This window comes from Schistocerca cancellata, chromosome 2 (assembly GCF_023864275.1).
Source record: "Schistocerca cancellata isolate TAMUIC-IGC-003103 chromosome 2, iqSchCanc2.1, whole genome shotgun sequence".
In the NCBI taxonomy this organism is placed as follows: Eukaryota; Metazoa; Arthropoda; class Insecta; order Orthoptera; family Acrididae; genus Schistocerca; species Schistocerca cancellata.
The window spans coordinates 476,113,320-476,257,498 of record NC_064627.1 but is presented as its reverse complement, the minus strand read 5'-3'; positions in this window follow the sequence as shown (position 1 = coordinate 476,257,498).

Here is a 144,179-nt window from a genome sequence, read left to right as displayed (position 1 = left end):
GTTAAACATAAATCCGGAGTAATAGTCCCCCAATCGGATCTCCGGGTGGGGACAATGGAAGGTCAGGCAAAGTTGAAGAATACACTAAAAATAGCAACATGGAATGTAAGAACACTCCTCCAATGCGGGAAATTAGAGAACCTCAAACTAGAGATGGACAGAATGGGAACAGACATAATAGGAATATCTGAGATGCGATGGCCTGAACCAGGAGACTTCAGATCAGGAAATTATCGTATCATTCATACAGGTACTAACCAAGGAACAACTGGAATCGGTGGAGTTGGAATAATTCTAAAAGGAAAACTCGGGAATCTAGTCACAGGATATGTGCAATTTAACTCTAGGATAATACTAGTCAAAATTGGAACCAAACCAAAGAACACGGTAATAGTACAAGTCTATATGCCGACATCGGCAGAAGAAGACGATGTAATAGAAACAGTGTATGAAGACATCAACAAAGTTATAAATTATGTTAAAGGTGAAGAGAACTTAATTATAATGGGAGATTGGAATGCTAGTGTTGGAGAAGAGGAAGTTGACGGAATTGTAGGGAAATATGGTCTAGGAGATAGAAACGAAAGAGGAAGCCGGCTGATTGAATTTTGTGCCAAAAACAAGTTGGTCATAGCGAACTCCCTTTTCAACCACCATAAAAGAAGAAGGTACACGTGGAAAGCCCCAGGAGATACTAGAAGACACCAAATCGACTATATATTAGTAAAATCGCGTTTTAAAAACCAAATCAAGGACTGCAGAAGCTACCCGTCTGCGGATATTAATAGTGATCACAACCTTGTAATGATGAAATGCTTACTCAAACTCAAGCGATTAGAGAGAAAAACGAACAAAGTATGGAACAGAGATAACCTAAAGTCTGAAGAACTAGTGATCCCTTATGCACGGAAAACTGATGAGATGGCATCAAACATTATTCCCGGGAGTACTAACGAGGAGTGGAAACAAATCAAAGAAGGCATACATAAAGCAGCAGAAGAATTTATTGGGAAAGCCAAACCTGTAAACAGGAAAGAGTGGATAACACCTGAAATAATTTGTCTAATGGAAGAAAGAAGACTATACAAAAATGCCTTTGACGAGCAAAGCGAAAACAAATATAGAAAGCTTAGAAACCAAATAAACAGAGAATCTAGGAAAGCAAAAGAAAATTACCTCAACAGCATTTGTAAAGAGGTGGAGGAAAACATGGTTAAAGGAAAAACTGACTTGGCCTACAGAACAATAAAACAAAACTTTGCTAAACGGAAAGTAAAATCTTCAGGAACTATAAAGAACAAAGAGGGCAAGGTACTATTTGGATATGACACGCTGAAGAGATGGCAAGAATACATTGAAGAGCTATATCAAGGAGACCCTCTAACAGATAATATGATAGAATTAAGCGAAGAAGTAGAGAAAGAAGAACTAGGGGACACAATTCTGAAAGATGAATTTGAAAAAGCACTAAAAGAACTACCAGATAAGAAAGCGGCAGGTGTTGATGATATACCTTCTGAACTAATTAAGAAATCAGGAGACAAAATGAAAGCTACATTACTGCAACTCATACAGAAAATATACAAAACAGGTGAAGTTCCTGAAGACTATCAGAAATGCATCATATTCCCCATACCTAAGAAAGCATCTACTATGGACTGTGAAAACCATCGAACACTCAGTCTTCTTTCACACGCATCAAAAATTCTAATAAGAATAATTTTGAAAAGAGTTGAAAACCAATTGAATAGCACTCTAAGTGAAGACCAATTCGGCTTTAGAAGCGGTGTAGGGACGAGGGAAGCAATCTTATCTTTAAGACTAATAATTGAGAAACAAATTTCCAAAAACAAACAAGTATTTATAGCCTTCGTAGACCTCGAAAAGGCATTTGACAATGTTGTATGGCCAGAAATGTTTAGAATTCTGAAGAAGGCTGGTCTGAAATATAATGATAGAAGGATAATCTTTAAAATATACCAAAATGAAACAGCCTTAGTTAAGAAGGAAAACAAAGAAGAAACAGCAAGAATAAGGAAAGGAGTGAGACAGGGATGCCCACTATCTCCAGTAATTTTCAACGCATATATCCAAGAAGCAATAGACAAAATAAGAGAGAATATTGAAGTAGGAATAAAACTTAACGGAATGAAAATAGATATGTTGCGATATGCAGATGATATCGCCATAATTACAGAAAGGAAAGAAGATTTAGAAGCCGCACTCAATGAAATGGAAAACACCTTAAAAGAACAGTATGGAATGAAAATAAATAAGAAAAAGACTAAAGTGATGGTGAGTGGCGCCCTGAACTACAATGAACCCATACGAATAACAATAAAGGGAGAGAAACTAGGGCAGGTTACAGAATTTAACTACTTAGGTAGCAAAATAACAGCAGATGGAAGGAGCAAAAGTGACATTAAAAACAGAATACAACTTGCCAAAATAGCATTCAATGGAAAAAGAAACTTACTGACGAGTAGAAATGTTAGTTTAGACGTAAGAAAGAGAGTCATGAAAACCTATGTGTGGAGTACAGCCCTTTACGGATGTGAAACTTGGACTTGTGGAAAAGAAGAAAAGAGAAGATTAGAGGCATTCGAAATGTGGTGCTACCGGAGAATGGAAAAAATCAGCTGGCGAGACAAGGCTACAAACGAAGATGTCCTCAGAAGAGTGAAAGAAAACAGATCTCTTTGGCGAAATATACAGAAAAGAAGAATAACCTTCATAGGTCACATTTTACGGCATAACAATTTCATTAAGAGAATATTAGAAGGAATCATTGAAGGAAGAACTCGCCGAGGACGACCTAGATTAACCTACATTCAACAAGTAATAAATGACATCGGGTGCCAGACCTATGCAGATATGAAGAAGAAAGTTGACAAAAGAACGGAATGGCGTGCTGCTGCCAACCAACCTGTGGGTTGATAACCGAAGAAGAAGAAGAAGTACATTGACTTCTGCAGAACTTAGCTTTCGGAGGACGATAACTACGACACTTCCACAGGATTATCTTATAGCAAGACGCACATTTAGCGCTAAAGGACACGTATTTGCGTGATTAATTTTGTACTTAAAACATTTATTTTTAAAGATTTTCTAATTACAAAGAAAGTTTTCCGTGATACATTTCATTCCATTGCTGTAATCTGCAACACCTGAAGGTATAATTACATTAATCCTCAGGGGGGTACACGCTTACTTTGTGTACCATGTGTTTGGCAAGCACAAGGAGCCCTAGCTAATGTGGTATTTGTTTACACAACTTTACACATCGGTACCATATTTCTCTGACACATAAATTACACAGCTATCTGATCATTTAACTGAGAGAGACAAGAATTTATTTTACTACATCAGTGGCACACGTTTACGCAATTACACAGTTGGATAACTTCACACTTATGAAATTGTATTTTGTCTATACTTTGTGAACTGTTCATATTTTTTCGGAACCATTGTGATATTAGGAGAGCTTTGAATGATGTATTTGGTATGGGATCATGATTTTTAAAGTACGTTTGAGGTAGATGACACTATTGAAATGAACAGAGAATTTTTTTTAGGTTTTGAAATTATTGCAGAAAGCTACGACGTTTTTGAGATTTGGCTGAGTTTTTATGATGTTATTATTATGATGACAGTGTGTATTATGCTGTTGAGGTATGTTGTATGTTTATGATCAATAAGCTGATACTATATGATGAATTTGATTAAGCTATGCATTTATTATGATGAAATATTGAAGAAGTGTCGACGAATATGTATATGTATAATAAGGTAAGGAATAATGAGTAGTGGATGGGGACTCTGACTTGTGAAAAAGGATGTTGGAAACCAAGAATTGTACTTTAAGAGTTATGAAATGTTTGTAAATGCGTGATGTATCCCAATGCCGGCGAAAATTTTTGGACACTTACATTTATAGGATTTTGTTTCTACACATTTGTAATGAAAATTTTCGACCTGTGAAAATTTTTATATGAGACTGTAGCGGAAACTGGTTTTAACATTTTTAAATGTTCGGATAATAAGTTGCCGTCTCTTTACCTAAGAATAGATGATGAATGCAGCTAGCCGCTATCTCTGTGTAATGTCTTGTCTGTACAGACGTGTATCTGTTGCCTTTAAGATCCCTTCACCTTCACACATAAATCTATACAGTAAAGTAAGCTCCACCCCCAGTTCTTGGCTGATCCGTGATAAGACAGGCGAAAAATTAGACTAATGGAGGATTGTTAGTATTATCTCTATTTTCATTCGCTGTCTCTCTTTCTCTCCTTTATCTATGTACAGTTTTTAATATAATGTTTCATTACGTGAAATCAGCCAAATAGGATCTTTGGTGGAGTCCTTCATCTTGGTAATCAGCGGCTGGTTTACTGTAAGAGATCTTTACATTTATTATTACTGTTAAACACTGCAGTCAGTCGGGAGAATCAATCGTTTGGACAATTTGTTCCTTTTACGAAAGATTGAGAATTACAGATGTGTACGAAGCCTTTATGGACGATTTAACACAGACTCAGTGATTGCAGGCTCTCTTCGACACAGCTGAAACTTCCCCGCTAATTACAGGGCCAACGTGATCATAAAATGATTCAGAAAAAACTCATTCGTTCATTCACTCCAGAACAAAAAAGTCACAAACCTTACTTATGGAGGAAATTGTGTATTAAATCCATCTCCATTACATGTCCAGATCTCCGGTGATTCCACGCCTTAATTATTTTCCATTTACAGTCTCTTTCTCTTCAAACAAACCGCTAGCGGCAGAAATGTTAATTGGCTCGCTCTAGCGAGAAGAAAAGCGGAATATGTATCTCTCAGAAACACGTCAATCCCTCAACAGATACTCCAGAAGCTGTCCTAGTTACCGCTCTTAACAACCATGGAGAATGCATATATGCATCTCTGTTATTTCAAAGAATGAACGCACTAGAAAATACTTTGGTGTCGTCGTGCTGTCGCCGCATATATTACGAGAAAATCAGATCAGATAACTTTTCCAAAGTGAATGAATGTGGATGGTTTGATTGAAAATGATTAATTGGTGCGTGGTAGAGGGTATTTTCTGTGGGGACATTACAATGCCCCTCGCAGCGAGCGAAGTTTGTGAGCCTAATTTTGATTTACCGAACACACTTCGCGAGCTATCTATTAGTGTGGGTAACCCGGAAGTGATGAGTGTCAGTCCTCCGACTGAGAAAAAAAATTATGTTTAAGACAGACGAAGAAAAGATACATTGAAAACAGAAGAAATGAAGAGACAGGTACCGCGGCTGTATTACTTTTACGTGCATCAAGGTGTTATGTCTGCTGTGCACAACCAAGGAAGATGATCTTTCATGAAACTGTTATCAGGGTCTACCCATTCGGGAACTTTCTTAAGCAGGGGAACCTTGGAAAACCTCTTAAGCCTAGACCCCCAGCGTACGGTACATAGAAAATAGGCTAGCCTACAGAAGAGAAAAAATAATTTTGAAATTGATCTCTAAAGGAAAGATAGGGATCGATTTATATAACGATTTGGAGAAGAGTGATTTGTGCCTCCACAATCAACAACTCGAGTTTTTTTTTCACAATCTTGTTCCCAGGACAATATCTTGCGGTGCTGAAACTCTCCCGGATCTTGCATGTCCCCGACGTCCACATTTGTAGTCGGTCTTCGACGCGGCCCACAATGGGAAGAGTAGAAGGGACAGGGATACCAGATTTTATATGCAACATTCATTCCAAAAGAATTAGCAATGACCGAAAGGGAAACTCTTCCCGTAAAAGAACTGGTTAGGTTGCACCGTCCAAGATTCTCCTTTTTGAAACCAAAATCCCTATGGCTTAATGCATCCTTTTTCTTACGATGTACTGCAAGGAATTTAGCCATTGACTTAAGGTTTCCATTTATCGATTGACTAATGCTGTTGCCGAAAACATCATAATATTTACTCTAGTTTGAATTTTCTTTTGGACTTCGCATCACCACTTGTGCTTATAAGTCCAAAAATTCTGACACAATTTCTGTTAATCATTTATTCTTCGTAATTTAAAGGATTCATGCAACTTGCAGTAGATTTTGGATTCAAATCGTCGAATAATGGAAAGTGTGGTTCATTTTATACAAAGACATAATCCATCATTTCCTTTAAAAGTCATATCATTTATCTATACTCATAAAAATTTTATCCTAAATACATATATTTCTCCGCTTGATTGCTGTAATGTAAAAGTTATTAGTAGTGAGGAATGTGGATTCACTTCTTTCATTCCTTCTCTGATTCATCCGGCAGTCATACATGCACATCTATGGAAATGGATTTTCAAATAAAATTCCAAAGTGAACGAGACCCATTAAATAATTACTAATTCTATGAATATTACTTTCTTTTGACATTGAACAATAAATCAAGAACTCTTAACGTCTAATTATGATACTTTTTTTGAAGATCAACATCAATCAGTTTCCCCTCGCGTTTGATGCAACTCTCTTACAAAGCATATCTGTGACGTCTATATCGATTCTAACTCTCGCGCCGACGTCAATTGTTTTGCGCGGGAAATTATCTTTGCGGCGTTAACCGTCACTCATGATTCACTACTTAACCGCAAAACTTCACTTCACACGTTTACACATCTAAGCGTGCACTTGAAATTATATATGAACATTCACTGGGAACCTCTTTTGATTATGCAGCGTCATTTTAGGGAAATATTTCTTTCTTCTTGAAGGTCATTCAGATCCTTTATAATTCTTGATGACATTAGTAATGCTAAAGTTCTATGTTTACCCAAACACAGGTGAAGCCAATCTCCAATATCTTCTTTGCAGCACTCGATAGTAATAGTTAGCCACTATTTCTACAATCCTTGTCACTGATTAATTATTTCAGTTTAAAGTTTTCTTCACTAAACACACACAGTTTATTGTTATGTTTTTACGAACGTTCATCTCTGTCACTCGCAACACTATTCCTCCCTATCTTCTAATCTTCATTAAATTTTTTCAAGTCGTTATGGGAAAATAACCCTTTAATTTTGTTAGATCCCGGGTGTGCTAACAGATAAGCCCCAGGGTTCCGAATTTGTAGAATGATGTATGGGCCAGTATATAATAACTCCCATTTCTTTATACTCTTCTTTATGAAGGATGATTTGGTATGTCTTTTGACTAGTGCCTTCTCTCCGACGTGGTACGCCTGTACCCTCTTGATTAATTTGTCATATTGTTGTTTTCTCTGATGAGCCTTTTGCGTCATATTTATGATGGCTTGTCTTATTTTTTCTTCCCAAGGCATCTCCGTATCCTGAGTTTTGGGCATATGTTCAGTCCAGAAGTTTTCTTCTTATGCCTCGAACATCAATTCATGAGGTGTATATCCAGTGGAGGAGTGGGGCATGTTGTTGTATATCTGCTCAAATTCTTCCACGTAATTTGCCCACGCAGTCTACTTATTATGGCAATAGGTCCTCATAAATCGATTGAACTCTCTAAAAATTCTCTCAACCAAATTGCCTTGTGGGTGGTAAAATGATGTTAGTATGTGCGTCACACCGACTTGAGACAAAGCCTGTTTCCATCGGAGTCCCGTGAATATCTTAGCATTGTCTGTTATTATCGCCTTAGGTATACCAACATGTGGAAGATAATCCCTTGTCAATCTTAATACAATTACTTTGGCTGTAGCCGCCTTTATCGGGTATAGCTTTACGTATTTCGTACACACATCGAGAAATGCCAACACATATCTAACACCTCCTCTTGAAGTAGGTAACGGTCCACACAGATCGCACGAAATTTTTGACAGATTATGCGTTTCTTCAAGGCCTCATGCACTCTGCGCTTAGTGTTGGGAAAATAACAGTACACGCTTGTCTGCACATTTTGTCGCACCGAAATGTCCCCATGTTAAATGGGTGAACCATACGAGTTTCTCTATTAGCGCCTCAGGTGTACAAACACACCAACGGACTTTGTTGGGCCTTCCACAGCGGAAAAATAATACGCCATTTTCCAGCTTGTAATAATTTGCCATCTGATCCGAAGGTTGCTGTTGTAATCTTTGAATGACACTTCCCCATTGAGCATCTCTTTTCTGTAACTGTGCCATATGCGAACACAAATTGACGTAGTACATCTTATATGGATTTTCCTGCAGCAGCAATACAAGGAATTCTGAGTTATTATTTACTTCAATCTCTTTGGTCAAACCCTGTGGTGACCTTGATAGAGCGTCAGCAATAATGTTTTGCTGTCCTGAGACATGCACGATCTTAAATTGGTATTGTTGCAGAGCGAGAGTGTAACAGTTTACACGTTTGTGAAAACTTTAATATACTATAGTCTTTGACCCATATAGATAATAATGAAATTTTTTAAAGCCCCAGATGACCGCAAGAGCCTCTAATTCTGTCGTCGTGTAAGTTCGTTCACAGTTGGACAAAACACGACGCAAACGCAATAGGACAGAAGGTGAGTTGTCCATTTATCTTGCGTACTTGGAAAAGGCGCACTACAGTACCCACATTCGAAGAATCTGTTGACAAGTAAAATTCTTCTTGCATGTCCGGATGGTACAAAAGCGGTGCATTTACTAATTGCTTCTTTATCTCTTCGAATGCTTCTTGACACTCTAATGTCCAGAGCCAGGGCACATCCTTCTTCAACTGACTATTTAGAGCTGCTGCGTTCATCGCCTGATTTGTAACGAATCTTCTAAAAAATGAGGCAAGGCCCATAAACCCTTTTAATTGTCTCCTATTCCTGGGTGTTGGTAACTTACTAATCGCAATTAGCTTCTCCTTGGTTGGTAAAATCCCTTTGCGCCAATTATATGCCCCAGGAACTTGATTCTGTTTACTGCAAAATGGGATTTCTGTAGGTTAGCAGTTATTCCCGTGGTTTTGAACACGTCCAACACTCGGTTCAGTAAGGTAATATGCTCCTCCCAAGTTTTCGATGCAATAAGCAAATCATCAACAAACACTGTTATCCTACTTCTGATTTCTGGGCCTAGTGCATAATCTAGAGCTGCTATAAGATTCCAGCACTAATGTTGAGTCCGGAAGGAACTACGGTAAATTGGTAACTTCTTCCGGAATAAATGAAAGCCGTATACTTCCTTGATGACTCATCCAGCTTAACTTGCCAATAAGAGCTCCACAAATCAATGCTCGTCAAGTATTGGACATCCTGGAACCGTTGTATAAGTTCGTCTGTTTTCCGGATGTGTTCTCACTGGAATTATGGTTTTATTTATTTCTCTGGCATCGAGTACCAGTCTAACAGTTCCATTTGCTTTTGGCACGACTAACAATGGGGAGCAGTATGGGCTTGTAGAGGGTCCGATCAAACCCCATTTCAACATGCGATCTATTTCCTTTTGAACTTGAGCCTTTAACCTCCAGGGAACAGGATAGAAAGTTCTTCAATACGTTTTGCGTGGCTTAACGTAGAGATGGCATATGTATCCCTTAATAACTCCTGGCCTTTCATCAAAAACGTTTTCATACGTTAATAATAATTCATTGAGCTGCTTCTTCTGATCTTTGATAATGCAGTCGGATTCATTTAACTTTTCAAACACTAATTAACCGAAATCTTCTTTGACTTGGAACTCATTAATTACGTGCTCTTTAGAATTTTGGGCCGTCCTGATTACTTGCACACTGATCCCACAATTATATTTTCTCGTAAGGCTTTTTTTTTCAACAACTCCAACTCACTTTCTTGTTTATTAACATTCAACCAAATTTTTCCTGTTTTAAAATCTATTCTGCATCCGTATTGACGTAGGCTGTCGACTCCGATAATGCAATCTACCACCAAATTTTTCACAACAAGGAATGTGCTTAATATTGCTACATTTCCGAATTCCACACCAAGCAGTGACTACACTTTTACATTAGCCGATCGAGCCCCAACGGCGCCTATTATTCTGCAATACTGAACTGGAAAAACTGGTACTCGTCTTATATTTCTGATCCTGTTGAATAGTGCCTCCGAAATAACATTTGTGGTTGCAACTGTGTCTAAAACCGCCACTATAGGTACGATCTCCATAATGACTTGCACTTCGGCTACTGCCACCTGTTCCTTATCCTCATCTTGTGGTTCTACGTCCTCGGTCAGTTCATCTGCCAGTAATCGTCCATCATTATACGTGAGCATGGGTACACATATCCTGTTCCCCCTCAACCAATTGTTGACCGCTCCTCTGGGGCGCGAGTGGGTCCTTACAAGTTTGTTGGATTTTGATTTGTCTGCTGGTTGACATCATCCGTCACTTCGGTAATTACCGCTTGATTCGTAGATGTCCGTCCCCACTGATGTTGGCTATTTGAATTCATTCCTCCCGGTTGATTCCACTTTCTGTTATTGTTATTATCCCAGGCTTGAGATCTGAAATTTCTTTCGTTCCCCCACACGGGGTTGTATCTTTTCTCGTTCCTGTTGTTTCTTGAATAGCCCCTCGCAAGACCATTGCTGGGATTGCTATTGAGATTTTGAGGGGTTCCTCCATTATTTAACGATCTCTGTTCATTCCTTCTAAGTGTCGATTGACTGCCATTGGTATAACCCATACTTCCACCTTGCCTACCGTTTGGCGGAGGTTCTATCGCCCTATATTGGAATCTGTTATCACGGGCTTTCTGGTTGTTCTCTTCGATAATATCTATATGGTCTAACGTCGTGAGGAACGACTCCAAGTCTTTGTCGTTGCCGTAAATCAATTGATTCCGGATGCTAGTTGGTAGTCTTGCCTTAAGTATGTTTATTATGTCTGGCAAGGTCATAGGTCTGTCCCAGTATCTCGTTTTATTTATATATTTTTCGAAGTATCTTCTAAGGCTTCCTTTCGAAAAGGAGAAAGGCTCTGGGTAGAGCACCTCCTGCCGTAGGCGTTCCTGTATCCCTTCTGACCAGGACTTTGCTAAAAACGCCTTCTCAAAATCGTCATATGTCGGGCAAACAGAAGTCATGTCCGAGGCCCAGATCGCCCCCGAACCTTGTATATATCCTGTAACAAAACTGATCTTCTGCCACTCCGGCCAATTTCTGGGTAGCACTCCTCTGAAACTTCGAATAAAAACAATTGGATGGACCCCCTATTGTCAGGGTTAAAAATGTGGAATTGCCGATGCTTTATCATTTTTTCTTCGGCATGGCAAAGGCTTTCGTAATCTCCGTTAGATAAGAATTCACGCGAACAACCAGCTTGTGGCAATTTAATGTTTGAATTACTTGCACAAGTCGGTATTGTGTGCGAATGGGCAGTAACTGGCTCTATAGTCGCTGCCAACTTCTGCTGCTGCCCTATCTTCATTTGTTCTGAGCTTTGTTGTGAAGCGCGCATCGACTCTTCTATCGTTTGTTTCCAATGCTCCAAATCAGCACCTAACTGCTGTCGCACCTCCTCAAGTCCTTTCGCAAACAAATTCTCTTCCTGTTTGCCAGATAAACTCTGGAATGCTGCCTTAACATTTTGCTCAACGTTTTCACACTTTAGCCTTATGTTTTCTAATGTGATTTCAGATAATCTACCCGTTAATACGTTAATTTGGTGGTCTATAACGTCTTGACGCTCTGTCAGATGTTCAACGCTTTCCTTTAGGTTAGTCTGTGTACGTGTCAATTCAGGAAGTTGCGCAACTGCACATGACATGGCGTCTTGCTTTTGTACTAATTGCGGAACCATTTCCACTTGTTCCCGTACAGTATCTATCTTAATAGCCACATACTCCTTCATTTCGACACGTACGCGGTGAGTAGATTCCTCACATTGTGCTTTCACCAATTCTATTTGTGCAGTTAATTTTCGTTCCGTCTCTTCGGCCTGATCTTTGAGTTCTTTGGTCTTCGCCTCTATCCGCTGCTCTAATTCGGAAAAACTGTCTTGTAACTACTGCTTAATCTCAGTCTGGACTAATTTCATCTCTTCTTGAGTTTGAGGGACTGTCACTAATTGTGCTTTAATGTAGGTTTTCAGATTTTTCTGCCCTTCAGTAACTGAGGCTAATTTCGCGTTAATGTCGGTTTTCAGATTTTCCTGCCCTTCAGTAACTGAGGCAAATTTCGCATTAATGTCGGTTTTCAAAGTATACATGTTCTCGGTTATCATCTGCATCCGTCTCATGGTAATTACTAATGGATCTAATCCCTGCTGCGTACCTGCTGTTACACCTCCAGCCGTGCCTACAGGGCGTTCTGTTGTGCTGTCTGTAGCCATCGGCCCTACAACACTTCTTACTGCTTCATTATTATCAGTGCTAACTGCTGAAGGCTGATGCGTGCTGCTTGACTCATCCTAAACATTACCCTAGTTAAAACCATATAAATGTTCTACTGTCACTATATATATATAACTCCCTTCTACTGTCACTATATGTAACTCCGTTCACACAAGAGTGCTTCTGTGTCTACTTTCTTAATGTACATAAACAGATAAATGCAACTGAGACAGGTCAATCAAAACACTTCCTATATCTAGCATGAACACAATTATTCAATGTTCAAATTGAATTTACTTATATGTCTACTTACTTAATGTACATATACAGATAAATGCAACTGAGACAGGTCAATCAAAACGTGTCCTGTCACGGACTGGCCATTTTAACATTTTTAAATGTCCGAATAATAAGTTGCCGTCTCTTTATCTAAGAATAGATTATGAATGCAGCTAGCCGCTGTCCCTGTGTAATGTCTTGTCTGTATAGACGTGTATCTGTTGCCTTTAAGATCCCTTCACCTTCACACATAAATCTATACAGTAAAGTAAGCCCCCCGCCCCCCAGTTCTTGGCTGATCCGTGATAAGACAGGCGAAAAATTAGACTAATGGAGGATTATTAGTATTATCTCCATTTTCATTCGCTCTCTCTCTTTCTCTCCTTTATCTATGTACAGTTTTTAATATAATACACTCCTGGAAATGGAAAAAAGAACACATTGACACCGGTGTGTCAGACCCACCATACTTGCTCCGGACACTGCGAGAGGGCTGTACAAGCAATGATCACACGCACGGCACAGCGGACACACCAGGAACCGCGGTGTTGGCCATCGAATGGCGCTAGCTGCGCAGCATTTGTGCACCGCCGCCGTCAGTGTCAGCCAGTTTGCCGTGGCATACGGAGCTCCATCGCAGTCTTTAACACTGGTAGCATGCCGCGGCAGCGTGGACGTGAACCGTATGTGCAGTTGACGGACTTTGAGCGAGGGCGTATAGTGGGCATGCGGGAGGCCGGGTGGACGTACCGCCGAATTGCTCAACACGTGGGGCGTGAGGTCTCCACAGTACATCGATGTTGTCGCCAGTGGTCGACGGAAGGTGCACGTGCCCGTCGACCTGGGACCGGACCGCAGCGACGCACGGATGCACGCCAAGACCGTAGGATCCTACGCAGTGCCGTAGGGGACCGCACCGCCACTTCCCAGCAAATTAGGGACACTGTTGCTCCTGGGGTATCGGCGAGGATCATTCGCAACCGTCTCCGTGAAGCTGGGCTACGGTCCCGCACACCGTTAGGCCGTCTTCCGCTCACGCCCCAACATCGTGCAGCCGGCCTCCAGTGGTGTCGCGACAGGCGTGAATGGAGGGACGAATGGAGATGTGTCGTCTTCAGCGATGAGAGTCGCTTCTGCCTTGGTGCCAATGATGGTCGTATGCGTGTTTGGCGCCGTGCAGGTGAGCGCCACATTCAGGACTGCATACGACCGAGGCACACAGGGCCAACACCCGGCATCATGGTGTGGGGAGCGATCTCCTACACTGGCCGTACACCACTGGTGATCGTCGAGGGGACACTGAATAGTGCACGGTACATCCAAACCGTCATCGAACCCATCGTTCTACCATTCCTAGACCGGCAAGGGACTTGCTGTTCCAACAGGACAATGCACGTCCGCATGTATCCCGTGCCACCCAACGTGCTCTAGAAGGTGTAAGTCAACTACCCTGGCCAGCAAGATCTCCAGATCTGTCCCCCATTGAGCATGTTTGGGACTGGATGAAGCGTTGTCTCACGCGGTCTGCACGTCCAGCACGAACGCTGGTCCAACTGAGGCGCCAGGTGGAAATGGCATGGCAAGCCGTTCCACAGGACTACATCCAGCATCTCTAGGATCGTCTCCATGGGAGAATAGCAGCCTGCATTGCTGCGAAAGGTGGATGTACACTGTACTAGTGCCGACGTTGTGCATGCTCTGTTGCCTGTGTCTATGTGCCTGTGGTTCTGTCAGTGTGATCATGTGATGTATCTGACCCCAGGAATGTGTCAATAAAGTTTCCCCTTCCTGGGACAATGAATTCACGGTGTTCTTATTTCAATTTCCAGGAGTGTATTTCATTACGTGAAATCAGCCAAATAGGATCTTTGGTGGAGTCCTTCATCTTGGTAATCAGCGGCTGGTTTGCTGTAAGAGATCTTTACATTTATTATTACTGTTAAACACTGCAGTCAATCGGGAGAATCAATCGTTTAGACAATTTGTTCCTTTTACGAAAGATTGAGAATTACAGATGTGTACGAAGCCTTTTTGGACGATTTAACACAGACTCAGTGATTGCAGGCTCTCTTCGACACAGCTGAAACTTCCCCGCTAATTACAGGGCCAACGTGATCATAAAATGATTCAGAAAAAACTCATTCGTTCATTCACTCCAGAACAAAAAAGTCACAAACCTTACTTATGGAGGAAATTGTGTATTAAATCCATCTCCATTACATGTCCAGATCTCCGGTGATTCCACGCCTTAATTATTTTCCATTTACAGTCTCTTTCTCTTCAAACAAACCGCTAGCGGCAGAAATGTTAATTGGCTCGCTCTAGCGAGAAGAAAAGCGGAATATGTATCTCTCAGAAACACGTCAATCCCTCAACAGATACTCCAGAAGCTGTCCTAGTTACCACTCTTAACAACCATGGAGAATGCATATATGTATTTGGCTCTTAGCACTATGGGACTTAACAGCTATGGTCATCAGTCCCCTAGAACTTAGAACTACTTAAACCTAACTAACCTAAGGACAGCACACAACACCCATCCATCACGAGGCAGAGAAAATCCCTGACCCCACCGGGAATCGAACCCGGGAACCCGGGCGTGGGAAGCGAGAACGCTACCACACGACCACGAGATGCGGGCATATATGTATTTCTGTTATTTCAAAGAATAAATGCACTAGAAAATATTTTGGTGTCGTCGTGTTGTCGCCGCATATATTATGAGAAAATCAGATCAGATAACTGTTCCAAAGTGAATGAATGTGGATGGTTTGATTGAAAATGATTAATTGGTGCGTGGTAGAGGGTATTTTCTGTGGGGCCATTACATGGTGTCGTAAATATTTCGGTAAGAAAGCTAAGTGACCATGACATAAAGCCTTGTGGGCGTCCAGCTGTGCCAGCCACCTGGAGAAACAGTAATTAGGTGAAAAAAAAGAGAGGCCATTATCCTCGCTATTGACATTTCTTTGTAGAAAGCATCGCAAATACGACACGCTCAAACCTGAAAACATATGATTACACAGTGGAGCTCTTAATTTATGATATTTACTAAAATGCCTAATCAAATGATGAGATATATTTTTACATATATTTTCTTTCTAGTTGAGAGATTGCTCATTTTGTTTAATATCTAGTTTCTAGCTGCACTGCAGCATTGGTTAAAATAAAATTTAATAGATGTACTAATATCACTATTTTCTGTCTACAGACCCAGTAAAGAATACGTTTATGATGTGCTTTATTAGAAAAGAAAGCACAAATAATCATTTCCCTTCACAGGAACTGCATAAATAATTTTTTTACGATTTGGTAATTTGCCTGGTAGAGTAAGTTCTCGTGATGCATCACTCTAGTGTTATGATCTGACATAGGTATTGTGTTTCGACTTAGGTCTTTCAGTGTTCTGTCAAACTCTTCACGCAGTATCATATCTCCCATTTCATCTTCATCTACATCCTCTTCCATTTCCATAATATTGTCCTGAAGTACATTGCCCTTGTATAGACCCTCCATATACTCCTTCTACCTTTCTGCTTTCCCTTCTTTTCCCTTCTGAGCTCTTGATATTCATACAAGTGGATCTCTTTTCTCCAAAGGTCTCTTTAATTTTCCTCTAGGCAGTATCTATCTTACCCCTAGTGAGATATGCCTCTACATCCTTACATTTGTCCTCTAGCCATCCCTGCTTAGCCATTTTGCACTTCCTGTCGATCTCATTTTTGAGACGTTTGTATTTCTTTTTGCCTGCTTCATTTACTGCATTTTTATATTTTCTCCTTTCAACAATTAAATTCCATATATCTTCTGTTACCCAAGGATTTCTACTAGCCCTCGTCTTTTTACCTACTTGATGCTCTGCTACATTCACTATTTCATCCCTCAAAGCTACCCATTTTTGTTATACTGTATTTCTTTTCCCCATTCTTGTCAATCGTTCCCTAATGCTCTCCCTGAAACTCTCTACAATCTCTGGTTCTGTCAGTTTATCCACGTTCCATCTCCTGAAATTCCCACCTTTTTGCAGTTTCTTCAGTTTTAATCTACAGTTCATAACCAATAGATTGTGGCCAGAGTCCACATCTGCCCCTGGAAATGTCTTACAATTTAAAACCTGGTTCATAATTATTTTTTAATTCATTATTAAACCTACTCGTGCATTACCCCTATTTGATTTTGTATTTATAACCCTGTGTTCACCTGACCAGTAATCTTGGTTCTCCTGCCACCGAACTTCATTAATTCGCACTATATCTAACTTTAACCTATCCATATCCCTTTTTAAATTTTCTATCCTACCTGCCCGATTAAGGGATCTGATATTCCACGCTCCGAATCGTGAAACGCCAGTTTTCTTTCTCCTGATAATGGCTTCCTCCTGAGTAGTCCCCGCCCCGAGACCTGAATAAGGGACTATTTTACCTCCACAATATTTTACCTAAGGGGACGCCACCATAATTTAACCGCACAGTAAAGCTGCATGCCCTCTTGAAAAATTACGGTTTTAGTTTCCCATTGCTTTCATCCATTCGCAGTACCAGAACAGCAAGGCCATTTTGGTTAGTGTTTGGTTATCATCCAGACTGTTGCCCCTGCAACAATTAAAAAGGCTGCTGCCCCTCTTCAGGAATGTCTGGCCTCTCAGTAGATAAGATACCCATCCGCTGTGGTTGCACCTACGGTAGGGCTATCTGTATCGCTGAGGCATGCAAGCCTCCCCACCAACGTCAAGGTCCATGGTTCATGGGGGGTGGGGGTATTCTGACATATGGGATCCATAAACAGGGTATATTATTTCTGATTATTGCAGTTTGGTAATTTAAAACGTGCAGGCAGCCTCCAATAGTTCAGTCAACTTTTCTGCTTACTTAATATTTGTGACACTGTGCATGCGCTGCTTTCCTCGCAGGCCTCGCTACAGATAGCGCTCAGGTGGCGCCTGCAACAGCAACGCTTACTCCCCAGGATGTGTACAATGGATGTTAAGTGTGACAACACTGTTCTCTTTTAATGTTACAAACTCGGCGTTTTTGCTATGTATTTTAATTATTTTTTATTATAATTTATATAAGTAGCTACTACGTGCATATTTGGTCGTTTTTACTGGGTTCTTTTTTAGGTTTTAGCCGCCATACATTTTATCATAGACGCTCGCACTTTGTGAGTCAGAAGTTTTTAATAGCTGGACATAAATGTTGGGATTGGGTTTACCTGGTTTAAATAGGACCTTCATCTTTTGGCTGTAGATAGACACACACCTTGTTCCCTTTATTTGTCTGTTTCTTGGCATGGTTAAATTCTTTTATTCCTTTGTATGCAGTGAGGCATCTGAAGATGCAAATTTAATTTGCGAAACCTGTCGTGTTCTCCAATAAGAATTCTAACAGTCGCAGCTTATTCAAATCATAGCTGGTATTTGTAGCGTACTTCTTGAATGTTGTCCAGTACTCCAGAGTGGTTGCAAACAGTAGTCAGTGGGCTGTAATTTTGCACATCTCACATCATGTCGAGTGCACAAGAGTGAATATAAACAGCGATAAGGTGGCCGTCATTGTATACATCTTACGTCATGGCGAGTGCACCAAAAGGGGCATAAACAGTAGTAAGCTCACTATAGTTGTGTACATGTGGCATCTTGTCGAGTGCACCGACCTGGATATAAAACAGTGCCAACAGGTACAAAATCTCTGTGTGGTCGAACACGGAAAAAGTTGATGCCAGTGGCAGATGGAATCATAGTACCACACCAAATGAGTTGCATTTCTACCTTCTCTTAGTTGGCGCACATTAAACCCACAATAAACTGAAGACAGTTGACTGAATGACCAGAGAGTGTTTCCCCTTTATTACATCTGTTTATTGTCAACCCAGGCAAATGAACGTATTACATTATAAGTGCTACCTACTCTGAGGGCTAATAAAGGAGAGTCGAGGTCAGTTTTCTGTTATGTTATTAATGGAGATACGCGTACGTGAATGGTCCATACGTGAACGGTCCACAGTGGCACTTTTTTGGCAGCTCTCGACCGGAGAAAGTGTATTAGTGACTAAAAATTACAGGGTGACATTTACAAATGACCTGCTGCTCTTCATACCACCGTAACGAAGAAAGTTACGAGATTACACATACATCAAAAAAAGTTTTGCATCATCCCGGTTCCCAGAACTCCTGAAGATAGACGTTGACTGTGGATATTGTATCAGAGACACAGTCCCTTTGACTGTTCATAGATGTCACTAAACCCGAGCCGGCCGAGGTGGCCGAGCGGTTCTAGGCGCTACAGCCTGTAACCGCGCGACAGCTACGGTCGCAGGTTCGAATCCTGCCTCGGGTATGGGTGTGTGTGATGTCCTTAGGTTAGTTAGGTTTAAGTAGTTCTAAGTTCTAGGGGACTGAAGACCTCAGAAGTTAAGTTTCATAGTGCTCAGAGCCATCAGAGGCATCTGAACTACTAAACCCGCCCAAAGATGTAAACAACCATGCATGAGCAGCGCCTATTAAACGGAGGGGTTCCAGTCATTCCGCCAAGAAGGAGGTACACGGTTCGTGTTGCCTGAAGTTCAACCATGCCTAAACCGCCAATACCGCGCTTCGATCCCGTCCGCATTGTTACTTTGTGCCATGAAGGGCTCTCAACAAGGGAAGTGTCCACGCATCTCGGAATGAACCAAAGTGACGTTGTTCGGACGTGGAGGAGATGCAGAGAGACAGGAACTGCCAATGACATGCCTTGTTCAGCTTGTACAAGGATTAATACTGCAGTGGATGAGCGGTACCTACGAATTATGGCTCGGAAGAACCATGACAACAACGCCACCATGTTGAATAATGCTCTTCGTGCAGCCACTGGACGGCGTGTTAATACTCAAACTGTGCGCAATAGGTTGCCTGATGTGCAGCTTCACTCCCGACGTCCATAGCGAGGTCCATCTTTGCAACCATGACACCACGCAGCGCGGTACAGATGGGCCCAAAAGCATACAGAATGGACCGCTCAGAATTGGCATCACTTTCTCTTCACCGATGAGTGTCGCATATGCCTTCAACCAGATATTCGTCGGAGACTTGTTCGGAGGTAACCCGGTCAGGCTGAACGCCTTAGACACACTGTCCGGCGAGTGCAGCAAGGTGGAGGTTCCCTGCTATTTTGGGGTGATATTATGTGAGGCCGACGTACTCTGCTGGTGGTCATGGAAGGCGCCGTAACGGCTGTACGGTACGTGAATGCCATCCTCCCACCGATAGTGCAGCCATATCGGCAGCATATTGGCGAGGTATTCGTCTTCATGGGCGACAATTCGCACCCCCATGGTGCACATCTTGTGAATGACTTCCTCCAGGATAACGACATCGCTCGACTAGAGTGACCAGCATGTTCTCCAGACATGAACCCTATCGTACATGCCTGGGATAGTTTGAAAAGGGCTTTTTATGGACGACGTGACCCACCACCCATTCTGAGGGATCGACGTCCAATCACCGTTGAGGAGTGGGACAATATGGACCAAGAGTGCCTTGATGAACTTGTGGACAGTATGCCACGACGAATGCAGGCATGCATCAATGCGAGAGAGCGTGCTACTAGGTATTAGAGGTACCGGTGTGTACAGCAGTCTGGACCACCACATCTGAAGATCGCGCTGTATGGTGGTACAACATGCAATGTGTGGTTTTCATGAGCAATAAGAAGGGCGGAAATGATGTTTATGTTGATCTCTATTCCAATTTTCTGTACAGGTTCCGGAACTCTCGGAACCGAGGTGATGCAAAACATTTTTTAATTTGTGTATATGTGGTCATCAAGGCGACGACAGCCAATAATCCCTTCAGTGCAGATTCACAAAAAGCTCAAACTCTTAAGGGAATTAGTGTAATGCAACAAATAAGGAGATTAATGAGCAGCGGCACTACATCGGTAGTGCGTGGGGTAACTTGAGAATTTCGGTCTGATGGGAGGCATGGGAGTGTAGTCCGTGCGGCTGTGTTGACCACTGTATGGATGGCTTAGTGGTCAGGGCAAGTGCCTCGAAAGCAAGAGGCCTGCGTTTGAGTCCCAGTGCAGCAAAAAATTTTCAACTTGCCCCATTGATATAAATCATTGCCCAATGACTGCTAATATCTTCAATTCCTATGTGTCTTTAAGTTATAAGAAATGTAATCATGCTGGATAATGTCCCCTTGTAGCCAGACGATAGATATTTGAGGTGGCCAAGGTAAACGGGGCGCCCTGTATAGTGTAGTTTCCTACAAAATGGTTCCGCTCATTTTTCTGTAGGACTAATAGCTTGCCCATAGCGAGAGATGGAATATGAAAATATCGTGCTTGGTTTATGATGGACAGCTATAACGTTGCGGGTTGCATACAATGACAGCATGTTTCAAGCAAATGTTCTTTAGCCGCCAAGGGGACATCAATCAGCATGATTGCCTTCGTTGTAGCTTTGTTTTGTACAAAGATATTTCAGTGCTGGGACCTTTAAAAACTTTCTTGTCTACTGTTCCTTACAGTGTCAAGCAGACATTCGTGGTAGCTACGATACATTCGCTTACTCTGTGCCATCTCCTAGCAAAGGATTTTTCATACATTTCTCACACATATTTCTATTACCTATTCAGATACTACTGTGTCCGATCTGCTAATTAATAACATCCTTCTGTAGAATTCGTAATTTTTTCAGTTCCTTCACCTACAGATTTCGCTGTAATCTTATTTCACTTCCACTCAATGCCCTATAGCAGTTAAACTATTCTTTCTTCAGTCCTCAGCCATAATCGAGTCCCAAAAGCTATTTCATTTCAATTGGAAGCAGTTGCAAACCACTTATTATACCTAGTTTGCTTAGAACAGCTTGTCTAATATTGCTTGGTTGATAGAATTCTTTCACTTCTGCCGTGATTTCACTAGTGGAGGTTTTGCGTAAGCCGTTGGTCCCCTTTGAAGTAGATTTAATTTTTTCGACCATGTGTGGTTAAGTCTTAAATACTTAAAAACTATCAAGTATCGCCTGTATGACCTCTTTATTATCTGTCTACGGGAAATAAGAATTAATAGTTGATATTTAGAGTAAAACTGTGATTAATGAAGAACTGATTTTCAGAATATGGATTTGCGGTTCAGCACCGCACTTATGAAGGCAATCAAGTGCAAGTGGGAAACAGAAGTATTTTCTATTTATGAGTTATTCAGGTTATTTTTTCAAACGCTTAGAAGTACAGGTTGACAGAGCCAACAGAACGTGCATATCATTGGTAGTATGTACTATCGAAAAATCAAATTAAACTAAATTTAGTACTGTGTCGGTAGCACATAAGAAAATAGCATAATCACCCGTTTTTACGTTAAACGTGCGAATTTTCCCAATATTTTTTATGAACGATGTGTGTAGTTCTATTAGGCTGATTTGCGAAACAAGCACACGACACATTTGTGGAATACTGTGATATTAATTTTTCCTCTTCCCCTTGCCCGCACAGAATTACAGGTTTGCGATTTAATTAAATGGATATATTTCTGATATGAATTCAACTAATTAAAAGGATAAAAGTAATGAGAAGTTAGCCACCTGCGTCTGATTTGAACCGATGACCTTCTACCTTTCCCTGTTAAAACCACTATACGCATCATCGCAAACGGGTCATGTTTCATACGCATGTGGAATAAGTATTCCTCTCATATGACAGGGCGGAAACATCTAGTTTTATGTCGAGATGGCATTTTATGTGGGAAAATGGCGTATCTAAAGAAAGATTACAAATGTGCTACGGGGCAATCATGTGGTAAGCTCCTCCCTCGGTGTGATAGTACAATATCCTTCTAGCGAGGTGCTCTGATGCCGGTCTTATCATCCAGTTTAACTCTTCACAACGTGAACAGCTAGACTTTCAGTAGAAATGGATTCACACAGTCATCGTATAGCACTGCCCATGAAGGACTGTAGGATACCAAAACATTTCCCCAATCCAGCCTTCATGAAGACGTAGACTGAATGCTCAAAGAAGGCCGGGCTGTAGACTCTATCTTTGTGAATTAAAGGCAACTAATGGTTTTGCCCCAGAAAACAAGTTTCAAGATTTCGAAAGTGCTTTTCCCTTTCCTCGTGTTGGAGTACAATGATTTTATGGACTAATTTTACGTGACGCAGTCATTAATTTGCTTGTGCATTTGTTCATTATTCCATGTGTTCAGTATTCCTGTCAGCAGCCAGATACATATTTAAAGCCTCAATATAATTAATTCTGATTAAAGAGGAAGTAAAGCTTTCTGTGGTGAGTGCGGGAAGAACAATGTGCTGTGTTAGATGGAAGTGATAACGTCCTGCGGACGATAGATCATACTTTGATATTATCTCCTCGAAATTTCTCCAGTGTATGATTGAATCGATGCAAGGTATCTATGTCACATAAAGCCACAGCTGTATGCTGATAACTGTTTCTGTCTATGTAGTTCGGCATCAATCAGCTCCATTGGCAGTTTGTAGAATGGTGTATGGTATTCACTTACTACAAACATTACATTGCCATATTCTCCCTTCATCACAGCTGTTAAATGACACTGATCGACATTCAACTCTTGGCTCACCTGACGATGGCTGCAGCAAGTGTGCTGTCTGTTAATAATCTGGGCACCTGTACTGTCATCCAAATGTGTTTACATTGCCATAAAAATTCTCTCGAGTACTTTGCTCCAAAACAAAGCTGCTTAAAGAGATGCCTGCAACATCTATGTTTCTGAAGCCATTCACAAATTTCTAATTAATGTCTACTGTACAGCGTATAGTTTTTGCCTCGAGCGAGTAGTTACCCCATCATATTGTGCTTTAAGAACTCAGTGAATGAAAATATGCAAAATATGTTAACTTACTGACTTCTGTATCCTCAAACTTGGCAATTATTTCTATGGCAAAGCTGGCCAAACCTAACAATTTAGGAAGTCTACTATATGATTTTCCAGTTTAAATTTTCATCAGTATGTACACACAAGAACTAATAGTTTTCTGACATGTTTATTATTTCTTGTTGATATTCTAGATTAAAAGGACTCACAGTACTTTGACGTAACAAAACTTAGTGAACTGCGTTTTCTCAAAGTTTGAAGCTAGTCCATTTGTGGAAAAAATATTTAGTAACTTTCACAAAAACATTATTTACTGCTTTGTCTGTTGATGCTTCCTTGCTTGGCTTTACACCAATACTTGTATCACCTGCAAACTGAACTAATTTTGCCTGCTGATTTAAATACAATGGCAGATCATTAACACAAAGTAAGGAAAGTAGTGGGCCAATCATCGAACCCTGTGGGGCTTTCAATGTAATTTCTCGCTATGCAGATGATGTGCCATGCGTCTTTGCGTTACTCAAACAGCCTGAGATAACTTCTTGCATTCTGTTTCTTAAATAAAAACTAAACCAGTTATTTTCTAAACTGTGTACTCCATAAGAACTTCCCTAACACTGTATAATGAATGGTACAATCAAAGGCCTTTGGTAAGTCACGTAAGATATCAGCTGGTGCAGCTTTAACATTCTAAATTTTTATTATGTGCTCAGTAAATGTATAAACAGCTGACACAGTAAAATGGCATTTCTGAAATCCAAACTGCCAATGGCTAATTACCGCACTCCTACACTTGTAGGTGACAACCCAGGAATACATTACCTTCTCAAAAATTTCGGAAATATTAGAAAATAGGGTAAGGAGTGACAATGAATGATAGTTATTGACATAATTGGAGTCACCCTTTTCATGGAAAGGCATAACAATGGTATGTTTCTGTCTTCCTGGGAAAATACTCTCAGTTAACGATGCATTACGTAAGTGAAAAGAACAGTACATATATATGGCTACAACTTTTATGTCTTATTAACGATAATGTCCATCTTTACTTTCTAGAGCTATGACCATCTTATTTACTTCATATGGGGAAGTGAGATTAATCTGTGATTCACTAAATGTCTCCCACATTGCTTCTTCAGTGTACTGTTTTGCCTTCTCTTCTGAACTATTTGCACCTACTTAAAAAAAATAATTAATGAAATATTTGTTTTCTTTGTGTGGTTTAACATTTCGTATTTGGATTCTTTTTTAGTAATACCGGCTTTACTGACATGTGTTAGAAATTTGTAACATCTCTTACTTCCAGTGACGTAATAAGTTTTCTGGGAAACAGCTCCCGTGAACTAATTGTGCAGAGTACGCTGCTCATCTAAAGTTGTACACATTTTTATCAGTCTTTTGTGGTATTTCAGACAAAGCACGAAATTAAAATACCTCTTTCACATAACTAGTTTTACTTTAAGGTTTATGTTTCAATTACTGTTAACCAATAAAACACCGATAAATTAAAAGTCTATAACTCTCGTGACAATTTGCTGAGACAAAAACCCGTCTCACGTTGATAACGCTTTGAACAAACGGAATCGTTTTATATGTACAATAATAACTTTCTTTTTGATTTTTGTTTCGGCGTTTTTCTGTTACAGTTTGTTTCTGTACGTTTTCAGACCTTCCAGCTCCCATTCGGTCTGGTTAAATCAATACATTACAAACACGATTCTCGTGCAAACAATAAAGACATTTTGTGAGGAACCCAGAATGTCATTTAGATGCAGTGAGTTACTCATATAGTCGACCATCAACATAAAATTATATTTATCTAGGACTGTTTCATAAGGCACGTCGTAATTTTGACGTAAGACTCTATGACGCCTTGGGAATGACGGTAGAAGGCACCACAATGACAGCAGCAGCCTCAGCTAGTGGTTGCCAGTTGCGGAAAGTCTTTGCACGATATCGATGAGGGTAGAAAGCCGAAGCTGTAACACATACAGTTGTACATTTTTTCAAGAATATATTCTACTTCTTTGCCTAGTATGAAGTTTGGAGCACTGTGGCAGCGAGATATTTCAGTGCATCTCACTTGTATTAGTGCTTTTATACTGAACATGGATAAACTAACATCGCCCAAAATTAGTTTTTTGTCATTTGTAAGACCACATCAGACACAAATTGGATCCTTGGACTTGCAACCCTGGGCAACTATCCACCGCAAGATAAGTATATCTACAAGAGTTGTGTATTTGGGATTCTATGTCATCAGTAGGGGCTTGTATTAATGCCTTTCATACAAACACTAGTGAACCTGACAATGCTTCACAACTGAAAAATATATATGGAATTTTGATAAAAGTCGTAACCTCCTTATCACCCCTCTCTGTGTCCATCTCGTACTCCTCCATTTCTCTGTGTACCCCCTCCTCCTCCCTGTCTCTGCCCACCCCTGTGTTCCCTCTCTCATTTCATCTCCTCCTTGTGCCCCTTTCCTCCTTCCTCCTCCCTCTTTCCACTTCCTCCTCTTCCTCCGTCTGCCTCTGAACGTGAGTCTTGTTTATTGTTATTGTAAACTAAACTTTGACTGAGAATTTAAAACACTTAAAATGAATGAGTAAATCGGTTTAAGTCATTGGTATACAGGGTATGAGAGAGATATGTCCGGCTTCTGAATCTTTGAGTATAGTAGCTTGAATGACAGTATTTCGCATTGTTTTAATCTACAGATGCGAAGGATTACAGAGATTCAGATGATTCAGGTTCCATTGTACTGTTCTGATAACAAGCAGTAAGCCATATATACAACTTTCCTTTATTTTGTTAAAACCTGAGATTACTGTAGAGACCGTCTTTGTTTGAAATTATGTACGAGGAAGAAGAATAAATGTGTTCGAAACTGTTAGACTAAAGATTTAAATGCCCATCTATTGTGTTTAAAACTGACTGCGAGAAAGAAAACAAAATTGTTCATTTCCAGAGTACACGAAAGTTTATTAGCCTATCGTGTGAAGATTTGAAGTAAGCCAGTTAAGAACTTTTCGATATTTTTGTTAACGCACTAAACTACACTGGAGCGACAGGTTAAAACAATTTAAACAGATATGTTTAGTATTATACTTTGGATCGAAGAAAAATAAGTTACCTGAGCAGTAAGAAATAATAGATGGGAAGAGAAAACGTTTGTTTGTAACGTCACTAAAGACTGTTACAGCGGCTAGACATTGTCAATTTCACACCAAGAGAAGCTAAGACAGGGAAACGTAAAGTGCGTACTCTTGGACGATGTGTGCTTTTGACTGAAATGCGTTTATCACATGCATAGGAAAATTTGTACTTAACTACTTCCGTATAATGTGCAGTTAAGGTTGATATCCAGCCTTCACTAATCCCATCTTACCGTAATCACCACCACATCTCGTTGGTGTTTCAAGCTGAAGTTTGGGTTGCGACAAAATGAAACTAAACGGAGAGCCCCACGGCGGACAGGGTCTTCCATCTTCGGCGTAGGCAGACTCGCGGCCCCGCGAGGGTGACGTATTGATCAGGTGCGCTGCTAGAGTGGCCATCAGCCGGACAGCCCTGGAGTGGATGGCTCCGGGCCGGCCGAGATGCCCCCGCTCTGATTCCGTCACCGAATGGCCGCCGCAGTCCCCACTGCCCTCGAGTCTGCTCTGCCTTGCCTCTGCGTCGGCTACCGCGCGCTGAAATTGGCTTGCCGCGCCGAGCCGCGCCCCCAGTGCTCCTTTCCCCGCCGGGTCAGGGCTCAGGCAGATGCGCCGGTCCCCAGCTACTCGCTAGTCCACTCAACGGCTTCCACTGTGGGGCGGGAGAGGCCTCCACCAACACTCGTGCCACTAACTCCGAGGTTCTTTCTTCTCCCACTCAGTCACTACCTTAGTTAGTGAGTAACGTGTTCCGTGGATTGTTTACACGGTTTTCACCGAAATGATATAGACAAAGTCTATTTACAAACCACATAAACATAGCACTGAGTGTTACTACACGCTTATCAGTTACAGTTCACTAAACAGCACATTAACTTAATTATCGTGGAGACTGTTACGCACCAGCTATCGATGATGTGTGATTTACTTAACACGTCTTGGGACTACTTCACCAAGTTATCAAGTTTTATAAAACAACGAAAACGCATATAATTAGTTAGCAGTACTACACATACTAACATGCATCTAGTGGAAACCTGTCAATATTGTCATGTAGTATTATGAACCTTGAAATTAATACGATATTATGCACAATTAAAAATGATAAGCAAGCAGCAAACACTTATTATCAAGCGTATCAGACTCTTCTTTATGCATCTCTTGGTGGCGCATAGCATTCACAAGTGCAGTATGGCGTCACAGACATATTTAAAAAAAAAATTCCGTTTTATCCACATGAATATCTATGTAATGGCAGCGTTAAGCGTGCATGACGGACATAATATTTAATTTATTGGTAATTCGTTATCTGTGAAATGCAGCACTATGTGATCTGTGAACTTTATTTCCGTTAATATCATAGACCATATAAATATAGACCGCATATGTCCCTATCTCTGCCGTGTTAACGTTTGAAAGCAACATCTAAGTCATGTGACTCGGGACAGAAAGCTAATTTCCTGTCGTTACGCTCTCTCTCAAGTGGAGCGGACAGTTATAGTTTCTCTCATTTATAGCTGAAATCAAGCACTGATTTTCAAAATTCAACGAACTATAGTATTATTCTTACACATGTAGTTCTGCAGTTAACCTAGTTTCTCCGAAATTCCAGATAATAAGGCAGTGGTTATCGTTCTTACAGGTGGCCAAGTTGAAAGGTATTAGCAGTTCTTTTTTTTTTCTTTTTTTTTGCACTGTGAATTTATGTAGTTTGCCACTTTCGTATTATTGAAAGACAAAATAACAATGTCGAACGCAGCATTAGTTTTCTAACGATTCCATAAGAAAATGCCCTAGTAAGATGACTAATTCCAGGCGTATACAATGTTCGATTAACTTCCGGGAATAGATCAGCGTTACGTTTCGACAACGGTCGATATTTCGACAGGTGCACACCCTGTCATTTTCAAGGCAAAACTGCATCAAATAAGTGCTGTGCAAGGAGATTTAAAACTTCAGTTTGCATTCCGGGAAGATAACACACACACACACACACACACACACACACACACACACACACACACTCCCATACACTCACACTGTAAACACTTGTGCCATCACACAACCAAAGATGACCGACGTCAGAAGTTCTAGATAATATGTTCCTTTGTTTAAAAAAAAAATGGCTCTGAGCACTATGGGACTCAACATCTTAGGTCATAAGTCCCCTAGAACTTAGAACTACTTAAATCCGAACTAACCTAAGGACATCACACACACCCATGCCCGAGGCAGGATTCGAACCTGCGACCGTAGCAGTCCCGCGGTTCCGGACTGCAGCGCCAGAACCGCTAGACCACCGCGGCCGGCTCCTTTGTTTTTTGACAAAGGAGAGAGCAGGATTCCACATGTAATTTATGCAAAAACGATATCTCTGTTTATGGGATTACTAGATAACGTACTTTCAAATGTTTTCTTAATAACATCATCCCACCAGCTGGAAGTCCATGGATTGCCATGTTATTATATTCTATAGGATGACGGATGCCAAGACGATGTTATGCAACAGATTAGCTGGGCTGTTCCTTTATGTAACCTAAAAGGACTATTATCTTAGAGAGCGGTCGAAAAACACACTTCACATCATATTTCAGCCAACTCATTACTCAGCCGGTGCACGGAGGGTCGACAGCGCAATGCACGTATGATCTGACTTTCACTATAACCATTCTGATGAAAAGTGATCTCTAGATGGGCTAACTCAGCTGACAAACTTTCTGGGTCTGGGATGACGTGCTCCCTTTGAACGAAGTAACTGTAATTTTTTTCAAACTTATTTTAACTTCTACTATATGCCTTCTAGAGTTAACTCATCTCTGCAGTCACAGTAGCTGCTTAAGACACAGAATCGCACCTTTGGACGCAATTCTAGTTTTCATTTATGGAAGAAAAGAGAACACGAATTAGCTTCGTCTTCTTTTGTTTGTTGGGTACCAGCGTCAGTAGTTATAATACGGGTGCCACTGCTCTGAAAACTATTCCACATAGATTTCACTAGTACATAGTATTATTTTGTCATGTATATATCGGCTCAGTGTCATGCGTCTAATGTTATTCTTCTGTGAAGAAAGATCTGTCAGTTAAATTCATTTAGGTAAAGACTTTATTTCATATTTTTATGCCAATAATAAGTAATAAGTAATGTTAATGACATCTACTTATATATTTTGACAGTACTTTTTTCAATCGTCTATAGACGCCACATTGGCGACTCCTTTATAAGTGTATTGATACATGCATTTTCTGTTTGTTTCATGCTCAGAACTACTGAGAGAATTACGAGTGACGAGTGACATCGGAGTGCAAATGCCAGGAAATACAGCAACCAGAGAATTCTGCAAAAGGACGTGTGATGATGAGCTCTTCCGTCACTGGAAAAATTAAAGTAAGAATTCTCATTTTAATTAAAAGCTACACAGCTGCTTAGAGTAGTGCATAACTGTAATTTCTTTTTGCGCAGGAAAGCCCAGAATTGTAAATTCAATAATACCATTGCTGAAGTGTTCTGCTGCTTTACGTGTAATGGCGGGATTCAGCGTGCAAAGGTGCTAGCTTCACATAGACATGAAGTTTTTGCTCCATTCCCACAGGCTGAGCAGGAAGCACTTTAATTCTGAATTATTTTCTTTTGCAGAATTGGTATCAGTTGTAGTGCAATTTTTTGGGTAACATTAATTAATCGAAATGCCGCCCAGAGAAAAATAAACTATTATAGCAGCGCCTGTTAGTCAGATAGATTAGATGCCGTGCAAAATACAAGGCTTGACCTTGGTCATGAAGAATGTGTTAACAACACACGAGTAGACTAAAACAGAGTTACTGACAGAAATCGAAAAGTCATCCAAAGTCCGAAACGACATAAATGTAGAATTATTAACGAAAATAGAACAGTCATGAGAAGCCCAAGAACACATAAAGGTAGAGTTATTAAATCAAATTACAGAGATATTATGTGAGCAGCAAGAATCTGTCCACATAGAGGAAGAATCTGCCAATGCATGACAGGGTGTTCAATCAGAACTTCCTAAGCATGTAACAGCGAAACTGGAGACAATAATCGCCGATCAGTTCCATCGCTATTGTGCTGCTATGCAACAAGAAACAACTCAGTGGTTCACTGAAAAAGATGCTCAGACCATTGATGTCATTAACAAGAAATTTATCGCTTGGTAGAGAGAACAGCAAGCTAAGAGAGAGGCAACTCTGCAAGATTACTATACAAAAGCTAATAACCGCATTGGTGAGATTATGGTCAAGCAGTTGCTTTTGCAGAAGCAGTTTAACCTTATAAAGAAAGAACAAGAGATTCATGTAAAAACAATAAGACAATAAAAAATGGAAAATACTGCGACCCTTCGAAAACAGAAGAGTGACGCAAATCAGTAGTGAGAGATTTCACTTCTGTAAAACAAGACGTGAGTCAGGTTAACCAAATTATTGGAGCAGACAGATCGTCCAAGATTTTGGAGACACATGTGATTAGTCTGTATGGTAGATTTGACCTACTTTACAAATCCAAGAACATGTTATTACAATCCCTGAAGCAACCTATGCATTGGGTACCACCCCACTAACCGCCAATGCTATGATGGAGGAAAATGTGATCCGCTATCGTTAATTTAACATTTTAGCTACTTATAAGAAAAGTGTACGTCCAATGGTTGCGAATGCTTGTGTAACTTATAAAGAATTCGAGAAAGCATTCTTGGTTAAGTACTAGTTTACAGGATTACCTCTGCAGAGATGTCTTCAATTGTGTGTCATAGCATGAACGGCTGGGTAGCCATAGGCACTACTTCGAAAAAGACATGAGCAAAACTAAGTTCTAGTATGAAGTAATCACGAACCATGATGTACTGAGCATTTTAAAGGCAAACCAGCCCAGCAAAACAAAAGAGAAACTGATTAATGTACCAGATGAAAATATGGACTCATTTCTGTCAGTAATTGATAATATCGAGATGATTCACGAACCCTGGGGTGAGCACCAGGATATACATTACGTAAGGTACAATACAATGCGTCTGTTAGATGAACATGTGGAATACAGTGTGCAGTCTGTGGTAGAAACCATAGTCTACAGATTACCAATAATCTATATATCTTCCCGTGGTATATCTATTCGTCTCTGCAAGCTTGTTACTGCACTATAGAATGTGTTAACATTACCTGTCACTGGATGCAAGATAATGAAAGAAATTGACCCCAAGACTAAACCCGTCAAAACCCAGCCTTGCTACAGGTAAAATTAGGAAAAGTGAATATCTTGTACTTGTTTCCCATCGTAGACGGTCTGACTACTGACTGTATCAGGGACATTGACGTTATGAATGAGAAGGATGCTGTAATGGACCTCTCAGCCAGCAAGCTACACTTGAGAATATTCAGTCACGACGTCACCATTAATTTAATCACTGTCACAAGAGGTCGAGAAATGTTTTCTGAGGGGGTGAAGTTCAGGTTCGTCATAGCGACGGATGCCTGCCTTACAAAGAACATTTGAGTACCGATCCACGCATTGTCTTCTGTAGAGAGGTCCAGGAATCTGTCTGTATCCGAAATTCGTAGCAAACCCACATAGAGCAACATCCAAGTGCCTTTGTCGTAATTTTTGAAGAATTTACTGGTGTCATTGGCCAGTATAATAACAGATTTGGCATATATGCAGATAACACCTCTTGCCACATTTTAGACAGTGTTCCATGGACGAAGAGACTAACAGTCTCAAAGAAGATACGGAAAATTTTGGATTGGAATTATTGAAACTGCAAAAAGCTCGTACTGTAGGCCTTTGTTAGCCGTGTCCAAGCAAGGAGGAAAGGTCCGTTTAGTGCTGGATGTGAGGACCACTGACAGAATATTGGTTCTGGTACAAACTTTTCCAGAAAACATTGAGTAGGAAATTCAGAGTTTTCATGAGGTGACGTATTTGTCGAATATTGACCTGAGAGGATCATACTAGGAGGTTCCGCTGGCCAGAGATTCTCTTATATATATGGCGTTTATCTTTGCTGGTCGTAGTTATTGATTTTAAGGTACTACTCATTTATCAGAAAGTGAACTCTGGAGCATTCATATCAACCATTGACACTATACTGGTTGCTGAATTGCTAGATTTCCACCTTGGATGAACACACAGAAATCTTGCCGAAAGCACACCACAGCCAAAAATAAACCTCGTCTGTATTGTGGACAATGAAACTTGTATGACCACCACACACACATGTACTGCGACCATCTTTCTATTGAGATGTAAGGTGTTCCATGCAAGGCTGCTGAGGTGGTCGTTAGCCTAGAAAGAGTACAGCTTAGATATTATTCACATCAGGGACGAAGATAATGTTGTGACTGACACTCTCTCTAGGTTACCTGAGTTTTAGATGAGGTGCCAAAAGTTAATGATCGTGACTGTGGCATTAACGTGGAACACATGAAAGATGAAACCAGTTAGAGGTATTTCCCAACATTGTGCAGGAAAATTGCACAGGGGCAAGATATGGACCCGAACTGGTAATGAATCAAACAACTTTTACAAGATAACCCTTCTGAAAAGCTCAGCACACGCTATAGGATACACAATGGTGTGCTTTTCTAGTGGCGAAATGCACAGTCTGATAGCCGGTGTCTCTGTAGACTGGCTAAGGTAGAAGACAGAAACATCTGATGTATTAATTATGCACGGAGACACTTTGGGGCTAATCAACTGCGCTAAAAAGATTAGGGAAAACTGCTATTTCACCAACTTGAGAAGAAAGGTCAGTAAGTGTTGAAAACTTGTCTGATTTGCCAGAAAGTAAAACCTCCTAATGTTTGTAGGAAGATGAACTACATGCACTCGACACTTGTGGTCCACAGCCCAGGAGTCGAACCAGAGCACAGTTTGCATTTCTGTTCTATGGTATTTTCTCTCAGCACATGCATTTGTATACAACATGCACTGTCACAAGTGGGGTGATTATCAGAAGACTCCAGAACTACTAAACAACCAGATTTGGTCAACCTGAAGCATCCTTATGCATTAAATACAACAAATGCATTCGAAACTGGGAATGGAATGACGACAATGAAAATTTGTGCCCGACCGGGACACGAACCCGGATTTCCCGCTTATCGCGAGTGGTCCCTTCACCATTTGATTGTCCGTTCAAGACTCACGGCCAGACCCATGGCCAAATGGTGGCCAATACGGTGGCTCAGTGTACTGGGTCAGAGGATTAGCTGCCCTCTGTAATTAAAAAATAATGAGCTAATGGATCAACGATGAACTTGAACAAGCATCATGGGACGCCCGCACGCAACAAATACAACTACCACTAATGAACAAAAATGAGGTAAAAAATGGCGACAAGCAGGAAATCTGCCTTCCTGGCATGGTCCGGCAAATATTTTTACTGTCGTCAGTCAATTCCTCAGATGATGGCTGTCCGTATTAGCAATTTCGAATACATTTAACATATTTCATAACGGCTGTACTTGCCACACTGCCTATTCCTTTGGACATGTAGGCATGTCCAAAGGAAATTTGCATCGTAATTCGGATTAAGACAGGCATTGCAGTATTGTATGAAGCCATCCTGTCTCAAAATGGTATTAGCTTTACCTGTGTCCGGTAGAAGGACTTCCTGTAACAGAGTGGTATTTGGCAGATTTTGATCTGTAAATTCCATCACGAAGCAAATCCATTTACGAGGGTATTCAGGGAATTCAAGAGATTCATTCGTACTTGCTGCCACAAAAGACGTAATGCATGGTACGAGTACCTTGGGAAATGTGAAGAGATCTAGAACAACTTACCTCACTCATCAAGAAACTGCACTCTAAGGGTGCTGACGGAAAGTCAGCCAGAAAAGAATGAGTAAACGGAACTCACTGATTCCTAAGATTCCGCGTGACACAGCTGCATGGAATGAAACGATCTGACAAGTCATCACTGCAACAACTGAAAAGTCGAGGCTTAGGAAGCTACATTTTGACAGCAAAACGGGGCCGAATAGTACTTATCAACCGGCTGATAAAATCCTCACGAGGCGTCATTCCAAGTCCTCTTTGCTAACTAAAACGGTCAAGAAATGGCAGTTATTGCTTTTGGGCTGTACACCATTGCCACATTACCTAATCCAGAGAGATATCTTCTTGTTTATTCGGTGTATTGTAGGGTGAAGACAAAGACTTGAAAAGATTCCACCAATTCCACCACTGAAGAGTGACTGTTAGTCAGTTGTATATGAACAATAGTGTGTGCGTTAATTATAGTTGATGCTTAGTTTGTATACGATATTAAGCTTCACGCTTACTTTTTATTGTGCGTAAATATAAGATGTCTGTATGTGATATGCTACGTAGTACGTGTATAGTGCAGTGACAAAGTCAACATAAGACACTAACGATCTTATAAGCAACGAATTTTACTTATACCTGACGTGGTTAGAAGGATTTGGAATTCTCTTAGTCATTTCAGTCAAACAGGGTAGCTGATGTCTTGGTATAGTTATAAATGTACGCCCTTCCGTTTTGAGTATTTCCTATGCGAGGTAGTGTTCTGTCAGTTGCTTTATCTGTGTGCAGAGTTCTCTGTGTTGATGAAAAAACAAGTGCGTTGTTTACTATATATTCTTTCGTCGCTTCTTGGTAGAACATCACAATAATAGAAAAGCAGTATATTGCTTATGTTCTACAGAACTCATTTATTCAGTTTATATAGTTTTCGGCTTACACGGCCGTCATCAATTTTCAACAGTTAAAATCTGATGAAGACCTTATAAGCTGAAAATCGGTTAACCTGAATAAGGAAACAGGGGTGCTTTTGTGTAAATATTTTCCTGGTAGGTGATGCAGTGGTACTTTGTTGTACTCCATTTCCACCCGTGTTACGATAAATACATTATTGACATTTTATATGGGCTTTCAGTTAACTGTGAACGTTAATGACAAACTTATGGTGAATGGACAATATGTGCAGTGACATTGTGAACATTTTTTAATACGCTATCTGCACCAGATTCATTTTTTATGCTGGCTATCGTCAGACCTGAACAGTACTGTCCATACTTTTCAGACAGACGATATACACTCTACAATGAGACTCATTATCCATGTTGAGTATCTTCAGAGACGAACAATGCCGATGTTACGTTTCAGCTGCATGAGGCACCGAACTACGCTGCACAGTAAAAACCAATAGCTTGTACTTGCTCATATACTACAAACTGCGACAATGCGTAAACTGTATGTCGTGATGTCTCGATGGTGTGGTTGCAAAAAAGTGAACACTTACAGAAACAGTTGCGTCACGCGATTCACACGAACGAGCACGATGAACACGCGACATGTACTCAACGCATTAAGCTGACTGTTAAATACTGACGTACAGTGTCGATTATTCAAATTCCAGTTCTACAGTAACGCCAACGACTTGTTTACAATGGACGGTAAGTGTACTATGAGTCTGATTCTACTACTTTTCCATGTTTTAGTGACGAGATACTAGTGTCACGCAGCTGTAGTGGACAAGAAACGAACTCGTTGCATTCGCCATTGTAAACATTTGACGAACAAATGTAATTACTTGTAACAACAACGACGCTGTACATATAAGCAATTTTTTTTCCTGATTTTTCGATAAACTAGTGTAGATGATGTTCTGATTTCATTTCTTTTTTTGTTTCATGTCATTGTGCTAAGAAAACTGTAAATAAGTTTCAATGTGAATATTAATGTTTATGTCAAATGTCAAGCAATATTGTAATAGAATTGAAATGTAGCAAACGTTGAAACTGTTGTAAGATGTTTAAAATTGTAACTGTGCGTCTGTTCCATACGTAGGCAATGTGTTAGGATATGTAGAATGCAAAACCTAGGGTGAGTACTCTGCCTGTCAGGGAGCGGTAAAAGGTGGATGGCAGGCGAGCGCGGGAAAATGCGCACGGGCACTGCACAGCACAACGGGCTCAGCAGTAGTAGTCGGAGTTTGGCATTGGTCTGAGCAACACCTTGTGGAGCGAGGAGGCTCTCCTGGAAGACGTAGTTTCACTGAGCCTCAGGTATGCTGTTCCAACGCCCACACAGCGTGGCAAAATTCCATAGGCACTAAATGGAAAAGTATTGCGACGCTAAGAAGAATTAAAGTGCCGATACGTCAAGAGCCATAGCTGTGGTTGTATGTGTGCTCTGTGCCTCGCCATCTCGCCGCCCGCCAACCGCCGCATCGATACAAGCAGGTTGAAACTTTTAGTACTGTATTCGTATGGACCATAGAGTGAACTGTTCAATAATAACCTAAATTTTACCAGAACTTTCCCATCATTTAATTATCCTCACAACTAACCTAGACAGGGTCCTTTCCAAATGTTGTGCAATCCGAGTGTCCCGAAATGAAAAATTAAATTTTGTGTTAATAATAATTACTTGCAGACATAGCTATGTTAGAATGGTGTTTAAAGAACTGTTTTGTTAATGAACCAGTAAATGAATAACGAAGGTCTAACGAAGTTGAAAGATAACTTTAATATTGATATAGTAATGAAGTTTATTATTTTGAGACAGATATAAAAGTGCTTAAATGAGCAGTAAATAAGGTGAAAAGAGTAGTAACTTATATACTGGAAATCTTGAACGCATAATAAATTCAGTAATCAATTTTTTTAATACAGTGATCATAACAGTTTCAGGGTCCCCCTCCCCCTTTTTATTCATTTGAATTCTGAAGTGTTCTAAATTGGTTTGACCAGCAAAAGTTAAAGTCAATATAAAAGCCAAAATTTATCAGTGTTTTATCTTTATCAAAATTGACATTTTGTGTGTGGCATGAAAGTGCACTTTCTAGGGTAACCTATGCCCGATTTTAATCAGATTAATAGACAGTATAAAGTTTTGTAGTATACATTATAGTGTAATGTTATGTATTCCGGGTTTTCCATATCAGTACAGAACGTGAAACTATCAGTTCAATAGATTTTCTGGTTCTAAAATTCTACTATATTATGCAGTGTTACAACCTGTTGTTTTGCATGAACATATACCAACTTGTACAGGGAAGAAAATCAGTTAATGCCTAATTAGGCTGGCGACCGTATTATTATCAAATTGGTAGCATCTTCAGTGTTGCTTTTGGTCCATCCTGACGTGTAATTGCATTTCGAACTTGCTTGACGGATCATTGTTATAACAGAGTGGGTGTAAGTCTGATTTGCCACCATTCAGGTACACGCGGTCGATATCTATACGAAAATCCTTTCTCATAAGGTGAACCCCGCTCACTTACCATAGTACAGGTTTTAATGAGTATTGTGTGCCCCACGCGCACGTTACATACTCAACTCGCAGAGGTCGACGACCTGTTCAGCCACGAACGCTGTTGTTGTGCCGCAAAGACAGGATTGATTAAACACACCCTGAGCATAATAAAATGTAAACAGAATACGTATTAACTAGCTCTAAACAACAGACTACAACATGTAAATAGTTTATATGAAACAGACTGCACCCAGCAAACGAACAACATGAGTAAACTCAAATGTGTTATCTGGATTAATTTTGCACACCATTGCACCATCAAAACATAACAATCGCCTTTTTAAAAGTTAATACCTCCTTAGCTTACCAGTTTCAAATTGCGAAGTATCTGTTAATTACCGAAAAAATTTAAAACATAACTCTGGAAATTAAGAGCAGTTCCGTTATGTGCATTAGTGTCCAAAATATGAAACAAAACAAAGATTAGTCAGGTCATGTTCAATTTAACGTAATTCCACAAACGCTGAACTTGAACAAATTTTCATTCATTTACACACTCTAAACATTTTGAGTGCCTATAGAATGCAGAAGTATGTCATTTGCAGTTTATACAGACCACTTCAGTCTTCTTATCCGATGGTCAAGGACACAGGAAACACCTCTTCCGTTTCACTGGACCAACATTTTGCACTGAAGAAGGCAGTGGATTATTCAGAATACGTCCAATAGAACCTCTGAGTGAGTTCTCTAGGTGGTCATGCATTCAGTAGACTTTCATTTAGGTACATTTCAAACAGTTGCTTTGAAAGGTCCTTTAGGAAATCGAATCTTGAGAGGGGTTTATTGTCTCTGAAGGCTGAATAAAGTATATGTGAATTTACATCAGCAATGTTAAGTATTCCAAAGAACATTGCCATTGGCCAACGACAGGTGCCCCTGCTAGTTGGAAAGGTTTTCATCTAATCCGTCAACACCTCGTTTGGTTTGATTATAAAAAAAAGTATTATTTCAGGCTTGCCTGTCTCATGATCTGTGCTTTTAGAGTGATGCATGGATGAAATTAATACCACTGCTTTATTTTTCTTGGGCACATTTGAAACCAGGGTGTTGTCTTTAGTAAACCCATATTCGGATAAGCCCTGTTTACGATCCTTTTGTGGCAAGAACTCTAACGGAATTACCCTTTCATTTTTCTTCAGAGTGCCTACATAAGTTAGCTTCCGTTTTTTCAATTCGTCTACAACTTCTATTGAGCTGAAGTAATTGTCAACTGTGATATTTCTCCAAGTACCCTGGACAGGTTTGGACAGTCGAATTACACTCTGTGATGGTATCAATAATTTCTTCTCCTCAGGTGACAAACCTGCTGCCTTTGCCAGTATATATGTAGGCGTTTAGGAGATAATGTGTTGCGGCATCACATAAGATCATGATTTTGAGCCCACATTTTTCAGGTTTCAGTGCCATGTACATTTGAGATCTGCATCTTCTATGAAATCTTAGCAACATTTCATCAATACAGGCTGTTTCTCCTATGCAGTAGCAGTCATGACCGTTTCTGACAAATGAATTAAATAGATATGATATTGCAGCAGCAGGATCGGTTTTCAGTCTCTCATTCCTAGTTCCGGAGTCATCGAACTGAAGACATATTAGTAGAACTAACATTCGTTTCAATGACATTGTGCAGCAAAACATATCGTGACCGGTACCATCGGTAGCAAAGAGCGATTTAAGATTCTCTTAATTGGATCTGAAAATTGCAGTATAGTACAGTAATCCAATAAAGGTCTTCATTTCTATCAGTGATAATCTCTCAATTCTGTTCTGGTTTTATCAGCATATCTACTTCTACATTGTTTGATTTTCTCATTTATATGTGTTACAACTTCAGTTAGCAAGTCCTCTGAAAAAAAGCATTCCCATATCTGCAGTGGTGCACAAGAATGGCCAAGACGTTGTGCATTCCCTTTGAGTCCAGGAAGATGTATTCTAATACTCGTATTGTGAGCAGGCGTTCGAACATTTCTCTTAGGTTCCACTGTCGACCACTTACAGCGGCTGCGTCCATAGAAAGTGTTCTGTTTTGTTTCTTCTCTAACTCGTTCACACTCATCACTATCTGATATATCCAGTTCTGATTCAGTATCGTGTTCACTGTTACGTTCAGGATCACTTTCGTTGGTAGTTTCAGCATCACTGTATTCAATATCTTCTGAGCGAAAACTATCGAGCAGCGGAAGTGCGCAGCACGTAAAATACTGACGTTACGCGCATTGGAATTTTGGAGGGGGTGTCCTCATACTCCACAAAACCGATTGAGGGTTAATGTTAGTAATATATATTATGTTTTTACATAACACAGTTTCTAAACTGTCTGCGAACGCCACTGTGCGAAGTACCTCTCACGCTGAGGCGGATGCTGACAACTATCGGCCTGTAGATATAAGTCAGTATGGCTTGGTTCAAATGGCTCTGAGCACCACGGGACTTAACTTCTGAGGTCATCAGTCCCCTAGAACTTAGAACTACTTAAACCTAACTAACCTAAGGACAGCACACACACCCATGCCCGAGGTAGGATTCGAACCTGCGACCTTAGCGGTCGCACGGTTCAAGACCGTAGCGCCTAGAACCGCTCGGCCACCCCGGCCGGCTAAGTCAGTATGAGTAGGCCTCCTATAAACGGCATGTCCAAACGTACCATCAACCTTCCTCCTGACCAACTCATCAAGGAAGGGAAGCCAGACATCCTCTTCCAATTCCATTGTGACAGCAATGTTGGGTGAACCGAATTCAGGTTTTGAAAGAAGTCGTTAAAATTATCACTCCCATGAGGCCAACAACTAAAAAATCACCTACATGTTCTAATAAACAAGTAGATTGCGAGGTGCCGGGGCTAGCAGTGTATTTAACACTAAGTTCTTCTAGAATCTACATATGTAAATGATGCTCTAAGCCCCCCCCTATTCTAACTCCGACTTTTGCTGTTGCACATGGATTAAAAAGATACGCGAACTGACTGTAAGCAACCCTGCAAGTGGAGTAGAAAAGAGTTTGGCGCCTGCAATAATTTAATTTGATAAATAAGTTAAATAAAGGAAGGTTTCATTAATGTAGTGAGAAACGATAGGGTTGCTCTACCGATTAACAGAATGAAAGTTCTGTCCAAAATAACAATATGATTTATTAAGACTAAACACAAAATAATAAACAAAAACACATGAAACATTTGCAATACATCAAATTGGCTCAAATTGGATACTGAAATAAACGCTGTGAAGGTGAAGTTGTTCCTAAACTAGATTGTGACGTTTATGATGAAGTGGTATGTGGAGCCAATTCCTTGCAACTCAAATCTTAAGAGAGACACACAGCTAACCCAACATTAATTGGTGCTACAATAGTGAGAACTTAGACAATGAACACCCAAGATAGAACAAAGTTAGAAAAGACGAACAGGCGCGCTCTGCTGAGCTCTGATTATCGCCTAGCAAAAATGCCTGCTTTGCCGGTGCTGCGGACGTACATTACCAAGCTGTCTTCTTAGCTGCAAGGACACGATCTGGCGTACTGGAAGCGATGGCTGGTTGCTTCGACGTCCCATCGTGGTGATGATAATGTCGCGAGTACAGCCCGAAACAAATTGTCCTGGCCTGGTTGTTCTGGACTAAAGACTTCCTATCAATACAAACACGCCTCTGAGGGAGATGAAGAAGGCTCGCCACACAATCACTGACGGTACAGTGATTGATTTTCACAAGCAAAGTCACACAGTAACTCCGATACAGTCAACTTTAGCCAAAACTGCCCAAGACAGACAACATATGGCCGCTTGTACGCAGAACGCTCAATTGCCAACTGTACTCGGAAAGTTGCGTTGAAGTCGAAACTTCAGCAACTTCGTTAAACAGTTACAATCAAATAAAAGTATATTAGACAGCCAACGGAAGGCAGGCTGTCCAGAGCAGCGAGAGCTCAGTGTTGTAACCTACTCCGACTGAAAGGCGAGAGCCGACTACCCCCAAGAGCACCCGTACAAACCGAACACAGAACATTCCCGCCCCCACGACAGTGGCCGTGATTAACCGTTCCAATCAGCAACTCGAAAACCGGCGGAAAATTCCACTCTATTGCCGGAGCACTACCATTCCACCAATGGAGATTCTTTGCACCAATTTCTGCGCTGAATTTGCTATGTCACGGAGCTATGCCCTAAGCAAGCCAATCACAGTTACGATTTTCCAGAAAGCGCGGAAATTTGCCCTCCACAACTGCCTGGGTACACAAGTCATTCCCACGCATCGCTGGTAGCCCGCCAGAAAGTGTTTTCGCTAAGTTTCTGCGAAGTAACGGAACCTCTAGCCCAGCCGCTACTTCGGGCCCCTCCGAGCGTGTCTCCATCGCTATTCTACAATGTCGGCGTCCGGAAAGCATTCACTTGACTCCCTCACACCCGTCGGCTTACCCTTTCAAGATCAGCAGAGCCCGCCTGTCACCGGACCACCCAAGTGACGAGAGACACTGTGTGGGAAGTCCGCGTGTGAAGGAATAGCAACTTTTCACCGCATGCAATTAGAGAGGAAAATCGTAAGATAGAAATATGAGAGGGGGCTCATGCCACCTCTCAAGATTTCAAAGCTTCCAACTCCAAAGCACGTTCCTCAAAGTCTTCCATAAACAAATTGGCAATAATGGATGACAAAGGGCTTCCCATCGTAACTTCATCTACCTGCTGGTACTACTGGTCATTGAATAAAACGTAAGTGTAAGTCAAAACGTAACGAAATATGTTCATTGACCTGAATGAACTGCAACGAATCAGAGATATGCAAGTGTAGGGATGGACAACATCAAAGATTTTAAGAATATTAAAGTAACTGAAATGCATTTCCTCTAATGACTTTAGAAATGCGTCGATTTCTTAAACTCATGCTCCAACAGACCTACTAGCGGACTTTTCAGTGTAGCAACGTTTTTTGCTAAATGGTATGTCGGAGCACCATACTCACAATTGGTCTAATAGGAACTCCTTCCTTGTGGACCTATGGAAGATCATCTAACCTAGGGGAAACATCAAAATAAGAATTAAGAATATTAATAAACTACTGTGACAAGGATCTTACCTTCAGGAGGCTGTTAGACTTTTTCTGAACCCTTTTTGTGGGTTCAGCAACGATGCTGCGATACGCTGAATTAGAAAGTAAACACGGCATCTTTTGAACGTAATCCTGCTTAGTGATTTTACTTTTATATGGAGCCACAGCCATAAAGAATTTTTTTTAAAGATATAAACAGCATATGACTTTAGAACAAGTTTTATTTCTCACTCTAGATTTCGGCCTTAGACCGTAATCAAATGTTAAAACTGCAACCGATTAAAGCACAATAAAAGCACAAGTATCAGATGAAATATTAGAAAGATAGCAATGCAAACAGTTAGATAAATGTATGGGCTGCATGATTTGTATAAGAGAAGAAATCATGCAGCCTGTACCTTGATTTAACTGTTTGCCCTGCTATTTCTCTCATACTTTGTTTGATATTTGTACTATTACTGTGCTTTAATCAGTTGCAGTTGTAAGAATTGATAATAGCCTACGGCCGAAATCTATACTGGGAAATAAAACCTTTTCTATAGTCAAATGGGGGTTGTATTTTCCATAAAAAAGTAATCCTGCTTGTCCAAAACAACTGTAGCAGTGCCCTTGTTCTCGAGTTGGATCAACTCTAAGTGAATGTAAAGCAACCCTCTCAACTCTGTAACATTACTCTGAAGAGGATGTACCCCAGTCAACACACGACATGCCCCCATCCCAACCTCCTCTGCAGCATCAGGATTTAGTTTAAAAGAGCCTGTCCAACATAACTCATAAAATCAATCACTGAGAAACGCTTGGGCGTTGACAACAAATTAAAACCTTTGTCTACCACGGATAAATCTGTATCATCAAAAACTTTCTCCGTGAGATTTATCACTGAACGAAATATAGTATTCGACTCAGAGTCACGGAAACGTCCGAACTTCGTCGAAAGTTCGGCAGTTACAGTCTGAAATTCACAGACATATTGTGACCATAAAGCACCGTCCAGCTAATCGCAAGAAAAAGCCGAAAATTTTGAAGAAATCATTAAATAAATCAGACACAATTCCAGGAAACAAAATTGCTCTGTCGACGAGTGTAATGTATCCGTTCATGAACAAGAATTAGGCCAGCGCTTTGTTTGGTGCTATTGGCGGCAGGAGAACTAATATGATGCACAACTTTGGGAGACGTTGGAACGATATTTTGGTAACGACATCCCAACTAAAACTACAACGTACATTGCAATCTGATTTTTCTGCTGCGAAGTTTATCCAGCCCCCACATGCTACGGTACATTTCCTCCACATCTCCCCTTAGAGATGAACAGTGTGAGACCTGAGTTTCTCCCGGCAAGGGAGAGCAATTCCCAAAGGATATCACACACACACACACACACACACACACACACACATACACACACACACACACACACACAAACACAACACTGTATAGAAACTGGTGTCACAAAGCAAGTATAGATGAAGGTCACACTTCGTCAGAATGATCATAGTGAAAGACAGATCAGACCTGCGTTGCGTTATCAACCGACCGTGCATCGCGTATGCGATGATGATATAGAGGAGACACCTAAGTCTACGGCCTTTTCGCCTTAGCATGGAGCATTTCTGACAGGATTAGTTGTATTTTGTGGAAATATGATGTGAAGTAAGTATAATCTTGGTTTGTGCAAGGCTGGTGTCTACCGTATTCCTTGCAGCTGTGGCATGTCATATGTTAATCAGACTATTAGTACCGTGGAGGGCCGGTGTAGTGAGCACAAGCGTCACACACCTGGTAAGAGACGAACAAATAGGCTATTACATAACACTGTCTTGACAATGTTCGACCTATGGAATATAACAACACAGAGATTCTGGTATGCACTTCCAGCTGTCGCGATAGTGTTATTAAGGAAACAGTTGAAATCAAATGAGCAAGTAACTTGTAAATAGAGGAGGAGGTTTTTGCTTAAATTCTGCGTGTAATCCTGCTCTCCCTCTTGTCAGTTACCAAAGGGACAGAGGTGGTAATGCGACCTACCTCATATGTCGGTTACTAGTTGTCACTATCGTAAACTTCTGACACCAGTCATTTTCGGTTGTGTGGTGACACTAGTTTTAAAAGTGTGTGTGTGTGTGTGTGTGTGTGTGTGCGCGCGCTTGTGTGTGTGTGTGTGTGTGTGTGTGTGTGTGTGTGTGAGTTTGTGTGTGTGTGTGTGTGTGTGCGACATCTTTTCGGAATTGCTTTGCAAACACAAGGTTTAAATTCCCTTACACAGATCTTATTTGCTACAGTTTTGCACTGAAAGCGACAGGGTGTGGATCACTAGAAATATCGGCCGCATTTCCGCGAGTTATTTGAACAACAGGAAGCTAATTACTGTTGCAAGCACCACACGAGCATACAACAAATTCTTAAATTAGAATCCTACCTCTTCCTGGAATGGAAATTGTTCTTGCTAATTACCATCAATAATTGATTCCACAGCATTGTCGATTGCCTACAAGATACTATATCTTTAACATGATTGTCTTACTGAATGTGAGAGGTCTTGCAATGTTAACTGTTTGATACCGAAAATCCCCATTTCAGTGTCATCAAACGTTTAGCTTTAATGACATGGATTAGTTCATGCAAGTCAGTGACTCTGGGAATATCTGAAAATGAAAGGAATAACTGTTGGATTTAATGAAGGTCGACCTGAAACGGATGGACATTCAGGGCATAGAGAAAAAAATAAAGCAGGTTATACAAAATTAATCACTACGAACTACTTCACGCTTGCATACGAATGAACGTTTTACAAGTGACTCAAAACGGAGTCTCAGTGAGATAACCAGCATTAGTGCCAACCCTCTGCCCGCAGAAAATATTTTATACCTTTACACTTTTAGATATGTGCTATTTTTTGGTGTAATGAGACTCAACGCTGACATCACTAGGCAATAGTTTTCTTTTTCCTTTATTGATCACTTTATTTTTCCAGCGCTGCTACTATTTAGCCAAATATGCATATATGTTTTAAAAGTTCAAAGGACAAAATTATAGGATTAAAATATAGTGCAGTTTATTTCGTTTGATGATAGTTACGGTGAGATCGATGATGTGGTTGGTATAACATGATGACAATGACACTTTTGGGAAGTCTATATTGGTCAGAAGCTAGTAAATAATTTGTGGATAGGAACCAAGGACGGAGGGATGATTGACAACAGGACAATACAAGCTAATTGATCACTGGGTCTTGGATACCGTCCTGAAAAGTTGGATGTATCAATGGAGGTTGGAACAGGAAGGAGCAAGAGTGGTTCAGAAGGCTGGGGGCGGTACTAGATCTTTGATTTAAGGAGTGGATTCGGGGACTAGGGCTATAACTTGTAGGATGGATATATGTCAAGGTGGAATTGTGGGTCAGGATGTGGCTCCTGATGCTTCCTTGGTCTGAGATATAAAGTGTGGAGGTGTGGGAAAATGCAGGACGTGTTGGTACAGGACCGACAGCGATCTGGTACTGGAGATGATCAGGACTACAATCTTCGAGTTTGTGGAATGTAAAAACAGTTCGGGGAAAAAGAAGCACGGGGGTTATCAAGTGGCAGTGGATGCGTGTAGAAGAGGCAGGACGCAAGTGGAAGGTGAGGTGGAGTGCAGGACGTGCTGGGACTTGAGAGGAGCGCTGAAATTTTCGGCGTTCGGAGATCCTGGTAACGATGGTAAAGGTGAGGATGAGTTGGATAATAGTTCTATAAGCACATAGTATTGTGTGATTGATGTGTTCCTCATCCCATTTCCTGCTAACAGCTTTAGTAATATTACACTGTTGTTTACTTTTTGTTCGGTAGATGGTATACAGGGACAAAACGCTAGTTTGCGGTTGAGAGCTGGTTCAAGATATTTTAGTGGGTTAGTAAGATAGGTGGGGTGATTATGGGCCATGAAGTAGAAGTCAGGGAGAGGGAAGCGACAAAAGGACGCCCTATGGCTATTGCCTGGCGCTATAACAATGTTTTTATATACATTTTTAACGTCATCTCAGTTCGAGTAGACGTTTTGTGTGGCCTCATGTATTCAACACCTTGACTTGGTTCATTTACCACCCGATACATATATTTTTGAGTTCAAGTTATTATTGTGGTATTTATGGACTACAATGTACAAAAGTGAACCTGCTCGTACAACTTTACACACAGCGCGGTAACTTGCGAGAGAGCAAGTTGAAACACATCGGGATTGAATGCGCTTGGCTGCTTTACAATCATTCTTCTGATACAAAGGCCGAACTGTAGCTTTCAGGCGTTTTTAACATGCATTTAGGCAAATGCTGGGCTGATACGCAATATCCGCTTCAGTAAATACGATATACATACTGTTTAAATACAGCGGCACATAGAATAAAGTTACTACGATTCACAAAAAGGCGGCGCATACGTCTCCCCATCTTTCCGTCTTCAATACAGGGGATGAGACAGCAATCGTTGACGCGATGGCGTACGCTAAAACTAACGGTGAGGAAGAGAGAGCCTGCGCACATGGGGGTATTTCACGCAAAAAGTTGGCCGAAATTGTTGCTTGGTATTCTCTGTACTGTGAAACCCAAGAGAACAAATATGTAGGATAATAATGTTTTTACGTATTTTATAACATGAAATAAAACAAAATTGTGATATTTTTATTAGATTCCTTATTTTGTAGCTACAATGCTATGTATTATTCAGACGATGCCTCACAGTCTTGTTCAACTGAGCAGTCTGTTTCTATAGGGCCTAATCCATCATTCACTTGAGAACAGTAAAGGTAATGATTATTTTTAGGAAGGTTTACTGGATTTCTTTGGCTTCGGTCTCATACGTGTTATTAACGGAGCAGATGTCAGTATTAGCTTGTTTATTATGTATATTTTGCATTATTTTTGTAAGAATTTTGTGATAAACTTTTATCTGTACACACGATAGTGCTTATTGCAGGTGTCAGATGCTTCTTCTGTAAACTGCCGATGGGTAAGAGGGCATGTTCAGTGACTACTGGGTCATGCTCCAAAATCTTCTGTACAGTAAGAGACATTGACTGCCATGGTTGGAAATCAACATACATTTTGCTATTTCAACAGTGTAATCAGGAAATTTGTCTATGTCTACCTTACGTCCATTGGAAATAGCTTCTAGAGTAACCCTGAATCAATAGATGAGTTGCAGATCTACATCTTTTATTTCTGCTAATGTGTCAAGGTCTGCAAAAAATCTTCTGTTGGCATTTCCATCATTGCTATTTACATAGTCTTGCTTGGGAATATCCACAATTAATTCTCATCTATTTCTAAATAGTTACTGTGTGACTTTTCTCCTCTTTTGAACATGTTTCTTTTCCTCCTTTGGACGGATTTGCCACTTCTTGGTGTTTATGTTATAGGACAAATCCAACAAGAATCAGAAACTCTAATTCGTGCATGGAGTATAGCTAGGCTGAATTGAAGAGCTTCTGTATTTACTACTGTGATTTTTGAAGTCTTCTGAGGAAGTATTGCAAATGTATCAACTCACTGTCGATGCTGTCTCTGTTGATTTGTTGTAGACAATTGCATCTACAATAGTTATCAGCAATGTGTGTTTCATGGACAAATCACCGTCTTTTCTTCAAGCTGTTGTTTATTGTACTGTTTCAATTTACCTGTTGATATAACAAATTTCATCATTATTAACATAAGCTGTTTCATAAATAAATCTAATTCTTTCTGGCCTGCAATAATGAGGAGACGATGGTATAGAATTTTCCCTAAGAGTTATGTCTTTATTCGTGCGACTAAGAAGTTGGAGAGGCACTAAAGATGACAGAATAGTTTACACTGAATTTGGTGTGAACCATCACAATCTAATCTATAGATACAGTAGCTCACACGTGTGACTAATAAAGACTTGAAGTTGAATGACTGCACGTGTGACAGTCACCTGATAGTATTCAGTCATAGGGTAGCACTGATTTTTAGCGTCTTGAAGGACACTCACAGGGATATACCTTCCTATAAGTTGTTCGGATTATTTCGTGTTGCTTCCTTGTCAGCGAGGCTTCCATAAAGATTGACGAGACATGGATATATCATTTTATTGCTTGTAAGTTTCTACGACTACTGCTTCTCTGGATTTAGCTCCTCGTGTAGGAGATGACGCAATACTTTTAAACATTCTGGAGCTCTCAATATTTCCAGATTCCTGGAGCTTCATTTGATTGGCATAAGTTAATAAAATGGCTTCAAAATTGTTTCTTAGTAGCTGTGTCTTACACCTTTTACTGCATTCACTTAATACTACGAACAAATTTGTTTTCGTGTCAAGTCGAGTTCTGCAACATGGAGTTTTAATAGTGCTTTGCAGCCAGTTATGGTTTTTCTAGAAAGGTACTTTCATCTTTTTGTGAAGCAAGTCACAGTTTGTTTAATTGTGACTTTATGCAAGGCAGTTTATATTTCATACATTTCTTTTCGTCATAAAGGAAGCTGGGATCTGGTAATACATAAATTTTCATAAAGTCCTATATTTTTCCAAACACTTTTTCAGATCATCCCTTCGAAACGTCACAGAAGCCTTTTCTTGTCATAATTTTGACCTGGGATAAAAACATAGTGCTTTCAGAATTTAGTTTGGAGATGACACTCTTTATAGCTGACAGCTCATTAATGTAAAATAATCTTACAAACTTATTCAGCGGCTACTTTTTAAATTTTCGGTAGTAGAGAAATGGTGGTTCTGTTACATTGTGTTAACAAATAAGCAGGGACACACGTTGAACAGTAACAAAAACAATGCTTACTAATACAAGCATTTAATAAAGTGAATGAAAATAGTTATAAATAACGGTACTTACCGAGATCTTAGGAGTCCGTATTGACTTTCACCGCACTTCAATTAAAAACGCACTTTAACACGTTCACAAACACAGAGCGATTTCAAGACTGTACTGAGGCTTCAGATTCAATGTAGACGAGTCGTAAATACAGACTACTCTGATACGTGTATCAGTGCACAGTGAGCAAAGAAAACACTGTTTCAACAATGTCCAATTTATCAGACTATCGCAGAAAGTTACACATTCCAGGAATTACTCACCTTTGAAAAGTGGATTTTTGGCCAGCTTTTAGGGCAGCATACCGCGCGGTATGTCACGTGGTACATGCTGTTTAATGTGATGTGCATTCTTAGCGCTCTCCAGGGGCAGTTGTTGGCTGTATCTGGCTAGCAAATGGCACGGTCTGCTAAAGAAAATGGATGGACTTAAAATTCCCGAATTAGCTCTATTAAAACGCTTATTTCCTTCCTTGCTCATATGGTAGTACCGTTGTTCTGTCTGTACTGTACACACATAAATACTTCAGTATTCGAGATCATGTCATGAGACAAAAAAGAAAAGTTCCATATCCAATCAGTAAGGAATACTCCGAGGTGACAAAAGACACGCGATAGCGACTTGCACATGTGAAGATGGCAGCAGTATCAGGTACGGTACACAAGGTATAAAAGAGCACAGTGCATTGGTGGAGCTGTCATTTGTACTCAGGTGATACGCGTGAAAACGTTTCCCATGTGATGTGTACTTTGTATGCAGAATCATAGTTGGAGTTAGAATGCATGGTACATTCATTTCGGAAATTGTTTGGGGGTTCATAAAACGACGATCCTTAGTGTCAAGAGTGTGCCAAGAATACCAAATTTCAGGCACTACCTCTCACCGCCGTCAACGCAGTGGCCGACAGCCTTCACTTAACGACCGAGATCAGCGGCGTTTGCATAGACTTGTCAGCGATAACAGACAAACAACACTGCGTGAACTAACCGCAGAAATCAATGTAGGACGTGCGACGAACGTATCCATTAGGACAATGCGGCGGAATCTGGCGTTAATGTGCTGTGGCTGCAGATGACCGACGCTAGTGCCTTTGCTAACAGCACGACATCGCCTGCAGCGCTTCTCTTGGACTCGTGAACATATCGGTTTGACCCTAGACGACTGGAAATCCGTGTCCTGGTCCGATGAGTCCAGATTACAGTTGTTAAGATGGTAGGGTTCGAGTGTGGTGCAGACCCCACGAAGCCATAGATCCAAGTTGTCAACAAGGAACTGTGCAAGCTGCTCGTGACTTTATGTTTTCATGGAACAGGTTGGGTCGTCTTGTCCAACTGAACCGATGATTGACTCGAAATGGTTGTGTTCGGCTACTTAGAGACTATTTGTAGCCAATCATGAACTTCAAGTTCCCATTCAACGATGGTATTTTTACAGATGACAATACGCCATGTCAATAAGCCACATTCTTCGCGACAGGTTTGAATAATATTCTGGAAAATTTGGACGAAAGGTGTGGCCACCCAGATCACCCGACATGAATCCCGTCGGACATTTATGGGACATAGAGAGAGCAGTTCGTGCACAAAATCCTACACCGGTGACATCACCGCAGTTAGGGATGGCTATGTAGGCAGTATAGCCCAGTATTTCAGCAGAGGACTTCCAACGACTTGTTCAGTCCATGCCTGCATTATGCAGGGCACAAGGCGGTCCGACACGATATCAGGATGTATAGCATGACTTTTGTTGCCTCAGTGTAAAGATTCCATTAAAAATAGTCCAGTACAAATTTACAATATTCTTCCACATAAGATAAAAAATATTTCATCATGTCTCCTTTTTCGCATTTGATCACTGTTTCTATTCAGTTGCAGAATTATAAAAGCTGTGAAATACAAGACTTTAAAAAAGAAAGTGCAAAGGATCCTACTGCAAGTAGTGTATGCTAACTAGTAGAAAAAAAATTATATGTTACATACTTCACGTAAGTGTGTGTGTATGTGTGTGCGTATGTGTGTGTGTGTGTATGCGCGCGCACAGTAATAAACAATATTTATAAAAGAATCATTTATCCCAAAATTTATAAGGTATTTTGTATGAATAAGTAAATATTGAATTGCAGTCTAATCAATGAATGACTTGAAAAGTGATTTTGTCTTGTTCCTTGGCATGTTCACAAAATAGAGTAAACTCACTCTTGAGAGAGCACACTTACCTACGTAACACGGAAAATACAGAACATAGGCCGGCCGGAGTGGCCGTGCGGTTCTAGGCGCTTCAGTCTGGAACCGAGAGACCGATCCGGTCGCAGGTTCGAATCCTGCCTCGGGCATGGCTGTCTGTGATGTCCTTAGGTTAATTAGGTTTAATTAGTTCTAAGTTCTAGGCGACTGATGACCTCAGAAGTTAAGTCGCATAGTGCTCAGAGCCATTTGAACAATTTTTGAACAGAACATAGTTCTACTGAATTAACGGGAAATCTCAGATGCTTTTAGAAATTGCGAAAGTGAATAAAAATTATTTTGTAAATAGTGAGACGAGGAGCAGCTACACATTTCTTTATCACACCACATTTCTAGCCATGACACTACGCCATGTCTTTAATGTTATGATCTCCTGAAGGAATTAGTCGCCGATATGTTATTAAGTGAATATAATTGTGACAAATTATGAACAACGCGTTTTGAAAATGTTCAGTGTGTCGATGACTTGGAACGGTATAATTTAATGACACGCAAATATCAAATACGGAAATTTTCGAATTACAGAAAGAGTTTATCTGTTAGTTTATTACTACAAATTGTACCAATAACAACGCAGTTTCGACAGATCCTCACTGTACTGGTGCTTTGAACCAGCAAATATTTAGAGGGCGTAAGTTATACTGCCTAAACTATCGAGTACGGGTTTCAAATGAAAAACTATGTAATCAAGTATGGCGTCTCCCAGTCTCTGCTTGTGACGTTGTTAAACGCATCTTTGTACATTGTCGAAATATTGGAGAAATTATTTCTTCGTTCGCGCACAGCAATTCTTCCCAACGTGAAATACCCTTAAAAAAAGGGGGGGGGGGGGTCGGACCACGAACAAGGAGCTATGTAAATTGCTCACAAATTGGTATCCATACAGGTGTGGATGGACAATGCAAAACTGTAGACTTTTGGCGGCCAGTGGATGAATGTGCGACGCTGTAGCGCAATTTTACCGTGCAGCTGTCAAATATACTAAACAGTGGACATGTCGATAGAAAGGCATAAAGCCTTCGCGAATTCTATTCCGTGTACTCAGTTGGACAGTAACTATGCCTCGCAGACAGGCGTGAACGCTATAATCAGATGACAGCATTTGAGAGAGGTGAAACTGCGTTCAAAGAAGCGATTTCGAGTAATCGGCGAATCATTCAAGATTTGAATAGGAGCGATGCCCCTTTGTTGACAAGAATTGATGAAGCATGGTCAAACACCGAGTCAAGAAGGATGCGGGCGACCTAGATAGACGACAGAACCTGAGGAACAAGCGATCTTGAGAAAGGCACTCAGCACCACCGATTCCTCATCATCATCATCGATCTGACGTGCAGATGGTGCTTCAGTGACCACAAAGACCATCAATAATCGCCTCATAGAAAGGGGTCTGAGCTCATTGTACCATAATTTTGGCAGAAATTGCATTATTCGTTAATTTTAAAAAATATCACTTTCAAAGTCACACGTAACAGAAGCCATCCCTCTCGTGTTCAAATCAATATACTCCCTGAACTGAACCAGCGTTCCCGGCTGAAGGAGATAGCGTGCCTAATTTCAGCCACAACAATCCCTAACTGGAGACACTGTAATAATATACCTCTGCCTGTCACCCAACGTTGTCCTCAGCTTCAGAATGGAAGTAGTGCCTCGCGTAAGTAGTCACTATGGGCATAGTGGCAAATCAGCATGCTCATCCTGCAAATTAATGGAACTCGTCTGGAACGCAGCCCGGACCTGCCAGTCAGGGAGCTGTAATGCGGTACTAGTGCGGTCGGGTTGGAGCAGCAGTGAGGTCTCCGTCGGCGTGGTTCGCCCGACCATTGCCACCATGCATCACCTGAGCCGAACCACGGGTTTGGTGGATCGTCGGTCGGTCGTGTGTGTGTGCATCGACTCCCGATTTGTCTTCGTGCGTGCTTAGTTACTGTTGGGTATCGTTCAGGTCTTCGTGCACTGTTTGTCAGGTTGTGTGTGTAGTTGGTGTTATTTCCACTGACGACTGTTTTAAATGTTGTCTGCATTCTGAGGGTGGTCGGCCGGTTGCTGTGAACCAGGGAAGTTATCTCCGAACAGTGCAGTCGGCTGGGTCCGCTGGCGGTCCCTGCGCAGTGTCGGAGCGTTTGTGGAACTGTCTGATCGCTACGAGCTTCGTGGTTCACCGATCTAAGACGTCAAGGTTGAGTAGTGATTTCAAGTACCCAAGCCACGTCCATTCATGTTGTGTGGTTCGTTTAGGTGGGTCGCTGTTGGGGAAGTTTTCCTGTGAGCAACACCGAATGTTTGTATTGCTGAAATTTAACCGGCATGCAGTGGAATTAACTATATTGGTTGACTACAATTCAAGTGCACTAACGGAATTTTCTGCCTTGTGGACGTTAGTGTTCCGTTTACCTGCCCTGGCCATTAACGTAATTTCAGACAGTGTCCTATACTCACCGGTTGTCGCTGTTCAACATGGTATGTAGTTTTGACAGCTTAATACGTATATAGATTTGATTGTGGATAATCACGACCGTAACTTTTGGTGTTTGAATTCTCGTGTCCGATTGGTGGCAAGCAAGTCGTTTGTCGGTCAGTCCGTGGCTGTCCCTTGGTTGGGTTCCGACGGATCAAGGGTAGTTGGGCTCACCACCTGCCTCACCTAAGTGAACGAGGGCAGACTGACCCCCTGGAGGCTTCTGAGTGTTGTTGTCTTTACTGTCTTTCTCACCGGTGTTTAATTGTCTGTTTATAATCTATCACAGCCAATGATAAAAAATATTTTGGTTTTACTTTGTTTTATGTAAGTAAGTTTGAATTCCGGCAAGTGGATATTTGCTGAAAGGTTATTGCCATTGTGTTGTCTTTTCTTTTAGTCCGGTTTCAGCTACTTACAACTTAAGGCATATGCTTACATTTTTTAAACTTTTGGAAAATTAATTGTGGGCCTTCAGCCTTGGAACCTTATTCTTAAAATTACCTTTCAAGCTTAAACAATGCGGCCTTCTGCTTTTGAATTGGATATTTGCTGAAAGGTTATTGCCGTTGTGTTGTCTTTTCTTTTAGTCCGGTTTCAGCTACTTACAACTTAAGGCATATGCTTACATTTTTTAAACTTTTGGAAAATTAATTGTGGGCCTTCAGCCTTGGAACCTTATTCTTAAAATTACCTTTCAAGCTTAAACAATGCGGCCTTCTGCCTTAGAAAGGTTATGGTAATTTATTTTAAAACCCTGAAAATTTTATTGTGGGCCTTCAGCCGTTTATATTGCAACTTGTATATGTTTGTCTATCCACCTTTCCCTTGAGACTTTCAGCCTAGCTGATATATATATATATATATATATATATATATATATATATATATATATATATATATATATATATATATGTGTGTGTGTGTGTGTGTGTGTGTGTGTGTGTGTGTGTATATATTTCAATTATTTTATTTGCTATTTTAACTGCATTTTTATCTTGTTGATTTTTAAGATTTCTTGTTTGGAGGCCTTCAGCCGTGAAAGAATTGTATTTTGAAACTCATGGTTTTAAAAGTTCGGCTATGTGCCACTTTGGTTGTAAATTAGAATAAATTAGAATTTTAAGGTGAAACTGGCCCCAACCTTATTTGGCCCTTTCCACAATCCTAATCATGTGTTCGTCCCAGCGGGTTTTGCGGGCGTCTCAGGCAGAGCTTCAAGCAAGCCACTCCACCACTCCAGCATGATGTGTCAGCCCCCAGCAGCCCAGGACCTTGCGCCATGCCACACTGTGCGTTAAATACGCGATTATCAGCATTGTGTGTAGTAGTGTGCTTTGACCCTCGCTGCGCAAGCACCCGGTAATTTACAAGGCTTCGTCGTGTTGTTTACGTATATCCCGCAGCATACGGCTGTAATTTGCAGATGAAATGGCGTTACTCTTTGTGCAGCACAGTGATATTATTAGTAGCAGGTATGTGTTGCCTGATATTTTTTAACGTCACTGCAGTTATCGTTTCTCCATAATGTCTATGCATGTACCAGTTTAGACGGTTGTTTCTGTTATCATCTGGACTGAATCTTTTTCTGGTCAATTTGCAAGTGGAGCACAGAAATTTATTTCGAGTTGCAGGTGAAGGGAGCGCTCTGTTTAGAGTCACTATTTATTTTGAGTGTATCTGCTGCTAGTTTCGATTAGCGTTGTGGATATTTTTGTCCAGAAGGATAACACCACTTGTGTGACAACGACAATTCTGAGCCATAGTGCGCTGTGTAGTACTAAGCATATAGATGTGTAATTAGGCGTCATTTATCTTTAGTTTGCTACCAAAAATAAATAACGCACACTAACTTAACCATCCTCTCTGGCAGTTGGACAGAAACTGATCATTTAACGCCATTTCCAAAAAATGGTTCAAATCGCTCTAAGCACTATGGGACTTAACATCTGAGGTCATCAGTCCCCTAGACTTAGAACTACTTAAACCTAACTAACCTAAAGACATCATACACATCCATGCCCGAGGCAGGATTCGAACCTGCGACCGTAGCAGCAGCGCGGTTCCGGACTGAAGCGCCTAGAACCGCTCGGCCACAGCCGGCCGCCATTTCCAGGGATGGGGTAGTGGCACGGGGGTGACGTCATAGTGGGGGGGGGGAGGGTGTGGGAGTTATGTTAGTGGAATAAATTATCAATCCTAGAAACCGCCCAGCTCACTGCTTACATATACATCGTATCTAGTGATTTCCCTCCCATTTGGATAAATGTCTTAAAGTGTAAGGGGAACTAGCGTCGCAAAACTCCTACATCTGCATGTGAACATCAGTTTTAAGTTAACTGGTGATTAAGGGGACAGCAGGAGAAAAGTTGAAACTAAGGAAAGAAAGTGCCGAATCATAAGAACAGTGGATGCTCTACCGTGGGATAACCACTCGAAAAGAGTGTACGAGAAAAAGTGAAAGATGACAGCCTGTTGTAAATTAATCGCTACCCATTTTGTAGCCAATGTGCACGTACAGGCAGACGTATGCGGTACGCTGTGAAGGGCGGCCCCTCCGTCTGGTGCGCGCTAGAACGGTGCAGCAGGTAGTGGCTGTCTGGCAGTCTGGGCGGCTCATCAAACGGCCCGGCCGGGCTGGCAGTAAATTCAAATGAAGCCATCGCCCGCCTCGCTCCGCTCCGGACCGGTCTGGGTCCGCAGGCGGAGCGGCTCGCATTTTAAGACCGCCGCTCGTTCGGAGCTGCAGCTGCCGGCTGGAGTAGAGAGAGCAGGCAGGAGTAGGGGGCGGGCTTCGCGCCGACTGGCGACGCTACGGCGCACCGGGCCACGGGCCGGAACCCAAATCTGATTACTGTGCGCCGCGCCGCGCCGCGTGCGATGGCCCGGGTCGATCGGCAGCTCTCCTTTTACCTTTTATTTCCATCAGAATTGCTAATGAGCCGCGAACGCAATACGGCCCTCGGCTCGGCCGGCGGGGCACACCCCGTTCCTCCTCCTCCTTGCGGCCTTCGAAATATTAATTTCTCTTTTGTAGAGGCCTACGTTGCTTTAGTGGCCCGCCGGCGAGTTACCATGTGGCGTCCGCGTACAGATGCGCAGTTTCTCAAAGCAGGCCGCCGGCGACGTTATTTTTTCGGCAGTGGAACGACAGGGCCTGCTCTCTTCGTAACGCAGGCTATTAACCCTAATAATTATTCCTGCTCCGAACAGAACGAAAAAAAAGCGCCGCCTTTTGCATCTTAATTACAGCAGCCTGCGTTGTTGCGTTGTACAACTACGTTACATACAAAATTGCTTTCTTGCGTGAAACTAGCACTATTGGCCATTTTCGCTTCAAAAACTCGGAATGATCCAATTATGAACAAAGAGAGCAGTTATCTCGCACATCTCCGTTATTGGAAACTACAATGATTAAAGGATTAAAAATAACATTGAACACACCTACGGTAGTGGTCTTGGTTGATATTCCAAATGATGGTCTGAAACGTGTGATCCCAGTGAACATAAGCTATCCGGACTAGACATTAGTCATTACATTGAAAATGCACACTAATGGCTTCACAGCGCTCGTGCCAGGTGGTTCATGTCACCCACCACCTCTGCAGTAGGCCATGTGGCCCACCCGCCGGAGGTTCAGGACGGGCGTATGGCCCGCATCTCGTGGTCGTGCGGTAGCGTTCTCGCTTCCCACGCCCGGGTTCCCGGGTTCGATTCCCGGCGGGGTCAGGGATTTTCTCTGCCTCGTGATGGCTGGGTGTTGTGTGCTGTCCTTAGGTTAGTTAGGTTTAAGTAGTTCTAAGTTCTAGGGGACTGATGACCATAGATGTTAAGTCCCATAGTGCTCAGAGCCATTTGAACCATTTTTGAACGGGCGTATGGGCAGGCGGTGGGCATTATGGAATGAATATGGCAATTTTTAGATAAAGGCCATTTATTGGCGAAAGCATGTTGAAAGGGGCTACATAGGCCTAGGGAGGTGAGGGTGAGCCAGAGCGTAGAGTTGGCGAAACATAGTTAGCGAAGCTACCGAAAATTGTTGTCTGCCAAAACTAAGTCCACAGTGCCGCAGCACTGGGAGAAGCGGGAGATGTTCAATGCTACAGGGCGCGCATCCGACTCGCGGGGGTGCAAGAATACAAGAGAGGGGGGCCCGGCGACGGGCGGCCGGGTGTGTTCGACGCACCACGCGGCTTCCTCCGCTCTGATTGGTCAAGACCGAGAAAACCGTGCGGGCGGCGTGGAACTTTCCTGAGCGTTGCCTGCTAAGCGACGCCTTCGGCGGCGTTACCTCGTAAGCACATGAGAGAGGCGCTTGGCCAAGGTGCCCTTCCTCGGTGCTGACTTCCTGTTGCTAAACCGTGGGACGAAAGAATTTACAGGCAACTAACACTGCCGGCCGTGGCTTGGCCGCAATGGAAAAATGAAGTTACCGTTTGAAAGTTCATATAATAAAATAAAATCTCCTACTGTCTGGCTCATCCTTTACATTAGTTTAAGTAGTGTGTAACTCTAGGGACCGATGACCTCAGCAGTTTGGTCCTTTAGGAATTCACACACATTTGAACATTTTGACGGAAGCCATGACAGTGTAGTAACGCCTAAGCGCCAACTGAGTATATAGACTTAGCACAGTAAGATAGGCTGATGTGAACACGTGATTTAATGGTAGAAAGGAGCTAACATGTTTGGACGTGCAGTGACTGCACCGTAAATCAGGACCGGCCACTGCATGTCAAACCGCACGAGTGCCAGATGTGCGAAGCGCATACATGCCGAGCACTCGGCTTTGCTAGGTCCTTATCGGAAGCACCCCACACTGCAATCGTATTCACGTGAAGATGACGGTTCAAACTCGAGCCCAGCCGTCTTGATTTGTATTTTTCATTCAAATGGTTCAAATGGCTCTGAGCACTATGCGACTTAACATTTGAGGTCATCGGTCCCCTAGACTTAGAACTACTTAAACCTAACTAACCTAAGGACATCACACACATCCATGCCCGAGGCAGGATGCGAACCTGCGACCGTAGCAGCAGCGCGGTTCCAGACTGAAGCACCTAGAATCACTCGGCTACAGCGGCTGGTTGTAATGTCCGTGATTTCCCTAACTTGGTCCAGGCAAACGCTGGGATGGTGCCTTTGAAAGGACATTTTCGATTTCTTTTTTCCTCCTTGAAAAATCCGAGTTTATGCTCTTTTTCTAATGACAGGTCGTTAATCCCTAATGTTCCTGCCTTTTTTCCTCGGAAGTACGCAGCACATCATAACATTTCACTTAGTACTGCAAAAAGACGCAGTTTAGCGATTTATCGTCTCAAACCTTTAAAACTGCATGGTAATAAGAGAAAAAGGGGATGAGAATTCTCAAAATCTATTATGCAGTCGCATAATCGATAGATACTGCAACGAGACGACATTACAACGCCATGTGGGAAGAATTTAAAGACTTATTTGACAATGAAAGAGCAAAACGTTACAACGATCGACAGACTGGATTCATTGTTTTGTGCGTTAAGAAGCACTTAGTGCTAAATTTGCAGACATGGAACATGTGAAGAAATTGCTGGTACGAATAGTAAAATTTTTGGAATCGCAAGCATTGTTTCACTGTTAGCTGCAACAGTTTCGATGGAACTGAACGAAGGGTATGGAAACGCTGCATATCTTTAATGATTTTTCAATTTAAAAACCACAATAGTTGTATTTATGAAGGAAAAAAGGAGTGAATGAAAGAAAATTAGAACATCCAGAATGGACTGCATATTTAGAATTTTAAGTAGACTTCACTGTCCACTAAGACACTGCAAGGTGAGAAACAAGTTATTTCTGATTTGGTGGGGATGCACTTACAAAGGAAATCGTAATTTAGAAGGGGTCATTTCTGACAAGAAACTCAGTCCAGCTTCCTAAGCTCAATGGCGTTCAAGAAAATGTGAGGTTTGAAGAATTCATTGAGACCTTGAAAGAATTACCAGGATGGCTTTCCAAACGTTCTGAGAACACTGCCAATCTTACGTCTGTTTTTGTACTGTTTTGAGACCGTTCGCCGTTTCAGTTGAAAGTGTGCCTGTGCATGTGCAGAAGTAACTATGATCTGTACTCTAATCCCCATTTTAAAGAAAAAACATTTTACTCTAAATCTGTGTAGGGCGTCTACACTGTTTTCCTCAGGTAGAGATTCCGCGCCTTGATAAGGAGGTTGCAAAAGTGCTATAATTTTTCGATCAACATAAATGTGTGAAACACTTTATTTTGATTATGAAACTAAATAATCCACGATTACGTGGCAACCTGTGTGCGGAAGTCTGTGGGATTCTCTGCGTCTGTCCCTATACCGACACTCAGTACGAGGTAAAAATTATGTCTTCAGCGCGCCAAAAATAATAAATAATACTGACAATTAGTTTTATTTGTGATTTATGTTTTTGAGAAACGTCAAATACAAAGACATGGAGTATACAGTGCGATTACAGTTTCCCCCTCTTCCCTCCTCCTCACGCTCAACGTGACGAGGTGGTGAAGGAAATGTTGCTCGGCTAACATCGTGGTCTGTTGAAGTTTATTTTTCTTTTGGTTTGGTTACAAGTACATGAAACAATTTGTTTGCTGCCGTCATTATTATCTCTGTAGTATTGTAAGGCATTTTTAAGAGAAAATTTTGGTTCTTACTGTATGCTGAGGCTGCGGTGCTAAGATTCTGTTAAATTATTCTCAATGGCCGGACTTTAAATTACTTTTTATGATTTATCGAATTAATAAGTTAGGAAATGCAACTGATAACGCTAGTCGCACTTTCAACCAACACATTCAGTGCAGTGGTAGGTAAACATTTGCTTGAAACAAGCCCCTAACCGAGCTGACACTAAGTTGGACTATCGGAATTTTATAAATTACCTGATTTAATTTTGTTGCTACTCTTTTTATTATGGAAGTTATATTTGATTTGCATCGCCCAATTAATAAAGAGGTGGTTAGGAATTGTTATGAGCAAAACGTAAGTAAAATGAATGAGCTTCTATTACTGCATCAGACAACAATATCTCTGACTTTGAACTACATGTACTTTAATCGACATTATTTTTGAATCGGAATAACGTAAACTTTAATTAAATGGAATTACTAGTAAATGAACTTCTCTTAATCGTCTCATACCCATGAATTACCCTTGGTCACACTGTCAGGAAGCCAGGAGGGAGAAACGCTCTGAGAACAACACAACGTTTTCATTCACAGATACGCGCATCGCAAGCAGCCGCGCGCTACTGATAAAACTAACTGCGTTAGCCTACGTCAGCGAAATCTCTGCATAAAAGGCGCCTCAGTGTGCATTATTTAGGTAAGCTCGTGAAGCTTGTGGAAAAGGTTGAATTAATGAGCAAATACACATTCAAAGTGGATGCTTTGATTACTATTAATAATATAGAAAATATTTTATCAATTGAACTAATGGCGTGTGACGTGAGGAGACGGGGAGGGTCACTATGCAATTTTGGCAGGACTCACGAAAAATCAGCACCCATATACGTGGCAGGAGGCCATCATCATTCTGATACTGATGTCGAAAGAGGCGGACAGTAAATATAAAATTATGGACACAGGTACCACGTGGATCTTTGCTAAGCACGTCACTATCTCTCCCTCACAAGCAAACAAATTAAGAAAAACACAAAACCAATATCAAAATGTTCCACATTACTTTAAATACATGTTATTAGCGACTGCCTTGTTCAAGACGTTGAGCCGTCCGAGGTGGCCGAGCGGTTCTAGGCGCTACAGTCTTGAACCGCGCGACCGCTACGGTCGCAGGTTCGAATCCTGCTTCGGGCGTGGATGTGTGTGATGTCCTTAGGTTAGTTAGGTTTAAGTAGTTCTAAGTTCTAGGGGACTGATGACCTCAGCAGTTAAGTCCCATAGTGCTCAGGGCCATCTGAACCATTTGAATCAGGACGTTGTCTACCACTTGTATACACATGGGCAGCACAGTGCACCCACCACGAACCAGGAAAAGAGTCAATTAACTCTCAAATTAATTGAGTAAAATATCTATCCCGCAATTCAGGCAACCTCTGATAAACCCTGAACACAATTAAACACTCATCTATCATGACATTCTAACATTTACTGCTTTCTTTCGGACGTTGCGTGACCACGTGGCCTGAGCACGTGGCACAGACACAAGCTACAGTTAAATTGCTGCGAATTCGTCCAGAGATTAACTAACAGCATTATAGCCCACTTTCTATTACCTTTCCTGAATATTCACTATCATTAACCGTTTTTCATACCTATATATTTTCCACAGTTTCTGAGCCACACCAGGATTGGCGCGAACTGGTGGCCGAGACCCAATTAAAAAGATAACTACTTCAAAATAATACCTCAGTCCTACAAGATTATTTAAGCAAAGAGATATCTTCACACGCTTTCGCAAATACCACCATTTAACACGCTGAAGCTCCTCCTGTAAGGGGCAAGATTGATGGTCAGCACTAGTACAAAGACAATTGAAACTACCACACCCTTATCATCTTATTGTGCCAAAATTATAATAATTACACCGGCATTTGACACTTCACTGACCAAATAAACCCTAAATAACGCATAGCGAGTCATATCTACAAAGAAGTTGCTAATTTTCAACTTCTTTACCACATAGCAAGCGAAGCTCAGTTACAGCACGTCTCTTCCGTTCGATCCCACTAGCAGTAGTGTCGGAATACTGATACTTTCCGGAGATAACGGTCTCTTATTCAAACCGTTGGTTTCCTATTGGCTCTCGTCGGAATCTATCTTTTTAGAGCTGAAACCAGCTCTGTGCATAGCTTTCTCATGCTATGCTGTGAGAAGCCTGCTGCTTTCTACCCACCTTTGGGTTAGTCCATCACCTACCTACATTCCATTTGTAAGTAGGCTGTTTAGGTTCTTATATTGGTAACGCCGCCGCCACGTAGCGCTCTGTATGAAAATCACTGGCTGTGCTGTGTGCAGTCTGTGGCTAGTTTGCATTGTTGTCTGCCATTGTAGTGTTGGGCTGTTGGCTGTTAACAGCGCGTAGCGTTGCGCAGTTGGAGGTGAGCTGCCAGCAGTGGTGGATGTGGGGAGAGAAATGGCGGAGATTTGAAATTTGTAAGACTGGATGGCCTATATATTATGATTATTAAGGTAAATACATTGTTTGTTCTCTATTAAAATCTTTCATTTGCTAACTATGCCTACTAGTAGTTAGTGCCTTCCGTAGTTTGAATCTGTTATTTAGCTGGCAGTAGTGGCGCTCGCTGTTTTGCTGTAGCTTGAGTAACGAAGATTTTTGTGAGGTAAGTGATTTGTGAAAGGTATAGAATTGTTAGTCAGGGCCATTCTTTTGTAGGGATTTTTGAAAGTCAGATAGCGTTGCGCTAAAAATATTGTATGTCAGTTTAAGCACAGTCTTGTATAATTTGTTCTAAGGGGACGTTTAATATATGTTCACAAAGTACAAACAAAATAGAATTTCATAAGTGTGAAGTTATCCAACTGTGTAATTACGTGAACATGTGTCACTGATGTAGTAAAATAAATGTTGGTCTCTCTCAGTTAAATGATCAGATAGCTGTGTAATTTATGTATTAGAGAAATATGGTACCGATGTTAAAGTTGTATAAGCAAATACCATATTAGCTAGGGCTCCTTGTGCTTGCCAAACACATGGTACACAAAGTAAGCATGTACCCCCCTGAGGTTTAATGTAATTATACCCTCAGGTGTTACAGATTACAGCAATGGAATGAAATGTATCACGTAAAACCTTTGTATCATTGTACTTCAAATATCTTTAAAAATAAATATTTAAGTACAAAATTAATCACTCAAATACATGTCCTGTAGCGCTAAATGTGCGTCTTGTTGTAAGATAATCTCTGTGGAAGTGTCGTAGTTATCGTCCTCCGAAAGCTAAGTTCTGCAGAAGCCAATGTACTTACCTCATGATACACAAAAGTGAAATACTTTGCGTATAGATATCTTAGTTATTACGCTTGATGAATTGGAAGAAATGCATTGAGAAGCTATAAGAAAATGGTGTGGCCAAAAAAAGAATTTTGAAAGAGGATATGAACAAAAAAGGTAGGGCTTAGGGACAACAGGTTTAGGTAGGATTTTCTTGGAAATAAATGTTGAGGTAAGATAATGGAAAATAAATAATGAGTTAAGAAATGTGTGAACAGAATACAGAAAGCATGCTTGGATAGAATTTTTTGGCTGGAGCAAATGTCGAAATAAGAGGAACGATCTGTGGAATGAAGTTTTGGGTTGGACTGCAGTACCAAATGTTACACTGAAAACTAAACCTGTCCTTTCCTTGTGTTATCCCACTATGTGTTTATGTACCCTTGTTTACTTGTCTTTTTCCTGTCTTTATGTGTTTAGCTGATGAGAGCTATGTTGTAGAATTTTTCTGATAATATGTTATTTTCTTTGTAAAGGTGTTTAGACATTATTTATTCTGTTTTGTTTTAATGCTCATGTGTAAAGTTGATGTTTCAAAAGTTATTCTGATATTTTATGTATTTACTTACGTCATAATTCCTGTAACACTGATGTATATGTTATTTCGATTCTTTTGTAAAGCTTGTACTACAAATGTTATCTGTATTGTTATGTTTTTAATGATGTATTTTGTACCTTGTAATTGTATTCTTATGTTAAAAAATTGTAATTGACACCAGTTCATCATATTACTAACTTGTAAGTTACATTTCACTGCACACGTTTCTGTTGGTCATAGTATATGGACAATATGTGAGAAGTAGGGACTGATAGTATTTGCACGTGTGTTAATAATTCAGCAAGGGACTGGATAACAGCATTGCTGGTTCTAAGGACAATTCCAATAACTTTGTGAGTGCACAAGTGGTGGTTATGGACTTGCTATATTCTCTGCAAGAATCTTCAATGGTGATTGTGCACCTGCACAGTCGCAACGGATGGATGCTAGCCATCTCTACAAGCTCTACAGTGGGTCTGCATCTTTGATGGCCCACCAATACCATTATTTCTACAAGGACTGCAGTTGGTCTGCACCTCTGGTGGCCCACCATTACCATACTCTCTACCAGGACTACAGTGGGTCTACTCTGTGATGACCTACCTACCAATATTCTTCAAAAGTTCGAATGACTCTACTGTGGGTTTGCTCTGTTGTGGCCCATTACCTGTCAGCATGTCAAGAGTCAGCACTGTCTACCCGTTGGAAGGACAACACTACTTCTTCCAGACTGCATGGAAATCTACTATTTCCATGTGCATTCTCTTTTACTACTCAGACTTTGAGAAAAAAAAACACTGTAATTTCACTGTGGTGAATGATCAGGACTGTCTTTATGGACTGTGAGAAAATTTTAGCTTTTGACCAACATTGTATCAATAAGTGTGTGCATTTGATTTCTTTGTTATTGTAATTACAATTATGAAAAAATTTTATCAAATCATTATTGGCCACTGCCGAAAACAATTTGTAAAATTTTTTGTGGGGAGCATGGAGGCTATGTAAGTAGGCTGTTTAGGTTCTTATATTGGTAACGCCGCCGCCACGTAGCGCTCTGTATGAAAATCACTGGCTGTGCTGTGTGCAGTCTGTGGCTAGTTTGCATTGTTGTCTGCCATTGTAGTGTTGGGCTGTTGGCTGTTAACAGCGCGTAGCGTTGCGCAGTTGGAGGTGAGCTGCCAGCAGTGGTGGATGTGGGGAGAGAAATGGCGGAGATTTGAAATTTGTAAGACTGGATGGCCTATATATTATGATTATTAAGGTAAATACATTGTTTGTTCTCTATTAAAATCTTTCATTTGCTAACTATGCCTACTAGTAGTTAGTGCCTTCCGTAGTTTGAATCTGTTATTTAGCTGGCAGTAGTGGCGCTCGCTGTTTTGCTGTAGCTTGAGTAACGAAGATTTTTGTGAGGTAAGTGATTTGTGAAAGGTATAGAATTGTTAGTCAGGGCCATTCTTTTGTAGGGATTTTTGAAAGTCAGATTGCGTTGCGCTAAAAATATTGTATGTCAGTTTAAGCACAGTCTTGTATAATTTGTTCTAAGGGGACGTTTCACATTATACTGTCATACAGTACCCTCATACACACTAGGTGAGTTATAGATAGGACGAGGAAGTGTGACACGTAGGTGTACACTTAGAAATAAAACACAGTGGTGCACATTTCCTTGTCCATTGGCCGTGGTTTATGATGACAAGAGAAGAAACACTCTTGACATGTTGTAGATTATTGTAAACATTACGTAATTTTCATTCTGATATCATTTGCATGTCGACAATAGTAGTGAAGCGGACTAGCACTAATGCTTCAATGTGTAGTCAGGCTGAGCGCTATGGCCCCCTCCCCCCCTCCTACCGTAGATAATGTTGCCTGATATGCTCTTGTATCAACGCGAACTGTCCAAAGTGTCTACAACGAATGGTGTACCATACGCCACAAGGACAGTAATCAGAAAAAAGTCTTGAGGGACCGGAGACGTGTATCACACCTTATCAGCTACGATATAGGGCAGCGATAGAAGCTATCATTGTATGCAGGTCCAACTCAACTACTTTACCAGTGATCACTGTGAGAGAAAGCTGCATGCATTGAACATTTGGAGTCGGATAGCTCTCAAAAATTGGTCAAAGCGGCAAATAAAGCTGACGGATGTTGTTGAGGCCGAAGGTGGTTTTGTGATATTTTGTTGGCACTTTTCATACCATGACTTTGACCCACTGCTTCACGTTACTGTGTACTCGAACGCGGATATTAATGTCATCGTTCTCGATAACAAAGAGGAAAGGTTTTTACCAAAAATCTCTAAAAGTTTTGGGCAGATTACGTCAAACACCTACACAGTCTCCTAATGAACATTTGGGCGGGCATAGACACATATTTTTTAGTATATACAGTTGATTTTTTTCACTGTGTACAAACTCTAGGGATTGAGCGATGAGAGAATACGAAACAAAAACGACCTAATGAATTTATGTCCGGAAATGCATGGTTTCCATGCTAGAGATCATTTGTTCAGTCATACATTGTTACACAGACTGCGGTGTATTATGCAATGTACCATGCAGCCAAAGTTTGTATATGTTTCAACTCAGACTACACAATATTAAGTACAGAGTGATCTTCCCTTCGTCTTGAAGGTAAAATGTGGATTTATACGAATTACAAGCAAACAACCGAACGGACGCTTTTCTTTATATATGTTGATTCAAAAAACGTTTACAAACTCGCATGGCACATCGGGCATACAACAAGGATCAGTAAGCACATTGGAACCGCGGATCGCAAACGTCACGAGGAGGCGGTAAGGTCACGTATGGGCCGGTGTAGTCGGAGACTGTTTAATTGGGCTGTGGATTCTCCCGGGTCGACTTGATGGTCGCACGTATCTCGTATTCCTGCGAGAGATTCTGCTGGGAATGCTGAATGATATTCCCAAGCCATTTCGTCACCGCGTTTGATTTCAGCACGATGGAGACCCCGCTCATTTCAGCGGACAGGTGAGGGCACAGTTGCAGGGAACCTTTGCTGGCCGATGGGTTGGTTGCGGTTGGACAGTCGCATGGTCAACACGACCACCGGATCTGTCCCCAATCAGTTTTTTCCTGTGGGTATCTGAAGGGCCTTGTATACGATACAGCAGTTATGTCACTGAATAACTAGCGGGCAGGATTATTTCGGCAGCAGGATGTCTTCGAAATACACCAGGTATCGTTGAGAGGCTACGCCGTTCAATGTAGTCCCGATATGAGGCAGGTCTCGAGGCATTAATTTGAGCATCTCGTGTAGTGGGTGCCCATTTGGCACTGCAGCAGTGCTGGCACAGCATCCTGCAACAGGGCTCTCTGCCCTCCGTGGTTAACTGCCTTCCCACATAGCGTAGCACGGCGCGGCAAATCCAGAGCCAAGTACTTAAAGGAGCCTCTTACTTGTCTAACACACCCCGTTGGAGGGAGTATAGATGTTCCTGGTTGAGTGGGTGCTCTCATTCCTTCGGTGTCGTGCATTCGACCGACTCAGTCTCTGCGGCAGTCATTGGTAAATGTGTGGCTAATCTTGCCACATGGAGCAACGTCACAGACTAGGTGGATCCGCTGGTCTATGAGCCAATAGCTGAACTTGATGGTTCCAGGCTTTGAAATCGATTTGCTGAGGCGAGGCTGTCCATCGGTTGCCAACGCCTGACATTCTAGCCATCGTACGAGCCTGGGATCGACGTGATGCCTTTGCATTTCCTGCTAGCATCGCAAGGTGCCGGCAATATACGACTGCCACCTGGCTTGGCCTTACGTCAACTAGCTGACAAGGTGGCATACATCAGTAAGGCATTTGGCCACCGCCGGCCCCCATTGTCTAGGCACACCACTGCACTGGGGACGATTAGTGCTTTCCACCAGCCTTGACTGACACTTGGGAAAGTACCGTCGAGTTACTGGTGCGGATGGCGTCAAGTCATAAAGAATGTCCCTGTTGAGTAAGAATTGTTGACTCTATACTCGCTGTGGTACTGGAGTTCCCGTACCACAGCTTATTGCGCAAGCGACTCTGCACCCAGAACTGGCCATCCTATAACAGTGGTAAGCTTTTCAATGACAGTGTAAACGGAATGTACAAGATCTTTATTTTTTTTCATATACTTCAGGACTATATCACTTATTGTCTATGGAAGAAACATCACCAAACCAATAGGAAATCATATTACTCCCCCACCAAAATCTACAAAATTTTTTATTATTGTTAATAATTTATTTTGTTACTAATCATCATCGGCTGAAGGAGTTTTCGTAATGCAGTACCTGTATGGTTACATACATGACGCTCCATCTCACTCTACATGACGTCGAAGGCACGAGCTGTACAACAGACTCAGTACTTAGAAATTAAACACTGTTCAGAAGATGTGTTGCGTCAGTAATATGATAATACAGTCATCTATTATCTTATTAACACACTGGACCTTCTGAACAATGTTTAAATTCTACGTATTGAGTTCTGTTCTACAGTTATGTTTTCTGACTTTATGTAGAGTGAGATGGAACATCATAAATAATATAGGGGAAACGTCGAAGTGGCAGCTGTTTCGTCACCGGGAGGCCGTCGACCCGCGTAACAATACAGTCACACACATAAATGGTTCAAATGGCTCTGAGCACTATGCGACTCAACTGCTGAGGTCATCAGTCGCCTAGAACTTAGAACTAATTAAACCTAACTAACCTAAGGACAGCACACAACACCCAGCCATCACGAGGCAGAGAAAATCCCTGACCCCGCCGGGAATCGAACCCGGGAACCCGGGCGTGGGAAGCGAGAACGCTACCGCACGACCACGAGATGCGGGCTCACACACATACCGCAATTGAATAACACCTTATGTCTGATGGTGATTAGTAACAATCAAAGCCAGTAGCAAAAATAAAGATTTTCATAGCACCTCGTGGTGCAATAAATTTTCGATAAATATTTGCAAGCTTTGGCGGGTGAACTACTCAAAATAACAGCGTATCAGTTCTTTTAGGAATATAAGTTGCAAAGAGCAAAGAGAAAGGACAAATGAAACATATTAAAAATATTTAAACTAACTACATGGAATGTAAGAGGTCTGACAATTAAAGAGACAGAACTCGAACAAGAACTAGACAAAACTAAAATGGATACCGCTACCATCACTAAAATGAGAAAGATATTACAGGAAAAGATCTAATTTCAGAACTGCGAAGTATCACAAGAACAAAAACCTGCTGCTGGAGTCTCCATCTGGGTGAGGAAAGCGTTACAGAACAGAATACATTCGCATATTTTCATACATGAATAAATAACAGTGCTATGTCTTAAAGTTGAGAGGATGCGTCTCCAAATTGTATTTGTTTGCACCAGAAGAAGGATGAATTCAAATTACTACTTATGTTTATGACCTGTTACATAGTAATATAGGAAAAATAAAAAAGATTAAATACTTCTCATGGGAGATTCAAACGCATGGATAAGACAACGGAAATAAGTTTGCCGCACATAATGCATTAAGAATAACAAACAGATTCTAAACACTGTGACATCCATAAATTTAGGGAAGATCGAGGTGTAGCTTCAGTAATAGACTGTATTCTATCAAATAAAACGTCATGGGTAAGAATAGAAGACACAAGAGTTTACAGAAGCTTCGATGTATCATCAGAGGACTTTTTAATAGGTATTCAAACAGATTTTGTTAGAAAGATGGAATATTGCAGAAAATTTTGTATTGTGGGCATCTACAGTTGTAGAATTGTACCATGATGAAAAAGATCGCTAGTTTCGCAGCATTAGAGCCCACTTATTAGACACAAAATTATTTCATAACTTATTTCGAAAGATAACCAGCAAATGACCCACTATTCTTTCTTTGGTCGGTAGTCCAATTTAAAATAGAGTAGAATGCAGGGAACATCATCCCATCGCAGCAAATCAAATGCGTAACGTCGTCGTAACAACATGAGGTCCGCAGTGACCACCTAGAGGGACCTGGAAGGAACCACGCATAAACACACAGTTGGATATAAAAACTTACGAGGTTCATCTACTCCAAGAATGTGGTATCAAACTATTATTCCAAAAGGGACTAAATGAGAAATGTCAAAAGAAACCAGCAAGTAACAGCACGATGGAGAATGGAACACTATTAAAGAAATTATAACGCACGCAGCCACTGAAGCATTACGAACGAGGAAAAATAAATGATCTAAAAGGGAATTAACTATATGGAATGACCATATCAGCAAGCTAATAAAAGAAAACAGGGATGCGTGTCTGAAAACCTTCTCATTAACTGATAACTGATTTACATGGGGTATTATAAAAGAAAATCTGATTTGGTAAAAAAAGAAATACGGAAAATTAAACACGAAAGTTGGGAGCGATATGTGAATCAAATAAATATGATATTCCTGGAAGACAAAACGAAGCAGAGAGAATTATGAATCATTTGAATAAACAAGAATGAGATACTTTGTTAAATGTAATATCTGAAAAGGAATGGTTAAAATACTTTAAATGTCTGTGAACTGACACTGAAGAAAAACTGGAAATTAACCCAAATACTAGTCACTCCGAAGACCTGATAACAACAGAAGAGCTAAACATGTAATCAAAAACACAAAAAATCACCGTGAACTGATAATGTGGAGCTGATGAAATATGCATCTGATCATCTAAAGCATAGATTTTGAAATTTTACGAATGCTTGCTGGCTGAGTGTACATGTGCCATACGAATTGAAGTAATATGTGGTAAGCCATACTCGCAAGAAAAGCGATGAATCACAGTGCCCAAATTACCGAGGAATAAGTCTACCAAATTTCTGTTGCAAACTGAATGCTAAAATTATAAACGATAGATTAACACCAATAGTGGAAGCACATATGTTAGAGATACAATATGATTTTAAAAAAGGCAGATGATGTTGTAATTGTCATTTCACCTCGGCAGAAGTAACCGAGAAAACAAGAGAATTTAGAATGTCAACTTATTACGTTTTTATCGACTCTGAAAGGACGTTTCATGCGGTAAAGTGGAAAATTCTGCGAGAATCACTTAAGGAAAAGGGAGTTCCAGAACATCTGATTACGGCGATTCAGTCATTGTACAAAAATAATGAAATGAGGATCTGTAGTGTAAGGAATGGGACAGAATCTGCCGATAACAATCGAGGAATTACACCAGGCTGGCCACTATCCCCCACCCTTTCCTTTCATAACTGGTTGATTTTATTAAATGACAGTTATAAGATAACCAAAGCTGCAATATAGTGCAACCCAACAAGCAAGAGGAACGTTGCACGTCCTTAAAGACGTGGTGTACACAATTCTGAGGCGGATTGGATCAAAAGACGTAATTCTTGAAGACGGTGATGATGATGATATTCTTTTTCTGATTTGTTACAAATCGTTGAAGATCTGTTTACGGAATGAACAGAGCATGTAGCTCATCAGCCTGTAACGAGATCAAATGAAACTCGTGATACAAAATAAAAACGACGGAAGACTCATAGTTCAATGTCCTTTGGAGACTTTAAAAAGTCATTAGCTCCATTTGGCGAATATGAGGCGTGGGGTCGGTAATTTCGATACTGAAAAATCGACCTGGCGTTGATCTGTAGTGCTTCAACAAAGCTTTGGTTGGTATAGGTAGACGGGGTGCCTTGCCACATTCCTCCAGCTGAGGCATCTAATATCACTTGTTTTTCAATCGTCAGTCTTCTTATTGGGACTAGCTTCATGTGGCCCGCCACGAATTCCTCTCCTGTGCCAACCTCTTCAGCTCAGAGCAGCACTTGCAACCTAGGTCCTCAATTATTTGCTGGATGTGTTCCAATCTCTCTCTTCCTCTACAGTTCTTTCCTTCTATTGCTACCTCTAGTACGTTGGAAGTTATTCCCTGATGTCTGAACAGATGTCCTATCATCCTCCCCTTCTCCTTGTCAGTGTTTTCCAATTACTCTTTTCTTCGCCGATTATGGGGAGAACCTTCCTTACCTTATCAGTCCACCTAATTTTCAACATTCCTCTGTACCACCACATCTTAAATGCTTTGATTATCTTCCGTTCCGGTTTCTCCACAGTCCATATTTCACTTCCATACCATGTTGTGCTCCAAATGTACATCCTTAGAAATGTATTCCTGAAATTAAGGCCTATATTTGCCATTAGTAGCCTTTTCTTGGTCAGGAGTGCCCTTTTTTCAGCTCTAGTCTGCTTTTGATGTGCTGCTGAGTCCGTCAGTGGTTGGTTATATACCTGCCTAGGTAGCAGAATTCCGTAATCTCATCTACTTCGTAACCACCACTCCTCATGTTAAGTTTTTCGCTGTTCTCATTTTTGCTACTTCTCATTACTTCCGTCTTTCTTCCATTGTCTCTCGATCTGTATTCTGTACTCAGTAGACTGTTCATTCCATTCAGCAGATCCTAAATCTTCTTCTCTTTCACTCAGGATAGCTATGTAATCACAGAATGTTATCATTGATATTTTTTCACCTTGAATTTTAATTCCACTCTTGAACGTTTCTTTTATATTCATCATTGCTTCTACTATGGATAGTTTGGAAGTAAGGGAGAAAAGACTATACCTCGTCTTATACCCTTTTTAATGTGAACAGTTCGTTCTTGGCCTTCCACTCTTGTTATTTCCTCTTGACTCTTGTATATCTTGTATATGACCCGTCCGTCTCTCCCTACTGCTTACTCCTATTTTCCACGGAATTTAAAACAGCTTGCACCATTTTACACCGTCGAACGCTTTTTCCAGATCGACAAATCCCATGAAGTTGTCTTGATTTTTCTTTTCTCTTGCTTCCGCTATCAGCCGCAACCAGAGAACTGCCTCTCATGTCCCGTTCCCTTTCCTAAAGCTAAGCTGAGATAGTCTTCTGAAACATCGTCAATTTTCTTTTCCCTTCCTCTGTGTGTTATTCTTGTCAGCAACTTGGATACATGAGCTGCTAAGCTGACTGTGCTATTATTCTCGCTGTTGGCTGCTCGTACAGTCTTCGGGATTGTATTGATGATATTTTTTTTTCCAAATGTCAGATGGTATATCGCCAGAGTCATACATCTTACACGCCAATGTGAACAGTAGTTTTATACTTGAAAAAAGAGACAGCATTGGTCGTATATTTTTCTATTGCAAAATCGCTTTTCTGTCACTGAGTGACCATCTTCAGTGCTATATTGTATAACAAATTGGGATGCAATTTGTTATACAATAGAGCACTGAAGATGGTGACTCAGTGACAGAAAATCGATTTTGCAATAGAAAAATATACGACCAATGCTGTCTCTTTTTTCAAGTATACCTGTTACCTGGTCGCAGTGCACAAGACAACATGGAGTCGCCAATCAACAGTAGTTTTGTTTCCACTTCCCCCGAAGGATTTTAGAAACTCTAATGGAATGTTATCTACCCATTCTGCCTTATTTGACTTTTAGTCTTCCAAAGCTCTTTTAAATTCTGACTCTAATACTGGATCCCCTATCTCCTTTATATCGACTCTTACTTTTGCTATCAGGAAAGTCTTTCCCTCATAGAGACCCTCAGTGTACTCCTTCCACCCATTCGCTCTTTCCTCTGCATTTAACGGTGGATTTCCCATTGGACTCTTAATGTTACCTCCAAGCTCTTAATTTCACCGATGGCTGTTCTGACTTTTCCATATGGCGCATTAGTCCTTCTGACAATCATTTCTTTTCGATTTCTTCACATTTTTCGTGCTGACATTTCGCCTAAGCTTCCCTGCAGTTGCTGCTTATTTCATTCCTAAGTAACTAGTTTTCCTGTATTCCTAAACTTCCGTGAACATTTTTGTACTTCCTTCTTTCGGCGTTCAACTGAAATATTTCTTGCGACTCATAGTTTCTTCGCAGTTACCTTCCTTGTACCTATGTTTTCCTTCCCAGCTTCTATGACTGCCGATTTTAGAGGCGTGCATTCCTCTTCAACTTAACTGTCTTCCAAGCTATTCATTACTGCTATGTTTATAGCCTTCTCAAGTGTATCTCTTCAATCCTTAGTATTACCATAACCCACTTCTCAGCGCCCTGATTCTTCTTGACTCATCTCTTAAACTCTAGCCTAGTCTTCGTCATTACCAAATTGTGATGTCCGTATTTATCTGCTCCTGGGTATATTTTACAATATCTGATTTCAGATTCTCTACCTGACCATGATGTAATCTAACTGAAATCTTCCAGTATCTCCTGACCTTCTCAAAGTATACCTATTCCTCTTGTGATTCTTGAACAGAGTATTCGCTTTTACTAGCTGAAATTTAATGCAGAACTCAATTTGTCTTTCTCCTCTCTCATTCCTCGTACTAAGCCCATACTTTCGCTTAACACTTTCTTCTGCTCCTTTCTTTGCAACCGAATTCCAGTCCCTCGTGACTATTAGATTTTCGTCTCCGTTTAAGTACTGAATTATCCGTTCACTATGCTCATATACTATCCCTATCTCTTCATCTTCAGCATGCGACGTCGGTATGTGTATTTGAACTATCGTTTTCGGCGTTGGTTTGCTGTCGATTCTAAGAACAGCCCTGTCACTGAACTCTTCACAGTCACACACTCTCTATTCTACCTTCCTGCTCCTGTTACACGATTTTCTGCTGCTGTTGAAACTACCCCACACACATCTGGCCAGAAATACTTGCCTTCTTTACATTTCATTTCACTGAGCACCACTATATATAGATTGAGCCTTTGAATTCCCCTTTTCGGATTTTCTAGCTTCCCTACCACGCTCAAACTTCTGACATTCCACGCTCCCACTCGTAGAACGTTAACTATTCGTTGGTTATAAACTCTTTTTTTTCACGGTCACCTCCTCCTTGTCAGTCTTCTTTTGCAGTATCATAGTGACTATGAAACGTCTCTCTTCGGTGGTCCAAAATGAGAGTGTTTATGAAAAAAATCGAAAAAAGTGCGAGTAGGGCTTGTGCGCCGAGGGTTCCGTACAAAATTAATTTTCTATGTAGATAGTTCGTTCATGCCGGGAATCGAGAATTTCGACGACATTTGTCTGTTATCGATATCGACACTCGCCAGATATAAACATATGTGACATAAATGGCAGTATCCTCTCAGTGCATTGACGTAGAAGCTTAAATTCTTAACATCACTACGAGACTCTAGCCTTTAGTATGAGACATAATTTTCAATTTTATACCTCTATCCTTTCCCGAGAAAAAGGGATCTTAAAAGACGTTCGGACGGACAGACAGACAGACATACGGTTAACAAATGATACAAAAATTATTTCGTTTAATATAATTGCAAATTAACAATTTTCGGCTTTTTTCACTTACGTTTAGTGTGAAACTTTGGTTCTAGCCAAATTTCGTGATTTTAAGTGAACGGGAATTACCGTGTAAGTTCTGAGGAAAGAGTTCGCGCGTATCAAAACGTGTGACATACGTGGCCGAATCTTCTGACTGAATTGATTTATATACTTTTGTTTCATACCACCTGACCTTAGTGTCCGACACGAATTTCATGATATGTCTACCCATTCCTAAGAAAAAGGGGTCTTACAGTCGGATAGAGAGACAGACAGACAGATGGAGAATGGAGTGATCATACAAAGGCCCGTTTTTACCAACTGAGGTATGGGCCCCTAAAATAATGCAACAACACTGAAACTTAAAATGCTGAATCGATGACAAAAGAGTCAGGGGTCTGATTGCAATGCATTATTATAGCAAGTCGAAAACACCCTTTCCATTCATCTCCACATTTCTTCAACATGCAGGACGTAAGTGGGGTAATTCTTTTGTTCTGGAGCTTCAGAAGCCACTCATTTTCCGTGCTGGTCATCACTACGCGATGTGAATAAAGCATTGTTTATAGGACTTTGTCACATTGATTGGAAGAAAGCTAGTCATAAAAAAAAAAAAAAAAAAAAAAAAATAGGCTCTGAGCACTATGGGACTGAACATCTGAGGTCATCAGCCCCCTAGAACTTAGAACTACTTAAACCTAACTAACTTAAGGACATCACACACATCCATTCCTGAGGCAGGATTCGAACCTACGACCGCTAGTCATCCACAGATAGAAGTTACGAGTAATATTATCGGTGACAGCTTAGTATTAAAAATTTCGCAGAACTTGTCGATCATTCTGGACGCGATCTTAATTTTCTCTCATAATATAGCTAAATTACCAAAGCGTTTTCTGCATAATCTGAGGCAAGCTTTTGTCATTAATGCATGGGTCACTTGAGAACTTCGACATTGTTTGTCGAATTGTCGTCAAGGTTAAGCATTTCCTTGTGAGTACATAGCCCTATATGAAGCTTAGAACGTTCCAATTTGTGTACAGTATAAGTAGGAATGCACCAGGGATTTTGGACCACATTTGGCCTTGACCTTGACTTTGACCTCCCTCTCCTTCCCTCAACCACCCCACCACTCACTCTCGTCTTCCCACCTATCCATCTCTCACCATCCTTCTGTCCCCATCAGGACCCGTGTCTTTCACCCTTCCTCCAATCACCCTTCGCTTTCCTCTCACTCCTTCATGCACATTAGTAAGCGACGTTCCTACCCTTCCCTCACACTATACAACTGCTACGATGGTGCCTTTGCTTGGGCACAGCCGCTTTCCTTATCTGTCCTTTCAAATTTGTGTTAATTAGCTCCAGTCGACAGGACATTAAACCCTAATCTTCCCTCCTTCATACTACCCCTTCCACCCTTCCCTTCTGCAAGCCCCTTTCCCCCTCACCCCCCCCCTGCCTTATCCTAAGCCGTGCCCATTTCCTGGAACGAAGCCACTCAGAGGGCAACAAAGTCAACACACATATTCAGCTCTCCCAATCAAAGTTCAGCATTTTCATGTCGAATTACATTTGCCTGTTTTTGTATACAGGCAAATCAGAGAGCTCCTAAATCAGTTGTGTGACACATATTTATCTCTCTCGATTTCAGATCAGTATTTTACTGTGACAAAAATGAAACAGCCAATTAGAAAGCTGCCTACACATGACATCATTCTCATCCAGTAATGATGGCAATTGTGTAATGGTTCATTTTGCAGGATGGAACAGGCATATACTTTGCTTATCTGTCTAGAGTGCAAGTCCAAGCAAACAAGACAGGTAGAAATCCCAAAAATATTGAGATATGTAGCTGATAATATATTATGAAGGTGTTTCATTACATAACACAGTAGTCACACTTTTCCACACCTATAACATATAAATTACAATTTCAGTGATCTACATTATCATCACAAGTATCTTACAATTTCAGTTTAAATCCTTTCTTTGTCTGCAATACGTAAGTTACAATTTCGGAACATTATATTCATAACCACTAAGTTACTCATAGGATCATCAGTAGCGTAGTGGTTATGATTTTATGATTGTAAATCGTGCTCCTATTGTGCACATAGCTGCTGACCTGCCCTATATTCTGGAAAACGACCCACACGACAATGCCCATTTTATCATCGATTATGAAGCGTTTAAATCTTTTGCCAAATATACCAATTTACACTGTTTTATAGTGCAAACTGTGTGCAGTTTGGATCTAATTATATAGCAAACAGTCGATTTATTAACATCATTTAATACTCATTCTCGGTAATCATTAATGTGTGATTCTTTTGCTGACGAGTGTTTCACACTTTTTGCTACAAACATTATATGTTGTGTTTCAGTTTCCAGGCACTTTCGGTCTTTCAATAAATCTTTTTTCTTTTACTGACACGTGACATATAAATGTTATTAGCGCGCTTCTATCCTCCAGACGGTTAAGAGTGACACAAAGTGGCTTTGTAGAAACATTATTTTAAAGCCAGTGATAGCGTCACGTTCTGTTCCAAGTTCCATCATTTATTTTTTATAAAAGCGGTGATAATTCTGTTTAAAGGAACCTGGATGTCAACAGGTAGCGTTTACATCAGTTACATGGGTATATAATAGTTTAATGCCCATACTGAATGAAATTATGTAAGACAGTATTAGAAACTGTACTTATATATGTCTGAAGGCTTAATTACTGCAACAATTTGCCTAAAACATGAATTTGGAATGCACATGTAGTGTTTGGTATCATTATCTCGATCATTATGCGTCTGGTATCATTAAGACTGTGCTAGGTTTACCTCAACATCCATAGAATTATATTATGCTTCAAATATCATAATTTCCAGTAAGATGATGAAATACATATCGACATGAGAATGCGCAGGCATGGAGAGAATAAAAATGAACTTGTTGTTAAAAATTGAAAAACGGCTTCCAAGAAATCTTCATCACATATCTAAAATGTCCACTGGAATAATCCTAAAGGGGAAAGTTATTACTTTTCTTGCTGACATTGAAAGTGGCAGGCATAATTCACATGATAATAAATAATAAATGTTAAAGAGGAACTTCAGGAAGTGGAGATGATGGCTTGAAGCTGGTTGCGGAAAATAAAGTGGAAGACAATTTCAGAATGGGAGAAACATCCTGTCAGATGAAAGACAGCCCCAAAGAAGACAATTATTGCATGGGAGCTTGGAAACAGGTACCGAGTTCTACAGCCGATACTATAAACCCATCACCGCAGGTATCTGTGTGTGAGAGGTTAGCAGGTGCATTTTGTGTTATATGTATGACAGTGGGTCATTAGGTGTGTATCTTACGTTGCCAACGCATGTCAGCTGCGCCACATGTTGCCCTGACAGTCCAGCCTGCGTATCCTCAGATAATTACGCAAGCACCATAACCACTGGACAGTGTCTGGAGACGTTAGTAGATAGATGTGTGGAAACAGATCATGAATATCTAGAATGTAGCCATAAACTTCACTCCAGTCTACTATGGTACCCTGAGAAAGTGTTCTCAACACTAAGCATCAACAATCCAAGAGTTCCAAGAATCTGACTTCCACATTATGCGATTAAAAGATGTGATTCACTACAGAAATCTAAAGCAGTGCCTGAACAATAATTTTATTCTAAACAAAATACACGAGATATTACAATTTCGTCAAACTCCCTGGATTAAACCATATATCTATAGAAATTCTTAGAAAAGTATGACTCCAAGAAACCATTTCAAACAGAATATTTTCAAACTAATAAGAGACAGTGTTTTTTTGGCAGAACTATGCAGAACGTGCGATAAATGGGGAATGTGAGGGTACATATGCAGTGTTGTATTTAAGGAAAAATTGGTTGCTATTGAAATAAGTAGACTTAACATTTTTTATCTCTGAACTTTAGCTGTACATAAAGCTATTTTAGATATTTATAAGACTTTTTAAATTTATATGTTGAAGAAAACTGAGGCAAAAAAATGCTAAAATGTGTTACACAGAAAAGGAGAACTTAATGTATCATGCAAATACCTCTAATATTTAGTATGTTACTTTAAGAAATACAGCAAATAGCCACTTTCAACGTATTTTTTATTATTCAAAATGCATTTCGGGCTTTCACCCATCTTCAAGTGGCGTAATAAACGGTTAAAAATATCGACTGCAAGTTCGACGCTGCAGGTGCCCCGTGCAAAATGTTTGTACGATGCACGAAAACACCGCAGTATATTTTGGTGACTGACAAGTTTACTACGGAATATTATGGAAGCAACTGTATTAACTCTGTTTAACTTTGTACTTTCTCAAGATGATGTTATTTAAAGTGATGGAAATAGATGGTTTGACAGTTCGGATATCTCCGTTAACTCGACAATGAAAAGAAAGTGTGTTTCATGAACAACTATTTATCAGAGACGATAAATACAGAATTAGTAGGACAGAAAGCAAAAATATACGATCTCAAAACTGAAACACGACATGTAAACAACAACCGAGAATGTGTATTTAAAAATATTGATAAACTGATTGTTCAGCATATAATATGATTCCATTGTCATTCAATTTCTACTCTGTATTTGTCATTCATCGTCTTTCACCGTTAAAGACTGTTAACGATGAAGTGTGCAAAGTAGTGTGGAGTCTTTTTCAAGAATGCATGGCTACCCAGCTGTTTAGTGCACAGCAGGAGGCAGTTTCAAACTGATTTTGCAGAAAAATACTAATTATGAAAGTATATACTGAAGATGTAACCCATGCGTTGTAGACGTAGAAAAGATGTAAACTGAAATTGTAGCTAACATGAGATGATATTATAATGTCCTAAAAGTATTACTATGTGTTGTACATATAGAAAAGACGTAAAGTGAAATTATTAGTATCTGGTTATGTAAGTACTATGATAATGAAATTGCAACACTCTGATTATAACTATATGATGAAAATGTAATTACAACAAACTGATTACAAACGTACGAAAGATGTGATTGATGTGTAACGAAACGCTTCCAAAATATATTATGAGCTACATTGAAAGAGATTTGATAGATTCTTGTGATGTCTATTTGTTTTTTTTTCTAACTCTCAATTGGATTTTGGCAATTGTTAAAAGTTTTCGAATACAACCATCCTCTCGGAAAAAAGTGCCATTGTTTTCTTTAGCTTTAGGTGTTATTAAATAATTATAAGGGTCCGCACTCATAATTTCTTTCCAAATCCAACTAATGCGAAAATCCGATCTGACAATAGACGAAAAAGAATTAGATCGATACAATTTAATAAATAAATTTAGTTAAGTTAAATTTATTAAATTAATTACAAAGGAACATGGGAAGATATTGGCGTGTACCTCACTGTTTCCACTTTCACGGAGACATGAGGCTGCTGTAGTTAGAAGTCAGTTAGGATTGGATTGCAACAGTAATTTCAGTATGAACAGAGAAGAAACAATTGCAGCCAATCCTGTAATTAACTCATTATAATAGACTTTAGATAGACAGTTTGATACTGTTCTTAATAGGTCGAGGAACAAGCGAATCAGATGTTATTGAAATAATAGTTTTTCGTTCGTCTGAGGTAATGTTCGGATGGGTGAGTTTCACATGTGTGTCGTATGCCTCTTAGGGCAAGGCGGTTCCGTTTGTGCCGTCAGCACCTTTGCGTAACGCATTCAGAAGGGACGCCGCCGAGGACGGTAATTTCGTAGGACTGGCAAGGGTTCGTCATGGTATGTCCTCGTCGGTGTGCGCCAAGGTGGGCGCTTCGGTGGTTAACAGCAGTCACACGCTCACGCAGTCTTGATGGCTCCAGCCCAAGAATGAGAGCTTAGACCGTTTCGAACATTGACAGCCCACTGATTAAGTAGGAAGTTATGCCTCCTACAGGCATACCAAATGTGTTTACTAAAACCGTGGAAAGAGTGAAGACACTTTTAAAAAATATTCAGGATGGTAGAGCGAGAAACAGACGTGTTGCTCATGTCTCATAAGCTGATGTCAAGACTAGAGCGCTCAGTGGCCACTAATATGCGGCTTGGATCTTTCAGAAATTCGTAAGACGAGAAGAGGGGAGTCATGTGGAAAATTTTTCCTCTTCCTGTAGGTGGAACAAATACGCACGAGCCACAGTTGTATGCCACGAACGTCTTGTGTAATTATGTTTGTTGAGACGCCAGAGTTAAAGAAACGAAGGAGTACAGGAGACAATCGGTTTTGCGGAATATTTTGCGTCAGAGGGAGGAGTCTGTTTCAGAAAGTGGCAGAGAACAGCAGCTTTCTGGTTCTGAGCTCGATGGAGATTAGTTGGTCTTCGTTCGAGATCAGAGGCGGCAGCCAGAATGGTGAGCATACTCGCTGCTGTGAGAGGGTTAGATTGACGTTAGCATCGTGTGAAGTATAAGATCCTTGTGACGGAATTAGATTCGTTTCACAGCCGAAGTCGTGTTCCTTAATTTTTTGCTTCAATTATTTTGCGATTCGGGATTCAACATTAACTGAATTTTGAGTTTCCAATGGCTTGCTCGTTAACTTGTCTAGTGCAAGTATTAATTCTCGTTCATGTCGTATCCTCTCCTCAATATAATGTCTAACGCAGTTACCTCTGCCACATCATTTAAAATCTAGTTTATCACGAACTCTGAAAGTAACGCCTGTTTTACACGGCGTTCCCCACTACCATGCAAACCCACCACACGTGTGTTACTTATAGCTGAGAGGGTTTGAAACTTCATGTGTTTCTTGTTATTTTCGAACGAAGATGTGCGCCATGCTCAGTTTTTTTCGTGTGTGTAAATCTTGGTAAAATAAATATGCAGCAATAAAGTACCTCTGGATACAATTTCGGCAGTTAGTTAATCCAATGTCAGTTGAATATAAATTAACTAAGGCCATTGACCATACTTACATGCGAGAGTCGTTGTTTCTCATGATAATTCCATCGTGCAGGTATTCTTTTGAATCAGATAACTTCGGATCAGACTACGGGCCTTGGGGTAAATTGCTTTATATTAGTGTTAATCATTATTTCTCTGTCATCTGGCGACCTTTACGTTAAAACATTAGTAGAATCGACAGTAACAGCCTACAGTTCATTCAGTCCCTCACCCCTCCCCCATGACTATCTCTCAATAAATGTCAGTATATACACTCCTGGAAATGGAAAAAAGAACACATTGACACCGGTGTGTCAGACCCACCATACTTGCTCCGGACACTGCGAGAGGGCTGTACAAGCAATGATCACACGCACGGCACAGCGGACACACCAGGAACCGCGGTGTTGTCCGTCGAATGGCGCTAGCTGCGCAGCATTTGTGCACCGCCGCCGTCAGTGTCAGCCAGTTTGCCGTGGCATACGGAGCTCCATCGCAGTCTTTAACACTGGTAGCATGCCGCGACAGCGTGGACGTGAACCGTATGTGCAGTTGACGGACTTTGAGCGAGGGCGTATAGTGGGCATGCGGGAGGCCGGGTGGACGTACCGCCGAATTGCTCAACACGTGGGGCGTGAGGTCTCCACAGTACATCGATGTTGTCGCCAGTGGTCGGCGGAAGGTGCACGTGCCCGTCGACCTGGGACCGGACCACAGCGACGCACGGATGCACGCCAAGACCGTAGGATCCTACGCAGTGCCGTAGGGGACCGCACCGCCACTTCCCAGCAAATTAGGGACACTGTTGCTCCTGGGGTATCGGCGAGGACCATTCGCAACCGTCTCCATGAAGCTGGGCTACGGTCCCGCACACCGTTAGGCCGTCTTCCGCTCACGCCCCAACATCGTGCAGCCCACCTCCAGTGGTGTCGCGACAGGCGTGAATGGAGGGACGAATGGAGACGTGTCGTCTTCAGCGATGAGAGTCGCTTCTGCCTTGGTGCCAATGATGGTCGTATGCGTGTTTGGCGCCGTGCAGGAGAGCGCCACAATCAGGACTGCATACGACCGAGGCACACAGGGCCAACACCCGGCATCATGGTGTGGGGAGCGATCTCCTACACTGGCCGTACACCACTGGTGATCGTCGAGGGGACACTGAATAGTGCACGGTACATCCAAACCGTCATCGAACCCATCGTTCTACCATTCCTAGACCGGCAAGGTAACTTGCTGTTCCAACAGGACAATGCACGTCCGCATGTATCCCGTGCCACCCAACGTGCTCTAGAAGGTGTAAGTCAACTACCCTGGCCAGCAAGATCTCCGGATCTGTCCCCCATTGAGCATGTTTGGGACTGGATGAAGCGTCGTCTCACGCGGTCTGCACGTCCAGCACGAACGCTGGTCCAACTGAGGCGCCAGGTGGAAATGGCATGGCAAGCCGTTCCACAGGACTACATCCAGCATCTCTACGATCGTCTCCATGGGAGAATAGCAGCCTGCATCGCTGCGAAAGGTGGATATACACTGTACTGGTGCCGACATTGTGCATGCTCTGTTGCCTGTGTCTATGTGCCTGTGGTTCTGTCAGTGTGATCATGTGATGTATCTGACCCCAGGAATGTGTCAATAAAGTTTCTCCTTCCTGTGACAATGAATTCACGGTGTTCTTATTTCAATTTCCAGGAGTGTATCTTGTGGTTTGTACCTATCATGCCTCTTTGAGACCACATGACAAAAAGTCAAATCACTGGACGAGAATAACTGCATGTCCCCTTGCCCATACTTCTCGCTGAAAGGTGAAAGCTATCTGCCGCGCTGAGTGGCCGCGCGCTTTATGGCACCATGTCACGGACTGCGTGGCTCCTCCCGCCGGAGGTTCGAGTCCTCCCTCTGGCATGTGTGTGTGCGTGTGTGTGTTTGTGAGTGAGTGTGTGTGTGTGTGTGTGTGTGTGTGTGTGTGTGTGTGTGCGTGTGTTGTTCTTAGCATAAGTTAGTTTAAGTAGCGTGTAAGTCTAGGGACCGATGACATAAGCAGTTTGGTCCCTTAGGAATTCACACACATTTGAACATTTGAAAGCTATCTGATTTCTTCTCTATTGTAGTAAAATACTGATCTGTGATTGGGAGATCTAACCATCTGTGTTGGCTTTGCAGCTCTCTGATTAGCCAGTTTCAAAGCATGGAGTATGGCTTCAAATGGTTCAGATGGCTTCCAGCACTATGGGACTTAACATCTGAGTTCATCCCCTAGACTTAGAACTACTTAAACTTAAGTAACCTAAGGACATCACACACATCCATGCCCGAGGCAGGATTCGAACCTGCGACCGTAACAGCAGCGCGGTTCCCGACTGAAGCGCCTCGAACCACTCGGTCACAGCGGCCTGCTTACGGCTTCAGAAATGGAGAAATATGATACGGCTGTAAAATACTGAGCTGTGATTAGCAGATCTAAATATGATTGTTGACTTAGATGTTCTCTGATTGCCCTATAACAAGAAAGGGACTTCCCTTAAGAGAGAGTTGAGAAATGTGAGTGTATGTTGTGATACGGAAGTAAAAGACTTAGCTGTGATTAGTAGAGCTAAATAAGTTTGGTGGATTTGGAGCTCTTCAAGTGATCTATTTCCAACAAAGGGTTGTGGGTTTTGAGAGGGGAGGGTCACAGAAGGGCCGTGGCTTTGGAATGGGGAAAATTGTAAGTGAGAAGGGAGGACCAAAAAAACAGGTGTGGAGAGGAAAGGGAGAATGGAGGATGAGGGCTGCAGGGAGGCGAGGAGGAGGAGAGGGGAATTTTTCATCCAAAGAAAACTTTTCTGTCCTACCCGTACCCCTTGACAGACTCTAACATTTGGAGGCATAATTTGGAACTGGTTTTAATATTACAGAAAAGAGACCTTATCCTCTTGATTTTTGTTCTCACCCGCATGTCAGTTAACTGTCAAGTCACTTGTAATGATAACCTTGACGAAAGAAGAACATGAACTTTGTCTTCGTAAGATTTCTGTTAAGGTTCCATTCTGTTCCTGTGATATTAAAACTGTTCCGCGTGATCAGTTATCAGTTACGATTATGGTACAGCCTGCATGCTAGAACAAATTTCATGTGTTTCCAATGATACTCAGATTGATATTAAACTGGTAAGAATTTCCATTTTTGAAACAATTTATTGATTTCATATTAAATAATAAAGGGGAGATATATACTCTCGGAGCACTCATATCTGATTTCCTTTTCAGTCAATCAGTTGGTTTCATGGATGGAATTTTAGTAGTATAGTTGAAATTCATGGGAAGGATTACTTTTGTATCCTTGAGGTTAATATTGATTTTTTTGAATCATTTCCAATTAACTTTGAATAGTTTGCCAAAATACTTTTCAAGCCAATGAAACATAAGTATACTTCACGATGATGTTTGTTTTAACTGGAGCTTAACAATTTGCTGATGTCCAAATATTTAGATTAGCAACACTTAAATTGTTTCGCACGTACTTTGAGAACGCTAAGAATGTAACATAATATCAAGAATACAAATCTGCCATCAACGTACGAACCAGAATAATGACGTTCAGCGGAGTGTACTGGCTAAAGATGTCGGTAGGAAAGGAAAATAGCTCAGCGAATGCATACTCGAAAGTTTGCGATTGCTCTTTAGTCGATTTTTACAGGTAGGAATCTAAATCTTCGCACAAGTGTCTTTAAAGTGTTTATTACCAAGACCAGCGTTTTTTCTGCAATTAGACTGAAGGTGACCCGTCACCTAAAGATTTGAAACTATTTCTGTTAACATAGCTATGCTGTCTACGTAATGTAAAATAAACAATTTATGTAAATATTTATTCTACCTCAGGCCGATATATGCACCCTAAAGTCTTACTTTTGACTCTCACATAGCTGCTAGTTTTGTTTCTTGAATAACGATAATTGACACCAAAAGCTCTATTGTAATCCAACGTCGTTTATTCAAAACATGCTACCACTTTCGACGATAAAATTCGTCATCTTCAGGCCTCAAGCTCAGTCTGCCATCATCGAACGAACCACAGTGACAAAACCAACGGAATCTTCAGACTGAAGCAGTACAGCTTACTAAACATGTTACGCAAACATGTACAACCAACGAAGTCAATCGGATTCTATAACTTCAAAATGGTTCAAATGGCTCTAAGCACTATGGGACTTAACATCTTAGGTCATCAGTCCCCTAGACTTAGAATTAATTAAACCTAACTAACCTAAGGACAGCACTCACATCCATGCCCGAGGCAGGATTTGAACCTGCGACCGTAGCAGCAGCGCGGTTCAGGACTGAAGTGCCTAGAACCGCTCGGCTACAACGGCCGGCTTCTATAACTTCCATTAATAAGTCCACCAATAGTCAGACGACAACTGTTGTCGTCTATCAGTTGTCATCCGAAAATTAGTAGGCTTCAACTGGAAGTTACGGAATCCAGTTGATTTTTGCACCGTTGCACTCGATTTTGTTGGTTGTACATGTTTGCGTAACGTCCTTAATAAGTTGTCCTGTTTCAATTTGAAGACTCTTTAGCCTCTGTCATTGTGGTTCGTATGTCGATGGCAGATTGCGCTTGGGGCCTGAAGATGAATTTGGGCGTCAAAGTTGGTAGCATGTTTTGAATATAGATGTTGGATTACAATACTGCTGTTGGTTTCAGTTATCATTGTTCAAGTACTTATTGTCCGGCTGCTCTCCCACTGCTATTGACGGATTATCAGAGACTTTCAGTTCTGTCCTTTTATTACCAAATGTACACAATAACCGTGGTGCAGTATTATTATTATTGTTATTACTCGTGAGGTACTGCAGCAGCATGCTTGATAAAAGTTCGCAAAATATACGAAGAATTTTATTTACTTGCGAACTTTTATTAATGTAACCAAAATATCGTTATTTTTCCCCCTGCAGCTGTTGATACCTTGTCTTAAAAGCAGTCCATACCTAGATTGCTTTCTTCAAACATTTGTGATATTTACTGTAGTTAAGAGTCTGTACTGGTATCCGTTTTCTTTCTGTAGAATGGTTTGATAGTTAGGATATTCATATTCATCAATCAAACCAAAGAGTAATCTCAAATACACAAGTAATTGTGTAGGGAAGGGAATTAGCGTCAAGGTAGTAATGCAAATAAAATTCACATACAAACAAAATGAAATATAATGTAAATGTTGAAAAGTAGCTTGTGTTTTGTCGTACTGGAAACATTTCAACAGTTCATAGCTAATTAAAATGAATGAAATGATGATTTACTAACCTATCCATTCATTGAGGAGAGCGCTGTAACGCTAATGTGTTGGACATAAATTCTGTACGGTTATATTTCCATTAGCGGGCGCGCTACATCGCGTTCGTGTTCTAGATGAAATTTATTAGTGGGACCACGGTACGAGGAAGATTCGATAATGTTGTGTCGCATTTACTATGTCCTGAGCTTTTTATTAATTCTTCACAAGAAAGTTCCTTCCCTAACGGAGTCTGTGTTGTAGATCTTCTAGACAAGAGTCCAAATTTTGTAGCAATGTAGGAAGTTTGTATCCTTGAAACACCCTGAAATTAAGAATACGTTTTGAAACAAAAAAAATTTACGAACTGATAAATTTTGGTATTATCGCTTCAGAGATATGTACTCTCTACAGTGCCACTGCATATCGAATCCCTTTGGATTTAGAAATCGAGAAATAGTAATTTCCTAATGTTTCAGTTACTGTAGTAACATCAATATATCTGACAGAGAATTCAAAATCTATTAAGATGTATATTGGTTAGACAGCGGTCATAATAATTCATAACGTTAAAGACCTACACTTATTAGCTAGAACATTATGACTACCTGCCTAATGGCCCATATGTCCAACTTTGGCACGGCTAAATCCGGCGACGCGTCGTTCCGAGGAAGCAGTGAGGCCTGGTAAGTCGCTGGAAGGAGTTGGCATCACGTCTGCACCCACAAGTCACCTAATTCCTGTAAATTCCGGAGAGGGGATAATGAGTTCTGACACCACGTTCAATCACATCCCAGATGTGTTCGATTGGGTTCGGATGTGGCGAGTTTGGGAGCCAGCACATTAGTTGAAACTCGGCACTGTGTTTCTCGAAACACTCCATCATACTCCTGGCCTTGTGACATGGCGCATTATCTTGCTGAAAAATGCAATCCCTGTCGGGAAACACGATTGTCATGAAGGGATGCGCATGGTCTTCAACCAGTGTACGATACACCTTGGCCCTCGTGGCGCATTGCACGAGCCCCACTGGGCCCATGGATGCCCACGTGAATGTTACCCAGAGTAGAATGGAGCCGCCATCAACTTGTCTTCGTCTTGCAGTACAGGCGTCAAGGATCTGTTCCCCTGGAAGACGACGGGCTCGCGCCATCCCATGGGCATGATGAAGAAGGTATCGGGATTCATCAGACTACGCAACGCTCTGCCACTGCGCCAACGCCTCATGGGTTGTCGGCTGCAGAGGCCCATCGTTGGGACTGTTCGGAAACGTGTGTTTTCGGACGCACTTGTAATCTGCCAAGCATTAAAGTCTGATCTTAGTTCCGCCACAGTTTGCCGCCTGTCCTGTTTTACCGCACTGCCCAACCAGCATGTCAATTGATACTACATCCACCGTGCGTGTGTCTAGCAGTCATTCCTCGCCAGGTGACGCTGTTATCGTCTGGACGGGTTTATATCGATAGTAGGTCGGTGGTCATAATGTTCTGGCTAATCAGTGTATCAGTAAGTTTACATGCGACGGATGTTCCGGAAGACGAAAACCGTTTGTCGCTTTTCTTTTACATGTTAAGGTCTTTCGCGGATTTGCTAGGCTGGAAAACAGCCGTTGCAGTTTATGATGTAGTAAGCACAAGCGCTGATTATCTTCAGCTAGACGATGTGTAAACAGCTTCAGTCTAATATTTCTGCTCATCCTTCACTGTACGAAAAGCCACTCCGCCCACAATAGCAGAAAATTTTTAAAATCAAGACGAATACAGCGCAGGTGATGAAATGAAGAGAAGCTAACGATGTATTATTCTCCATCACGTCCCACTTTTACACACATCCAGTATACACTGACTGAAGAGAATTTAGCAGGCGGTAACGAGAATAGCCATCAGGTGTCACCGTGATCACTGGTGCTAGACTTTTAAGTAAAGAGTTGATGGATGCTCACACATAACAGAGGGGACATCATTTGTAGTCCACTACGAGGAGTTTTTTCCAATTTTATCTTCTTCTTTTTTTACATTTCCTTTAGAATTAAAACCTTGGCATGTTGTATGCCTGTAAATTAGACTGAGTAGTACAAATTAATAATTGTAAATGCGAACGTTATTGAGTGCAATTGTTACTGTAGATAACCCAATACAAAGTAAAGGGTGCAAATTGTATTACAGCATAGAAAATGTTTATAGAATTTCATGTTCACTACTATTATGGCACTACTGCTGACTTAACGTGAAAGATTGATTTCAAAATTGTATGCAACTACCGAATAAATAAATAATCTGTACTTAGTAAATAACTATAATTTGCTGCAATTAAATTACGTAAAATCTCTCTGCTTATACGCCTTACATGTGGTCAAATACCTCCAGAGAATAAGTGTGGTTTATTCCAGAGACGCTAATAGTACAATTATTGTTACGTAGTCCATTGTTTTGCCATTATTTGAGCTTTTATTATACAATTTACATACTTTGGTATGGCCTGTACCGATCTGTTAAGATTGTATCAGCGCGTTTTTGAAACAGTTCGATGTCTGTTGGTAAGCCTACCTCAGAAGGACTCCAGATGCCGACACAGTAAACTTGGTCTACCTTCATACATATAATTTCCTTTAAAGATATACTGCATTTTCCCAGAAACCTTCCAACAAATGTAAATTTTCCTTTCGTATTACCTAACGTTATTTCATTGATTTAACTTGATCATTCCACTTCACATCGCTTCTTAACGTTACTGCTACATACTTTACGATGTAATGTACTCAAGATGTTCGCCTCCAATCTTGTAATCGGATAATGTGACGTTCTTTATCCACATTTATCCACATTCATTAAAATGAGAGGCAATTTCATCGAACACTTTCAGAATTTTCTTACGACAGTCCAATGTTGCCTATGGTCACATCGATTTCTGTAGAACATTTCCCGTCCAGCGTAACGTAATGGGTTCTGTTAGTGAAATAATCATCGAGCCATACCATGAAGTCTTCAAAATATGCACCATCATCCGTACCTTCCCCTGGTGTGTCCTTTCCTCAGCGATTCTGCAGGGAACCCGCTGATTTAGTGTCTAATCAGTAGATGGTGGGGTACTGGCCATGAAAAGTGTAGCGGAGCGACGGATGTGTGGTAGGACTGGATCGTTTACGTGTGTTATCCTTCACAATATTTCTTACAAAAAACAACTTTCTACAATCATTACCCGGACCTAAGGCCCATTGAAAAACGGAATAAAATCATCTTTGTTACTAGTTAAATAAAATTAACGAAATATAACATAATCAAAATCAAGCTTCACAACCAGTTCGTTCAGATATTCTTCCAGAAAACCAAATAACACACACAAGTGACGCCTCTTATTATTTTTTTTATTTGTCAGGGATTTCCAACTAAATAGGTTCAAAATCACAACACTGATGATTTCTCTAGACTTTTCAGCATAGTCTCCCATCATTTCTACAGACTTGGTCAATCTTCCGAGAAGGGCGTGTATTCCAGTACGCGGAGTCACTGCTGTCACCAACCAGCCGCTCCACGTTTCGTCAGCCACTTCAGCTTCGTTACAGCTACCTGTCCTCTAACAGAACTGATGAATCACTGTATCATTATCGTACACATTTTTCATCTGCCATAAATGTGAATGGGCGTCCCACCTTCCGTATTCAAGAATTATTTCTGATAACACTTTCTAATACGAACAACGTTGTCGTCCATTTTGCAAGCGACTGCAGTCCTGACATCTGTTGACGCAACAAGTTACTACTCAGTAGATTGGAGAAAAGCTTTGCGGAATAGCGTCGAATTCAAATTTTTCGCTTAAACCTTACTTAAGGAGAAACAAATAGGAGGCATTACTTTCTGACTGATCCTAGTATTAGCATTCTTTTAATAAAGGTGCAGATTGCCCTCAGCGACTTACCCTCACTAGAATTCGATCTGCAAAAGCTCTTCGCTGGTAGCTATTCAGAACTACTGGCGACGTAACTGTAGCTTCGGATCCCCACCACATTCAACAACACACGCAACACAGTCGGTAGGCCAAGTTAGACCTCTTGTCCAACTGGAGTCACGTGTGTTGTCGACTGATCGACGACGCACCGTTTCACCCACTCAAGAGTATCCGCGGTCTAGCGTGCCCTTGCTGCTTTTGGTCGAGTACGAACAATCGCGCCCTCTGTGTGCCTCGGTGATCTGCCATAAAATTAAATGCAATGCGGCTGCCAATGGAACAGTACCGATTCCATCACGGAACAAAAAGCAACGACCTGGATTTGAGTTCATACGGCACTCTCTTTCATGTAGTGAGAAAATTTCTTAGTAAATTATATCCTGCTACAGAATGGAAGCGCTATTCATGTTTAAAACGTAATTACAACTGAAGTTAGCACTGTTTCATCTCTAGTCTCTTGAAGAATCTGTCTCACGGGAGAAACTGCCATTTCACAGATTTCAGAAGTGTTTCTGAAGTACTATCAGATTTATTTTTAATCACTGTTTCAAATCTGGCAGCACAGTTGAGACAGGAGCATTATAATGAGTGGAAGTACTTTAATAAAGACTAGCGACATAGTAATTTTTCTTGTTCATTTCTGTGTGTTACGTGTCACTTGTATTCTTGAGTCTTATTTTGGGTCACAGGTTTACAGATGACATCTACAGTCTTACACTAAATATTATTTTTAACTTACAAGTATGACAGGAAGTAGTAAATAGACAGCCACTGTTCTTCTGCAGATGTATTGAAGAACATTTTATTTTGTGTCATACTACCATAGCAAAGGATGTGCTTTTTCTGTAACAAGTGGAGCTATTCGCAGTTGCAAAGTTGACCACCCAGGAAGAACGTTTCATATCAATGAAAACGGCGGTTGTCGCTGACGCAAGTTTTACTCCAGAGGATATTGTATGGGTAAATAAAAGCATAGAAAGGAAAACAGATCTATCAAACTGGAAGCAGAATGTCAAGGAAAAATAGGACCAACAACGGAAAAATCTTGTATTTCTACAGCTGGAAAAAATCTGCTTCAAGAAACAGCTTCAAATGTGGTATAGTCAAGAACGTTGTCTATCATTATGACGTAAAAATTGTACACTGGATTAACTTGTTTGGTCTCGCCGTTGATTTGCACAAAACAACAACGGGACATTGACACTTTTGTGCAACTATCTTGTTTTAACAGAACATTTTACAAAAAATATACCAAAAATTTATTGTTTTGGGGCATACCTTTCTGCCCTGGGACTGTTCCTTTCCATTAATCTGAAAAAAGAAGAGTAAAGGATGTCATGGTTACGTATGAATAGAAGTACCGGTATGTAATATCTGAAGCTTGTTTAAATACAAACGAAATGAGCCAGAACAACTTCGTTGTTGCCAATGTTCTTGTTCGAATAGAAAGTGTGACTCAAACTTGAAAATTACTAGTTACATAGTTAAATGACAATGCAGATGATCGAGGTTCAGTGCATCAGCGTCTTAGTGATAAAGTCATTCACTTTTTTCTTCTACATTTACGTGACTACTTTGCAAATCACACTTAAGTGTCTGAAGAGGGTTCATCAAAACACTTCCAGACTGTTTCTCTGCCGCTCCACCATCTAACAGGACGCGAGGAAAACGAACACTTAGGTTTTACAGTGCCAGCTCTGATTTCTCATATTTTATTGTAAGGTCATCTCTCCCTATGTAGATGGGTGCCTGCAAAATATTTTCACAATCGGAGGAAAACGATGGAGACTGAAATTTCTTGAAAAGGTCTCTCCGCAGTGATATACGCCTGTGTTTTAGTGAGTGTCACCACAGTTCGCTTATCACACCCTCGGCGCTCTGTGCCCCATTTCGAGATAATATAAAATAATCTGTCTTCGTTCAACTTTTTGGATGTCCTCCGTCAGTTCTAAATTCCTTTACTGTACAGAGAGCTTCTTCCTCTATCGGCAGAGAAAATGAGGCACTTGTTGGATATATGTAAATATCTTGGTCTACAATAGAGGGAATTTTATATGAACTTACCTTTAGAGTTAACAGATTAGTTTTTTGTCTTTTTTTTAATTTTTCTTTGTTATTGTTTCTTGTCATGCATAGTATTAGTTTTTTAGATTGGAGCTTAATTAAAACAATACATTCTATTATTTCAGCATGGTAGGCAATATATTCTGTTAATACTTTCCATTATTTTTTTCATTTAAGATGAAAACATATTATTTTATATATATAACTTTATTCCACAAGGCACCTTTAAAGGATATGCAACGTTCATACACTGAAAGCTACACGAAAGTTAACGTGCCGTTTTATGTAAGTTATTGTAAAATATGCTGTTCTATAATACATACTGCATCACTTGATTATAATATTAAAACGTATAAATGAATTATGTCAAAGGAAAACAACAATTACTGTTACTTCCTGAAAAAAAACATGAAATTGTGGTAGGCAACCTTCTTTGATGGAAGTTTTCACATGTACATTACATCTGATGATTGCCGTCCGAAACGTATAATTACTTCATAGTGAGTCGTTTTTTCTTCCTTCTCTTAGAGTGTATTTACACCTTACCAATGGGGTTGTTGCTTCAAGTCACGTGAAATACGCCACAGTAATAGCTGCTTTAGTTCTTTGTGCTGTGTGGTGGTATACAGTGCTTGTGGAGCTAATTATTGTTAATTGTGGGATATTCTAACGACGTTATAAAACAGAAACAATGTTGTTTTGCGAGGAAAAGGAAACGAGGTCCATCAGAATGGCGTAGAAACAATGAGAAGGCCTGGTAATGCGGAAGTGATGGTAGCAGACCGAAAATACTTATCCTGTAAACACCGCGATGGGCGCAGTGGTGCGAAACTGTTATTACAGAATAACGGAATGCGATTTCACAGTTTATTTTATAATGATGATATTACCAAAGTGGATCAAGATAACTTGATAACTTCATAACTAACAATATTTCAATAGGCAAAACTGCACATAACAGGAGTAACCAAGGGACGAGGGAGAGGAGGTTCTCTGTTGGGTATTTTGTTGAAAGTGCTGAGGGAGTAAATTTAAAAATTTGTTGTGCAACTTTCGGTAGCATTCTTAGGATTGATGCTAAACGTGTCCGACGTTTTTCTGCATATCACTTCAAAAGTGGTGTGCCAAGAGGACGAAGAAGAAGTGGAAAACGAGGAAACAAAAGAGCACATCATGTCAAGGAACTGATACATGCACATATACAATCGTTCTAGTGTAGATCCGGGCACAAAAGCAGGAAAGAAGGTAAAGTTAACAATTTTTTTATTTATTATTCTTACTCAATTTTACAAAGTGACCTAAAATATTAAAAAGCAGTGGAACTTTGAGAGTTAACCTAGGCCTCTGTATTTAATAATGTTACCTTAGGCTACAAATACTACCTTCTACTTTTAGATCAATAAAATTAAATGAAAAAGAAAAGTCTCCAGTTCACAGGAATAGTAAATACGTTATATTTTAATCTATTCTTTTCACACACTACGCAGAAAATACTTACCTGCAGAGCTCAGCATGCGGAAAATGTGAAACTTGTTTCTAGATGAACATAAAGATGACGAGGATGCTAAGACGTATAACTACCATCTGTATTATAAAGTGTTCATTAGTGACTACATCTTTGGTTTTGGGACTCCATTACAGATGTCTGCAGTTACTGCAAGGATAGGTTACAAAGAATCAAGTGAGAGAATAATGAAGAAATAGTTTGTGAACACACTTTTGATGCGCAGAGGGCAAAAAAAACAGTTCTGCAAACTCTCGAGTGAACCTGTCCGTGAGCCGCGCGGTTTAGCAGTGCGGTCTGGGCGCCTTAGCACGGTTCGCGCGGCTCCTCCGTCGGACGTTCGAGTCCTCCCTCGGGCATGGGTGCGAGTGTGTTGTCCTTAGCGTAAGTTAGTTTAAGGTAGATTAAGTAGTGCGTAAGCCTAGGGACCGATGACCTCAGTAGTTTGTTCCCATAGGAACTTACCACCATCTGTCCGTGAAATATCTGCGTGTTTTGTGTTTGACCTGTGCAAAACCAGCCTTTGGTTAGACATCTTTTGGGAAACAGTTCTATGCTTGTCGGGTAAGGCAGTATTATACAGGTTTGGTTCAGCATAATGGAGGGAAATCGAAACAAACTTTGAGTTTGGCGATGCTAAAAGAAGTAGCTCAGAAGTATCTAGTGCTGTGTGCTATTTTTATTTCGATATTGTGTAGAGAACAAGCATATAAGAAATATTGATTGCTTTTGTGATGGATGTGAGGCTCAAGACAAAAAACTACATCTTACTGTGTATGCTTAGAAAACTTGCCGAACAGTATGGTGTAACATTTGAAGTAACTTACCCTGTACGTGGACACAGTTATTTACATGTTACTCGAGTTTCTAGCAGCGTAGAGAAAATTCTCAGGGAAATGGAAACAGTCCTTGTGCTGCATACGGCTTTTTTTTTGTTGAAAAGATCTTGCGAAGTCCTATATTTAGCACTGAAGGGCTTCGACATCACTAATATGACGGTTCTCATTATTGATCGAAATGAAGTCCAGTGCCATCATGGGTATTCTAGTCTTGTAGGTATGTGCAAGCATAGTCTTCTGAAAAGAGGAAAAGAGTGCTCTTCCATCAATGTGCGAGAATTCTCATTTGGAAAGCAACAGAAACGAGAAAAAATAAGTGATGGGCAAAACTTAATTTCCAAACTAGGTGTACGATCAGATCACCTCGCAATGCTTTTCTATAAAAACCTTTCTGAGGGTGACAATGAAAGCATGGAATCAGATTAACATTCCTATGATTCAGATTAACATTCCTATGATTCATAGCAGTTGTGCTGAAATAAGTTATGGTGCGGATTAATCATACATAAATAAATACAGAACTACTATAAGTTGTATCCCTTAATCGTATTCACTTAAAATAATTAACTGGACTAATAATTTTTATTTAATAAAATATTTTCATTTCATTAAAAAAGGGAAAAATATTACAGAACATTATTTTAGTTTCAGAGCGTCTTAACCCCATAAGACACGAACACATTGCCCGCACTTCCAAAGATCAAGAATTTTAGTAACACAGTTTCCTTGATTCACAGGTAGATCACAATGGCAGATGCTTCATTCTGACGCATTGTTATTGAATATTAGAAACCTAATTCGAATAAGCTGTTTTCTCTAGTGCCTTTTTAATGGACATAAGTCAATTTGGAAATATACTCTTCAGTTGGTATTCAGGCGGATTCCAGGTAGAAGCTTCATCAAGTACGGTATTTATTTAGATAGTCCACTGTTTTCACTAAATTGCTTAAGCTAAATGCTGTGGCGGTCCTTCCAGTAAAACCGAGGCCGAGGTGTACAGTGCCTGACAGCGCTAATTAGCTTAATAGTGACTGGATCTTAACCTCTAACATCGTGTCCTTTCTCCTCATTTAACAGTCCACAGGTTTGATAAGGATTCATAGTTTCAGTAAATGTACCTACATAATGAATTCATACAAATCTGAGAGGACAGAAATCCTATTTTTTAGGGAATTCACCAGAATACGAGTAGCGATAGTTGGCACTTGGAGAAGCGTCTGCAGAGGCGGCCCGGAAGTGATTCCAGCACTTCCGTCGCCAGGCGACGCGGCAGCGACTTCCATTAGCGCTCTGCGGCGTAGCGCGGGTTGCATTAGCCGAGGCGCACCCGCCTCTCGGGTTCTCTGGCCGTCGCCACCTACGATGCGCTCACTCACATCAGCAGTTCTCATACATGCTATCTCCGCTAGGAATACCGACGAGCATACACTATCTAACGAACTGTTTTTAAAGTAGATGTATCCGAGGAACCTTCTAAGACTCGTGAAAGCCACGTTTTCGGGTAGAGTGCAGTCCCTCTATTACGTCCATCTCAAAAGTGTGCTCCATTATGATGTAAAGTAGTAGCTTCCAGGCTCGCATGCACAAAATTACATAATGCTGAATTTTTTAGTGTATTGGTTATGTAATTAGATCGTGAGGGAATTAGTGTGTTAGTTTCATTTGAGTCATAGGAAGTAGAATGTTACTGTGCAGTGCCACATAACCAGAAGTGAGCTATCATCCAACTATTGTAGGAACTTGGGTTGTTGCTCAGGGGTAGATACTAGGCCGCTAGTTTTTCTAATAAATGTTGATCACTAACCTCCAACTGTTGCACATAACTGTACAGATTTTTTGTTCACAGATGATATACGCATCTTGAATTTTATCTTAATGTAATAATAATTCTAATTACTAAGCAAGAAGATGCTGACAGATGTGAATATTACCGAACTATCAATTTAACAAGTCATTTGGAGTAGGAATTAAAGGTCAAGGAGAAGAAATAAAAACTTTGAGGTTTTCCTGATGACATTCTGTGAGAGACACCAAAGGACTTGAAAGAGCAGTTGGACGGAATCGACTGTGTCTTGAAAGGAGGATATAAGATGAATATCAACAAAAAGTGAAACAAGAATAACGGAATGTGGCAGAACTATATCTGGTGGTACCAAAGGATTAAAATTAGGAATCAAGACACTAAAAGTAATAGACGAGTTTTGCTATTTGGGCAGTAAAATAACTAACGATGGCCGAAGTAGAGAGGACATAAAATGTAGACTGGCAACAGTAAGAGAAGCGTTTCTGAAAAAGAGATATTTGTAAATATGGAATACAGATTTAACTGCTAGGAAGTCTTTCCTGAAGCTATTTGTCTGGAGTGTAGCTATGTGTGATAGAAGATAAGTCTTTTGAAATGTGGTGCTACAGAAAAATGATGAAGATTAGATGAGTAGATCGCGTAACTAATGAGGAGGTACCAAACAGAATTGGAGAGACAAGTTTGTGGCACAACTTGGCTAAAGGAAGCGGACGGTTATTATAGGACACATCGTGAGACGTAAAGGGGTTACTAGTTTAATAGTGGAGGGACCTGTGTGTGTGTATGACGGGGGGGGGGGAGGGGGGCTCAAACTCGTGGAGGGAGACCAAGAGATTAATAATGTAAGCTGATTTATATCCATGTAGGTTTCAGTAGCCATTCAGAGATGAAATGGCTTGCTCAGAATAGAGTGGTATGGATAGCTGTACCAAACCAGTCTTCAGACTGAAGAGGACAGCAACGACATTAGCATCTTTGCTACATATTTAGGTGAGGAACTTAGAAATGCAGTTATACATCTTTTGTAACGAATTATGGAAGGGAGAATCTAGATTTACACTCGTGTTCAAGTCACTGCAGCCACAAGAAAGGGCAGAAAACATGGCATCTCCTTTTTCAAGAACCTCTTCATTAATTGCTCGATTTACCCATAAAATCTTCAGCTTGCTTCTGTAGTATCACGTTTTAAGAGCTTCTATTCTTTTCTTGCCTTTATTGTCAACTGTATAAGTTCCATTACCATGTATATTTACACGCCAAATATTATTGCCTAAATAGTAAAAAATCATTTGCTTTTTTGGGTCTAATTTCTTAATCTGATTCCTACAGTATTATCTGACATTTAGACTACACTCTTTCAACGTTGCTGTACTTTTATATATGTTCATCTTAGAACCTCGTTTTAAGAGACTATTCACTCAGTTAATGTGATTTTTTTGTCATTTTGTGTCTCTCACACAATGCAACCACCAAAGATTAAAATTTATATTTCTTTTCTCTGAACTTTAACGGCAGCGTTCCAGAGCGCCAGCGTCCCAGAAATGAAGATTTCAGCCGGAAGGTAACTACAGTTCACATCCAAAAACAATTTCCTTCAACATAACCTACGGGTTTGCGCCACTTGTTGCTGGTAACGACCACCGTTACTTAGGCTGCAGTATAATAGGAAAAGGTTGACAGTGTCGACATTTCTTCGAATTATTGAGATCCTTGGAAAGACAGCCATGAAAAATATTCCACCAAGTATACAAAACTATAAAAATCAGCTGAAATAACCTCGAACTTCAAGAAGAATCTAATAATTGCCATTCCAAGAAAGCATGTGCTGATAGATGTGAATATTACCGAACCATCAGTTTAATAAGTCATGTATGCAAAATATTGATAATAATTAAAAATGAATTAATGGGAAGGGGAGTAGAAAACAAAATGAAGCTCCATGAGTTGGGAGGGTATGTGATATTATTTCAGTGATTACAAAATCCAGTCAAATTTACAGAGAACTTGGTAGTATGAGCCCACATATCAGTGAGACGTAGCACCCCCTGTGACCTTAATGCCTGCTCTGATCTAAATAAGTTGGACCACAATTGTTGTAACATCCTTGATATGCAGATTACAGGCACTGTAACGCAACTGAGTTCCGAGCTTGTCCCACACATGTTCTATTGGGAACAGATATGAGGGTCTGGCTTGCCACAGAAATACCTCTTTATTAAAGAGACACTTCATAGAGACACATGCCATGAACGAACCAGCATTTTCCTGATAAAAATAGCACCACGTTATGTCATATATGACATGAGAGGAAACAGGGTGTCCGTGGCGTACCATCGTGCTGTCAGATTTCGTTTGATCACTATCAGCCGTAACTTGAAGCCATACTGTTAAGGGACAGTTTCTCATAACCTACGCCGTCAGTTAGGGATACCTAATCCATCTAAGTTTTTAACGCTGCATGGTTTGAACATTACACTTGCATTCTGGAGTGGAGATCAGTTCCAGCCCCGTGATAAGAGTGTTTGTTTTCTGTGGTTCCCCTTCGTCACTGAAGGTTAATGCCAAGACGATACCTAAAACGACCACGGCTGAATTACTGCATCGTACCTTCGTAATCTGAGTTTGTATTCCATCTCTAATGATATGTTACACTGAAGTCCCAAAGAAACTGGTATAGGCATACGTATTCACATACAGAGATGTGTAAACAGACAAAACGCGACGGTGCGATCGGCAACGTCTATATAACAAGTTGGTAGAAAAGCGCAGTTGTTGGATCGGTTACTGCTGCTACAATGGCAGCTTATCAAGATTTAAGTGAGTTTGAACGTTTGTTATAGTCGGTGCATTGGCGATGGGACACAGCATCTCCGAGGTAGCGATAAAGTGGGGATTTTTCCGTACGACCATTTCACGAGTGCACCGTGAATATCACGAACCCGGTAAAACATCAAATCTTCGACATCGCTTCGGCCGGAAAAAGATTCTGCAGAAACGGGACCACCGACGATTGAAGAGAATCGTTCAACGTGACATAAGAGCAACCTCTCCGCAAACTGCTGCAGATTTCAGTGCTGGGCCATTAGTAAGTGTCAGATTGCGTACCATTCAACGAAACATCATCGGTATGGGCTTTCTGAGCCGAAGGCCAACTCGTGTAGCTTGATGACTGCACGACACAAAGCTTTACGCCTCGCTAGACCTGTCAACACTGATCAACTGTTGATGACTGGAAACATGTTGCCTGGTCGGACGAGTCTCGTTTGAGATTGTAACGAGCAGATGGACGTGTACGGGTATGGAGACAACTTCATGAATCCATGGACCGTGCGTTTCAACAGGGGACTGTTCAAACTGGTGGAGGTTCTGTAATGATGTGGGGCGTGTGCAGTTGGAATGATATGGGACCCTTGATACGCCTAGATACGATTATGGCAGGTGACACATAGGTAAGCATCCTGTCTGATCACCTGCATCCATTCATATCCATTGTGTATTCCGACGGACTTGGACAATTCCAACAGGACAATGCGACACCCTACACCTCCAGAATTGCTACAGAGTGGTTCCAGGAAACCTCTTCTGAGTTTAAATGCTTTCGCTGGCCGCCAAACTCCCCAGGCCCAGACATGAACATTATTGAGCATATCTGGGATGCCTTGCACTGTGCTGTTCGGAAGAGATCTCCACCCCTCGTACTCTTACGGATTTATAGATAGCCCCTCAGGATTCATAGTGTCAGTTCCTCCAGCACTACTTCAGATATCAGTCGAGTCCAAATGGCTCAAATGGTTCAAATGGCTCTGAGCACTATGGGACTTAACTTCTGAGGACATCGGTCCCATAGAATTTAGAACTAATTAAACCTAACTAACCTAAGGACATCACACATCCATGCCCGAGGCTGGATTCGAACCTGCGACCGTAGCGGTCGCGCGGTTCCAGACTGTAGCGCCTAGAACCGATCGGCCACCCCGGCCGGCTAGTCGAGTCCACGTCATGTTGCGGCACTTCTGAGTGCTCGCGGGGGCCCTTCACGATATTAGGCAGGTGTACTAGTTTCTTTGGTTCTTCAGTGTAGAAGGGACTTTCAGCCTTACACAAGGGTGAACCAGAACGTAATGCCTTCTGTGTCACAAAAAAATTTGATACTGTCCTCTAGACAACACTACCGTTCAACATCGTCACCATGCACTTGTAGATATTTGCACCATCGTTGATCCCAGGCGTCAACACCAGTTCGGAAAAATGTTGGGTTTCGTTTCTTGATCCATGGTTTTAAAGTTGCTTTAACTTCAACCTACAAGAAACAGTGTGGGGCACTGTAATAAACATCAGCAATGTACGACGTTTGATGAGGAAGTTTGGTAAAAGAGAAACGGACATCGCAGTTAAACCGAGCAGCGGCCGGCCGACAACACTTGTCATAGAGGCCAATCGAGGACGTGCTGATGAACTGACTCGAGGAAAAAGACGCGTTAGAGTCAACAATCAGTGATTCTGAAATCATTCTGAGAAAAATGGGTCGAGATGTAACCCCTGTATTATCCAAACTCGTTTTGACCTCGGGGTTCAATGCGCGGTAACTATGTTGAATGGTAGTTTTGTGTAGGGGAAACCTCAGGCTATGATCTGTAGTAATTCCGCTATTATATGTTCATTACTAATTTTTTTGGCATTACTTCTTAATCCACTGTCGTACATACATTATTTCTCAGCAAATAGCAACTTTACAGTGAAACAACCCTGTAGAACTCGACCAGCCAACAGAGGCAGTATCAAAACCTTGTATTTTTAATTTAAGAAACTTACGAAAACTGATATTTGTAATATAGGAATACATATATATATAAGGTCAGTTCGTTTAACATTTGTTTTCAACTTCGGTGATACGAAATATGAATACGCTTGTCACTTTTTATCATCAGTATTTTCATTGGTGTACCCAAATTAAAGAGCTGCACGGCTGCTGATGTGGCATGGGAAAAGTTTGTATTAAAACTATAATGGAATGTAACTGGTGTTCTATGTCTAGTGGAACTTGCGTGTCAAATGTATTCATTAGTAAGTAGCATTCGCCTGCCTCTGTCAGGGCAACAGAGCGGACACGCCAGTGTTTCCGTGTGCGGAGCGCGAGCTCGCCTTGTTTACATTCTGACGGCCGTTGCTTACGTGCCGGCTTACCGTCTACGATACATGGCGAACCGTTACCGTAAATCTACACTCCGATTTACTTTCTGTAACGATTATTCCCGATCCGAAGCACTCGAGGTGGGGCGTTTTCTGCGAGAGGAAGTGAAAATCCCGACGTTGCAGGTTGAGGACGAGGCCGCCGTCGATCCGAACAACACACCCGAATCCGCCACTGCCGGAGGAGGCGACGTGAGCGCCGCTACATCCACCAGTGTGTCTGCGCCCCCCCCCCCCCTCCGCCCCCCCTCCTCTAGGCACCACGAGGACGCTGAAATATTTAATGGACATAGCACAGCCGAAACTAAACCATGAACCACTACTTCATCTTCTGAAGACAAAATGGACAATACATCGGTACCCGACTCCAAGGCATGGCACGACGGGACCCTGCGCCGTGGGCGCCGCTTTAACTAATCATACTGTTCCCAGAATCCCCTGTGGACGAGCGAGATGATGTTCCACCACGACACTCACGCTCTTCCGCTGACGCCAGAGTGGACCAGTCTCCAGCAGTCCGCCAGCAGACATATCAGATAGAACCATCAACACCAACATCCGCTCCGGGGTGAAAATCCGCATTATGAAGGAGATGTTCTGGGCTTCTGATAGTGATTTCGGCCCCCTGCAGGAAGGTCACTTGGCCAGTCGCCCCATTATCAATGGTTATACCGCCCACGCCTCTGCTACTGATCCCATAGGCCGTGGAGTGGCCATCTATGACCGCGAAGGGATTTCTGTCACCGATGTCGCCCTCGTTCCACCAGCTCAGGGCATGGCACTCACTGCCATGGGAACACGCTTCATGAATGTCTACGCTCCTTTGGGTACCGACCAACGACGTGAACGGGCCCAGTTTTACTCTGAGGACATCGTAGCCCCTCTCACACTATTTTTAGGGCGATACGATCACTGCCTTTTAGTAGGTGATTTTAACTGCGTTCTGTAGCCAAAAGATCAAGTTCCACACTATACTACATGCTAGGAACTACTTAAAATAGTGCGGGACCTCATGCTTCACGATACCTGGGAAGTCCAACATGGCGACCATTCTGGTCATACCTCAATTACCAGTCATTCCGCAAGCCGTCTAGATGGGATATGTGCCTCACAGAATCTTCGATCTGCGATACAGAGCGCCGGACGCTGGCCACTGGCCTTTTCCCGTCATTGTACTTACATGTGCACAGTCCTCCTTCCGTCCCAATTTGTAAGGTGCAGCCGTGCGTATGGAAACTAAATACTCCTTATCTGGATGATCTGACTTGTCGCCAGCAAGCAGACTGGCCTCGCACATAGACTTCTACTATGCGATTCTCTGAGATCTGGATACTCAGCCGCCAACCCCAGACAACCAGTTGGAATGGCAAAGAACTAAGGCTGTCTGCCGCAAATTGGAGGGAGTGGTGATACGGATGCGGTGACACGATCATACGAGATTGAAAATGCCATTCAAGCATGATAAGTGTCCGACGAACGACGGTATTGTTGGCAGCTCATCGACACTCTGGTCACACAAGTGACAAACCAGAATGATATCGTTCACGCATTCGTTGGACACTACCGTCGTACTTGCAGGGAAGAAGATGCTAATACCGAAAGAGATGACACCATTTTGTATTACGTCACGCTCACCTCCACCACACACAGGTGGATACTTTGACAGTGGCGTTCACGCGAGACGAAATCGACAACGCAGTCGATAAGGGTGCAGTCAACTGATCGCCCGGCTTTGACGGCTTACCGATTGAGTTTTACCGAGCCTTCCGGACACTCATGGCAACGCGGTGGACGATGTGTTTCAAGAACTGATGACATCTGACCAAGAAATCCCAAACGCCTTTGTTGAGGGCATCGTCATTCCGGTCCACAAACCAGCTTGTGGTTCGACGGTCATTATCTGTAGACCGTTCACCCTACTCAACGCTGATTACAAGACTTTCGTCTGCTTACTGGCAATGCGTCTGTGGACAATACTCCCTCATATCCTCTCCTCAGAGCAAACCTTGGGGCAGGTTCACGTACAGACTGCCACAGGGGAATGCCTCGACGTAGTTGCGATGGTGGCGGCCTGCAGGCTCCGTGCAGCTGTCGTCGCTATAGATTTCTATAGCGCCTTCGATGAAGTGCGCCACCGTTCCACCGTTTCCTGTTTTCGGTGGCATCCTGGATAGGCATCCCCCTCCATTCATCGACGTCCTCCGGCGACTTTACAGCAGTGGTAATTCACTAGCGCAAGTCAATGGACGTTAAGCGGGGCCGGTAACCATCCACCATTCAAATCGGCAAGGGTGCCCCCTCTCTACCCTCCTGTATGCCATTGTCCTAGAGCCACTCATTGGGGGCCTGACGACCGAGCTCTGAGGCGTCAGCCTTCGTCAACACACTTTACGCTGTCGGGCATACGCTGATTACCTCCTTCTCCTCATCCGCTCCAGCACTGAGACTCGAGCAGTCCTTGAATTGCTTACACTCTGTAGGACTACTGCTGGCAGTGCCATGAATCTCGTCAAAACTTCCGCAATGTACGTTGGACGAGGACTCCAGGAAGGTGAAGTGGCACCCCCGTCACTTTTAAGGACGTTTCGGTACCTGGGCATTAGCTTTACCCTCACTGTCACACGCACAGTGGCAACGAATTTCTGTCGCCTTTTACACGTCATCCGCAACAACGTGCGCGCCAGAACCTCCTGCGCAGCTAGGACACTCTTCAACGTGTTGAGTTTCTTAATCATTATGTGGCATCCAAACTGGTCCACATTGTGCAGATTCTCCCACTGCCGACGGAGATTGGGCGCAATCTTCGGGCGGCCCTTGGCTGTTATCTTATGGCTGGCTCCATGTTTAAAGTCCTCTATGAGACACTTACCCTGCTCTCACGGGATGGTGACCTCGGATTCGTCAACGTCCTTATGCGAGCTGGGACCTTGTATATGAGCAGCATGAGAAGACAGTGAACTGAGTGGGGGCACATCCCTGACACGCAGCTTGAGGTCCTCCTGTCTGTGACCACCTCACCACCAGTGGCTGTCGGCCACATTGTGCCTCATTTGTCTCACATTTCGACCTTTTTCGTCGACTACAGTTACAGGAATACCAGTCTCCCAGATACACATTCGCCCAGGACCAAGGATTTTTACAGTCTGCTCTTGTGCCGTGTTCCCCGTACTGTGATGGAGACCAAATGTCCCTCCATCCAGTGACTCACAGTATGGAATACCATCCATAAACCCTTCCTCCCAACAGATGTCCAGACAGTGTGGTATCAGATAGGCAATAGGAAATATGCCACAAAACAGCGATTGCACAATGTTGGTTTGTCGGATTCCCCTCTTTGTCTCCTTTGGCAGCAACTCGACACTGATGACCATCGCCGCTTCACACGACGTCTGGCGATTCGTGCAGCAGATCACTGCCCGCTATCTCCGACTACCACCAGACACCATCGAACCACGAATGCTTCTGTACCAGGAGGACAAACATTTTCCCGCCGCCAAATATCGTGCCATTATGTGTGTCATAGGGCGAGCGGTCGGTTACCTATTCCGTGAGGGACCTAAATCCATTCTCGACCTCTGGACCCATTTACAAACGGCCCATGCAGCGCTCGAACACACGCCACGTTACCAAACATTATTTGTCAACTATCTCTGAGGAGTTTCTGTTAGACTTCCACTAAGTTGAGGGGTGTATGGAGCTGAGGGCACCTATCACCCGTCCCTCGGTGTCTGAGTTTAAGCAGCTTATGATACAGTCTACCTCCAACCTCCGCGGACAGGAGAGCGCGCAGAAAATGCACGGATTTTATTTATTTTTTCTTCTTCTTTTCCTTTTCCTTCATCCAGTCTTTATTTTTTCCCTACGTGGATGACGTATCTTCCACATAATTTCATAATAATAGTGAAAATTAGAACAACAAAAAATGAAAATAAATAAACAACGACCAAGTCCTCCTTATAATTACCGTGTCTCCCACTTTCCTGTGCTCCACAGGCTCGACTGCGGTGAGAAGGGCACTGTGGCCGGGCCTCGGATTTCGACCCCTTGGGCTCCCAACTGGTCCACTCCTCGTCAATCAATAAAAAAAAGTGTGGTGACGTGTTTTCCTACCATGCAGCAGGCCCGGGTTCGATTTCCAACCGAGTTGGAGGTTTTCTCCCTCCTGGCCATCAATGCCACAAGATCATTTCATTTTTTTTATTGGTGAGTAACGAGTATTTCACGAAACTCTAAGTACTTTTTAGTTACTGCCCGGAACGTTTCGTTACTCGCAAGTTTTCTTCTCCACAAACAGTTCATCCCTCCCCCTTTCCTCCCCCTCCCATGGGCGATTCAGTAGTTTTTGTATTCCTCCAACTCGCTACCATCAGTGGACTTGGAGTAGGGGAAATGTTTCGTTACTCGCTTTACTACGATAGCGCATGTTCGCGCCAACTCGGTAGTTTTCGTGTCCCTCCAATACCCCATTCTTTGCGGAGTTGTTAGTGACTCGCCACGTTTTCCTTCCCGCATACGATTCGTGTCGGAGTTTGGTGGAATCGATAGTATTCGCAATCCTCAAATTCCTCGTTTTCCGCCCTACGGCAAATCAGCATCTCTTCCATAGCCCATAGCTCTTAATGGGGGCTTTCGGGCGCTATGGCAAGTGACCTGAACGCGGCTATTGCCTGATGGCGCGGCGCTGTCTGTTTCCGTGCCTTAACCGCTGCAGAGGACAAGCGCCTTACAGCTGAACTGCCACGCCTTCCTGTGGGGCTGTGGCGTGACAATTCAGTTCTGAATTAGTTTGAAATGATAACGAGTCAGTTTTTACAAATTCAGCTGTCATCATTAATTCCAGTGCAGCTACAGTGACTATTCAGCAATATGTGGAAGAGGAAAATGTGTTCAGGAAAGAGAAACCGTTAAACCGCGCATTCAAGTTCACGACTATACCAACGTCTTCCCACGATAGCAGTAAAGCTTTCTGCAGCAGTGACTACATCAGTAACGACAGTCAGTAACGAAAACAGGACATCGAAGCAATTAAGAGGCGGGCTGCTAGATTTGGTACCGGGAGGTTCGAACAACACGTAAGTGTTACGGGGATGCTTCAGGAACGCAAATGGGAATGCCCGAACTAAAGGCGATGTTCTTTTCGAGAAACACTATTCAGAACATTTAGACAACCAGCATCTGAAGCTGACTGCAGAACGATTTACTGCCGCCAACACACATTGCACGTAAGGACCACGAAGATTAGATTAGAGATTAGGGCTCACACGGAGGCATACAGGCAGTCGTTTTTTCCTCGCTCTATGTTCGAGTAGAACAGGAAAGGAAATGACTAGTAATGGTACAGGGTACCCTCCGCCACGCACATTACGGTGGCTTGCGCAGTATCTATGTAGCCGTAGGTTTAGTTGTAACAAGTGACGAATATTTTGTAATAAACCTGTGTCTCACCACCACCGAATACGTACGGTATAAAATTTAATGGTTACTTTTACAGCTTTAGCTGACAATACTTAACGAAGTATGTGTCCTTTACGCCATATACACTCGCGTGGGCCAAGATTCTTCACAACTAATGTGTTATTTTATCCCATTGTGCTCTTTGTACACCATTCGTGAGGCTTTCGTAGCGACTTGTCTAGATATTAACCTGTCGGTTTCTGTCTCGAGATCTTCAGCTGCCGTTTAGCAATTTTTTGACACTTCACCGAGAGAGGCTGGCATTGCTAAAGCTTCATTTTCTGCCGGCGGGCTGCAGTCGAAACTGTGTCCTGAGATTACACAAGGTGACGTAAACAGGCTAATTAACATACACTGAAAGCTGCCTTAAGTTTCAAAGTGATAGATACATTTTGAAACGTGGTCACCCAGTCACGACGTTCTGCCAATCGTTCGATTCTTCGACGATAGAAAGCCGCTCCTTAGTTACGAAGCCATTCGATAAGCGCTGTGTTAACGTCCTTGTAAAATCTCCCTCCTCATGTTCTTTCACCTTGCCGAGAAAATAGAAACCGATATGGTGCAAGATCTGAACAATCACCGTCATCCACATCTGTGCAGGGTTGATCAAATTGTTCGCACCATTTCACTACGGCTGGCCGCTGTGGCCGAGCGGTTCTAGGCACTTCAGTCCGGAACCGCGCTACTGCTACGGTCGCAGGTTCGAATCCTGCCGCGGGCATGGATATGTGTGATGTCCTTAGGTTAGGTTTAACTAGTTCTACGTCTAGGGGACTGATGACTTCAGATGTTAAGCCACATAGTGCTTAGAGCCATTTAACCATTTGAATTTCACTACAGCGTGGTGCCTTGGTCCATATACCTCCAGAATTTCTCGGTGAATGAGGGTGCAGTTTAGACGTTTTACAAAAAAAAAAAAAAAAAAAAAAAAAAAACGGTTCAAATGGCTCTCAGCACTATGGGACTTAACATCTATGGTCATCAGTCCCCTAAAACTTAGAACTACTTAAACCTAACTAACCTAAGCACATCACACAGTCATCACGAGGCAGAGAATATCCTTGACCCCGCCGAGAATCGAACCCGGGAACCCGAGCATGGGAAGCGAGAACGCTACCGCACGACCACGAGCTGTGAACGTTTTACATATACTCACTTTTCACAATGCGTCTTGGCATGGAACGACAAGTGGAACATAGTTTCTGATATCCCTACTTACGTAAGTATTGCACCAACGTGTGAAGGCTTTTCCCTGATTGTTACCGCTGTGGTTCTTCCTTTGCAACCTGCAACGGTCGTTCACTGTAGCACGGGAATACAGGATCCGTTTACCCTGAGATCTTCTTGTTTCTTATTGAAACTATTATCACGTTTGTAAATTTTTATAGCTTCCATGAAGAACCGGGTGTTGCAACTCTTCTTCATTGCGATAACATACGAGTTGACGAATTTTATAACTGGGCCAGTCCTACAGAACGCGTGCTCCGTCCTGGTTGATTTCTCTACCTGTCCAAATCCGAATGCCGCTTACGTATGCTGCTCCTGATGTTGACGGATGATCCAGTGAATCCCACACAGAGTTTTCCACGTAGGTGCGCTGGGTATGCGATGCACTCCCAACACCGCGAACAGGGGCCGAATTGACGTATACCAATCTGACTAAGGGAGGCCACTACGCTGCGATCACTGGTTTACTCCGATTTTTCTACATCTTTAGTAGGCAATTAAAACGACATAATGTGCAAGTAATAAAGTGCACTACTCTGGCAATTCCGAGAAAATCACAAAAGAAGGTTTACGCGTCTATTACGTGCTTTTGTAACTGTGCGCAGGTATCAGACGTTGGAGCTGGTGGTGGTGAAGTGATTAGCGTTCCAGGTGCGTAGGACGAACGTGTATGAGGCGACGGTGCGACTCCCGCTCATATTTAATTATTAATCAACTTTTTCATCACTGGTCATATTATTTAATTTATATGGCATTTGAGAGGTAATATAATAATAAAAACACGTATACCTGCATGACGTTTTAGTGAATTTCACGTACGAGGGTTGCCCTGAAAGTAATCCACCGTATTTTTTTTTCTCAGCCGAAAACAATGCTACGAATGCGAAACGATACGTACGTATTAAGTCTTCTGAGCGAGCGCGCCAAGTTCCCATCACTTCCGACAGATAGCGTAGCTACAGGACAGTTTCAAAATGGTATATGTAGGTGATGTACGTTAGAAGCAACGTGCCGTCATTGAATTTCTCACTGCAGAGAAAGAAACTGTGGGGAATTTCACGAACGCTTGTGCAAAGTCTGTGGAGCATATGCTGTCACAGAAGTACAGTTAGTCGCTGGGCACGGAGCGTGAGGTCATCACAGGGCGGTTCGGCGATTTGCAGCGGTCGGGCAGACCATCGACGGCTGCCACACCTGACATGCTGCCGCGAGCTGATGTTGACATTCGCGAGAACAAACAGTCTTGGAAACATTTTGAGGACGATAAGGACCTGATTCACACAGTGAACCACCAGGAGAAGGATTGGTTGGGTTGGTTGTTTGGGTTGTTTGGGGGAAGAGACCAAACTGCCAGGTCATCAGTCTCATCGGATTAGGGAAGGACGGGGAAGGAAGTCGGCCGCGCCCTTGCAAAGGAACCATGCCGACATTTGTCTGGAGTGATTTAGGGAAATCACGGAAAACCTAAATCGGGACGGCCGGACGCGGGATTGAACCGTCGTCCTCCCGAATGCGAGTCCAGTGTGCTTAACCACTCGAGCAAGGATTCGTACCGATAGGGCATACACGCCCTTGTTTCCCGCTGGAAGAAGGCCAAAAAACGGGGTGCAGATTACGTGCAAAAATAGGATGTGTAGATAAAACACCATTCTTTCGTGTGTGTAATTCTGATTGTGTTCAATAAAGAATTTTTGAAGAAACAAATGCGGTGCATTACTTACTGCGCAACCCTCATGTCTGACTACTTACTATTTTGATTAAATTTAATTATTAGAACAGACAAGTAAAGGAAGAAACACATGGAGTTATCCTGAAAATGTGTGCCTGTCGCAATCTGTGAAATCTCTTATGTATACTATCTAGCAAGCTACCCGGAACTACTTTGCACCTCGATGCTTCGAGCTACAGACACAGAGTCAGGCCTCACTTGGCAGTTAACCTATGTAGCTATGAGAAGCTGCTAATGGAGCAAAAAGAGAAGTGTAGGTGAAGATTTTTTGAATCTCACCTAATTTACACTTGCACCACAAAAATAAAGGTGACTCCCTGTTGTTCGAGTACCTGCTGCAGATAATGAACGTCATGACGATTCCATACAGAATGCAGTTACAAAACGTCTGTTAAAAGATGGGTTCGTGTACTGTGAAAGTCTTCTTCAACAAGCGGACTTTATTGATACAGAGCAATCACTGACGATACCTGCAGATTCAATGACGATTGGGAAGTACTTTATCATTCTATTATCGAAATGTTAGGAGAAAAGAGACTTATTACTGACGAGGAACTAATTCATTCCGAGGAAAAAGGCCTATTTGGTGAAGCTGACGCAATTTCCGACAATGAGGATTTTGAAGTAGCCTAAAAGAACATGAAAGCCAAATACATTCCGCTGGAGACGAAAATAAAAGTAGTAACACTGGCAAAAGTAGACCCCACGTGGAATCTCCAAACTCTCCAGAGGAAAGGATCTCGAAGTTTAAAAAGAAAGGAACATTTGAAGAGATGGGAAAGAAACTTAAAAAGTGCAGTATCAGCGATTGATAAACATGCACTAATTGGATAATGGGCCAATGACTGCTTCGCGGAGGTTCGCAGAAATCATCAGCAAGAAAGTTCCATTTTTGTCAACTTTTCATCTTTTTTTTATCTACAACAACTGAGTTTTAACAGCAGATTATGACAATGATATACAACTTTGATTTTAAGTTTCAGGTAACAACAAGGATTTTGCAGCAGTGGGATTTGGTTGCTACAGGCAAATTTCAGTCCGAGGACTTCATCTTCAAAGCATCACTATCGAGGTCTAAAAATTCAGATAACGGCACAGAATTCGGCAGAGGAAGATCACGACATTCATGAGTAAAGGCAATATGTAAGTTGGGAAGAAACTCTGGAGTCCACGAGAAAGTTTCAACTGCAGACAAAAGGACATACCCTTAATTTCGAGCCGACCGGGGTGGCCAAGCGGTTCTAGGCGCTACAGTCTGGAACCGCGCGACCGCTACGGTCGCAGGTTCGAATCCTGCCTCGGGCATGGATGTGTGTGATGTCCTTAAGTTAGTTAGGTTTAAGTAGTTCTAAGTTCTAGGGGACTGATGACCTCAGTAGTTAAGTCCCATAGTGCTCAGAGCCATTTCAACCTTAATTTCGACAAAAAGATTATCGTTAATAAAGACCAGACAGGTTTCCAGTACCACTCAACTAACGACGGCAATCACGCTGAAAGAAATTCAAAAATTGTGTTTGTTAAACGGTGCGATATGAAGGAGGCAACGGAATACGCTATAATGATGTCTCTTGAATTATTACCGCAAGTGTTTTTGTGTTTGCAGACTTTCCAAATGTCGCTGTAACTTCTTAGAAATTTGGAACACTTACCACACAGGTTAACAGTTCGTTTGTAACCAGCGTCATTCTTCCTTACGTAAGAAAGGAATCACTCCTCCTAATAGTAGATTCTTGGAGTGGGGGAGGGGGTCAAACGAATCCTGATTTGTACGATTCCATCTTTACTGACGACTTGCATAGTTAATGTGCAACGTTTATTTCTATCGGTAAGTAAAATACTTTATCAAGCGCCTTCACCACTGTTCATTTCTGATTGACAACTACATGAAGTGGCTTGTCGTGAGGATGCCACTAAAATCCATTCCATTGTACATCACTGACTGTCAGCAGAACATTTGCCGAAATGATGCGTTATGCATGGTTTGCATCCAAACTACCGGAAGAAAGAGAAATGTTTCAAAATACCAATGAAGTGGGTTTTCCCTCAGAAACTCTGAACATTCCCTGTAAATGCGGGAATATAGCAGTCATTCGATGTAGTAGATGCCGTTTCAATTTATGTTTTCTTTTTCTGTACGACAAATACCAACCTGCAACGTGTGATATCGAGAGCTCATCAGACGAGAATTGTACACTCTTTGACAAAAACCTCGACCGGCGGCCGGCCGCTTCAGAGGCGAAGTCCGCGCCGATCGCGACATGGGACAAAAAAACTGGCCAACTCGCTTGGATGTTTTCGTCAAGCCAGAGTGAGCGTCTGTGGTGTAAAGTGTATTACAGTTCTTGTTTCATTCCTTATGGTAAGTCTATGCGATAAACTGTGTGAATACGTTGCAATGCACGCTCTGTAGCAGTGCAGGCACACTGCACATTTGGAGTTCCATGTATGGGTTCATGAAGTATTTATTATTGATCGGAAGTGATAGTTAAGGTCATCAGATTTAAACCAGAAAAATTTGTCGTTTTGAAGGTTTCAGAGAACGGAAAGGAATTGCTAACGCCGGTGTTAGAAAACGTCTACAGTTAAATGCTATTGCAAAAGTTTAGAAGATGGGAACTATATTAATGAACATGTGCACTTCATAAACAACCTTCCGACATGTTAGACCTATATGACGAACAAAGCTCAAATTTATATCGTTGACAGTCGGTTTGAATCTTTTCAGGACCTATTTTACAGTGAAGCACCTTGGAATTTGCAACGCAGAAATCCATGATATTAACTTAATTTACTAAGTCGAAATCGGACGAAGATTGATGTTTAAAGGCATTCTTCAGATTTCGCATAAGAAATTTTTACTAGCAGTTTGCAACTCCATTAATTAAAATGGAAAATAAAAGGTTGTAGTCAGCGGCTTCTACCGTGATTCGAACTTATAGTACAAGCACTGCAACGCACAAGGGAACCTCTGAGCTAACGACACACTGGCGGCCAGAGGCGGACTATAGTCACTGCGATGTTGCCTGAGCCTCAAAACGCAACCTTAAACACACAAACAGAGGAGTTGGAGATTACTGTTTTAACGTCCCGTCGACAACGATGTCATTAGAGACGGAGCACAAGCTCGGATTAGGGAAGGATGGGGAAGGAAATCGGCCGTGCCCTTCCTAAGGAATCATCCCGGCATTTGCCTGAAGCGATTTAGGGAAATCATTGAAAACCTAAATCAGGATGGCCGGGCGCGGGATTGCACCGTCGTCCTCCCGAATGCACACACAAACAGGTGTTACTTATGTGAAGAACGGCGTTCTTGGAGTCCAGAAATTAAATATACTTTCTAATTGTGTCATCTTGCAGTGGATTATATCGTACGAGTCTTCGATGTGGAAAACGAATGTCAAGTGAATTTAGCGAGGTAACGCCGACCTACACTCGGAAGTAAATGCACTATCAGAGTGTTGACAAATACTTGCTACGACGCTGCCATTTCTCGGCTCTCTGACGAGGCAGCTCTTCAGCGAAATGCTTGCCGTGATTCTCCGATACGGTTCTTCAGAGTGGAGACGCGCGCGCACGTTTGGTTTTTATGCGGCGTTCTCCCCTGATGGTTTCTGACGTCGCCTTGTGGGCTATGTATACATATGAGACATTCAATTATCATTAATCCAGAATGATACAAGTTTCAGCTTCCGGCGTGGAAGAAGGCTGTTGACGCCGACATTATATCATTTCAACGTAGGGAAAGCAAAACGGATCATTCAATGTTTCTCATTCAACATAAAGCATGTGAGATAAATTTCCGTAACGTTCATAATCATCTAAAAATACAAACGAAGTAACAATACACCGGAAGCTTATTCGAATTGAATATAATGTAAGATACCAAACGCTTTGCACCTCGATGTCGAATTTGTCCACTTGCAATCGTTTGCAGCATGCACATAGAATGTCATGATTACCACAAGAATGAAGAAATATGTTGGTAAGGATGGAAGCATGAAGAGACGCAGTCAACAAATATTCTATTCCTCATGGCATTCATTTCATTTGACACGTATGAAGAGGTAAAGCGGGAATTTACTTTCGTTAACACGAAAGATATGCCGCACATATTGATAACGAGGAAGTCTGCGTCTTCATACGTTTCCTCCTTGAAATCTGTATGCTCTATTATATACCAAGTAGCCCGATCACTGTTTCAGTAATGTTACCCTCTTGTTTGACCCCGTAACGATGAACAGATTCCAAATGCATGTCTCTGCGTGAAAGTAGCTGTTCGGACCCTTCCTGGGTTGTTTTTTGTGTTTTATTGCAGACCACTGTGCCTTCCCCCCTCGTGGGTTAGGTCTCAAAACTAAACCGCTTTGTATCCAATGGCATAATTTATTCATACAGCATCAGCATAAGACTCTTGCGAGTGAGAGAATGACAATAACAATCGTAACAAGAACAAGCAAATAATGAATGATGTTTATTCCAACGCAGAACGAGAATGGCTTTAAATATAAAAATCTATATCTATATCCATATCTATTGATCTTTGATTTGGCACAATGCAAATATATTCTTAGCATTTAGTTACTGAATTTAGTTCTGGATGTTTGCAGAGAAAAGGAAAAGTCGGTACTTCTCGCTAGTGTAATATAATGTGAACCAGCAACTACCCTTTCCTTAGAACACGATTCAAGCAGGACCTCAAGTAGGCACTGCTGCATTCTGTTCCCTGACATTGCTCTGATGACGGTTAATGCAGATAGTTCCGATTATGAAATACAAAACGTATTGCAGGTTAGTTCCTAGGATAGTAACATTAAAATTTGCGTTGTAGACGGCACATGAACGTGACGACTATCCATATTACTCATCAATATAAAAAGACAATATTTTGGGAATTTAGCAGGATTACTCAAAATGAATTCTGAAATTGGGTGACTGACCGCACAGGTGCTAAACGTCGTCAAGAGTATACGATGTCCTAATCGCATTAGGAATATGAAGATCGTCTTCGACAGCTCGCAACTTTCACATTGCTATCTCCACCCTACTCCAGACAGCTCTCGGTGGAGTTGCACTACGTTGCCGATGTTATGGAAGGCCTTCAAACCGACAACAGACCACATATTGAAAAATACAAGCGAATTCTCCTGCAGCGTAAGCTTATTGTAACTAATCTAAAAATTATTGGAGAGGAACATTGTCCTATTCAAAAAAAAGTAAAATGTTACACACTGTTGACGTCAAACGGACATTATCTATGTCCTGTCTTGTGTCCTACTCATCTATAATATCAAGTGTACTATGAAAATGATTATATATAATGGATTATAAGGTAATGCATTGATACCAGATGGTGGGGGTCGGCCAATGTGGCCGTGCGGTTCTAGGCGCTTCAGTCTGGAACCGCGTGACCGCTATGGTCGCAGGTTCGAATCCTGCCTCGGGCATGGATGTGTGTGATGTCCTTAGGTTAGTTAGGTTTAAGTAGTTCTAAGTTCTAGGGGACTGATGACCTTAGAAGTTAAGTCCCATAGTGCTCAGAGCCATCTGAACCATTTGAACTATTTAACACAAAATGACATTAAAAATTTAAGTTATTCACAAGCAGCTGGTTGAGAATATGTATGAACATTAAATGACACGACGAACCGTCTTGTTCTGCATATGGATTCAAACCCAGCTCATGCAGACTAAGCAAAGATTTCGTGACTGACGGAAACTAACAGTCATTCCTGATTAGGCATACAGAGAGTGATATACCTCGATTTTAGACAGAATCAGTTAGCAAATATCAACTTTAAATTGCATAACGCAAACATTTTTAACAGACGCGAATTCCTACCCAGCATCTATTGTCCCTGTTAACGAACTACGAGAGATGTTAAATATTGCTTCTTCACAAGTAACTTACTGGAAATGCCGTGAGGTAAAGCTGTGTGTTGGACACGGATTCGAACCCGGAACCTAATCAGATTGCTATCGAAGCACAGTCAAATGTGACATATCGGAATTTCGCGGCAGTAACTAGATGTTTTAACTGAAATGACGAGACGAAACATTAATTTTTTCCTTCCCAGGACTCCAACCCGGCACCTATCGCTGTTATATTCTAGAGAAAACTAACGTTAAATATGGGTTTGTTGCACCAGTAGTGACATGTGAGCATGTTTGAACTGAAATAATATGACGAAGAGTTCAGCGCTCACTGGGAATAGAGCCCCACACATATCGTTGTTGACTACACACAAAGAGACGTCAGCTACCGAATTTTGCTCCACCAGCTGCTCAGAATAGCATCTTGAACTTACAGTCATCTCGCAAATAGTTCTGTGTCTCACTGGGAGTTAAAACCGTCGGATATCGTTAGTGTTGACAGCGAATGAAAATACATTAAAAATCAAAATTATTATCCACCAGCAGATAGGTGTTCTCATGCTAGAGCTTGATAATACATAATTAAATCTTTAGTGCCGGGCCAGGGTTCGATCCCATTCACGCATAATATGTGAAGGTGTTGAGGAATCTGCAGTTTTGAACAAACAACAAATTGTAGCCGAGCTGTATTGCCACGAATGGATCAAATTCCGCGTTAAGGGCAGTCTGAGTTGCATTGCCAGTTCAGAACCAATTTCATCGACATACAGAAGCTCAAATAAAAAATGGAATAAGTGTCCTGTGACCATACATAGCGTTTGTGTCGTCACTTGAAATAAATAACTAGTATAAGAAAGGTTACTGGTGATAGAGTTTCTACATGTCGCCACTCCAGAGTTTATTGTGATTCAATCTACCGTCTACTTGGTAAAGAAGGAATATCATCTTTAATGTGAATTTTCAGACCACGCAGCCATTATATCTCCTTCACTTGGTGTACCAGGAGAGAATGGAATCTGTCTCTCCCTATCTAAAATCATTGATAGAAGTGGGAATCGAACCCAGACCATAGGTATAACAACCAACCATCCGTCCAACAGACCACGAAATCCTCTTCTCTGCGAGTCATTTTTCTATCGTAACGCAGTTGCGCCACACTGGATGAGAATTCTGACACACAGGCTCCCTGTAGTAATTTGCAGCATGTTCAGTAAAGTCATTTACTTGGTTGACCGTATGACTGAATCACCATGAACTAGCTGCCTCGGCTACCCAGTGCATACATTCGACTATTTTGTAATCACAGAAATAAAATCACGTTACTGCCACCTACACACAACTGCCAACATTGTAGGATGCAGAAGTTTAAATAGGAAGTGTTCCTTTCCACTTGAGCTATTCTATTGCGCTATCTGTTACTAGAAAACGTCGTTCAGTCCAAAAGAAAAGCTGTAACTGTTTGTCTCTCAGAAGTCAAGACCTGGCCATATGCATAATCTCACAGTGCTGTGGAATCCAAAAGTTCTGGAGGAAAAGTTGCCGAGCTCTGGAGCTGTTGTAGCTACGTGTCAGCTTGTAGCATAGATAAGATGTCGCGAGTTCGAATACATTCAGTGCTAAATTTTTTAAAACACAATTCTGCTCTCTGCTGAAGTTATCAATCTAATGTAACCTTGAACGTAATTTCCTTCACTTCTCAACCCGAAGTAGTCGCATGTGGAAAAAGACTAACTACTGTGACATTTTGTTCTATTCAGGTTTAACAGACAGCAGGCAGCAGATGCATCTCGAAGATGTGCAGGGAGAGCGCATCGTGCCATAATATGTCAGAAAAGTATTTTCTACATTAGCCGTCGTGTTGTAGTGATATTTTATTCTTCTTCAAAATTTGATTGACAGCTTTAACTCAGAACAAATTTTCTACATGCATGTAATCAATAAACTGCATGTGCATTGTCAGACTGTCATAGGTAATATCATAGATTTCGTATATATCGTTGATGATTAATTTCTCTCTTATGTTTACTATTGTTTTAACAACACTAAGGGAAACCTTACGAAAATTGTGCACTGTATTATAAGAAATGAAATAAAACTAACCATGATAACCTTACGACGAAAGTATCTGTACACAAGCATGCCTCTATCGACACGAATTAGTAAAATACTACTCACTTAGATTTTGATTGGGTCTGTGTTTAATTGGTATGCTGTGTCATACTCATCCGTTACAGCACACTCCTGGGGCTGGGTAATGTGGCCACAATGGTCTGGTGGAACGAGCTATCACAGGTGCAATGCGTGGGTTCAGGCATTTACTTTTAAGAGGCACAAACAGATTTATTTTACCTCTGGTAACCTCAAGAGAAAGACGTTATAATCCAGAATCCGCATTAAACATCACGTTCCTTCATTACCAACTGGGCAGAGCGGGTTTACGTCGGGAAATGACACAGCGGAAGTCATGGTAAAAAGAAATACAGTCGCCAGTAAGCTTACTTACATTAGAAAATTTTATTTTATTTGATGAACCGATAGCCATTTAATGGGACAGGGCTCTTATTTTACTTGTACTTGATTGAACTAGAGACGTTTAAAAATTTGGTGCTGTTTGATTGTCGCTTAGGCACAAAAGTTTGTATCCTTATTTTTGATTCAGACACCTAGCGGCTCGTAAGAAAAACCGATACGTAACATTTGATTTTTCTTAGTTAACAATCGGATTACGTGTTGGGTTCGTATCTCCGTCACAGAACTTCACATCATGCACTTCATCTTTAAATGCATGCACACTTTGTTACTTCAGAATGGAGGTATATCAGACATCTTTCGTGGTTAGATAACAGGGATGAAAGGGTCTTGATAGGAGTCACGGTTTATTACAAAAATTGTCGTCTTTTATTTTCAAGTTTAGATTTGGTTACTGGTATTGGCAAAACTTTCGGTAATTCATGACTCTTCATGGCTAATCATCAATATGATGTGATTAGATTAGATTAGATTACATTAGATTAACTCTTGTTCCATAGATCATGAATACGACATTTCGTAATGATGTGGAACGTGTCATTTTAATGAAAGATTTCTTTAAATACCATGATTCAATTTCTTTACAACAATTTTTTACACTCTCTCTCATTGCTTTTTATTTCTCTCTCTCTCTCTCTCTCTCTCTCTCTCTCACACACACACACACACACACACACACACACACATTCCTTTTTATTTTTATTTGTATGTTGTGCTCGACTACCGGCGAGGCACGAAAACGCCTGTGAATGACTTTCTTAGTTTTGAGTGCACTTACGAAAGAAATATAAAAACAACAATGAGAGTTACTGATTTATGATGCTCAGTTTGCAGTCAGTTCTGAGTATTATTAGTAACTACGCTCCAGTCCCTAAACCTAGTTACAGAAAGCGAATCAGACGCATTACGTATTCCAGGCCGTAGCAGCCGCGACTTGGAGACACCAGCTATGGTCACTTCCCATACCGCTGTAGGATCACATCGGTTCGTCTTCTTCCTGCTGGTACTGTAACTGAGATTTGGCAACAAGGCAACGTATGTTTGGCAACTCTGTGATCGACGAGTTACTTCCTGGTGTGCACGGAATTAAGCCTCAAAGTTCACTTGATTTTACCTGTCATTTCCATTGAATAATCTGAGTTATTATAGCTTGAAGGGTAACAAAAGATTGAAAATTTACGGTTTTCAGCCCAGGAAAGTCGTTGCAGGTGGAAATTGCAACTAATCTAGACCTTTAGATAGCGGTTTACGAGTTCTAGTTACTATTGCCGTCGTAATAGGAAGCTGAAGCCCATACCTCCTCGCCAGCTCTGTGGTAACGTGCTGACTTGTAAAACAGCGTCTGTTACGGTTCGCAGTTCCAGTCTCACTGACTGAAACGTTTTCATCCCTTCTGTGAAAGAGCTACAAGCAGTCAGATCAAACATCAATAAGGAAACCGCAAGAAAATGCTTTCAGCTCATAGTGCAATGTTGAAAAACTTACAACGCTGCACAACAGGTAACGCCTCTTTCCGCTGCTGACAAGCGAATTTTGGGTTTCTAGGAATACATAACTATATTTATGAAATGCCACATTTGCATACCTCTTGAGTATGACACAGCATACCAATTAAACACAGACCCAATCAAAATCTAAGTGAGTAGTGTTTTACTAATTCGTGTCGATAGAGGCATGCTTGTGTACAGATACTTTCGTCGTAAGGTTATCACGGTTAGTTTTATTTCATTTCTTATAATACAGTGCACAATTTTCGTAAGGTTTCCCTTAGTGTTGTTAAAACAATAGTAAACATAAGAGAGAAATTAATCATCAACGATATATACGAAATCTATGATATTACCTATGACAGTCTGACAATGCACATGCAGTTTATTGATTACATGCATGTAGAAAATTTGTTCTGAGTTAAAGCTGTCAATCAAATGTTGAAGAAGAATAAAATATCACTACAACACGACGGCTAATGTAGAAAATACTTTTCTGACATATTATGGCACGATGCGCTCTCCCTGCACATCTTCGAGATGCATCTGCTGCCTGCTGTCTATTAAACCTGAGTAGAACAAAATGTCACAGTAGTTAGTCCTTTTTCCACATGCGACTACCTCGGGTTGAGAAGTGAAGGGAATTATGTTCAAATTTCCATTAGATTGATAACTTCAGCAGAGAGCAGAATTGTGTTTTAAAAAATGTAGCACTGAATGTATTCGAACTCGCGACATCTTATCTATGCTACAAGCTGACACGTAACTACAACAGCTCCAGAGCTCGGCATCTATTCCTCCAGAACTTTTGGATTCCACAGCACTGTGAGATTATGCATATGGCCAGGTCTTGACTTCTGAGAGACAAACAGTTACAGCTTTTCTTTCGGACTGAACGACGTTTTCTAGTAACAGATAGCGCAATAGAATAGCTCAAGTGGAAAGGAACACTTCCTATTTAAATTTCTGCTTCCTACAATGTTGGCAGTTGTGTGTAAGTGGCAGTAACGTGATTTTATTTCTGTGATTACAAAATAGTCGAATGTATGCACTGGGTAGCCGAGGCAGCTAGTTCATGGTGATTCAGTCATACGGTCAACCAAGTAAATGACTTTACTGAACATGCTGCAAATTACTACAGGGAGCCTGTGTGTCAGAATTCTCATCCAGTGTGGCGCAACTGCGTTACGATAGAAAAATGACTCGCAGAGAAGAGGATTTCGTGGTCTGTTGGACGGATGGTTGGTTGTTATACCTATGGTCTGGGTTCGATTCCCACTTCTGTCAATGATTTTAGATAGGGAGAGACAGATTCCATTCTCTCCTGGCTACAGCAAGTGAAGGAGATATAGTGGCTGCGTGGTCTGAAAATTCACATTAAAGATGATATTCCTTCTTTACCAAGTAGACGGTAGATTGAACCACAATAAACTCTGGAGTGGCGACATGTAGAAACTCTATCGCCAGTAACCTTTCTTATACTAGTTATTTATTTCAAGTGACGACACAAACGCTATGTATGGTCACAGGACACTTATTCCATTTTTTATTTGAGCTTCTGTATGTCGATAAAATTGGTTCTTAACTGGCAATGCAACTCAGACCGCCCTTAACGCGGAATTTGATCCCTTCGTGGCAATACAGCTCGGCTACAATTTGTTGTTTGTTCAAAACTGCAGATTCCTCAACACCTTCACATATTATGCGTGAATGGGATCGAACCCTGGCCCGGCACTAAAGATTTAATTATGTATTATTAAGCTCTAGCATGAGAACACCTAACTGCTGGTGGATAATAATTTTGATTTTTAATGTATTTTCATTCGCTGTCAACACTAACGATATCCGACGGTTTTAACTCCCAGTGAGACACAGAACTATTTGCGAGATGACTGTAAGTTCAAGATGCTATTCTGAGCAGCTGGTGGAGCAAAATTCGGTAGCTGACGTCTCTTTGTGTGTAGTCAACAACGATATGTGTGGGGCTCTATTCACAGTGAGCGCTGAACTCTTCGTCATATTATTTCAGTTCAAACATGCTCACATGTCACTGCTGGTGCAACAAACCCATATTTAACGTTAGTTTTCTCTAGAATATAACAGCGATAGGTGCCGGGTTGGAGTCCTGGGAAGGAAAAAATTAATGTTTCGTCTCGTCATTTCAGTTAAAACATCTAGTTACTGCCGCGAAATTCCGATATGTCACATTTGACTGTGCTTCGATAGCAATCCGATTAGGTTCCGGGTTCGAATCCGTGTCCAACACACAGCTTTACCTCACGGCATTTCCAGTAAGTTACTTGTGAAGAAGCAATATTTAACATCTCTCGTAGTTCGTTAACAGGGGCAATAGATGCTGGGTAGGAATTCGCGTCTGTTAAAAATGTTTGCGTTATGCAATTTAAAGTTGATATTTGCTAACTGATACTGTCTAAAATCGAGGTATATCACTCTCTGTATGCCTAATCAGGAATGACTGTTAGTTTCCGTCAGTCACGAAATCTTTGCTTAGTCTGCATGAGCTGGGTTTGAATCCATATGCAGAACAAGACGGTTAGTCGTGTCATTTAATGTTCATACATATTATCAACTAGCTGCTTGTGAATAACTTAAATTTTTAATGTCATTTTGTGTTAAATAGTTCAAATGGTTCAAATGGCTCTGAGCACTATGGGACTTAACTTCTAAGGTCATCAGTCCCCTAGAACTTAGAACTACTTAAACCTAACTAACCTAAGGACATCACACACATCCATGCCGCCAGCCGCGGTGGTCTAGCGGTTCTGGCGCTGCAGTACGGAACCGCGGGACTGCTACGGTCGCAGGTTCGAATCCTGCCTCGGGCATGGGTGTGTGTGATGTCCTTAGGTTAGTTAGGTTTAAGTAGTTCTAAGTTCTAGGGGACTTATGACCTAAGATGTTGAGTCCAATAGTGCTCAGAGCCATTTGAACCATTTGAACATCCATGCCCGAGGCAGGATTCGAACCTGCGACCGTAGCGGTCACGCGGTTCCAGACTGAAGCGCCTAGAACCGCACGGCCACATCGGCCGGCCCCTACCATCTGGTATCAATGCATTATATATAATCCATTTTCATAGTACACTTGATATTATAGATGAGTAGGACACAAGACAGGACATAGATAATGTCCGTTTGACGTCAACAGTGTGTAACACTTTACTTTTTTTGAATAGGACAATGTTCCTCTCCAATAATTTTTAGATTAGTTACAATAAGCTTACGCTGCAAGAGAATTCGCTTGTATTTTTCAATATGTGGTCTGTTGTCGGTTTGAAGGCCTTCCATAACATCGGCAACGTAGTGCAACTCCACCGAGAGCTGTCTGGAGTAGGGTGGAGATAGCAATGTGAAAGTTGCGAGCTGTCGAAGACGATCTTCATATTCCTAATGCGATTAGGACATCGTATACCCTTGACGACGTTTAGCACCTGTGCGGTCAGTCACCCAATTTCAGAATTCATTTTGAGTAATCCTGCTAAATTCCCAAAATATTGTCTTTTTATATTGATGAGTAATATGGATAGTCGTCACGTTCATGTGCCGTCTACAACGCAAATTTTAATGTTACTATCCTAGGAACTAACCTGCAATACGTTTTGTATTTCATAATCGGAACTATCTGCATTAACCGTCATCAGAGCAATGTCAGGGAACAGAATGCAGCAGTGCCTATTTGAGGACTTGCTTCAGTCGTGTTCTAAGGAAAGGGTAGTTGCTGGTTCACATTATATTACACTAGCGAGAAGTACCGAACAGCTACTTTCACGCAGAGACATGCATTTGGAATCTGTTCATCGTTACGGGGTCAAACAAGAGGGTAACATTACTGAAACAATGATCGGGCTACTTAGTATATAATAGAGCATACAGATTTCAAAGAGGCAACGTATGAAGACGCAGACTTCCTCGTTATCAACATGTGCGGCATATCTTTCGTGTTAACGAAAGTAAATTCCCGCTTTACCTCTTCATACGTGTCAAATGAAATGAATGCCATGAGGAATAGAATATTTGTTGACTGCGTCTCTTCTTGCTTCCATCCTTACCAACATATTTCTTCATTCTCGTGGTAATCATGACATTCTATGTGCATGCTGCAAACGATTGCAAGTGGACAAATTCGACATCGAGGTGCAAAGCGTTTGGTATCTTACATTATATTCAATTCGAATAAGCTTCCGGTGTATTGTTACTTCGTTTGTATTTTTAGATGATTATGAACGTTACGGAAATTTATCTCACATGCTTTATGTTGAATGAGAAACATTGAATGATCCGTTTTGCTTTCCCTACGTTGAAATGATATAATGTCGGCGTCAACAGCCTTCTTCCACGCCGGAAGCTGAAACTTGTATCATTCTGGATTAATGATAATTGAATGTCTCATATGTATACATAGCCCACAAGGCGACGTCAGAAACCATCAGGGGAGAACGCCGCATAAAAACCAAACGTGCGCGCGCGTCTCCATTCTGAAGAACCGTATCGGAGAATCACGGCAAGCATTTCGCTGAAGAGCTGCCTCGTCAGAGAGCCGAGAAATGGCAGCGTCGTAGCAAGTATTTGTCAACACTCTGATAGTGCATTTACTTCCGGGTGTAGGTCGGCGTTACCTCGCTAAATTCACTTGACATTCGTTGTCCACATCGAAGACTCGTACGATATAATCCACTGCAAGATGACACAATTAGAAAGTATATTTAATTTCTGGACTCCAAGAACGCCGTTCTTCACATAAGTAACACCTGTTTGTGTGTGCATTCGGGAGGACGACGGTGCAATCCCGCGCCCGGCCATCCTGATTTAGGTTTTCAATGATTTCCCTAAATCGCTTCAAGCAAATGCCGGGATGGTTCCTTAGGAAGGGCACGGCCGATTTCCTTCCCCATCCTTCCCTAATCCGAGCTTGTGCTCCGTCTCTAATGACATCGTTGTCGATGGGACGTTAAAACAGTAATCTCCACCTCCTCTGTTTGTGTGTTTAAGGTTGCGTTTTGAGGCTCAGGCAACATCGTAGTGAGTATAGTCCGCCTCTGGCCGCCAGTGTGTCGTTAGCTCAGAGGTTCCCTTGTGCGTTGCAGTGCTTGTACTATAAGTTCGAATCACGGTAGAAGCCGCTGACTACAACCTTTTATTTTCCATTTTAATTAATGGAGTTGCAAACTGCTAGTAAAAATTTCTTATGCGAAATCTGAAGAATGCCTTTAAACATCAATCTTCGTCCGATTTCGACTTAGTAAATTAAGTTAATATCATGGATTTCTGCGTTGCAAATTCCAAGGTGCTTCACTGTAAAATAGGTCCTGAAAAGATTCAAACCGACTGTCAACGATATAAATTTGAGCTTTGTTCGTCATATAGGTTTAACATGTCGGAAGGTTGTTTATGAAGTGCACATGTTCATTAATATAGTTCCCATCTTCTAAATTTTTGCAATAGCATTTAACTGTAGACGTTTTCTAACACCGGCGTTAGCAATTCCTTTCCGTTCTCTGAAACCTTCAAAACGACAAATTTTTCTGGTTTAAATCTGATGACCTTAACTATCACTTCCGATCAACAATAAATACTTCATGAACCCATACATGGAACTCCAAATGTGCAGTGTGCCTGCACTGCTACAGAGCGTGCATTGCAAGGTATTCACACAGTTTATCGCATAGACTTACCATAAGGAATGAAACAAGAACTGTAATACACTTTACACCACAGACGCTCACTCTGGCTTGACGAAAACATCCAAACATTGACCAAAAGTTGCACAAATAATTAAGTTTGAAAGGAAAAGAAACGAGGTATGAAGCATTTATAAATTCATCGAATGTAGTGAGGTGGTTTAATTTCGTCCCAGTCTATAAAATTAATTTCGGGCCATACTCAGCTCTTGCCGATTACCCGCCTACTAATCAGGGCGTCTGTCTCCGTTGCTTTTGAGCGTGAATGGAAATTGTAGAAATTTTATGTGGAGCAACATTTAATAATAAAGCGTTTTAAATCATCAAAAGCGATGAGCGGTAGCAGGCGCTTTCGATAAAGAACGGGGGAGTGCAGCGCCGCTGCTGTCGCCACGGCCGCTGCCAGTAGCCAGCAAATGGATCCCGGAGCTTTGCCGCATACGGCGTCCAGAGGAGGACAGTCTGCAGGAAATCTGCCGCAAAATCGTTACTAGATAAAATTTTGATATCGGTGTGTCACAAAGCGAAATAGATTGAATCTGCGCTACCATTACATTCACGTCTTCAGCATTCAGACAGAAGAGGCTATAAAAATATTTTATGCCAGCTGCTCTCGATCCACTGACATTATGAACAGAAACAACGCACGCTACCGCTAGACCACAGGCGTAATCAGCCTAGAGTCTCTCTATCTTGGGACAAGTTTTCCTCCAGGAAGTGCCGCAGTCTATAGTGTTGCCAGATTGTGCAGATAACCGGACTTAGAGAATTAGCGAGTTGGCCAGTTTTTTTGTCCCATGTCGCGATCGGCGCGGACTTCGCCTCTGAAGCGGCCGGCCGCCGGTCGAGTTTTATGTCAAAGAGTGTACATTACTCTTGTGGTCTAGTACATTGCGACTTACTATATAACTAATCGTGAGTAACGTTATTCATCACTATTTGTCGAGTTTTGACTTAGGCTTTCCAAGACTTTTCCTCATCCTTGAAAATTTAATAAAAATAGTAAATAGTCAAATAACGTATGAAATTCACTACAACTGAATGAAAATGCATGTGTTTTTTCATTATATTACCTCTGAAATTCCATATAAATTAAATAATGTGACCAGTGATGAAAACAATAAGTGTTGGCAGGATTCGATCTGTCGCTTCGTCCACGACTCTCTTGCAAAGCGTGAACGCTAATCACTTCACTACCATGAACTCTACGGTATGCCCCCTAGGCACAGATAAAGCACATAACAAACGCGTAAAACTTCTCTTGCGATTTTTTGGAATTACCAGAGTAGTGCATCTTAGTACTTGCACATTACGTTGTTTTAATGGTCTACTAAAGGTGTACAGTGTTTGAAGTAAATTCGTGATCCCAACGTCCTGGCTTCCCCTTGCGCGACACTCTGATTTTCTTGGATGCTTGAAAACAATCTTATGCCATGTTTGCGCTGTATCCGACCGATTCTGTCCGTCATCCTGGGGATGTATGGCAAAAAGGTCGTAGCCGACATTTCTTCTTCTGACATCTCACTTCACCGAGTGCTAGATTTCGGGAAGCGTCTTAGGCTACTGGCATAGCACCCATTGGTCCTCAGAATACTTTTCAGATGTTGAACCTCGCGTCCGAGCTGTTGCGTCTCAAATGTTCACGCGTGCATAAAGAGCTTATTTGTGCATATTGCTACTCAGACTACATATTCAACTGCCTATACAACTCTTAGTTACGCAAGTCATTCCTCGTCTCTGGCCAGAGTGATAATTTCACAGTTTGCGCAAGTATCAGTCCTGTTTATCAAGTTTACGTTTAATGCGTACGACAGCACTGTCATTTTTTTCTGTTTTCATTTTATTTTTGTTTTTATTTTTGGAAACATGGGTGCTTTTGGAGATTCTCTTTGAACTGAATGCATTCACGTATATCCTCCAATGTTATCCTTGTTTTTATTTTTAATGTAGCGGAAGATCAAATTACTCAAACTTGTAGGACTCAAACGGGCAATCTACATCTATCTACGTACGCAGCAAGCCACCGTACGCTGCATGGCAGAGGGTACTCTGTACCACTTATAGTCATTTTGCTTCCTGTACCACTCGCAAACAGAACTAGGGGAAAAGACTGTTTATACGCCTCCGTAAGAGCCCTAATTTCTCTCATCTTACGTTCGTGGTCCTTATGCGAATTCTACGTCGGCGGCAGTAGGATCGTTCTACAGTAGCGTTCCTAGAAAAGAATGTCACCTTCCCTCCTGGGTGGTCATTTGATTTTCCGAAGAACCTCCATAATACCTGCGTGTTGATCGAATCTACCAGTGACAAATGTAGCAGCCCGCACTTGAATTGCCTCGATGGCTTCTTTTTCCGACCTGGTGTGGATCCCAAACACTCGAGCAATACTCAGGAACAGGCCACACCACCGTCCTACATGCGGTATACTTTACAGAACGACCACACTTTCCCAAAATTCCCCCAATAAACTGAAGGAGACCATTCGGCTTTCCTAAGTCACTTTGTATCCCCCAGCTGTCACTGCAGCCACAGAAGACAACCCTCCTCCCACGAATGATGTCTGTTCATCTACATCTACATCTACATTTATACTCCGCAAGCCACCCAACGGTGTGTGGTGGAGGGCACTTTATGTGCCACTGTCATTACCTCCGTTTCCTGTTCCAGTCACGTATGGTTCGCGGGAAGAACGGCTGCCGGAAAGCCTCCGTGCGCGCTCAAATCTCTCTGATTTTACATTCGTGATCTCCTCGGGAGAAATAAGTAGGGGGAAGCAATATATTCCATACCTCATCCAGAAACGCACCCTCTCAAAACCTGGACAGCAAGCTACACAGCGATGCAGAGCGCCTCTCTTGCAGAGTCTGCCACTTGAGTTTGCTAAACATCTCCGTAACGCTATCACGCTTACCAAATAACCCTGTGACGAAACGCGCCGCTGTTCTTTGGATCTCCTTTATCTCATCAGTCAACCCGACCTGGTACGGATCCCAAAACTGATGAGCAATACTCAAGTATAGGTCGAACGAATGTTTTGTAAGCCACCTCCTGTGTTGATGGACTACATTTTCTAAGGACTCTTCAAATGAATCTCAACCTGGCACCCGCCTTACCAACAATTAATTTTATATGATCATTCCACTTAAAATCGTTCCGTACGCATACTCCCAGATATTTTACAGAAGTAACTGCTACCAGTGTTTGTTCCGCTATCATATAATCATGCAATAAAGGATCCTTCTTTCTATGTATTCGCAATACATTACATTTGTCTATGTTAAGGGTCAGTTGCCACTCCCTGCACCAAGTGCCTATCCGCTGCAAATCTTCCTGTATTTCGCTGAAATTTTCTAATGCTGTAACTTCTCTGTATACTACAGCTTCATCCGCGAAAAACCGCATGGAACTTCCGACAATACTACTAGGTCATTTATATATATTGTGAAAGGTAATGGTCCAATAACACTCCCCTGTGGCACGCTAGAGGTTACTTTAACGTCTGTAGACGTCTCTCCATTGAGAACAACATGCTGCGTTCTGTTTGCTCAAAACTCTTCAATCCACCCACACAGCTGGTCTGATATTCCGCAGGCTTTTACTCTGTTCATCAGGCGACAGTGCGGAACTGTATGGTACGCCTTCTGGAAGTCAAGGAAAATGGCATCTACCTGGGAACCTGTATCTAATATTTTCTGGGTCTCATGTTATGTTTTCTACACGTGACAGAGTTCGTGGTTATGTCGTTGGCTGAATTCAACATTTTCTTTGACTGGACCTAAGATATTCCTCAAGATACGTTTTCCTCTAATTTCTTTGTCGAACCTTTTCTGTTCCTAGCAAGACATTCTGCTGCATATACGGCCTCTGATGGTATTACTGTGCGGCAATGTCGTCTTTGGCATTAATGGAGGTTTATTTCTCCTTGCGGACACTTTTAGTTCGTTTGTACGCTGTTACCTTTTATCTGATCCGTGACATAAAGGCTTCTGTCTCACACTCTGTCCATTACCCTAAATACTTAAATTTCTTCGTCTGTCTGATTTTCTCTTTTATTTGTAGTTACACTTTTTCATCTTGAAACAAATCGGGAGATAGTCATCACAGGCGGAAATCGAAAATCGACTGATGTATGTTGACTATAAAACACCGGAATTAAAAGAGAATTAGAAGTCAACATTCCCTGGATTGGTGTTTCTCTTCATCGCTACGATGTCATAATTCACAAAATAGCTTCATTTCTTTCGGCAGAGTATATCCAGCTCGTAATGAGAAAGAAACGCCGCGATTACAACGCCAGGCAGCTCGTTGGGGTCGTTATTAACTTGCTAAAAGGATCTGTGACAGCGCCGTAGGCCGGGTAATTCTGCGGCGTACGCTCGAGTGCGGCAGTGGCAGCTCCACGCCACGCCACACAGTGACAATCCCGCAGGCAGACGGCTCCCGCCCCACATCCCGCGCCATCCCCACCCTCCACCACGCGCCCGGCGGCAGGCTCCCGGTTCGTCATCTGCGTATTGTAGTGTACACAACACAGCCCAACCGAGACGGGCAGCTGAGTTGCGAGAACAAGGTGGGATGCGGGCTGGCTCAGCCACGCGTGTGATTATACGGGGTGCTATTGGCTGCGGCGCGCAGATACTAGTCGATTAGGGTGCGCACAGCTAGCACACAGTGCAGCGGCCGCCGGCGCTTTGCTCAGCGCTCCCCCTCCCTGCCATGGCAGCCGCCTTGTTTGCAGTTGACATAAATAGAGCGAAAAATAGTTCTACAAAGGGACGCTAATGCAATTTTTAATTGCAAAGAAGAAAATAGCAACCAATGACTACTGACAACGCTAGTTATTTTCACAGATAGGGCCATTACCGGTTTCGAACCGACAGGTTCATCCAGGAGACGGCTGTTCACTATCAGATACACATCTATATTTGATGTCGAAGTTAGACTTACTTAGATTTTCTTTTCATGGTTTAAAACCGTGAACATTTCTTTGTGTCTGGAGAGGATAGCTATACAGGGTGGTCGGAAAATCCCGTTACAGACTTCTAGGACTTGTAGAGGGGATTGAGTACATCGTATTTTGAATAGGAAACCATGTCCGGAAACGTCATCCAACGAGACTACAGAGCGTCAAAGTTATAGGCGCGGGCGTCTGTAAATGTACGTATACACGGGATGATTACGTGATGATGTTACAGACTTTCCAGGATGATGGAGAACGATAAATGTATTAATTTGAAGTAAGGATCCATGTACCGGAAACGAACGAGTCGAAATTTATAAACGAAAACCATTCTGATACCTCTGACAGTTGAATTCATGTACTGGTTCTTGTTTTGCGAAGAGTGTAGGGCTGGTAACTTTCAGTGGTGGTAGTGTGGAGAAAAACGAGAAAAAATGTCCAATAAACGTGGGCTCTAAATTGCATACCTGAGGAGCTATGACCATTCGTTCATCTTCGCTAATGTGAAACACATCTCCTCTATTGAACAAGCGTTCATAGCTGTTAAGGTACGCACTTTAGAGCCCACGTTTATTGCATATTTTTTTCTCGTTTTTGTCCACGCTACCACCACTGAAAGTTACCAACCCTACACTCTTCGCAACACAAGAACCGGTACGTGTATTCAACGGTCAAAGGTATAAGAACGGTTTTCATTTTTAACTTTCGACTCGTTCGTTTCCGGTACAGGGATCCTAACATCAAATTAATACATTTTTCGTTATCCATCATCCTAAAAGCCTGTAAGATCATCACGGAATCACCCCTGTATACGTATATTTACAGACGCCCGCGCCTATAACTTTGACGCTCTGTAGTCTCGTTGGATGACATTTCCGGACATTGGTTCCTGTTCAAAATACGATGTACTCACTCTCCTCTACAAGTCGTAGAAGTCTGTAACGGGAATTTCCGACCACCCTGTATTTTATCGAAAACTGTCAGTTTTCTGCAGAGTGGCATTGAGCTTTCCGCGACAGGAGCTGTCAGTTTTCTACAAAATAGCATTAAGCTTACGTCACCTGATACTGAGAAGTATTCACGCTTTTAACAGATGCAAATGGAACCTTACAGCCACTAATCCCAACCTCAAATATACTGCCCAGTCACATTAATGTGACCACCTGTCATAAGCATGAATAACTATATCTTGCAGGACAGGCCCTTGATACATGTGCAGAAAGAGAGTCAACATCGTTCTAGAAGGTACCGGCAGTTATGTGGAGTCATCCACACTCCACTGCCATGGCCATCTACGCTAGGTTTCTCGGATGAGGATCCATGGCGCGAACAGACGTGGTCCTATAGATTCCGGGGAATCTGATGGCCAGGGAAGTTTGGCAAACTCATCCTTGGGCTCTTCGGACCACGTACGTACATTGTGAGCTTTGTGACGCATTGCGTTGTCTGATGACAGATGCCGCCATGCCGAGAAAAATCAAGGTACATGTGGGGGTGGACATGGTCCCAAAGGGTAGATGCATGCTTGTGTTGATCCATTCTGTCTTTCATAATGACGAGATAACCAAGGGAATGCCACGAAAATATTCCCCAGATCATAAAGCTCCCTCCTTCGGCCTGGGTCAATCCGATGATTATTTCAGAGTGTTTCCTGTCAGCACGATAGAGCATGAAACGGCGTTCATCTGAACAGGTCACCTGTCTCCACTTAGTGGACGTCCAGTTGGGGTATTGGCGTGTAAATTCCAGCCTCCGTCGTCGAAGAACAGTGATCAGCATGGGTGCATGACTCAGGCGCCTGCTGTGGGGGCACAAAAGCAACAACGTTTGTAGAACAGTTGTTGACACTGTTGCTCGTCCCTTGGCTCACCTAGAGGTCAGGTGTTCAACAGTTACACTTCTATTCTCCCGACATATTTCAGCAGCTATCGTTCGCTCGTATCACCACAGCTGCCCCGGAGTCCGTTTTCGTTATCGCCATTTTGTCATGCACAGCATACTCTAACCACGATGGCACACGCACAGTTTGAAAACTTAGCCGTTTCGGAAATGCTTCCACTCTTGTCGCGAAACCCAATGATCACGCCATTCCGGACGACAGATAAATCACTCTGTTTCCGCAATACGACAACGACTGCACTGTTTTTCGCGTCCTCCCGACACCCTTTATATACCCTCCGCAGCCAGTGCTGCCATCTGTAACCTGCCAGTGTTTGTTGTTGTTGTTGTTGTGGTCTTCAGTCCTGAGACTGGTTTGATGCAGCTCTCCATGCTACTCTATCCTGTGCAAGCTTCTTCATCTCCCAGTACCTACTGCAACCTACATCTTTCTGAATCTGCTTAGTGTATTCATCTCTTGGTCTCCCCCTACGATTTTTACCCTCCACGCTGCCCTCCAATACTAAATTGGTGATCCCTTGATGCCTCAGAACATGTCCTACCAACCGATCCCTTCTTCTGGTCAAGTTGTGCCACAAACTTCTCTTCTCCCCAATCCTATTCAATACTTCCTCATTAGGTATGTGATCTACGCATCTAATCTTCAGCATTCTTCTGTAGCACCACATTTCAAAAGCCTCTATTCTCTTCTTGTCCAAACTATTTACCGTCCATGTTTCACTTCCATACATGGCTACACTCCATACAAATACTTTCTTAAATGACTTCCTGACACTTAAATCTATACTCGATGTTAACAAATTTCTCTTCCTCAGAAACGCTTTCCTTGCCATTGCCAGTCAACATTTATATCCTCTCTACTTCGACCATCATCAGTTATTTTGCTCCCCAAATAGCAAAACTCCTTTACTACTTTAAGTGTCTCATTTCCTAATCTAATACCCTCAACATCACCCGACTTAATTCGACTACATTCCATTATCCTCGTTTTGCTTTTGTTGATGTTCATCTAATATCCTCCCTTCAAGACACTATCCATTCCGTTCAACTGCTCTTCCAAGTCCTTTGCTGTCTCTGATAGAATTACAATGTCATCGGCGAACCTCAACGTTTTTATTTCTTCTCCATGGATTTTAATACCTACTCCGAATTTTTCTTTTGTTTCCTTTACTGCTTGCTCAATATACAGATTGAATAGCATCGGGGAGAGGCTACAACCCTGTCTTACTCCCTTCCCAACCACTGCTTCTCTTTCATGCCCCTCGACTCTTATAACTGCCATCTGGTTTCTATACAAATTGTAAATAGCCTTTCGCTCTCTGTATTTTACCCCTGCCACCTTTAGAATTTGAAAGAGAGTATTCCAGTCAACATTGTCAAAAGCTTTCTCTAAGTCTACAAATGCTAGGAACGTAGGTTTGCCTTTCCTTAATCATTCTTCTAAGATAAGTCGTAAGGTTAGTATTGCCTCACGTGTTCCAATATTTCTACGGAATCCAAACTGATCTTCCCCGAGGTCGGCTTCTACTAGTTTTTCCATTCGTCTGTAAAGAATTCGTGTTAGTATTTTGCAGCTGTGGCTTATTAAACTGATTGTTCGGTAATTTTCACATCTGTCCACACCTGCTTTCTTTGGGATTGGAATTATTATATTCTTCTTGAAGCCTGTTTCATACATCTTGCTCACCAGATGGTAGAGTTTTGTCAGGACTGGCTCTCCCAAGGCCGTCAGTAGTTCCAATGGAATGTTATCTACTCCGGGGGCCTTGTTTCGACTCACGTCTTTCAGTGCTCTGTCAAACTCTTCACGCAGTATCGTATCTCCCATTTCATCTTCATCTACATCCTCTTCCATTTCCATAATATTGTCCTCAAGTGCATCGCCCTTGTATAGACCCTCTATATACTCCTTCCACCTTTCTGCTTTCCCTTCTTTGCTTAGAACTGGGTTTCCATCTGAGCTCTTGATGTTCATACAAGTGGTTCTCTTATCTCCAAAGGTCTCTTTAATTTTTCTGTAAGCAGTATCTATCTTACCCCTAGTGAGATAAGCCTCCACATCCTTACATTTGTCCTCTAGCCATGCCTGCTTAGCCATTTTGCACTTCCTGTCGATCTCATTTTTGAGACGTTTGTATTCCTTTTTGCCTGCTTCACTTACTGCATTTTTATATTCTCTCCTTTCATCAATTAAATTCAATATTTTTTCTGTTACCCAAGGATTTCTACTAGCCCTCTTCTTTTTACCTACTTGATCCTCTGCTGCCTTCACTACTTCATCCCTCAAAGCTACCCATTCTTCTTCTACTGTATTTCTTTCCCCCATTCCTGTCAATTGTTCCCTTATGCTCTCCCTGAAACTCTCTACAACCTCTGGCTCCTTCAGTTTATCCAGGTCCCATCTCCTTAAATTCCCACCTTTTTGCAGTTTCTTCAGTGTTTATTGGATGCTAACGTCGAACATAGGCGTTGGTAACATTAATGTGACAGGACCGTGTATAAATGTGTATCTAGGCATGAACAACAGTCTGAAGATGAGCATCTCGGTTTGAAACATGTAATGGTATTATTTGTGTAAATAAATAGCATTACCAGTGACCGCATGCTCTCTTCGTCTTTGCAAGATTTTGTAAACATCCGCGGTCTCAAAATGTCAGTTTTATGTAAAACAGCATCGAAATTTTTATGTAGGCTACATTAATAAGGGATTTGAAGCAGAACTGATTCAACATACAACATGAGAACGTGCAGAAGGAACAGGTAAACAGCATTAAATTCTAGGAATTACAACTTGATAATAGATCCAGCCGGAATTAGCGTATCACAGAAATAGTGAAACACCTAAACAAGTATTTATTTGCACTGTAAATATCGGGCGAAAGTGAAAAAAAAAAATCAAAGCTCCTAACCATTGTCTACTTTCATTTTGTAGAGTCATAAACGTATTTGGGATAGTCACTGAAGCAAGCTAAAATAGTCAGAGTCCAAAAACACGTTCTACATATTGTGGTGGGAATTCGAAAGCATTCAATAGATAATTAGCATTGTTCTACTGTGTCTCAGTAAAAAAGAAATATTAAATGAAACAACAAGTTTACTGTTACCAGTCAACGGTAACTGGTAACAGTAAATTCGTTGTTTCATTTAATGTCAATAACAGTCAGGGTAAAGCCTAACCTAAAAATGTTCACATTTAAAAATAAAAAAGAAATAAATGTGTTTCGAATCAACAACACGGCGTTCAAAGTCAATAATAGGAGCAAGAGCAGTCTAGACAAAAACTCGAATGCACCTAATTCGGGCAATACCCGCTATTAACGAACGCACGTTTTTAAAGAAGGTGCTATGATCCATTAACATTATGCTACACAATTTCCGCGGAAGACAGGCATCCTTGATGGAGACCCATTCCGGCAAAACGTCTAAATTTCCATAAATACGCATCGCAAAGTGTGCTTCATTAGAATATAAACACACCTAATCCCATTCCAGCTTCTTCCTGAAGTTCTGGTTGAGTCGAACTGTCAGCTATATCCTTTCTCCAAAAGTTAACAGTCTCGCCGCATACCCTCTATGGTACGAGGAATGCGGGGAGACGAACTACTAGCCAGATGAATCATCCAATTATCTCCTTAAACGTGTAAATAAATAATGCAGCAGACATGAAGAGGATCCTCGCACTAACTATGTCGAAAACTTATTACCCATAATTATGCGACGAAGTACATACGTAAAATATTGAATACTGTCAGTTCTGCACTTCGTAAGTATTGCAATATTGTCAGTATTTATAAACAATAGTATTTTTTCCTAGATGATGCTTCGCTAGAATAGTCTAGATGTTGTTACGTGAACTTTAATACGTATAGATGTTTAAGGTCACAGTCAGGGTGTACTATTATTTTGAAATATGGCATTGATTCACACATTTTAAAACATTTCAGCATCAATGTTTCTCAGCGAAGTTATTGAGATTAGTACTGAGAGGAGGGAAAACAAACAGTTTTACTTTCAGTGAATCCGGAAAGAGACGGTAGCGGAGGGCTTAATTACGAAAGCAATGAAAGTTAAACGGAGAAGGCCGGGACATACAGTAGGCGAATGGATGGTCGATGGACGAAGGAAGTACACTTCTGAACCCGAGGAGAGAATACAAGACAGACACGAGGGCCTAACTTAAGGTGGGTATGTGGTATTAGAAACGGTGCTGAAAACCGTAGAGAACGCCATAATCCAGCTATAGATGACGAATGACAAACGCTTAGAATGATGTTAATATTTACATTTATGTGACATTGTTTTATTAATTTGTAAATCTATTAATTTTTAAATCTATTAGTTTGTAAGCCTTTTGACCTCCTGCACATGATTGAAGGAACTTCACAAAACATCACAGGAATAAATGTTTAAACTAAGACTACTAATTCTTGTGTGAAGTAAGGGTACGTGAAATGAACAACTGATCTAATCTGATTGACTCTAGACGAGATCAGTCTAAGGTAGCATTTAGGGGACCTGATTACAGTCAGCAATTCTTTTCTTGCTTATAGGTTTGAGACATCAGAGAACGGTCATTCAGCTCAGTCTACCATTCTCCAACTACACTACTGGCCATTAAAATTGCTACACCACGAAGATGACGTGCTACAGACGTGAAATTTAACCTACAGGAAGAAGATGCTGTGATATGCAAATCATAAGTTTTTCAAAGCATTCACACAAGGTTGGTGCCGGTGGCGGCACCTACAACGTGCTGACATGAGGAAAGTTTCCAACCGATTTCTCATACACAAAGAGCAGTGAAACGTTGTTGTGATGCCTCGTGTAAGGAGGAGAAATGCGTACCATCACGTTTCCGACTTTGATAAAGGTCGGATTGTAGCCTATCGCGATTGCGGTTAATCGTATCGCGACACTGCTGCTCGCATTGGTCGAGATCCAATGACTGTTAGCAGAATATGGAATGGGTGGGTTCAGGAGGGTAATACGGAACGCAGTGCTGGATCCCAACGGCCTCGTATCACTAGCAGTCTAGATGACAGGCATCTTATCCGCATGGCTGTAACGGATCGTGGAGCCACGTCTCGATCTCTGAGTCAACAGATGGGGACGTTTGCAAGACAACAACCATCTGCACGAACAGTTCGACGACGTTTGCAGCAGCATGGACTATTATCTCGGAGACCATGGCTAGGGTTACCCTTGACGCTGCATCACACACAGGAGCGCTTGCGATGGTGTACTCAACGACGAACCTGGTTGCACGGATGGCAAAACGTCATTTTTTCGAATGAATCCGGGTTCTGTTTACAGCATCATGATGGTCGGATCCGTGTTTGGCGACATCGCGATGAACGCACATTGGAAGCGTGTATTCGTCATCGCCATACTGGCGTATCACCCGGCGTGATGGTATGGGATGCCATTGGTTACACGTCTCGGTCACCTCTTGTTCACATTGACGGCACTTTGAACAGAGGACGTTACATTTCAGATATGTTATGAACCGTGGCTCTACCGTTCATTCGATTCCTGCGAAACCCTACATTTCAGCAGGATAATGCACGACCGCATGTTGCAGGTCCTGTACGGGCCTTTCTGGATACAGAAAATGTTCGACTGCTGCCCTGGCCAGCACATTCTCCAGATCTCTCACCAATTGAAAACGTCTGGTCAATGGTGGCCGAGCAACTGGCTCGTCACAATTCGCCAGTCGCTACTCTTGATAAACCGTGGTATCGTGTTGAAGCTGCATGGGCAGTTGTACCTGTACATGCCATCCAAGCTCTGTTTGACTCAATGCCCAGGCGTATCAAGGTTGTTATTACGGCTAGAGGTGGTTGTTCTGGGTACTGATTTCTCAGGATCTATGCACCCAAATTGCGTGAAAAGGTAATCACATGTCAGTTTTACTATAATATATTGGTCCAGTGAATACCCGTTTATCATCTGCATTTCTTCTTGGTGTAGCAACTTTAATGGCCAGTAGTGTACCTTTATCAGTTCTTAACTGAATCTGTACAAATCAACTCGAACACACGCCCAGTCACAAACACATTGTTTATCACTGTATGCATCACTTGTCACTCTATCGATGAATATTATGTAGATAGGAAGAAAATTCTGCAATTTTGATTGATAACTTTCCTTAATGTCTTCTTCGTGATGATGGTCAAACGATTTCAAAACTATTGATGGCTCTAGGAGCTTTCATGATGAACATTTGTCGTCAAGAAACACTTGATCGAAAATGTGGAAAGTATATCTGCATCACTGTAAGATGTAATTTTTACTGATGTTGACCTGCTGAATTACTCACGAATTCGATGGACTATGTAGAATACCAAACGGGTGGAACAAAGTAATGATAGGCTCATCGTCTCATCAGTGGCAAGATCAGTGACAAAGAGGTAATTCAACTGGACATAGGTGAGAAAAGGTAGAAACCAACAATGTTATGAGTCACTCAGGCACCAGTGGTGTTTCCCCCAAGATAGTCTACACAACGCTGGTGTTGCTGCACTTACCTAAATGAAGCTCCCAACATAAAGTTGCGAGGCTCTGTGCGTGTGTATGGTATGAACTGAGGTATCTCTTTTTCTCTCGAATGCGGTACCCGTCAGTTGGCTCCCATCGTTTAAACTGAGTCTACATTCACGTATGTTTATAGTGCTCGAAAGCATACCGGCCATCCATAAGAGAGTATGCCAAGCCTATTAAGGAACCATCCTGGCATTCATCAGAAGTGATTTACTGAGTTAGTTAGTCGGTTAGTTATCTGTTCTACAAAACAATTTTATGATTTACGTTACGACATGGAAGGCGTCAACTGTATACGCATACAACATATATTTAAAATATTATAAATAAGATACATTCTTACTATTTACAGCTTTTTGTGTAAATAGTTACTCTTATTCAAGAAGGAGTTTTTAAAGAAAAATATCTTTATCTAAATTTGAAATCATTCGCGCTATCGTCAGATCCTGCCCCCATGAACCATGGAACTTGAAGTTGGTGGGGAGGCTTGCATGCCTCAGCGATACAGATGGCCGTACCGTAGGTGCAACCACAACGGAGGGGTATCTGTTGAGAGGCCAGACAAACGTGTGGTTCCTGAAGAGGGGCAGCAGCCATTTCAGTAGCTGCAGGGGCAACAGTCTGGATGATTGACTGATCTGGCCTTGCAACACTAACCAAAACGGCCTAGCTGTGCTGGTACTGCGAACGGCTGAAAGCGAGGGGAAACTACAGCCGTAATTTTCCCCGAGGGCATGCAGCTTTACTGTATGATTAAATGATGATAGCGTCCTCTTGGGTAAAATATTCCGGAGGTAAAATAGTCCCCCATTCGGATCTCCGGGCGGGGACTACTCAGGAGGACGTCGTTATCAGGAGAAAGAAAACTAGCGTTCTACGGATCGGAACGTGGGATGTCAGCTCCCTTAATCGGGCAGGTAGTTTAGAAAATTTAGAAAGGGAAATGGATAGGTTGAAGTTGGATATAGTGGGAATTAGTGAAGTTCGGTCTCAGGAGGAACAAGACTTTTGGTCAGGTGAATACAGGGTTATAAATACAAAATCAAATAGGGGTAATGCGGAACTGGGTTTAATAATGAATAGAAGAATAGGAGTGCGGGTGAGCTACTACCAACAGCATAGTGAACGCATTATTGTGGCCAAGATAGACACGAAGCCCATGCCTACTACAGTAGTACAAGTTTATACGCCAACTAGCTCTGCAGATGATGAAGAAATTGATGAAATGTATGATGAGATAAAAGAAATTATTCAGGTAGTGAAGGGAGACGAAAATTTAATAGCCATGGGTGACTGGAATTCGAGAATAGGAAAAGGGAGAGAAGGAAACATAGTGGCTGAATATGGATTGGGGGAGAGAAATGAAAGAGGAAGCCGTCTGGTAGAATTTTGCACAGAGCATAACTTAATCATAGCTAACACTTGGTTCAAGAATCATAAAAGAAGGTTGTATACATGGAAGAATCCTGGAAATACTAGAAGGTATCAGATAGATTATATAATGATAAGACAGAGATTTAGGAACTAGGTTTTAAATTGTAAGACATTTCCAGAGGCAGATGTGGACTCTGACCACAATCTATTGGTTATAAACTGTAGATTAAAACTGAAGAAAGGTGGATAAACTGAAAGAACCAGAGGTTGTACAGAGTTTCAGGGAGAGCATAAGGGAACAATAGACAGGAATGGGGGAAAGAAATACAGTAGAAGTAGAATGTGTAGCTTTGAGGAATGAAATAGTGAAGGCAGCAGAGGATCAAATAGGTAAAAAGACAAGGGCTAGTAGAAATCCTCGGGTAACAGAAGAAATATTGAATTTAATTGATGAAAGGAGAAAATATAAATATGCAGTAAATGAAGCAGGCAGAAAGAAATACAAACGTCTCAAAAATGAGATCAACAGGAAGTGCAAAATGGCTAAGCAGGGATGGCTAGAGGACAAATGTAAGGATGTAGAGGTTTATCTCACTAGCGGTAAGATAGAAGAGGGGCAGCAGCCTTTTCAGTAGAGATAGGAGAACCACTTGCATGAATATCAAGAGCTCAGATGGAAACCCAGTTCTAAGCAAAGAAGGGAAAGCAGAAAGGTGGAAGGAGTATATAGAGGGTCTATATAAGGGCGATGTACTTGAGGACAATATTATGGAAATGGAAGAGGATGTAGATGAAGATGAAACGGGAGATAGGATACTGCGTGAAGAGTTTGACAGAGCACTGAAAGACGTGAGTCGAAACAATGCCCCGGGAGTAGACAACATTCCATTGAAACTACTGACGGCCTTGGGAGAGCCAGTCCTGACAAAACTATACCATCTGGTGAGCAAGATGTATGAGACAGGCGAAGTACCCTGAGACTATAAGAAGAATATAATAATTCCAATCCCAAAGAAAGCAGGTGTGGACAGATGTGAAAATTACCGAACTATCAGTTTAATAAGTCACAGCTGCAAAATACTAACACGAATTCTTTACAGACGAATGGAAAAAATGGTAGAAGCCGACGTCGGGGAAGATCAGTTTGGATTCCGTAGAAATGTTGGAACACGTGAGGCAATACTGACCCTACGACTTATCTTAGAAAATAGATTAACGAAAGGCAAACCTACATTTCTAGCATTTTTGTGGACTTAGAGAAAGCTTTTGACAATGTTGACTGGAATATTCTCTTTTGAATTCTAAAGGTGGCAGGGGTAAAATACAGGGAGCGAAAGGCTATTTACAATTTGTACAGAAACCAGATGGCAGTTATAAGAGTCGAGGGGCATGACAGGGAAGCAGCGGTTGGGAAGGGAGTGAGACAGGGTTGTAGCCTGTCCCCGATTTTATTCAATCTGTATATTGAGCAAGCAGTAGAGGAAACAAAAGAAAAATTCGGAGTAGGTATTAAAATCCATGGAGAAGAAACAAAAACGTTGAGGTTCTCCGATGACATTGTAATTCTGTCAGAGACAGCAAAGGACTTGGAAGAGCAGTTGAACGGAATTGACAGTGTCTTGAAAGGAGGATACAAGATGAGCATCAACAAAAGCAAAACGAGGATAATGAAATGTAGTCGAATTAAGTCGGGTGATGCTGAGGGAATTAGATTAGGAAATGAGACA